This window comes from Cajanus cajan, chromosome 7, assembly GCF_000230855.2.
Source record: "Cajanus cajan strain Asha chromosome 7, NIPB_CcT2T_4, whole genome shotgun sequence".
NCBI lineage: Eukaryota > Viridiplantae > Streptophyta > Magnoliopsida > Fabales > Fabaceae > Cajanus > Cajanus cajan.
In genome coordinates this window covers 43071961-43214647 of record NC_138523.1, presented here as the reverse complement: position 1 = coordinate 43214647, position 142687 = coordinate 43071961, and the positions used below count along the sequence as shown (strand labels likewise).

The 142687-nt window shown below is 32.3% G+C and overlaps 13 protein-coding genes, 2 non-coding genes and 1 pseudogene across 20 annotated transcripts in view; 11 read left to right on the top strand and 5 right to left on the bottom strand.

Moving 5' to 3' along the window:
• LOC109814405 (topless-related protein 3) overlaps positions 1-4231 on the top strand; it is an 8209-nt gene extending 3978 nt beyond the window's left edge. Inside the window, exons 13-25 of the mRNA XM_020378822.3 lie at positions 61-156; positions 233-325; positions 640-767; positions 896-1130; positions 1217-1384; positions 1473-1556; positions 1992-2144; positions 2235-2525; positions 2600-2728; positions 2821-2916; positions 3112-3294; positions 3379-3554; positions 3818-4231. Coding sequence (XP_020234411.1) covers positions 61-156; positions 233-325; positions 640-767; positions 896-1130; positions 1217-1384; positions 1473-1556; positions 1992-2144; positions 2235-2525; positions 2600-2728; positions 2821-2916; positions 3112-3294; positions 3379-3554; positions 3818-4034 — 2049 coding nt within the window. The 3' untranslated portion in view covers positions 4035-4231. The remainder of the gene's footprint in view (positions 1-60; positions 157-232; positions 326-639; positions 768-895; positions 1131-1216; positions 1385-1472; positions 1557-1991; positions 2145-2234; positions 2526-2599; positions 2729-2820; positions 2917-3111; positions 3295-3378; positions 3555-3817) is intronic.
• A 2014-nt stretch (positions 4232-6245) lies between these two features.
• TRNAP-AGG (transfer RNA proline (anticodon AGG)) lies at positions 6246-6317 on the bottom strand. Its single transcript has one exon. It is a non-coding gene; the product is annotated as a tRNA-Pro (tRNA).
• Positions 6318-6409: 92 nt separating this feature from the next.
• On the top strand, positions 6410-9982 carry LOC109793561 (PRP38 family protein). The gene is made up of 5 exons (XM_083059702.1): positions 6410-6922; positions 7057-7147; positions 7397-7526; positions 7631-7701; positions 9017-9982. Exons 1-5 carry the CDS (start codon positions 6511-6513, stop codon positions 9483-9485), a joined length of 1173 nt encoding a protein of 390 aa, XP_082915828.1. The 5' UTR covers positions 6410-6510; the 3' UTR covers positions 9486-9982.
• Positions 9983-15292: 5310 nt separating this feature from the next.
• Positions 15293-17895, top strand: MTSSB (mitochondrially targeted single-stranded DNA binding protein). Its single transcript, XM_020354638.3, has 6 exons — positions 15293-15451; positions 15715-15914; positions 16397-16605; positions 16680-16780; positions 17476-17535; positions 17715-17895. Exons 1-6 carry the CDS (start codon positions 15385-15387, stop codon positions 17729-17731), a joined length of 654 nt encoding a protein of 217 aa, XP_020210227.2. The 5' UTR covers positions 15293-15384; the 3' UTR covers positions 17732-17895.
• A 147-nt stretch (positions 17896-18042) lies between these two features.
• LOC145949557 (uncharacterized) lies at positions 18043-21904 on the top strand (annotated as a pseudogene).
• Positions 21905-22920: 1016 nt separating this feature from the next.
• On the bottom strand, positions 22921-26067 carry LOC109795144 (putative protein phosphatase 2C 5). Of its 2 annotated transcripts, XM_020354567.3 has the most exons (8): positions 25873-26067; positions 25031-25284; positions 24547-24718; positions 24253-24470; positions 24065-24172; positions 23829-23954; positions 23494-23726; positions 22921-23371 (listed from the first exon to the last, which is right to left on the bottom strand). In XM_020354567.3, the coding sequence occupies exons 2-8, from the start codon at positions 25238-25240 to the stop codon at positions 23161-23163; spliced, it is 1278 nt and encodes a 425-aa protein (XP_020210156.1). In that variant the 5' UTR covers positions 25241-25284; positions 25873-26067; the 3' UTR covers positions 22921-23160. The 2 variants fall into 2 exon arrangements, with proteins under 2 accessions (XP_020210156.1, XP_020210158.1); XM_020354569.3 differs by lacking the exon at positions 25873-26067 and having other exon boundaries at positions 24547-24786; positions 25031-25171.
• A 5636-nt stretch (positions 26068-31703) lies between these two features.
• On the bottom strand, positions 31704-38898 carry LOC109805930 (kinesin-like protein KIN-14G). The gene is made up of 19 exons (XM_083059700.1): positions 38479-38898; positions 37988-38158; positions 37735-37874; positions 37355-37615; positions 37179-37250; positions 36991-37059; positions 36756-36833; positions 36498-36629; positions 36169-36250; positions 35993-36088; positions 35732-35899; positions 35534-35640; positions 35261-35439; positions 35000-35161; positions 34478-34731; positions 34205-34368; positions 33906-34085; positions 32263-32720; positions 31704-32119 (listed from the first exon to the last, which is right to left on the bottom strand). The coding sequence occupies exons 1-19, from the start codon at positions 38594-38596 to the stop codon at positions 32005-32007; spliced, it is 3006 nt and encodes a 1001-aa protein (XP_082915826.1). The 5' UTR covers positions 38597-38898; the 3' UTR covers positions 31704-32004.
• An 8038-nt stretch (positions 38899-46936) lies between these two features.
• Positions 46937-47944, top strand: LOC145950036 (uncharacterized). Its single transcript, XM_083060954.1, has one exon. The coding sequence runs from the start codon at positions 46937-46939 to the stop codon at positions 47942-47944; it is 1008 nt and encodes a 335-aa protein (XP_082917080.1).
• A 13526-nt stretch (positions 47945-61470) lies between these two features.
• On the top strand, positions 61471-65459 carry LOC109789242 (RING/U-box protein). Of its 2 annotated transcripts, none has more exons than XM_020348154.3 (4): positions 61471-61632; positions 62220-63737; positions 63826-64702; positions 65098-65459. In XM_020348154.3, the coding sequence occupies exons 2-4, from the start codon at positions 62220-62222 to the stop codon at positions 65346-65348; spliced, it is 2646 nt and encodes an 881-aa protein (XP_020203743.1). In that variant the 5' UTR covers positions 61471-61632; the 3' UTR covers positions 65349-65459. The 2 variants fall into 2 exon arrangements, with proteins under 2 accessions (XP_020203743.1, XP_082915824.1); XM_083059698.1 differs by lacking the exon at positions 61471-61632 and adding an exon at positions 61674-61825.
• Positions 65460-66244: 785 nt separating this feature from the next.
• Positions 66245-68795, bottom strand: DI19 (drought-induced 19). Its single transcript, XM_020381667.2, has 5 exons — positions 68541-68795; positions 67833-67975; positions 67510-67587; positions 67018-67268; positions 66245-66588 (listed from the first exon to the last, which is right to left on the bottom strand). The coding sequence occupies exons 1-5, from the start codon at positions 68617-68619 to the stop codon at positions 66480-66482; spliced, it is 660 nt and encodes a 219-aa protein (XP_020237256.1). The 5' UTR covers positions 68620-68795; the 3' UTR covers positions 66245-66479.
• Positions 68796-75130: 6335 nt separating this feature from the next.
• LOC109818478 (syntaxin-43) lies at positions 75131-80320 on the top strand. Of its 2 annotated transcripts, none has more exons than XM_020383964.3 (8): positions 75131-75378; positions 76574-76853; positions 78469-78558; positions 79035-79112; positions 79317-79394; positions 79488-79553; positions 79637-79717; positions 79843-80320. In XM_020383964.3, exons 1-8 carry the CDS (start codon positions 75179-75181, stop codon positions 79948-79950), a joined length of 981 nt encoding a protein of 326 aa, XP_020239553.1. In that variant the 5' UTR covers positions 75131-75178; the 3' UTR covers positions 79951-80320. The 2 variants fall into 2 exon arrangements, with proteins under 2 accessions (XP_020239553.1, XP_020239549.1); XM_020383960.3 differs by having other exon boundaries at positions 75132-75378; positions 76571-76853.
• A 2056-nt stretch (positions 80321-82376) lies between these two features.
• TRNAT-AGU (transfer RNA threonine (anticodon AGU)) lies at positions 82377-82450 on the top strand. The gene has a single exon. It is a non-coding gene; the product is annotated as a tRNA-Thr (tRNA).
• Positions 82451-82940: 490 nt separating this feature from the next.
• LOC109815979 (importin subunit alpha-2) lies at positions 82941-90745 on the bottom strand. The gene is made up of 11 exons (XM_020380819.3): positions 90380-90745; positions 90163-90259; positions 89983-90074; positions 89759-89890; positions 89230-89415; positions 87684-87847; positions 87511-87589; positions 84402-84530; positions 84181-84308; positions 83676-84072; positions 82941-83533 (listed from the first exon to the last, which is right to left on the bottom strand). Exons 1-10 carry the CDS (start codon positions 90593-90595, stop codon positions 83697-83699), a joined length of 1599 nt encoding a protein of 532 aa, XP_020236408.1. The 5' UTR covers positions 90596-90745; the 3' UTR covers positions 82941-83533; positions 83676-83696.
• Positions 90746-100453: 9708 nt separating this feature from the next.
• Positions 100454-107180, top strand: LOC109794324 (Polynucleotidyl transferase, ribonuclease H-like superfamily protein). Of its 3 annotated transcripts, none has more exons than XM_020353781.3 (11): positions 100454-100605; positions 101363-101522; positions 102622-103303; positions 103425-103509; positions 104845-104932; positions 105243-105427; positions 105609-105741; positions 106000-106136; positions 106288-106362; positions 106683-106778; positions 106997-107180. In XM_020353781.3, the coding sequence occupies exons 2-11, from the start codon at positions 101375-101377 to the stop codon at positions 107078-107080; spliced, it is 1713 nt and encodes a 570-aa protein (XP_020209370.2). In that variant the 5' UTR covers positions 100454-100605; positions 101363-101374; the 3' UTR covers positions 107081-107180. The 3 variants fall into 3 exon arrangements, with proteins under 3 accessions (XP_020209370.2, XP_029125702.2, XP_029125704.2); XM_029269869.2 differs by having other exon boundaries at positions 100490-100605; positions 101351-101522; XM_029269871.2 differs by lacking the exon at positions 100454-100605 and adding an exon at positions 100830-101173.
• A 3432-nt stretch (positions 107181-110612) lies between these two features.
• On the top strand, positions 110613-116650 carry RECQI1 (RECQ helicase l1). Its single transcript, XM_020353490.3, has 10 exons — positions 110613-110862; positions 110940-111241; positions 112142-112402; positions 112539-112702; positions 112825-112921; positions 113021-113064; positions 114634-114748; positions 114835-115188; positions 115803-116027; positions 116270-116650. The coding sequence occupies exons 1-10, from the start codon at positions 110628-110630 to the stop codon at positions 116378-116380; spliced, it is 1908 nt and encodes a 635-aa protein (XP_020209079.2). The 5' UTR covers positions 110613-110627; the 3' UTR covers positions 116381-116650.
• A 24747-nt stretch (positions 116651-141397) lies between these two features.
• Positions 141398-142687, top strand: part of LOC109792146 (stress response NST1-like protein (DUF1645)) — a 1402-nt gene continuing 112 nt past the window's right edge. The window contains exon 1 of the mRNA XM_020351532.3: positions 141398-142687. This exon is cut by the window's right edge and continues 112 nt beyond it. Within this exon, the coding sequence (XP_020207121.1) occupies positions 141525-142550 (1026 nt within the window). The 5' untranslated portion in view covers positions 141398-141524 and the 3' untranslated portion in view covers positions 142551-142687.

The following is a 142687-nucleotide window of genomic DNA, read 5'->3' as shown; positions in this document are numbered from 1 at the left end:
TCTAAAAAAATAAAGCTTTGATTTGACTGCAGTTTGATTTACATTTCCTTGTTTATGCAGGTTGATGCTCATGTTGGAGGTGTGAATGACTTGGCCTTTGCTCATCCAAATAAGCAGCTGTGTATCGTGACTTGTGGGGATGATAAGTTGATAAAGGTTCATAAAGCCTCCTCATTTCAGTTTTTGGATTATTTAAAAATTATCATTTTTGTTCTGAAGAAACTTTTAATAGGTATGGGATTTAAATGGACGAAAACTATTCAACTTTGAGGGGCATGAGGCACCTGTATATTCCATTTGTCCCCATCACAAAGAAAACATTCAGGTACAAAGTAGATATCATTATTGAGGCATCTATGATTTCATATGTTTATTATTTTGGAAGGTCTTCAGCTGTATTCCACTTGTTTGAATTTGATAAATTATTAGTCTATTTGGTTATAATTTTTATGTAGTTGTTTTTGCATTAATCATTTAAACATATAAAAAGTGGTTTTATTTATTGTAGTCTTACAAAGTTACAACCCCCTTCCCATTAAAGGCATATATTGGACCCGTTAGATGAGAATATGTATTGATTTAACAAGCTATATATATGTACCCACACATACTCTAAAGGTTGTTTTTGTAACTTTGCAGTTCATATTTTCAACTGCTATTGATGGGAAAATAAAGGCATGGTTATACGACAACGTGGGTTCTAGGGTTGACTATGATGCCCCTGGTCAATGGTGCACTACAATGCTTTACAGTGCTGATGGAACTAGGTAAGCTGGATTTGGATGAGAGTAATTATTCCTTTAAGTGTCATTCTCAATGGATGATTAAGATGTAGTAGTATTATATTAAAGTGTCTTATCATGTCTTTCAATTTATTTTCCCCACCTTTCTCCAGGTTATTTTCTTGTGGGACAAGTAAAGATGGAGAGTCTTTTCTTGTTGAATGGAATGAAAGTGAAGGAGCCATTAAGAGAACATACAATGGATTCAGAAAAAAATCTGCTGGTGTTGTGCAGTTTGACACAACCCAAAATCGCTTTTTGGCTGCAGGTGAAGATGCTCAAGTTAAGTTTTGGGACATGGACAATATTAATCCTCTAATAAGCATTGATGCTGATGGAGGATTACAGGTTGGTATTTATAACTTTTTGAAGTCTTGTGGAGTATAACTACACTTCATAAAATATCCCTCATATAATTTTATGAATTTGTGCAGGGCCTTCCACGCTTGAGATTCAACAAGGAAGGAAATATTCTTGCTGTTACTACTGTGGACAATGGATTCAAGATACTTGCTAATGCTGCTGGTCTCAGATCTTTAAGAACAATCGAAACTCCAGCATTTGAAGCCTTGAGGTCACCCATTGAATCAGCTGCAATCAAGGTAGTGGTGCAGTTTAAATATTTGCTTGTATCCTGATGTTTAGATCATATTATGTATGTTTACTATCCACTTTGTTTATGTTATGTAGGTATCTGGCTCTTCTACTGTTAATGTTAGTCCTGTCAACTGTAAAGTGGAAAGAAGCTCCCCTGTCAGGCCTTCTCCAATTCTTGTATGAACTTGACTTTGTGTGTTTAATGATCATTAATGCATTATTATGATGTTAGCATAATGATGTTGATGTGTTTCATTTCTATACACACACACACACTAGCATGTGGACTATAGTTTGATCCTTGTATTCTTTTTTATAATGTGCTTAATTCAATGATGCAATACCCTTGCATACAATGGTGGACCATCTTTTGAATACTCCTGCTTTCCACTTTTGGGGGAACATCCTATTTCATATTGTGGGTCTACTATTAGATCCAAAAGGCATACATCAATTTGTTTTACTTTATGATTTAGTGTCTGTATTCCTTTGTGAAATAACTTGGCTAATTGTAATTTGTACCTTTTTATAAAGTTACATATGATTTGTGAATTATTTACTGCACCTTAATATGTGTTTGCTCATGCATTGGTTTTGGCCTTTTCAATCAAGAATGGAGTTGATCCTATGGGCCGAAGTGTAGAGAAACCAAGAACTGTGGAAGATGTAATAGATAGAGCTAAACCATGGCAACTATCTGAAATTCTGGATCCTGTCCAATGTCGGTCAGTTACTATGCCTGACAGCACAGATTCTTCCAGCAAGGTGTGTTGACTGTTTGATTATATGAGATTGCCATTATTCTACTGCAAAGTCTGTTCTGTGCACTGTTTTGATTCTGTGATCCATGCATAGGTTGTTAGACTTCTATATACAAACTCTGGCGTTGGTATTTTGGCCCTTGGTTCAAATGGTATCCAGAAGCTTTGGAAATGGGCTCGCAATGAACAGAATCCAACAGGGAAGGCTACTGCTAGTGTTGTTCCACAGCATTGGCAACCCAACAGTGGCCTTGTTATGACTAATGATATCTCGGGTGTCAACCTTGAAGAAGCAGTCCCTTGCATTGCACTTTCAAAAAATGACTCGTATGTTATGTCTGCCTGCGGTGGAAAGGTTTCCCTATTTAACATGATGACATTCAAGGTGTGTGTCTGGATATGCAACTCTGATATTCCATTTATTTGTTTAGTTTATTGATTACTTTACTTTTTTTATAGGTAATGACAACATTCATGGCACCGCCTCCTGCTTCTACCTTCCTAGCTTTCCATCCGCAGGATAACAACATTATTGCCATTGGGATGGAGGATTCAACCATTCACATCTATAATGTCAGAGTGGATGAGGTGATTACTTTCTCTCTACCTACTTGTTTTCTCATTTTGATAATTATTTCTAACAATCTTACCATTTATTTCCCTTTTGGGTGTATGTCTAGGTGAAATCAAAATTGAAGGGTCACCAGAAGCGTATTACTGGTTTAGCTTTTTCAACCAATCTTAACATACTGGTTTCATCTGGTGCTGATGCTCACGTAAGTTTTTTAACTGTTCTCCTTTCATACAATATTCAAAGTGGCATGGAAAACCTTTCAAAGTGGATGCACTTTATGCAAGTTTTTTGTTGCTTGCTGCACTTGCTGGATTTTTTTTTGTCCTTTTCTTTTTTGGGCACTAGAGTTAAAGAACCCGTGTTTTACTCATATTTGTGCCTCTATTATATCATACAGCTTTGTGTGTGGAATATTGATACATGGGAGAAAAGAAAATCAATTCCAATACAACTACCAGCAGGAAAGTCATCTGTTGGTGATACACGTGTACAGTTCCATTCCGATCAACTTCGCTTATTGGTAGTCCATGAGACTCAGTTAGCAATATATGATGCCTCTAAGATGGAACGCATTCGGCAGGTATGAATATTCATCTATTGTTGATAAAGCTACTCGTTTCTGACAAAACTAAAATTGAGATATACTCATATTCCTTTGCCGCAGTGGGTTCCCCAAGATGTTCTGCCTGCCCCAATATCATATGCAGCTTATTCCTGCAACAGTCAGTTAATATATGCTGCATTTTGTGATGCCAACATTGGTGTTTTTGATGCTGATAGCTTGAGGCTCAGATGTCGTATTGCACCACCAATATGCTTGTCACCGGCAGCTTTAAGTGGGTAAGTTTCAATTCAGTGATCTGTACTCAATTAAAGAGAGTAACACACTATTCTCTACACACTTACAATTATCGAGTAGATTTCATGTCAGTCCCTCCAAATAATCTTCTCCACTCTTTATTTAGCAAGTCCCACATAAAAATTCACCTAATAAATAATTATATTGCCAACATTTTCTCATGTATTAAATATTGAACATTTGTTCAAAGGTTGCTTTTGTGAAACGGTGAGCTTGATAGTTGATCCTTGCTTGTGTATTGCAGAAGTCAAGCTGTGTATCCTCTTGTGGTTGCGGCTCATCCACTAGAAGCTAACCAGTTTGCTGTTGGGTTGACGGATGGATCTGTGAAAGTGATAGAACCCTCTGAATCAGAGGGTAAGTGGGGAACATCCCCACCTATGGACAATGGAATATTGAATGGTAGGGCAGGATCATCATCTACAACAAGCAACCACACGGCTGATCAGGCCCAAAGATAAGATCAATTGTATTATACTAGTGTAGTTCTTCTCATCTGTAATTTTATCAGCTTAGGTGTTTAGATTTTCATTCACCAATATGTCTCATCAAATATCAGTTCAGCTTGAACATAAAATGGTAAATGCCTAGACGTATACTCGTGTATACCTTAATTTATTTTATTTAACTCAATTTTATTGTTTATATTTAGTTGTAATGTTCTTGTTTCTTGCTAACAAGCGTATGTGTCAATTTTCCTTGCCTTGTGTCACTTTATAATTATTGGAATTAAAAATGTTGGAGAAAATTCCACCCCCAAATTATTTTTTTCAATATTATTTATTTATTTATCTTTAGACTTTCCATGCCCTCTAAATTCAATTTTGTGAAAGGCATTTTTTTTCTCGAGATGTGTGATTTTGACATTGAAAAGGCATATTTTTCTCACATTCTTTAAAATTAATTATAATTAAATTTTTTATATTATTTTTTTTCTTTTTTCTCTAAAAGTTAGTTGCATATATTAGCATTTTCAAAGTTTTCTTTTCTATTTTTGTAATCTAAACGTAAACTGTTTATGTTACGTTAATTATTTTCAAAATCACTTTGGCAAAACTCACAATTGTACCGGTAGAAATTTATGAAATTATTGTACCAATTCATTTTCTTTACAGTATCATATTTTCAAATCTCAACTATGATTTATTACAACGTGTGTAAAGTTTATTCAGTATTTTCTAAATAAAATTTAACGTGTATAACTGAATCTTTACTAAGATTATTTTATACTAATAGCAATGTTCTATCCTTTGGTGTACGCATTTGTTGGAAAATTTTGTTTTTCAACCTTACTAATGACCAATTTATTGAGGTATTAATTTTTTGAAAGGAACTGATCTCATACTATATTTTTCTCTTAAAAATTACTGATGTAATTTGATTTTTCTACAATGATTCTTATTAATTTTATGTTCAAGCTAATTAAATTAATTTTTCATTTCTTTTAAATACTTGCAATTTTTTTTTCATCTAGATTTAAAAATATTCAAATTGCACACTACAAGAAACTCGGTGATTCTATTTTAAAGAGAACGCAGACCCTGCTGTACAATATTGGGTGAATTCAGGATACACTCTGTATAAGAATGAAATCTGTAAATTCATATAAAATCTATATAAAAATCTTTCTTACATTTTTTTTTATCTTTAGTTATATATATATATATATATTTATCTTTTTTTTTATATACACATAATAAAAAGCACACACCAAAATCAAAGAGAAATTTTTTGTTTTACTATATAATATTCAAAAACATTTTCCTTATTAAATTCAAAGATAAACATTTTATGTTCCTATTTAATCATCAAAAAATTATTTTCCTTTATTTAATGTTTTCATATGCTTGAAATCCTTTTTTGAGGATAACAAAATTACTGGATTTCATTTATAACTTGTTCTACAATACAAAAAGGTATGTGGCTAAAGTCAACAAGGCCAACTTAAAATTCAGTCACTTTAACTAAATTGTAAGCAACTGAGTTTGCTTACTTCGGAGAGAAACTGACCATATAATTATTAAGCCTACTGAGAATTAATAAACAATTTTGAATAATAACACCAAACTCTGTTAGATCAGTTTGACGACTGTTCATGCTATGGATATACTTGAAATTCTAACAAGCTAAAAACAAGTACATCTCGCCATTTGTAATGTGAGTATATTTATTATCAGTGGCTTAAATATTAGATACTACAGTATTAATAATTATATTTATTCTATGATTAACGTTTACCTTAAAAAAAGTTACTTAGTAGTTAGTGAATCATATAAATAAATTTTGTTATCTAATCATTAAGAATATATGATATGGTTTAAGAAGAGAGAAAAACAGAAAAATAATAAAGCATAAAAATGCATTTTACTCAAATGGAAAATCTACTTACAAAAGTACACATGGTGACTTTTATAGTCAATCTTAATGATACTAAAATTTTATATCTATGATATCAATAATTAATTTGTGGTATCCTAATTCCTAATCGTTAGATTTTAGGTGTAAATATAACATTTATTTTTTGAACCAAGGTATGATAATATTTAACTTGCATAGAAAATAATAAATGTTAGTAGATTAAAAAAAAAAAAATTGGTTAAAATTTGAAAATTTGGTTACGTGAGTCGTGACCCAACAATGGGTTAGTAAAACCGTAAAAAGACAAATATACGGGGGCATTCCGAGAATTGAACTCGGGACCTCTCGCACCCTAAGCGAGAATCATACCACTAGACCAAATGCCCTTTACGATGTTATTATCATATTTTTAAAAATAAGTACATATAAGCGTAATGCACCGTTTTAAAATAAAAATAAATCTCTTATTACATAATCGAATTACATCAATCATTCATGGTCCTGATCCTGAATAGGGTTAGGGCTAGGGCTAGGGTTTACATAATCGAATTCCCGCGACGGTGCATTCGAGCATAATCGATGGCGAATCGCACGGATCCAGCAGCAAAGAGCATCAGAGGGACGAACCCTCAGAACCTGGTGGAGAAGATTCTCCGATCGAAGATCTATCAAAACACATACTGGAAGGAGCAATGCTTCGGCTTAACGGCGGAGACGTTGGTGGACAAGGCCATGGAGCTGGACCACCTCGGCGGAACCTACGGCGGCAACCGCAAACCCACTCCCTTCATGTGCCTCGTCATGAAGATGCTCCAGATTCAGCCCGAGAAAGAAATCGTCATCGAGTTCATCAAGAACGAGGATTACAAATACGTTAGGATTCTCGGCGCTTTCTACTTGCGTCTCACTGGATCTGACATTGACGTCTACCGCTACCTCGAGCCCTTATACAATGACTATCGCAAACTCAGGCGAAAGCTACCTGATGGACGTGAGTTTCTTATCGGTTTTTTTTTCGACGTGATTCTGGATAAGCTAATGTTAAACCAAATACCAAACACGCGCTCATTCTTTGTTGATTTTATCGCTTGCTTCTTAGGCTAATTTGTTGCTTTTGATTTGCAGAGTTTGCATTGACGCACGTGGACGAGGTCATCGATGAACTTCTCACAAAGGATTACTCCTGTGATATTGCTTTGCCACGCGTCAAGAGGAGGTATTTTTCTATTTTCTCTGTTGGAATATGTAGTTTTGAGGATTCTTATTTTTGTGTATACATTTAATTTGGAATTGCGCTTTGCGCAAATTTCCCTGGTTGTTTTGCTATGCATAAATATGGTCTTAACGATGTCATTTTGGGTTATGATTTTTGGGGGATGTGAAATTAGTACTTTAAAACAGAGATTACGAGTGTGTGTTTTTTTTGTGTGAAGATGTTTAGTTCTCGTCTTATGTTTTGTTATAGGTGGACTCTTGAATCTCTGGGTTCATTAGAACCTAGACGAAGTGCACTTGAAGAAGATTTTGAGGAGGAAGAAGAGAAAGAGGATAATGACCAGCCTGCTGATGAGATTGAAGATAGGGCTTATGAGAAGGTGCTTCCCTTTCTTTCCTAATTAAAATATTATCTTATTTTTTGAATGTTTAAATAAATTTAATTCGTTGTGATGTTGTGGTTTAATTATTGAATGATTTGCAGGATTATTATCGTGGGCGAAGCCCTACAAGGGAAAGAGATAGGGACAGGAGACGTGATAGTCATAGATACAGGTACTGTTCTTCCTTTGCAAGTGTTTTGTAATTGTAACTTTGTGTGCATTGATGTAGATGTGAATCTTGTCACTGAAAAAAGCTTTTCTGTTACCTTCAAATTGCATTTTTTGTTTTTCATCAACTTCTTTTTGGTAATGTAGGACAGGAGTGTATCTTGGCCGTTTGGTCTAAAGCCTCTCATTAATTGTAGTCTTCTTCTTATAATAATGTGATTCTAGGAGAATTTTGAGCTTTATTTACAATAGATATGAATACTTTATGCTGGAAGCTGTTTTTGAATTTGAATAAGGTTACACTTCTATTTCCACTTTGGCATTCAGAGCCATCTGTGGTATGCAACTGCTTCCTATAGTAAGGTTCAATGATCCTGCCAGGTTTCTCTGCACTGACAGTGTGCAGTGAGAAGTATGATGGATCAAACAGTTATGTTGCATGGTTAGATGGTGCTCCACAAGCATGGTCTTGTATATAGAGTTGGGTTTACTCATTTAAATGTTTATTGGGTCATCTTGGTCATTTTTAAAATGGCAAGTTACTATTCTTGATTGTCAACTTTGTTGTGTTGTTTCCGTATGCATTGCTTTTTCTACGAGGTTACTCTTGAAGAGCTGTCTGCAATATCTGAATCTTGTGTGAAAGTTTTGTATAATAATATAAATAGAAATTTCATTTGGCAAGATTAGGAAAACTGAGGGATCGTAGAAATATAAGAAATCCTCCTGAAACATGGGGGGAAAAAAATAAAGCATGATTCACCAAAAAAGAAGCTAGAGAAACTGAGAAAGCACATAAAAATACAATATCAGAAAGCACATAGGCTGAAGCTCTATCATAGCCCTATCAATCATTGAGCATTATGAAAATGTTGTAGGTTAAATTTTCTGTCTTCAGCATGGTAGTTTGGAATCCCACGCCAACAATATGTGGCTGAGCTATATGAAACTGAGTTGCTTGCATGTTTCTTGTTGGTGAAGCATTATGGTATGAGGTGATCATTATACGCCATTTTAAGAACCCATGACTTGCTCATTCATCTGAATGGTGATTTAATTGCTGCTAGTTGTTAAAACACGGGTTACTTGGCATTATTGTTTATTCATGGTCTTACTTGATGTTGTCATGACTCATGATCTTTAAAATTTTGTACGTATCATTAAAGTGATATTATGTTGGTTATCAGATATCAGTTGTCTCTTTCTGACCTTGTAATGAAGTGACCATATTTTAAAATGGACATGTTCTGTCATTAGTGATTTTAATTTACTTATTATCAAGATTACAATTCATTTACTTTTTAATGTTCTTTTTATAGGGATCGTGACTATGACAGAGACTATGATAGAGATTACGATCGAGAGCGCGGACGTGGCCGAGATAGAGACAGAGATAGAGACAGGGACAGAGATAGGGAGAGGGACAGAGACAGGGACCGATATCGACTTAGGGAAGAAAAAGATTATGGACGTGAGAGAGAGGGTAGGGAGCGGGAGAGGAGAGATAGGGATCGTGATCGTGGAAGACGAAGGAGTCACTCAAGGAGTCGAAGTAGGAGTAGGGATCGCAAAGAACATGATGGTGGGGACTACCGAAAAAGACATTCTCGGAGTAGTGTAAGTCCTAGAAGACACGGAGATGGACTTGAGGATGGTGAGCCAAAGAAGAAGAAGGAGAAGAAAGAAAAGAAAGAAAAGAAGGATGATGGAACTGACCACCCAGATCCAGAGATTGCAGAAGCAAACAAGCTACGAGCAGCTCTAGGTTTGAAACCATTGAGGGTCTGATCTGAGTAGTGTGGCATGAATTTGGTCTGTGGGTTTTAAACCACTGAGAATATCCAAACATAAGGTGTTAAATACCATGTTACCTTGTGGCACTTGATGCTGCCGCTTGCTTTTTCCGTACTTCCCTGAGTGGCAGTCATCAAGTCAAAAGGCTGAGTTTGTTCGTCAGAGTGCTTCTTTTGCTGCATTAGCTCGTGTTCGCTTGTCCATAGCCTTATTTTAATTACCTTTATTTTAATGAGACCATATCCATAGCCCCTGGCATGAAATTATAACTGCAGAAACTATCAGCGGCCTTGTCTTTGCCGCATATAAATATTGATCAAATATATGGATTGAATGTTCAGAGAATACGGCAAGCGTTGGTTTGTGGATATTTGGATAAAGTTTATTGTGCACTTGTTTTTTATTTTTATTTTTAGGGTGATGTGTAATATAAAATACAATTCACAAAATTTTATGAAACCTTTCATTTACAATGATGGGAATTACAGACATATATGGCACTCTGCCGCAAGGCTATGTTCGGATTGTTGGTAGAGAATGGAATGAATCGGAGCATAACAGGGCGTGTCATTTCCTTTTTTGTTCAACTTATAATAGTAGAATGAAACAAATATTCCATTCCATCATTTGGAATAGTAAAAAGAAGGGAATAGTTACAATTTTTTAATTATAATATTATTCTGATTTTAACTTTATTTTTTTTAGCAAGCAACTATCTGTGAATTTCTTGGCAAGCAACTATTTCTATTTGGCTTATTCCTGTCATCATTAAACACTTTCCAGAATCTGAGTAGATCAACAGAACATGAAGAAAACAACAAATAAATAAATTCATGTTTGCAACTTAATATTAGGAGAACACAATATGGGTATAAAAAAATTATATTTACCAGTGCTTAATAATTTCATCCATTTTATCTCCTGGGAAACAAAAGACCTGACCTTTATTTCTCTCTTGGTCATTTCCATCATTCTATCCTATTCGTTAAACCTTGAACAATTGTAAACATGATCTTTTTAGTTTGTTATCTGCTTTCAGTACAATATTTCTTCTATCTAGTTTTTAAAATCTTTTTTCAGGTTTTAGATAATTCATGTTTGCAACTTAATATTAGGAGAACACAATATGGGTATAAAAAAATTATATTTACCAGTGCTTAATAATTTCATCCATTTTATCTCCTGGGAAACAAAAGACCTGACCTTTATTTCTCTCTTGGTCATTTCCATCATTCTATCCTATTCGTTAAACCTTGAACAATTGTAAACATGATCTTTTTAGTTTGTTATCTGCTTTCAGTACAATATTTCTTCTATCTAGTTTTTAAAATCTTTTTTCAGGTTTTAGATGGTATATACTTGAAGGTCAAATTGTTCCTTCCGAGCTAACAAGGATCATGATATTTTTTAAGGCACTACACTTGTCAACTTATGCTCTCAATGATGTCTTAATTGCATATCTATTTTCTGGTTCACGTTCCAGGTTCTCCTTCATGGAAGAGCTTCATGTGAAAAATTAAAACTCTTAAACTTATGCATTTTCTTATTTTCATCTCAAAGCATAGTTCCCTGTAAAGAAGCCAATAAACATGTATTTTTGCAGAATCAGACAGGGTGAACAACAATGTTCCCCTCTAATTAAATGCAGATCAAGTGGTCTAAGGGTGACCAACCATGTTCCCCTCTGAAAAAAGGTGTGATATATATTGATGGTTCTCATATCAATTATACCATCCAAGATGGGGATATCATTGAGATATCTTCCGAAGCAGCGGTCCTGAATTTTACCTTGCCTCATCAGTCGTTATAATTAGAGACGTCATGTAAATTTCACAGCACATCATCATTGGGAGAATACGCAAATTTTGTTGAAGGATCAGTGTGTTTAATGAAAAATATAGGCCACGGGAGTGAAAATGTCTATAAGCCTGCAATGAATGTATACTGTTACTTGCTTTGTAAAGTATACCTCTTTCGAAGTGATACACACCTAAGCTATCACAGAAGCAACTTTCCATTTTCTGCAAATTCAGTTGCAGTACCTTTATGAAAATCAGAAACAGAGAATATGCATTATTGGGCAGCTTACACACAGCCATGACAAATTTCTTTCATGCACAAAAACATCAGCACAAAAGAAAAGATATCAATGATTAGTTAAGAACAGATATGAAATATCTCTAAAGCATATTTCCAAAGCAAAAAAGTAAAATACTATATGTTTCTAAAGGATATTTAAGAAGTAGAAATATAAAAGAGAGACTGCAACATTCAAAGAAGGGCAGCGAGGAGATAGATCAAGGATTGCGTTGTGCCCTTGAAAAGTAAAAGTTATATGTGTCATAACCTGGAGAACTAAGTGGCCTACATCTCTCTCCCATGAGAATTCTCTTCCTCCATAGCGGTGTGCCTTCATTTTCATCATCACCAGCTTCTGGCTCAAACTGTTTCTTCTTTTTCTTTTTAATAAGAGACTTTAACTTTAGGCGAATAACCAGTATTTTAGAGCGAATCCTAACCAAGTGGCGTAAACTTGCCTTTATCCTCACTTGTCCAAACCCGGTGACAACATCATTGCCATCTCCATGCACATCACCACTAAACCTATCCCTCATGAAATTGTTCCATCCTTTACCTAGAAAAGGAAGATTCATTTTCTCACGTTGCCTATCCTTCTTTCCTTCACCTGCTCCACCATCCAAGGCAACAAGCTGAGATGGTGCATCTTCAAGTGCTAAACTCTTTCCGTTTCCCGAGTCACCAAGAGGGTCCTTTCTCTTCACTCTGGAAGAAGCATGGTTGCAAAGTGGTGATGGTGTTTTGTTTCCAAGAACACAAGAGAAGGCCGAGCCAACTGATTTCCTTGAGAATTGGCCTCCACACTTGAACCTTGTACCACCGTTGTTTCTTTCATCAGCGTCAGTGGTGGCCTTGTCTTTGAGAAGCAAGTGAAGCTTTTTTCTCTGCATTTTGAGAATATGAATCCTTAACTTTGAATGGCCATGCATGGAAAGAAGTAGTAGGTAGCAGTTACAGTTTAGAAGCTATTGGGGTGGAGAAGGAGCACAAGGAATATGATGGGGTTAGTGGGTAGCAAAATTCAACAATAACGTAGGAGTGGGAATGTACGTGCACCATGTCATCATTTTTTTTTATAAAATGAAAATATTTAATATATATGAAAACAGTTGATTCGGATCCGTTAGTGTGACAGAGATTATGATAATTTACGAGATTTTAGGTTCAAAACTTCATGACGTTTAAGTTATATGAATTTAGTTTAAGTTACTCTCTATACAAATTTCACTCAAAAATAAAATTAATACTCCATTTAAACAAATCTTAGTTACTCAGCTATATATAAGGATATAATTTAGCAAAGTATTTTTTATTTTGTCTAAAAACACTTAGGATCTGTTTAGCAGTGAGAATTACATAACTTATGAGATTTTAAGTTTAAATATTATGATATATCTCTTATTTATTGTACTATTATTATTATTATTATTATTATTATTATTATTATTATTATAAGGGCGTAGTTATAGAATTTTTTTTTATGAGAATTATGAATCATAATTTATAATAATTAAAATTTATCTATTTAATCATAAATATTTATGACAATTAGGAACAAAACATTTTTAGATCTATTATTTTATACATTTTTTAGATATATTTATCAATAAAATTTCTTAAATTTTAATTATTTATCGCATTAAATGATTTATGAAAATTTGATAATTTTATTGCAACATTTTTTTGACCTGAAAAGTTCTATTTCTACCTCGTGAAAATAATTTCATGAGAAATATAAACAAAATTATCAAGACAAAATATTTTATAAAGATATTATTTTAAATAATAAATTAAACATGAATAACAAGTCTTTTTAATTTTGTATTTTTGAAATAAAGATAAGATTTTATGTATACTAAACACTCTTTAGAGGAAGGTTTTGTTTGTGACATTCATTTTTTTCTACTAAATTTCATTATTTTTAATTCATAAAAGCATAGTATTTTTTATCTAATTTTAGTAATTATAGGTGATTATAAAAAGCTTATATTTTGATTAGATTAATTAATTAGAACATTAAATTTTAAATATATTTCTATTTTATATAAGTTTAACACATTGTTTGATTATGAATTTTAAAAAAAAATTTAATTAAATTCCTGATTATTAAAAAAATTGGAATATTTTTATAATGATAGAATTATTTTGATGATTTTATATTAATAATCTTAGATATCAAATTTGTATTCCTTAAATAAGGGTTGGGATTCAATCATCAACTTGTTCATGAAGATGAAAGATATCACTTTATTTATAGAAGTCGACTTCTTTATAAAATAAAAAAATCAATAACATTATAAATGTGCCTTAAAATAATTAAGCATGATAATAGATTGCTGTGTTACCCATAATACTGTGATAATGAATTCCAAATTACTATCGAATGTACCATTAAATATTAATTGTAAATTGAATGAGATTTTGAATATTAAATTTTATCAATTAGATTTATTTGGTCTTCGACTGAAATTAACAATATATTTAATTCCAAACTTTATTTAATAAAAGAGATTAATAACATCATTAAAATTGAATTCTTGAGACATTTTACAACATTAAAAATATATGACAAATGTTATATATACATTTTTCTCTTTTCTATCCATAAATAGACAATGTCTTAAAACTTCGGATGAATTAATCTACTTTTATAGAGTTACGAAATATGATTTTTGTTGTTCAAACATTATTTTAACATAAACGAATATCTTTTCTAATAGGTATTTCTCTCTTTTCAATTCGTTTTATTTTATTTTTCTAAATACCTTTTTTATTTATTTATTTATTTTAAAAATTTATTTTTAAAAGTTATGTTCTTCATCTACGTCCTCTTCCTCCTTTTTTTTCTCGCTACTTTATTCCTCACTAATTAATATTTTTAGGTCTCCCTTCTTCTTTTTTTTACTTTTTATTTCTTGATTTTTCTTCAATAATCAAGATGCTCAATAGCTCATCTTTATTATTTTTAAATTGTTTTTTTACGCTTAATTTCAATATTTTTTAAACCTTAATTCTTCACTATATCTTCAATATGGCAATTGAATACAAAGTTATAAATTTTATGAAGACTTCATTTTCAAAGGTATGATCCGTTGATTTTATGATGAATTATTGATTATAAACAACATGTTTTTCATTATTACTATTTTGAAGTTATGTTTTCTAATTCTTAAAATATACTTCCAAAATATATTTTTTAAAAGAGTAAAAATATTTCTCATTTAAAAAGTTTTTTCCAAAAGTTATGTTTTATTCTTTGAGAAAGTACTTTTGAAGATATATTTAAACTCTTCCAAAAAAATAGTATTTTATAAAATATTGTTAGTCTTGGAGTTTGGGATGTTAAAATATAATTTCAAAAAGTATTTAGAGAGATAAAAAAAATATAGAAAGTACTTCCTAAAAATAAAAAATGTGCTTTCGAAAAGTACTTTATAAAAAAAAAATTGTTCTTTTGAAAAGAAAGTATATTTTTTTTATCTCTTTTGAAAAGTAGTTTTGAAAAGTATATTTAATTAATGAAATTGTATTTAAAAAAAATAATATGAGAGATGTGTTATTAATTAACTAATTGAAGTGTATTTAGAAACAATCGAAACATATTTTTCATTTAATAAAATAATTTAGAAACATAATTTGTGTAAATTTCATTCAAATTGTGTTTTTCTTTCTTTCTTTTGTTATGGTTATACGAAACCGTAATATATGGGCCTGGCCCATTTACAGAGTGAGCCCGATTGCATAAACCCACACCGTAGAAGTGGAGTTTGGTTAAACCCTTGCAGCTGTTGGCCTGTGAAGGTTGTCGCCGGAAATGAATTCTGTGGCGGTGAGACTTGCGAAGCATCTCCGACTCTCTGCTCTCTCTTCATCTTCACTCGGTCTGTTTCTATCTTTTCGTTTTCTTCATAACCTCTGCTCGTAATAACAAATGCATTTATGTCCTCACTGCGATTGCTTCAATCATCTGAACTAACGCCTCTCCACTAAATATGTATGCGTTCGTCATTCTTCCTTTTTTCCTTCAAAGGAGAATTTCGTCGAACACTTGCTAGCAATGACTATATTTCATTTTCGGTGACATACGTATGTACTATTATGCATAGCATAGCAAGACGTGTGATTCTGTTGGTGAATAAATTAGGTCGTGTGTCGAGAAGCGGAACGTTATGGTACTCGACGTCTCAATCTGGAGGTGAAGATGATCGGGCTTCAAATGATAATGATGGACCTAAGAACGAAGAATTGGATGAAGAGTTTGATGGTTTTCTTGGTGGAAGGCCCGAGCTACAGCTGCAAGGTGTGGATCCCAAGAGGGGTTGGGCATTCCGTGGTGTACACAAGGTATTCGATTATTATTATTACTACTACTACTGCTACTATTAGCATCTCTATGTTGGAATTTTGATTTGGTAAGTGGTAACTACAGAAAACCTAATTTGTGAACTCAATTTATGTTCAGAGCATAGATTTTGTTTTTTTTGTGCCATGATTCAGTGTATAAGGTTTTGCATTTTCGCTCTGCTATGACTGAGTAAAAGTTTTGCAATACTAGGTTTTAGAGGAGATTTAGTTTTTATTTATTTATTCATACAGCCGGAAATTTTATAAGTTTGAATAAAAAGAATTGGTTCTGGACAATGGTCATGCTAGAGCCAATAAAAAGACATTCTCACTACACAGATTGAGGCTTTAAAACGGAAGTAAGCTTAAAGAACAAGATTTTATGTATGCTAGTCCTCCTTAGCTTAAAATGACGATTGATGAAATATTTGCTTGTTGCGCCTGACAAATAATTTGACCAACATGGTAGTCATTATAATCAGGCAATTATTTGTGGAAAAGTTGGCCAAGCTCCTGTACAGAAGATATTGAGGAATGGTAAAAATGTAACCATCTTTACAGTTGCGACGGGGGGCATGTCTGACCAGAGAATTGTAGGAGCAAAGGATTTGCCGAAACCTCCTCAATGGCATCGCATTGCTGTGCATAATGATATACTGGGGGCCTACGCAGTACAGCAAATCTTTAAAAAGTAAGTGTTTATACAAGAAATATATTCTATAATTGGGGTAATTGTTCCAGACTTATGCTTGACCTTTTATGCAGCTCTTCAGTTTATGTTGAGGGTGACATTGAAACTAGAGTTTATAATGATAGCATCAACGGTGAAGTTAAAAGCATTCCAGAGATATGTGTTCGCCGTGATGGTATGACACTATATGCATTTTTTTCTCATAACATTTTCTGAAAGACAATACATTAAGCTCTCCCTAGGTTCCTGTTATTTTACTTTAATGTCTCTTACTAAGTTAGAAACATTGGCCACATTTATCACTGCACGTGCTCATGTGTGTCCCTTGCGAGCGCTGGGTTGGGGGAGGGGGGGGGGGGGGGATGATGTGTTGATCTAATTATTTTGGAACATTTTATTCTTTCACTTAAACCTTGAGCTTATTTTTATGGGTTTGCTGTGCTGCTTCAGTTATATAAACAAACTGTTTAATAACAATTAGTTTCATTTATTCCAACTACTCCCCACCAGTATATGCAGTTAATATGATTGATCATTTATTTAATTTATGGACAAAATGCTTTGTTGCATTTTTCTTGCAATACAACTTCAGTTTGGAGAGGTCAAATAAGTTTTCTTTGCATGGAAAGGCAGACTTAATCTTGTTTAAAAGAAGACCAGCGAGCAGTGCATTTCTCAATTTTACTTACAGGGCTAACTTGACATTTTACAACTTACATTAGTATGGACTACATTGGGGTTAAAGGAATCCGAACTCACTGAAATTGATAAAGTTTCAATTTAGATAATTAGTTTTCTAATTTTTATTCTTAACTTTTCAAAAGTTGAACTTATAGCTTGCTTATTTCACTTCCTATGTTATCTCTCCAGGGAGACTTCGCCTCATCAAGAGTGGAGAGAGCATTGATCAAACTTCCTTGGATGAATTGCGTAAGTTCCTTTAACTATGGTTGCAAATAATGACATATTTTAGCAGTGGTTTGTTTCCACTTTCCACACACTTTTCGACGGTTTTTTAAGAAGTTAATTGTGGGGCATAGCCTTACTTAAGGTCGAAGTTTGTTCATGAACTAGTATTATGCCTGACAATAATAAATATGTGCTGGCAGGAGAAGGGTTGTTTTAGAAGGAATCTGACCATCTAAAGGAAGCATCTTCTTCTGTAAGAATCTTGCATCTTCTTCTGTAAGAATCTTAGACTTGATGCGAAACAGCATTTATAATGAACACTATGATGAATACTTTGGTTGTTTGATTTTATTTTTCATATATATTCTTCAGTATTCTGAATTGCAGCTTCCCATGGTTATTTTCTTTTGTGGGAGAGGTGTAGAAGAATATATTATTTGTGCCGCGTAATTTGGATATGAATATTACTAGTCAACTAAAACTTTGATGTAGGGGTATGCACGAGTTTAGACAAGCCAGACATGCACATTTAAAGGTTTAAGTCTGGCTTGTAAAAAAAGTTGCACAAATTTGACTTATTTATTAAAATGAGTACAGTTGAAAGTTTGAGCTTAACTTATTTGTAATTTAATTATTTTGTTTAATTAAAAAATTAAATTATTTTTTAAGTTTATTACTTTAGTTTTAATAAATATCTTAATTCGTGCTCAATGTGATATATGAAATTAAAAAATTCTACCATAAGTTACTTCAATAGTAACTTTAAAGTTACTCATCCTCGCGTTTTATTCCTTTTCAACCCTATGGTCAAGGATTATTAGTCGGTCGTTAGAACTCTTAAATAAAAGAAAATGAAGAATAAAGATGTAGTAAAACCTAGAGTTGACCCATTTTAATGAAGATTTAACGAGTAGAAATTAAATAGTTGACGATAATTAAGTTGGCTCAAGAGTAAAAGGGAGTTATCTGAGGGATGGCTGCCCCTTGGGCGACCGATTTAAACTTACATTAGGGGTCCCACTCCACACCCGAAGCTCTCTAAAGCCAACACGTGCACGATGCCATGTCTATGTTCTCTACAAGCACTTGGAGGAAAGCTACTTACTCTCCAGTGAAGGAAGGGATGTAACTACCCAGCAGACAAATTAATGTTTCTGTTGAGTTCTTTATCAAGCTACTTACTCTTTGGAGACTGAATTTTTTTTTAAAAAAAAAACACTTAATAAGAGATGAAAATTAAGAAAAAAAAAGTTTTTCGATAAATTTATGTATAAGCTAATTCATAAAAGTTAATTTATATTAAATACCCCATTAAATATGTAAGGAGGAGAAGACAAGGAAAGTGAAGGGTGAAAAAGAAATTTTAATTAAATATTTTATTTGGTTAATCGTAGAGAATGTGAGAAATTTTAAGAATTAATTTACTTAATTTGATTTCAAGTCTTTATAGGGGTATTATAGTCAATGCACTTTAAATGCTCTTTAAGTATTCTTCCCTCTTCTCTAAATTTCTCAAATATTGAAGGACAGGAAAAAAAATAGATAAAGAGATTTTTATTCTCTCCATTACCATATTCTCTTTCCAAAATTTGAACGAAAAAAACAAAATTTTATCAAAATCGTTATTCACCTCTCTAGTTTCCCTACCAAAACTACTTTAAGATACGAAGAACTTTGATATTTCACTACATGTACAGTTGAAAGCCAAAATAATGCATGACTAAAATTTGAGAATTTTAAACTTTTTCTTACTTCCTAGTTGCTATTCAGCTAGCTGTTCATAGCTGTCATAATCAAATGGATCCGTGGTTGAAATTATCAAACAATTGATAAGATTTCCTTGGCAAGTGAGGATCATTCGTGCGTACAGAGAAGCTAACACTTGCAGATTGCTTGGCTAATTCTTCCCGATGGAATCCATGTCCTTCTTAATCTTCCTCCCGTTCCTTTGTTTTTTGCGTAATGTCATGGGGATAACTTTGTATCGTTCTATTCTGTTCGTAGTTAGATTGGCCCATGATTTTTATATCCCCTTTTTGAACTTCCCACCCCTAATTTTTTAAAGAAAATTTTTACAAAAATACCTTGATAGAAATTAATTTTTTTTTTTGTGTATCTTAACATAACAAAAATTAGTTTTCGTTGTATCAGTAACAAGTAAAAAAAAATGTCAAGGAAGTAATGGGGTGCAAAAACTCAGCTGAGTAAAAAGAGAAAGGGCAAAGGTGAGATTAAAAGGGTGGGGTGGGGGTGTATGGAGAGTGGGGGGACGGAGGTGTAAAGAGAAGGTTATAATAAAAAAATAAAAAATAAAATAAAATAAAAAAGTGGAGGGTGAGAAGATGAAAAAAGGATATGAACTTAATTTTAATTTACGCAAATTAGACTAGTTTTATTGTAATTGAATTTAATTTGATCCAACTTTATTTCTCACTTATGCTTATGAAACTAGCCGTTATGAAACTAACCGTTATGTTACTAGCCGTTGTAAACTAGCCGTTTTTTATGACACTATATAATTGACACACATTTCTTGCATCTGATTCTCAAAACCTACTTGAGTTATTTGTCTCAAAATCTATTTGTTGCTTCGTATTTTCTCTAAAGTTGACACTTTAATTTCCCACAAAATGGATCTCGACAGAGACTTTGATGCTTTGTTTGAGCAAGTTATAGATGAGGAACTTGAAGACAACACCGACGAACATTTAATGAGAATAGTACTTGAGTTGCAACAACAATCTGACAATACTACTTGTCGAAGGAAAAAAAGATTGATGATTGATCGATGTCGTGAAGAAGGGAACAATCGATTGTTTAATGATTACTTCTCTGAGAATTCAGTTTACACAGATACTCAATTTCGACGAAGATTTCAAATGCAAAGGCACGTGTTCCTTAGAATTGTAGAAGCCCTTGGTCATTATGATGATTATTTCAAGATGAGGGTTGATGCAACTCGAAAGAATGGTCTTTCACCATTACAAAAATGCACAGCTGCAATTTGTATATTAGCATATGGATCAAGTGCTAATAGTACAGATGATTACGTTTGAATTGGTGAAAGCACTGTTGTGGAATGCTTAGAGAGATTTGTATCTGGTGTGTGCAACATATTCGGAGCTGAATACCTTAGGAGGCCTAACAATGAAGATGTTGAACGACTACTTCAAATGGGAAATGCACGTGGCTTTCCAGGTATGTTAGGGTCTATTGATTGTATGCATTGGGAATGGAAAAATTGTCCAGTTGCTTGGAAAGGACAATTTTGTCGAGGTAATCACGGCAAACCCACAATTATGCTTGAAGCTGTAGCTTCACAACACTTGTGGATTTGGCATGCTTTTTTTGGCACCATAGGTTCAAATAATGACATTAATGTGTTGAATGCTTCGAATGTGTTTAATGACGTTTTGTCAGGACAAGTTCCTGTTGTACAATACATAGTGAATAGAATCCAATATAATATGGGTTATTATCTTGCTGATGATATTTATCCAGAGTGGGCTACATTTGTGAAGACCATCCCCTATGCTACAAGGAGAAAAGAAGAAATTATTTGCCGAACGACAAGAATCGGCAAGAAAAGATGTAGAGCGAGCATTTGGAGTATTGCAATCTCGATTTGCAATTGTGTGTGGACCAGCACGTGCTTGGCATGTTGATACATTGAAGAATATCATGTATGCATGCATCATACTACATAACATGATAGTTGAAGATGAGAGACACACATACAATATTAATTTTGATTATGATAATAGTGGTAACGAAGTCTCAACTACCGGTGTATCTATTGGTCCTCATCCTATTTTTACTATAACATACTTACAAAGAATGGCACATCTTCGTGATAGACAACAACACCGACAACTACAACACGACTTGGTGGAACATATTTGAGAACGTTTTGGATATTATAATAACGAAAATTAGTGTGTATTTAATTTTGTTATAATTTTTGCTAATTCTTTTTATTATGTAATTTCTTTTTATTATTGTAATTTTTTTATTCTGTAATTTCTTTTATTTGTTATTCATATTTATATATTATCCATAATAATTAATTTTATAAAAAATTATCATAAAATGTAGTGTGAGGTGTCAAAAAGTGTAGTATGAGTTGTAAAAAAGTAGGAGTGCTTATAAGCAATTTTCATCGGAGCAAAGATTGTAAAAATATAGTATAAATTGCTTATGAGTGACGTGACACAGTGAGACCCATTTATAAACAACTCCAATTATAGATGCTCTAAGATCCTCAAGGATACTGATTTCTTGAAACATAACTACGTTTTATTTTAAGTGTGTTTGAGACATGTTATACTTCGTTCTACTATTTTGGTGTGCACTTAGAATTTCTTCTACCTATAATCAGATATTGATTTCTTTCGGGGGTTAAGATCAATTAAGTGAGTTATTTTTCTCTCTTAACAAAGTCTTTTCTATTTTAAGAAATCGATTGTGTCGTCATTGTCGTGTGCTAATATTATAATGTGGTACAGTAATCAAATTTATAGCTAATCTGTGCTTTGTGAAACTCCACAATAGCAAATATTAAAACGCTAGAAAAAGGTTGGTTTAATATTTACAGGTAATTAAACCCAATCCAAATCCACACCACTTTTTGTCCAAAAAAATATTTGAACTATATTTATTGTTTTTTTTTTCTTTTCTAAAAAATAATTGTTAAAAGGTTTACCAATTTGTTCAAATAATAAATATTACAAACTTATTCATCAAAATATATATATATATATATGTGTGTGTTATACAAGCATTTGCATTTCAATTAATTTCGAAATGCCTTATACAATTGACGATAATACAAATATACAACTTCACTTCATGACACTACTACCTAATCAGTAAAGATCTTTCGGAAATAAAATTTATTGCAATTGAGTCTTAATAACAAATACTATAAAAGAGTTGTTTAAAAAAGCTATTAAATTGTTTTTTATTAAAAATATTACTAAAATAGATGAAAATTTGTAATAAAAACACGGTAATAACACTTCAAATAAAAAAAATTTACTTTTAATTCTTTAACATGTAGTCTACGTATCATTTATTAAAATATGGGACGGTTTGGCAGGAGGCCATGATTGTAGTTTTCTTTTTCAGGCATTTACGCATTAATTTAATGCGCCTTCACTTAATATAGACTGCACAGTGATATTTTAATTTTGGCCATTTACTGCTCACGTTTAAGAAAGAAAGCCCAGAGTCAGAATATTAGCTGAAACATATATTACCCGTTTGTAGTTTGTAGTTTGTAGTTTGTAGTTTGTCTTAAGGCCAATTACAGGCAGTGATCTTAAAATTTTTGTTTTTCTTGATGAAGAAAATAAAGATGTAGAAGCAAGTGCGATGTGTAGTGTTGAAGACAACTCTACAGAGAGGTAACCATAAAATTTTGGGTTAGTAATGAAAGTATTAGAAGTTATCTACTTGACAACATTGCTTGTTCAGTCAGTCAATCCAACAGCTGAGCACACGCCAAAAACAAACTTGCAACAACCTCCAATAACCTAATTTGGCTATCTCTTACACACCTACCACAATCACCACCCAAATGTAGAAGCAAGCATGCTCACACTGTCAGAGAAAAATTATACTGATATTTACTATGTTACTAGATTACTATGCTGTCTCTGAAGACCTTTTTCCTTCCATGGCATCTTTCTTCTTCTGACAGTTTGTGCAGAGGAATGGACCTTCCCATGGCTTAGATGCTGGAGAGAAAAAAGATCCAGTGTTCATTGATAAACCATCTCCAGAGGGTTGATCTGCTTGGCAAACCGCACAGCGGAAAATCCCAGAATTCATATTAGACGGAAAATCCTTACCCAACCTGCATTTTAAGAAGACAGGAAAAACACACGCATGTAAAGGGAAGAGAAACATTTTTTGTTAAGCAATTATTAAACTTCACATGGCAGCATGCAAATATAAATTTAGCAGTTAAAGTGTTACCTCTCTGTAAGCATTGCAGAACCCTCTTCAAATAATTCCTCCACAACACCAACAGCAGAAAGCTTATTGGTACCTTTGTTCGTAGTGTTTTGAGATTTCTTTCCAAAGAGAAGTGAACTTAGCATATTATGTTTCTTTCTGGGAATTGTTGGTAACACAGGATGGTCTGAAGGAATAATATCTACAACAAGGCAAGTTGTATCATCCTTCAGCCCTCTTGACCTTAGAGCTTCCTGTTAAAAAAAGGAAAAAGAAAAACACAAAGCATTGAGTAGAGAAGATAATAGGACATCCATTCCTGAAAAGATAGTAAGATTGCTCCAATTAACCATCACCTTAACCACCAGCTTTGCAGCAAGCTCTGCAGGTAGACCCCGGCATGACTTGGCAGCCGTATCAGAAGATAAAGCATCCCAAATACCATCAGAAGCTATAATAAGTCTTCCACCCGCATTTGAAAGCTGGGGAACCATGAAAAGTTTGAGTGTTGAAATTTAGAACTAAATAAACACCTCCACTTAAGAGTGTTCATTGATCATTATACTAAGACTAAAAAATAAAACCAGCTTACCTTCACTTGCTTAACGTGTGGTATTGGCACAATAAATTCTCCCACGTCTGTGTCACCAATTGATCTAGAGAGGCACAATCCACCAGGCCAGCAGCGAAGAGGCCCTACCTATAAACGAATTAAGGAGTCAAAACAGGCTAGTTAAAAGGTCCTGATTAGAAAGGAATGTGAAAATTATATCATCATACCTCATTGCCTCCAAATACATTGAGTCTACCTACTTCACCACCACTGGCAGTAACGCGTTCCCTCTCTTCTGCATTTTCTTCCAATCTGTGATCAACTGTCAAGAGAGAAACAACACCTCCCTGAGTATCTAATATGCAACGGGAATCCCCAACAGACGCAACAGTAACAGTCCACCCATCAATCACAACAAATGTAGCAGTTGTTCCAGAAGTTTCCCCTGCAGGTGAAATTAAATGGTCAGGATAAGTGCACATGGAAAACTCCAAAGGGATGTAAAGAAAACTCAAATATACCTTTTTTCTGAAATTCTATGTCAGTTTTTACAAAACTAGCAACTAGAGCACGAGGCAGAGCTTGAAGCCACTCATCCCTACTGATGTCTTGCGGGATTGCACTCATAACATTACTTAGTATGTTTTCCTTCGCAAAAATAGCAGCAGATATACCATTATGCCCATCAAAGATCTGCCAATCAAGAATTCCTTATGGATATCATAACCATTGTGGGAATAAATTGATGCTCCACTTGATCACTGAGAAAATATAGGAAAAGAAAGAAAACATACACTTCAATTGTCATTTATTTACTAAACCTGAGAAACAAACATGTCTCCAGTGTGCAGAACTGATTACCAATTCAGTCTTATCTTTGGCTATACTCTCATAATCTCATCTCCTATTATTCAAATATCTATCTCCAAACATTGAACTAAAATCAAAAGGAAGGATGCTAAGTAAATAAAAATTGTAAATGTAAACCAAGAACATAACCAATACCGCAAAGACAGAAAACAGTGTTGATGAATCCCCAGGAACTCTCTGACAATCTGTCTTGATTAGAAAGTAATCTTCTCCTTTCTTTGCCAAGCCAGCCTGCCCATACTTCACAAAAGGCTTTTCGTTTTTTCCATTTCGTAGCTCCCGGCCAATCAGGGTTGCCAGCGGAACAAGTGGTTGCTTCATATTAGATAATTCCGTGCTACTCATCTTAGTTTAAAATTAAACATTTCTGGAACCCCGGCAAAGAAATCCTAATCATCCAAACAAATTTGAAAGCAAAAATCAAAGACATAAGATCCATGTTCACTAATGAAGAGAAATCCAAAAGACTCAGCTACCTCTAGCAGATCTACATGCTTAAGGTTTCAATATTATTAGCAGCACAATCCATACACATAAGAAACCACGTTAGAGCCAACAAACTCACAAATACCATAATTTTCAAATAAGATCCATTTACTTTCAACTTCCCCTATTCAGTAGTCACATGGTGCAAAAAATCTGGAACTCTAAAGTATAACAGATCATAGATAATGAGCATTTTACAATAAACATGACAAAAGCCTTATTTCACAAAAAACAAATAAACCAAAGTTTGCTCGCATTTAACATATCAAATAAAATCACAACCAGATGACTCTGAGATGAGCACTATAGGAATACAATTCTCAACAAATTAGCGATTACAAAAACTACTCGAACCCATAAAACTAATAATAAAATAAAAAACTTTTAGAATTATCTCATAATTGGCTATCTCAGACTAACAAACTGGGATGGTGCATTTGAAAGAAAGAAAGAGTGGAATTGGAAAGTGGGGTGGGAAAAGCAAAACTCACAGGTGAAAAATGGAGATGGAAGATTCAGCATTTGATTAGTATGAAAAAAGAGGAGGCATTTGGAGAAAAGATGATAAACCCTAGTGACTCCGACATCGAGAGAGAAAGAGATCTTGCCCTGTTATTTGATTGGTAGAGAAATGTTCTAGACAGACGAAACGCGGAGAGAGAACAACCTCATAATGACGTTTTTTCCTCCTCATTTTTTCCTAACTTCAAACGCAATGCCGTATTTTCAATGTCAAATGTCAAATACTACACCTAACCGTGTGGTTCAGCGGTAGTTATTGATCGATGTTTAAGTAAGGTCAGGAGTTTAAATATTGTCTTGTGTATGTAGCCGCATTAAATTTTAAGATCAGTTATCCCACCTTTTAAGGTGCTTTCTTTTAAGGTGCTTTCAACGTAACTAAGTGATTTTTAAATAAATACACGTTCACACTGTTTTTCTTTTTTTTAGATGTATATGTAAGAGGATATTTGTGTAAATGGAATTTCATACTTATTTTAGTAATTATAAAAATATCGAGTTAATTTTCCAATGTCCCTATCGTGGTTTTTCTAAGCAAAACATCTTTTTCATGTCATAGTCGTTGCCAAAAAACGTCAATGTCTGTCCTTAATCTCATCGCTACGTTAATTTTTTAATTGACAGAAAAAAAAATTATCAGCACTAAGTCAATTCTTCTCTGTGCTGATTTTTTAATATAATCAATATTTTTTCCTTAGGTATTCTGTCTCACTTGTATTGTATATATAATATATAATATATGACATATAGGAATGGATTTCTCTTTAAGAAAATTATATGAATTATTTTTATTTTCTCTTATTTCTGGCGACTTAACATTCTCTTTTTTATTTTAAAATGGTTAAATGTATAAAAATATATTTTCATACAGCACATAAGAATACAAATATACAATTCAATACAGCTAATAAATAGGCTCGTTCAACAACTACAATACTAATTAAAATTGGGTTAAAAAAGTTTTGTTGGACTAAAAATTAAAAATAATAAAAAAAATGTGCAGGCTAGGTATGATTAGCTGAGTGCGGGGTTGTACATAAATCCAAAGGAGGATTTATAAAACCAAAAGTCAAAAGGGTGGTGGCAACATTATCGTAATTTACTTATAGTTCCAACTATGTTCTGCTATCATTGTGTCAACAACTTTTCGCTATAATTAGGTAGTAACCTTTTTTTTTCTTCCATTCTATTTCTATCTGCTTTATAATGTTCGGTAAAAATTAATATTGGAGTAATGTTTTTTTATTTTGTAATGAAATTAGAATATAGAATATAATATTTTAGTCTTATTATTAAGTCGATTTTTTGTAATTCTTATATTGAATTAAATTTATAAAAATAGTTTATTATTTTTATAAGTTTGTTTTGAATTATTTGAATAAGTTATTTAGTATGTTTTATTATAATAGTTTTAAAAAATTATTTTCTGATATTTATGACCGAATTTATGGTATATGAGTACTTGATTAAATTATTTATCTAAGTAATTCTTAATATAGATTTTTACATTTTTTAAAATTATAATATATAATTGATCCAGTTATATAATAAAATAATCAAATAATGTTTTTGAGATTAAATTAATTGAAAGATTGGTTAATTCATAATTCATATTTTGAATAAATTATTTTTCATAATAAAAGAAAATAAATTTTTCGTACATGACTAATTATTTAATTTAATATAATACACACATTTAATAACTTAATAACATAACATTATTAATAATGTTATATTATTTCCAACAATTCATCATACATCAATATAAATATATATAAAATTAAAAATTAAAAAAAAAAAAAAACAAGTTTTTCTTACCTTTTCAACTCAATCTGGGAATAAGAGAAGAGGAAGAATAAAAGATACACGGCTTCGACTTGAAATTTTCGACTTTTCAATCTTCAAATCTTAATCAATCTACCTCAAACAGTTGTAGGAGAATATGAAGATGAGTAAAGGGAATGAAGTTTTGAAAAGATATTTTGAATTTTTAGAGAATTTATTTTTAAATTTTTCTTAAAACATAAATTTATGAGATTCATATATTAAGAAAAACTTTATATAATCATATCTCAATTGATTTAACTAATTCTAATACAACTTACTTAGAGATAATTAAACTCTGAATGACTTCTAGACTCTCAAAATTCTAAAATCATAAAATTAACAAACAATTAGCAACTAATCATCTAATTAAATAAAGACATCTCAAAACCAACATTCTTACGTCCAACAAATTTATTTCAATGTATTCGTAACTAAAAATATAAAATTACTTTAAAAAGGCTACTTCCTTTTTTTTAACTGCGAAAAACCAAAAGACTACAAAAAAATAAAATAATATATATATATATTATTCGTTGTCAAGTGTAGAGTCTTAAACCAGGTTTCGAATTTTCATCTTAAAAAATAATCTTTTAAGAGTTTGAAACCCTTCATTAGTTCTTAATTTTAATCAATATTATTTATTTTAATCGTTTTTAATATAAATTGACGAAAATACAAAGTAAAAGTAATTGGAAATAAAAAAGAATGTTTTGTAAAGTTATCGAGCAACAAATAATTTTGAAAATCTAAAATATTAAAATATATGAGTTATTATCCTATGGAAGAAGTGTCATGATGACGTGGCCACGTGGTGGTGGGGTGGCGGATACAGCTGGAAAGACAATTAATTATCTGTCGTCCAGCCCACTGCCCACATAATAAGTAGATATTGTTGGGCCCATTTCCATTTCCTTTTATCTTCACTTTTAAGTTTTAATCAAACCATACTCAAATATCAATTCATTATTAGGACTTAGGACTAGTATTCAAAACACATCTATTTTATGTATCCTCTCCAAACACAAAAAGTCACACTTTCTTTTAAATTTGCCAACTTTCGTTGAGAATAAAAAATGTAAAGAAAGAAAGTAATAAATAAATAAATTAGAAAGTAGTATGATTTTTAGGTTGTGTAGTTAAAAAGAAAATGAAACAAAAAGAAGATACTTTTTCCTATTCGTTTATTTGGTTGTATAGAAAGTAAATGTATATGAAATAATATAAATATCATTGATAAAACATAATATATATATATATATATATATATATATATATATATATATATATATGAGGAGGGTTCAAACGATGTAACTTTAACTAAGTGTTACACCGCTCAATAACTTTATATTAATTGTGAATTTTGTAAATTCAACTGTTAGATTGAAAGTTCATATCACTTTATATGTATATATCAAATTTTGTTAAAATTGAACAATAATTTAAAGGTAATTAAAGTGTTTATATTTTGGTATATTTTGAAATAAATATATTACGTCAATTTTATTTTATAAGAATCAAGTATCAAATCATCTTAGATTAATATAAAATTTTGTATATATGATCTAAGAGATATGAACTTTCAATCTAACAGTTGGATTTATAAAATTCACAACTAATATAAAATTATTAAGAGATATAACACATAGTTAAAGTTATACCGGTGTCGTTTAAATTCTCCTCTATATATATATATATATATATATATATATATATATATATATATATATATATATATATATATATATATATATATATATATATATATATTTGTATTTCGTTCTTGCATGTATTGAAACCAAAAGAAGGAAAGAAAAACTTATCATTGTTCCCGTTCTCCTCTATTTCACTTCTTCCGCACAAAGTATTAACACTTCTTCCGAACCACATGTTAAGGTTTTGGCAAAACAAAAATGTAATCAATATTTTATATTTTATACAAAAATATTATGTAAATTTTAATACAATTAAAAAAATGTCTTTCATGCATATAAGTAGGTTCCCCAACTGTTGAAGTTAAAGCAATTATCGTCCAACATGCACTTTTGTAGATAACAGAGTTTAATTTACAAAATAATTTTGTGTTATAATATAAATTATTTATTATAAATTAAAAATATTATTTGTATAATTAAAATATGAATTTATACAATTTTTAAATATAATTTAAATATTTAAGTATTATATTATTTATATATAATTTATTATAATTTTTTTGTTATATATAATAAAGATTTAGTCTATATAATATACTGGTATAACTAATAATGCATAAGATTAAGAAAGTATAGGACTTCAATATATTTTAAAAGACTTTTTTATTATAAAAAAATATAGTAGTATTCAATCAATAATTTTTTAATATAAAATAATCATGTGATATTCAATTAAGATAATCATAATTTTTGTAAGAGTCTATCAAAATATAATGGTATTCAATTAAGACAATTAGGATTTTTTTAAGAGTCTGTCAAATTTTGTATTTAATTAAGACTTTTTTATTTAAAAAAAATCTACTGGTATTTAAAAATATATAAATTTTAATGGATTATTTTGAATAATAAATTTTACAAGACTTTTTAGTATAGTTTACATATAATTCATTCATCAAACAATCTCATCAACTTTTTTGAGATTTTGCATGACTTTTTTTCTCTTCTATTTTTATATTTTCTTTTTTTTTTCACTCTGTTAAATTTTTTCTCTCGTCTTTCTTGTTTTTCTCTCTTATTCTCTCTCTTATTTTGTTCTCTATCTCAATTTTTTATTTTTATTCATCTCACATTTATTTCTTCGTCTTCGTCTCATTTTCTTTTTTTCTCTCAACTTTCTTGCTTCTCTCTCTTTCTTTCTTCGCTATCACTTTTCTCTTTCTCTTTTTATTCATCTATCTCATTTAGCTTCCCTTTTTCTTCTTTCTCTTTCTCTTTTTTATATCTTTTTTCTTCTTCTATTGATATATAATTTATCAATATTTGTTTTTTTAATTATTAAATATTTAAAATGATTTTTGTGTTATTAAATATTATTATGATTAAATTTTTAAATTTATTAAATTTTAATTATTTATTTTTAATAAAATTTAATATTGAAATATAAAATTTTGAAACATATGTTAAAAAGACTTTGCAAGTTATGATAATGACCCTCAAAATAAAAATGAAGTTTTTAATTTCCATCATGCATCTTTAAGAGATGTGATTGAAAGAATATTTAGTATTTTTAAATTATGATTCATAATTTTTAAGTTAAGGTCTGTATTTCTATTTAAGACACAAACTAAACTTGTATTAACATATTGTATTACATAACTTTCTTTGCAAAGAATGTCGTTTTGATGAATTTTTAATTGAATTAATAGATGAATCTTTATCTTTAATATTATCAATTAATAAAGACTATAATTTTGAACATATTGTCAATGCAAGTATACCTTTAGACGTAAAAAATGTTAGTTAAGAAAACATTAAAGTCAATTATTTGTTAAAAAGATAGAGACAATTATTTATCAAAATATAGAAAAATTATTTTGATTTTATTTTAATTTATTATTTATGTTATATTTTTTTTATTAAATCGTGTAGTATTAAAAATCTGTGTTTTTCTATGAAATGCATAAAATATTTTATAATCTTATATTATAATATAAATTCATCAAAATCCATTAAATTTGAATTATAGAGTCTCAATTAAAATCTAAATTTTAAAAAGAAATTTAAAAAAATTTAAAAGTCATGACATTCTTACAAAATCTTTTAAAATTGACAAGATTTTTTTTTTTTTTGTTAAAATTGTGTTTCAAAATCCCTATCCAATACATCTCTAAACTTAATATTTGAATGTCATTGAAATCTATTATAAAAAATTATTTTAATTAATTTATGAAATATTTTTTATCTTTAAAATATATAAAAATTCCGTTCCTTAAAGTTTTTAGTGCCTTGTCCGCATTTGTTCACATATTAATTTCTATACATAGTCAAAAGTAGAATTATATTTCCATTCATTGCCGTCAGTCTCCTAATTATAGTGCAACAAAGGGCACTGAAGGTGGAGGAGTTTCTTTTCTTTCCCATACAAAAATCATGTCTGTGTAAAAAGATGGCTTGGATTAATTTGCATCTCATATACTCACGAGAGAAACACAAGCAACTATTTGAATGCCCCTTTCTATAAATAAATAACCTCTTTCTCTCTGCAACTAAAGTATAGACACATATACCCAAAACTAAAATGTTAGGGCAGTGGTGAGAAACCTTATAACTTAAGTAGTTTTCTCATTTGGTATTTCCAGTTCTTCTTTTTGCAACTGGAAGCTTTCCTTGTTGACTAACTACGGTGAGTTGTAATTGTTTCCTTGATGATGGAGACGATGACGGGATCACGATCCTACTTCACACACAAAGTGATATAGGAAGTTAATAAATAAAAAAGTTAGTTAAGCATAATATGATCCTAGACCAGACAAGAACATTATGAGTAGCACGAATGCAATGCCAGTGCAACACCAAACCTAAAAATGAATATACATATACCTGGTTTCTTGGTTCTTCTTTTGTCTAGGATGAGTTGATTTCTTTGTTCTAGACACTAATCCGTTGGAAAGAGACATTGCTTTAGGTACACGTGTTTGTGATTGCCAACTCCTGTCTGATTCTGAACTTTCACTAGTTGCTAACTCAAGCTCATCAGAGTCATTATTTGTGGTGACTACCTCCAAGCATATTTTTGAAGGTTCTGAAAGAAACTTGGGACTTAACATTGGAGAACTCGACTTTTTTCTTTCTGTTTCACACTGTCCCTCGAGGCTATCATCAGTCGTTAACTGCTCATTACTTTTCATACTCTTGTTAACACAATCCCCAGAAACCGATTCCTTATCATCCTCGTTTCCACTGACCCCTTCATGATGTGGCCATCGGGGTTTCCTATAAATGTCTGAGGGATCAAGGCTTCGTCGTTTCATGAGCCTGGGTGTTTCCTTTTTCTTGTCCTACAAAATCGTTTTTCACATGCATGTAAACATCATGTTTTTAGAGAACTTACGTGTGATTAATCAACTATTGGGTTTTGGACAAATTAAATGTATAATCTCCTCATTCATTCACATGTTATACTTGAAATTATTGTTCATGCAACGTGAATGTTAATTTTTTAACCACGTATGACAGATAAAACTTTTAAGAAAATCAATAATTATTGCACATGTCAATTTGCAATTAAATGATAATGTTAGACTGATAGGGCACGAACTTTATACTATTACACATGCCTAGTTTTACTAGAAATAATAACATTCGAAATTTAGGATCATTAAGGTCAAAGGTGAGATTGCTATACTAAATATGTATGTATACTTTATAATGGAGTTTTTACTACATTTTAGCACCCTCTTATGTCTTCCTTTCTGGATCTCGGCTCGTGAAAGAAGGGACCAAAAAAATATATTAGCAACATTAATCACAAAAATTATACCCTATAATTTATGAGTTAATCATTTATACACTGTCTTTTTACACTGACAATCAATTATATCTCTTAATTATGTCATGTCACTGTAAACACATTTACTTTAACAGTGACATGAAACAATTAAGAAATATAATTGGTTGCTAGTGTAAAAAAACTTTGTACTGGCAGTGTATAAATGATTAACTCATAATTTATTTCATAACTCTATAAAAACTTAATTAAATTTTTTTTTAAAACTCTACCCTATCTTTTATTTAGTTCTTCAGCATTAATTACAAAAATTTGATCTAAAAGCTTGTTATTCTCAAACATTTCTCTACATTGATATTATAATATATAATTCTTCAACATTAATTACAAAAGTTTGATCCAAAAGCTTGTTATTCCCAAACATGTCTCTACATTAATATTATAATATATTTACTTTAAGTTTAAGTCTTCATAATTTTATTTTTTATTATCGTTTAAAATGTCTCTTACCAATAGAGATATTTGTGTATATGTATAAATTTATATTCATCTTTTTTATTATAATGATATGAGATTTTGATTGTATTTCAACACTCATGTTTTGTTTAAGATAATTCTAATAATAAGTTTAGTGACAAAATTTTTGGAAAAAACGGAAATTTTTCTCTAAAAATCAAGTTATACCAAACATATGCGTTAAATTAATTTCATGGAGTTCCGGTTGATAATATGTTACCCCCATACTACTAGATTCATCTCTTGGTGGCTTACGACCTCCATGTGAATAACTAGGAAACCGTGCAAAGGAAGACAATTGAGATTTGGTCTTTGGAGTTTCAATAATGCCATTTGCAGACTGTTGAAATTGTTCCAATTCTGCATCCTTCCTAGTCGAGTCTGCCTTCAGACTAGCAATCTGACAAAGAAGGAATTAGAAAGTTCATATTGAAAATGCATAATAGTGATATAAGTATAACAACCCATTAATTGAATGTACTAATTGCTCAAGAACCAAAAACAAAAAAATGTAAGAACCTGTTCTTTAAGCTCTTTGACCTCTGCACTATCTTTGTTAACACGTGCAGCACCAAGTTCAATAGTGGAGACCCTTTCTGCGAACTTCAATGTACTAACTGTTTCTCCAAGGGCATCAGGCTCCGGACTAACGTGAACAAACATGAGTGTCTTTGCTTGGCCTCCTGATACATATGTAACTAATCAACTCCTTAATAGACAATGCCTAAGTTGAGACAAATTGTAGTGATTGAAGAAACTATATTTGATAGAAGCATTGATATGAAGGCATACCAAGAGAATCTTGAAGCAGTTGAGTAAGTTTACTGTTCCTATAAGGAACATGTGATTGCTTTTGGGCAAGTGAAGCAATCACATCTCCTAAAGCGGAAAGTGACTTGTTAATATGTTGAGCCTCCTTCAGCCGATCGCCTACGACCTCAGATTTATCAACCCTCTCACTTCCTGCCAGGTCAACTAAGTGGATACAACCACGAAGACTATTCCCTGATGCAAGCTCTCTTCCTTGAACATGAACTGTCAAGCAACTGAAATTATAGCATTACAAGCTAGCACCACTTAATATTGTGATGGAAAACATGAATGGTCAAAAAAAGACCAAAATGTGCTATAGTCTAGCTCACTAAAATAGGTTACTAGTTTTTCTACCAACAGAAATGGTAATGGGAAAACTACAATGTTTAAATTCTATAATGAAGTTAACCAAGACTACTTTTTTCTTTTTTTGGATCATGTTGTTTCAAATGAAATCAGTGCTTTAAGTTCAAGAATTTAAGGGATAAACTTAATATGTACCTATGAGAACGACTACTCCGATCATTCATGGCAGTAGCACTAACTGACCGATTCTTTTGTCCCAAGTTCATTAAATGTAAGACATCAGAAGTGGATGAAACAGGAACCAGGTTTGCATCTGGCACGTTAATGCCATTATGGGAACTGTTGCGAATTTCTAATGTAAGCAGAAGTTAAAGAGTCACATAATCATTAATCTAAAGTGGCATGCATGGATCCAGTATAGAGAAAAAAATTTAATTTGCATAGAGAAAAGGATATCTTTTGTTAGTAGTGTCTGTGGTTAATAGGTCTCTGACTTGCTCATTGTAAATCTCAAGCATCTGAACAGATATATCATAGTGAATGGTGTCTTTCCTCTGATCGGAGAGACTGAAAAGATCTCTCAGTGCACGGTAGTTGACACCTACTGTTTCCTCGGTATAATTGTCTGGTCCAGACTGCATTAATACATAGAAGCACTGAGATAGTTATTACTTGTTACAAGTTAGAGGGAGAAAACATGGAAGCAACAACATGGTCTAAATCTCTCACCATAGTGTGTGTTTTTCCTGATCCTGTCTGGCCATAAGCAAATATACACACATTGTAGCCATCAAGAACCGAACGAATTAGTGGTTGCGTATCTGAGAAAACCTCCCCTAGAGACAAACAAAAAGAGCAACCATGAAGCAACCATATAGAGTGACAAACTGACAATAATTTTTATGGAAGGACAACAGAAACACCAACCTTGAGTTGAAGAAGGACCAAACACTCTATTGAAATTAAATGTCTTCTTCCCCTCTTTCCCATTTTTAGAAGGTATTACGAGTGTGATACTTCCTTCATCTATGTTACTGATAGGGCTTGGTTGTCCAACCGTTGAGGGTCGAACTCTGCAGTACACCCTAATATTCCCTACCAAGGTATCAAATTTGGCCATTTAGTCTTATTCAGAATATAGATATAAAAGGAGAAAATTTGTATAAACTCTGACCACTTCAATTTTACCTTTCAGGTCTTGCAATTGATTATACAACTTGCGGTTTTCTTCAAGAATTTTCTGATATCCTGAAGCAGCAGAAGCTAGGCCATGAAAGTGCTTACCTATCAAGGGAAGGTAGTAATTAGCTAGACTATAGATATTCTTGTAAAAAGTGTTGGATATTTGTAAGGAGTATACATACATAGATTGATGAAATCCTCCTGGTATTTCTGTTGCAAAACCTGTATTCCTGTTTTTGTTTGATGAACCATCATTTTCAACTCCTAAGGATTGTCAACATCAAATTGGTTACTTTATCTTGTGCATAATGCATTCCTGAAACAATGTTCTACCTCATATTTTGGGCCCATGTTTAGACAACCTAGGAAAACTCCTAAGCCAAACCACTTAATCTAGCTTTAGTTTCATGTATATATAGTATGGTATTAGAGTAGACTCATACATGGTGCAATTTGGGTTATTATATATATATATATATATATATATATATATATTTCTAACATAAATTACCTGAACATTTTCATTTTGATGCTGAAATAACTTTTGCTGCTTCAAACGTTGGCTGCGTGATTCTTTGTCATCATTGTTCTTCACATCATCGCTTTCCTGCTGTTTATCCTCTACATCTTCATCTTTTTCCATCTTAATTGATTGAACCAAAAATTAGTTAGGAGTTACATCATGATACCAAGGAATTTATGTACACGTTGACTTGCAATTTGCAATGTGTTATGAAATTTTCTCTTGAAATCAATCTCTTAGATTTACCACTTCATTATCACAAGCAGAATTTACATTTAAATCCTCTGCTTCAGGTGGTGCCTTATCATCTTGAATTGTTTTGAACTGTCATAATAAAATTTTTGACATAAAATTCAGCAAGACTCGTGGACCCTAGTTTGGTGAGGACATTTAAATCAAAACAGTATGAAAATTTTCTTACGAATGGTATCACTAATATGAGGTTCAACTTGGTTAGAACTTAGAAGACAGAGATACACACCGTTTCTTGTTGGATTAGCAAGCGTTGTTCAAACTCCTCCATGACTTTGCTAAGTAGAGACTCCACCACCTGATATAGCAAAAGACATTAGCTCTTCATTGTAGAGAAAATTTAAAATAAATAAATAACAGATGAATGTTGTGCAGGCAAATTGAATATTTTAGCAGAGGGTAAGCAATAACCCTCACAATGGGAATTTCTTCTTGCTTTTTATTAGATAAAATTTCACGAACTAGTGAATTCAAGGAGGGAAAAGAACCCTGCAAATACAAATCCAACAAAAAAGCTCAGACAGATGCTACATTATTCACCTTCCACATGTAGACACAGAAGCAAAAGATTATAAAGGATAATACTCTCTAACCCCGTCATTGAGATCATGCCCCGCCCCAGCACTGTCTGGAGAATTTTCATTCAGCAAACCATCTCTATCACCTAATATAATACCCCTTGACAAAGACCTCATGAATGGTTCTGAGTTTTTCCTCACAATAGGTTTCGCACAGTTAGTAGATGGCTTTGGACTCCCACCATATTTCCATAACCCATTTTTTCCACTCAGTTTCGATTCACTGTAAGACTTGAGTGCTAAAACACAATTCACTATCCTAGAAGATTTCCCTCCCTGCACATGGAGAAAATTTTGTTAAAGCAGAATAAAATTGAATTATAATAGTGCAACATTGATTTCAATGAAGCAAGTCTAATAAATGAATGAATGAAAATAAACTCTTTCAGCTTCACCTGTTCCAAATCAGAAACTTCAAAGGTGGGAAGCCCCATTTCCTCCATAGTTACTAGAAAATTCCTTACATTTTCAAAGTATTGATAAGCAGACAGAGCTGCCCCATCAGGAATAATAACACTATCACAAGGGGCTTCAACTACCTAAAATTACAGGTTCCATGATTGTCATATGTCAAATTGATAGTCAATGGGAAGGACATGTATATATATAAATAATGCTCAAAGAGCATAAGGCATAACTATAATATACATGCCTTGGGAACTGCTCCGGGTTGAACTTTGTTAAGAGCATTGCAAAGGATAATGCCACTACGCAATGCAATCCTGAAATCCTCTTCAGTAGGCTCACCTGGCATGTCTTTCCCTCCAACAAGTCCAACTGTTTTTCGCAGCCACCCAGCTGCTTCGTTCCTTCTCGAGGCTGCAATACCACACACTTGTCTAAGCTTCAAGATCAACACACATGGTTCATTAAAACCCATCAAAAGAATTCCTTACAAGCCTTTGGTGTTATTATCCCACCAGACCTCGACAACTTATATTAATGTTTAATGAAAGCCTTTATTATGTAATCTAGTGACATGAAACTCCAATTCAGACGGAAAATAACACCGAAAACACTTAAAAGAATTGTATCTAAGTTTTACTCTTAAAAGAACACAATTTTCAACATTGTGAATTGATTGAACATTTCCTGAAAAAAGAGAAATTAAGAGAAGAATGGAGAGAGGGGATATGTACAAGCTTCTTCAGCCTTCCTTGATGCCAAGTCAACGTCGCTTAAACGGCTTCCATGCTTTTGAAGAACATCTTCAACCACAGATACAACAGAGAATGGCAAGGCTAGCTCAGGCGCCATTGCTTGGCCTCAAAAACAACAAATGGTGGAAAAAGAATTCCAACCAGAATCTAATACGAGTCCTAGATATTAACTGAAAGAAAACAATCCAAGCCTTCCATACGGAGCTTCAATGATGGCCAAAATGGCAGCGTAATTGTTAGCTAGATTCAGAGAGAAAGAGAAAGAGAATGAACGTATGAACCCTGAGATTCTGAAAACGGCTCCTGCATGAAGCCGCAGAATCACAGGGAAAGGCAAGGAATTAAAGAGAAGGAAAATGGCTTTTGAAAATTTTCCTTCTCTGGTTTTCTTTGTTTGTGTAGTTTCCCGTTTCTAATATTGACGTGAAAAAGCTACACCGAACCTCGTTCCGAACCTCACGCTTGATGGTTTGCATCAAAAGTTGGCAAAGACATCACACTTTTCTTTTTCTTTTTCTAGTTTATATCCTACTCATTTCTCAAATAACTAATGACTCATATTTCTTTGTATATATGGTGACAATATGATAAAAAAATTTTTTAAAACAATGGAAAAAGAAACACTCCGTCTCTATATATTTATTTTAAAATAAAAAATAGTTAGTGATTTATAGTCGAAAAATGAATAGTTTAGGAATCATTATAAAGGTGAAATAGTTTAAAGGAATGTATAAAAAGAAAATCCCTTCTGAAATATCTATAGATTCTAGTTATTTGTTATGTATTTTGAACTCACTAATTACAGCTACACCTTAGTTTGGATATGATTAGCTGTACCTCTTGACTTGTAATGAAAAGCATCTTAGTAAAGTTGATAGCAAAATATTCAATAAGTACGTCCTCTCTAAAATCCATATATATTTCTTAAACTAATGGCATAAAAAGTAAAAGTATTTTTTGGTGGTACTCATATTCATTATTTTAGCCAATTTGTGACTCAACAAATAATTTTAATTCATAATGGAATTTCAATATATATCGTTGCTTATAATTTCAATTATTTATAGAGTTAGTATGTTAATTTAATTTTACATATTAACAATTATATGGGATGTTAAACTCATTAAGTTATTTGAAAAAAATTATTAATAAGTGCAAATCTTGTTTTATAGTAACATATCAAAATTGGATTTTTATCTATATAAATGTACGTATACATACTTTTGGTGAATCTTTATTTATTTGGTTTGAGTTTGTGTAGTCAAAATTAAAAGTTGCCCTTATGGAAAACAGTGACGATGAACATTACAATTAAAATTTTGTACATCTAAATTTCTTTAATCATGCGATTTGTTTCCATGTAACGGAGTTAATTAGTAATAAAATAGTAATGTAACATGATTGATTCAAGTAATACGTGTGTGATTCTTTTTAAATAAAACTTTAAGTTCAAATTTTGTACTTGAATAAGAAATCTTTTGTTGAGACCAACATAAATAATAATGTTGGAAAGGTAATTAATGTTGTATTATTATCAATAATTACACATCTATTAAATGTTTATTTATATTTATATTTACATATTTATTAAATATTTAAATACATTTAAAAAAATGAATCATATAGTGATAGATAATATATTCTATCATTTATATATATATATATATATATATATATATATATATTCTATCGTGATTTTTTTTTACAATTCATATAAAATATATATAATCTAAACAAAAATAGGAAAATATAAAATAAGAAAGAAAGGAGATGTAAAAATAAGAAAGAAATTAAAAATATAATCTAATAAAATCAATGAATCTGATCAAACGCATTTATGATGAATATGATTAAAATTTTATATTAATTAATAAGAAATCTATAAAAAAAAAAAGTATCATTAATAAAATAAATAAATAAATTTCTCACAAGTTATTTTATAATTGAATTAATTCAGGAAATACTAACACTGAATTACTAAAAAGTTATAATGATAAGTGTAATACATAACATATATCGGCATGAACATTTTTATATAAAAAAAATGAAATGAATAAAAGGTCGAAACTTATGTTATAATTCAAAATTTTAAAACAAGCTGCTTCCAAAGGCTTCAAAAGTTATAGGAAATATTCATAGATTCATTAATAATTATTTTGTGATTTGTTGCAACGGATAAATTTGTCATAATTTTTTTGGTTACAATTTATCAGAATTTTTTGTTTTCCAAAAAAACACCTACTTCATATAGCTCTTACAGTTACATTTCGAACTTTAAAAAAAAAAAATTGTGGTTCATGTTTTCATATTGTAACCAATTATATTGAAATAGCCTTGCACGAGTTTTAGTTAGTGAAAAATAAATCATTGAATAGAATAAGATAACTTGGGAGATAAATCCCAAAAGCTCAAGTTTACGGGTACCAATTAAAAGAAACTAAATGTGAGACAAAATTCTAGAAATGACCAAGGTATTACAATACACAAAGATAATTAAACGATTCCCAACAAATCTGATTTGACAACAAAGTCCAGAAAATATTTTGCAGCATTCATGTTAAGTGTTGCATATATCGCACCTAATTTTTTAGCTCACCAACCTCATCAGACCAACACAAACTTGATGAACCTCTACCCCTTCCCCTCTAGTGAGCGTTGAATTTGTAGTCAACCCACTAATTCGGTTTGATTAGACATTAATATATTTTTATAACGAATTTGGATTGTGTTTTAATCCATCCAATTTAATTTAACATATAATATTATCCTCTAAAGTATAAATTTTTTAATTATTGTGTATTAATATTAAAATTTTAGTAATATTTTTTTATAATATAATATTATATTTATAATGTAATTATTTATTTTAAGATATATATTGTAAATTATATTTAATTTAATTTTTATATTTATTTTATTTTATAATTTAATTATAGATAATATTAAAATTATTATGATATAACGCAGTCAAATCAACTTAATGTATTATATTATATATTATATAGATATATTTAACAATATATACAAAATTATCACTCCTATAATGTATGATGGGGCTTTGTCCCCTGCATTTACAACCCACTTAGTCATAACACAATAAACTGATCGTTCAACTCTCTCTCTCCATAGAATGTAAGTCATGCCCAACAATTACCATCTCTTTTTAGCCCTTATTATTGTTAAGACCAATTTTCATTACCTTCATCACCACCATATATAACCATTTTTTGCCTAGTCACTATGATTTTTTTTTTACCCAAATGGAGCATAACTCCACTTATGATTAGTACTAATTAGAGATGTCAAAATAAAATTTGAATTTAACTCGGAATTTATTTTTATACTTTCATTATTTTGCATAACATAATAATAAGAATTATATAATTTTAAGCCAATTTCAGTTATGACTATAATTCTTATTCCGTGCATTAAATGGGCCCTAAATGAATAAGGCATGTACTCCTTTTTAATTTACCAGACATCTTGCAGTAAAATTTGGTTATTGAGACTTAGCTAGGATGTATTTGAGTAAACAACTTAACTAAGTGTCTTATTAATTAAGTGCTTACTATGTAAGTATTTATATATGTTATTTTATAATTAATAATTAAAAAGGAAATAATAGTTAAATTATTCTCAACAACTTATCAAAACAAGTTAAAAATGATTTATTAATATATGAAACTATTTTCATAAACTCTTTCAAACACTTACACAAATGTTTATGATATAAAATAAATCTAAGCTTTCATGCTTGGTTGATGCCAAAAGCTATGGCATCTAGTTTAAACTTTCAAGCCACTAAAGGTTGGGGAAGCCCAATCTCCACCCAAAGTTATATATGCTACATATCCTATCCCATACAATCTTTTTATGATAAAATCAGAAAGCAATTTGAAACTTGCACCATTGATTAATTTCTTGGATTAGTCAAATAAAAGTAGTAAGAAAGCCCTACCTTTCGGGTTTGCTCTGCAACCAAAGATTGAAGATTCACTGCACTGGATCCATTTTAATTGGTCCCTCGGCCCAAACAACCAATTTATCGTAAATTAACAATGCATTGAATGAGTATGATTTGGTAGAAAGTAGTCTTGTTGACCAGGCACAAGTTCATTCATTTTCCTTTTCTTATTAAACTTTTATATGCTATAGAAAACCTTCGTGGGTCTCGATTTATGTACCTTGTAAATCGATTTTGATCTTGCTTTCGTACCATCATGCCCTTCCCTCTTTCAAATATAGATCAATCCTTAAGTGGCAATGTTGTCAAGCTTTTAAAGGTATGACATGCATAAGGTTCTTTTCATGAAGGCAGAAAACATGCATGTATCTATCTTTTAATTATCAAATCCCTCTAGCTACACTTGTTATCCCAAGATCTTGTTAGTTCGACAGATTAGGCATCTGATTAATCGTGTATATGAGTTATTTGTGAATTATTCAAGTTCAATTTGTTAGTTAATCATTTAAATTTATTTATTTAATTAAATAAACAAATTCAAACTTCAAATAATTAAGTTTGATTATTTAAATAAATTGAAATTAGGTTTTTTACTTGTTTATCAAGCAAAAATGATTATAAAGAAAGTATCATAATCAAAAGTGTTTTTTTGTCAAACCATAAAGAAATGAGAAAATTGTTTTTCTTATAAGAAAAGAGGACATAAAACCTTAAATTGTTATTTTTTGTTCTTGAGAAAGAATTATATAACCTTAAGGATCAAATACAATACGAGTACCTATGATATTACTTGCTTTTGATGCAGAAATGTCTTATGGTAGTATAACACCTATTTTTTTAATTCGTAATTTATATGATTCATGCTAATTATAAGTAAAAATATTAACAAAATCATCAAATTTAATTAACTAGATATTTTGTAATTTTCTAGGTTAGTTTTAAGTGTTAATTCAAATTAAACCTAGATCAACTTATGAAACATTTAAGCATACATACAATTTTCTCATGCAGATTAATATGATTAACGATAAATAATTATAATTAACCTTTTGACAAATTTTGAAGTGATGATCTTACATTTTGAAGTAGAGTATTATTATTTTGTTATATGTCTGATGTACATTCTATAAGGAACAATTTTGGAATAGAGATATACTAAGTGTTATTCTCAACACAATCGATTATCATTTTATTTTTCATTTGTCTTAAATGACCTAGTCAGGAAATCAAATACAGTAAATTTCACCAATGAATGAGTTATACCAAAATGATAAGGCAAAATCTCACAAACTTTGGTCAAAAGGAAAATCTCACCCAATTGATGAATATTTTCAAAAGACTATGCAAAATGACAAGGATTAATAATTTTAATATCTTTTAATTCCATGAACTAATTTTCATAACATTTCAAAACTTGTTTATTTGTTATTATCCCAAAACTTATGGATATTTTCAAAAGCCTATATATGTTTGAGCATTTAAACTTTCTTTACTCTTTTTTTCCTCTATTGGGTGAAACACTTGCTCTCCTAAAACATATTTTTTTTATCATTGTTGGTTGTTAGTCCAAATCCCTCACTTTATTATCATTATCTTCATCGAGGTTTTTAAAATATGAGTTTGGATCCAACTCAACTTTATAAAAACAACTTATAAGGATTATCCTCTACTTATACATTTTTTGTTTGTTTTATCTCTAGTCATTGCGAGACTTTAATTTTTTCTCAACACACATTCTACACCTAATACTATTGGGATTGGTGTATGGATAACTGTCAGATAACTTTTTCAAATGATCTAAGATAAACAATACTTAAATTTTTTCAATGATCCTTTCATGTCCAACATTATTGAACTTGGTAGCCTGTATTAAATAGCAGATGATCCTTTTATCTAAGATAACTTTAATTTATATCATCTTAAATTATGGGTTTTGTGTCTAATTCTTCCTTAAAATCAACTTACAAGGAATTATCATGAACTTATATACTTTTTATTTGTCTCTTATTTCTAGTCGATCTAAGACTTGAGTTTCTTCCAACATGATAATCACCAAAGAGGAAGAGTTATTTGGAAAGGGAGGATGGGTAGAAATAGTATGAGAAATCTTGGATGTTATTCTCAAAAATCTATTTGCGATATCTGATAATTCTCCATTATTTAAAATATTTTTTCCCCTAACATCGCAAGTATGAAACAAGTAGAGTTAAGGAAAAAAATGTTAGTCAAATTATACAAAGTGAGAGTGTGATAGAAAGGTTATAGAGATAGATGCAGTTGAAGGGAAAAGAATATGTACATAAAATGTGTAAACGAATTCAATAACCATAATAAAAGGATGAAATATGACTAAGTTTGATGAATTACATGTAAAAGGTTAACATTAAAAGATAAATTAAAAGTTAAAGACAGTCAAGAACTAAGAAATTTAAAACGACTATTTTATCATATCTGTAATGATGAATAAATCCAACCATTTGAACCACCAACCTTAAACCCTAGGTGTGTGCACTCTCATATTTCTTACCGGCTTTTTAATAAACTTGAATTTAATGGTAATAATACATGTACTCTTTATGAGTTCTTTTCCTAAACACTGTAAAACATACTCTTTAAATAACTTATTTTCTTAAATATTCCTAGCATTATGACTAATAATATTTTCAATTTTTAACGCCGCTATTATTATTTTAGTGATACTCGAATCATCATGAATCAAACAATAAAGAACTTCGGGAAGCGGATGGCGATGAGGAGTGCCCCTGAGAATGATGACATTCATGATCGTAGTACCAAAAAGGTGAAAACGAAAGATGGCTCTATTATCTTAGACGAAAACATGGCTGAGGTTGGGACTGACGGCGAGCAGCAGGGGACTGAGAAAGATAAATCCAAATCCTATCTAGAAAGCCTTTTCTCAGATGGAGCCAAAGCGTTTACAGACTTTCATAGCCTAATGAAAGCGATGGAGGACCCAGAAGAAGCATGTTATAAGGACGATGAAGCCTTCAATGGTGATGCTCTGGAGTTGGATCCATGCCCGACCATTCCAATTGCGCAGGAGGAATTCGAGGAATGGTGCAAACCATGGAAAAACTCTCTGGTCGTCCATGTTCTGGGCAAGCGTGTTGCTTTTCGGATGCTTGAAAACAAAATTCAAAGGGAATGGGCGAAGGTTGGAGTGGTACGCATTGTTGATATGTCGCAGGACTTTTATCTAGTTCAATTTGCCGCTGAAGAAGATTATAAACATGCTTTGTTTGAAGGACCCTGGATGATAGCGGATCATTATATGGTGGTCCAAAGATGGCGACCTTTCTTCACACTCAATGAGAAGAAAGTGCGCAAGATTGCTGTTTGGATAAGGATTCCAGGGTTGCCAATTGAATTTTTCAATGATAAGTTTTTATGGAGGGTCGGAAGTAAGCTAGGCACCATGCTAAAAATTGATAAGCTTACCTCAATTCAGTCCAGGGGACGGTTTGCTCGAATTTGTGTGGAAGTTGACATTGCTAAGAGGCTGGTGGCACAATTCAATGTTCTTGGCCATATTCTCAAGCTTGAATATGAAGGTTTGCATGCAATTTGCTTTGGTTGTGGGAAGTACGGGCACAAGCAAAGCCAATGCACCATGCAAGGGGTGGACGGTCCAGGAGATGCGGGGCATGGAGAAGCAACGATGGAGATGGATGGTGGTGAGGTCAACCCTAATGCTGACGTGTGCCCTAATCCAAGTTCGGATCCGAAGAAGGGGCAGTTAGATGAGTCAGATGGACCATACGGTCCCTGGATGGTTGTTAAGAAGGGTCGGAAAAAGAATCATATGGTAGTTGCTAACCATAGTTGGGTTAATCATGATAAGGAGGCTATTACGGGGAACAAGAGGGGTGACGTGGATAGATCAAGCATTAGCCATTCCATCCTCGAGAAGGATTTGTTTCCCAAAGGCTTGGAGAATGCGCATCTTGAGGAGGCGAAAAGACCACAGAAACAGAAGGAGATAAGTACGCAAAAGATCCGTAACGTAGAAGGTGGGCCTAATACCCAAAGTACCACTCGAAAAGGTGAGGCGGTTGGACCAATCATTTCGAAGAAAGCTACATCTCGTGTACTTAATCCGAAAGCAAATGTGATGAAGCCTATTAGGACTCCTATGGTGAGCGATCAGCATGTCACTATACGACAAAACAAGAGTGACCAAGACACAAACTCTAGGCAAGTATGGCAACTGCAGAAACAAACTGCCATGCGTACAGACACCATGCAAAATGTGAGTATTGCTACATCAACGTTAATGCTACCTGATGAAGACACGAGAGCCTTTGCGGTTGCCCTACGCAATCATTTTCAACATGATAAAGAACCAAGTCGGGAGTTAGCTGGAGCAAGCCAATCGTGTGCGCATAGTAGAGATGCGACGACTAGGCCTGATGAGGCCAGGGATATCTCACCCACTCTATCAAATATTAACCAATGAATGCCCTTAGTTGGAATTGTAGAGGTGCTGGCGGGAAAGGGTTTGTGCATATGATCAACGATATGGTTCGTGAGTTAAATATTGGGTTGCTATGCCTGATGGAGACGCAAGTAAATAAGATTCAAGGAGAGCGTATTGTCCAACGAATTCAGCTTGATAATTCTTTCATTGTTGAGGGGCATGGTCGAGCTGGTGGTATTTGGGTCCTTTGGGACTCCAAGCAATGGAATATAGAATTGTTGGTCCGGTCGGCTCAATTTGTTCACGTGGTAGTTAAAAATAATAATCAACATTGGTTTCTTACCTTCGTATATGCCAGCCCTCACGCTCAATTTCGTGTTGGGCTCTGGCGTGATATCTCTCGACTTGAAGCAACGGTGGATGGACCTTGGGCCCTGATGGGTGATTTCAATGCCACTTTGCGTGATCATGAAAGACAGGGAGGCTCAACTTCGACAAATAGGCGTGGTGACAATGCATTTCGTGAATGTTTCTCCGAGTGTAGATTGCTTGATATTGGGTTTCAAGGAACTCCTTTCACCTGGAAGCGAGGTGCGGTGTGTGAAAGGTTGGACAGATGTTTGGCTTCCTACGATTGGCGACTGGCTTTCCCCGAAACGAATCTCATTCATCTTAGTCCTCTCAAGTCAGATCACTGTCCAATTCTTTTAGAATTTGACTGCCGTAGACATGTTAGGAGGGATAGACGCCCTTTTCGGTTTCAAGCAGCGTGGCTTACACATGCGGGACTTAAGGATGTGGTACGGGCTCAATGGGCGCAAGGTATGGATTGGAACTCTAGGATTGCTCACCTTACGCAGTCCCTTCAGGATTGGAATCGCAATGTGTTTGGCAATATTTTCTATGAAAAGAGGAGACTGTTAAGAAGATTGAATGGTATTGCTCGTAGTTTAACACATGAAGTGAATCCATTTCTGGAAGATCTTCAATGCAGGTTATGGAAGGATTATGAGACCATCTTGACACGTGAAGAATTGCTTTGATTTCAGAAATCACGGTGTAAGTGGATTAAATATGGTGATAAGAACACTAAATTATTTCATGGAACGACTATCGCTCGACGCAGGAGGAACCATGTGACTATGCTTCAAAATGAGGATGGAGTTTGGGTGACTAACAAAGGTGAGTTGGAACACATGGTTACAAGGTATTATAAAGAGCTTTTCACTGAATCTTGCGAGTGTGCTCCCTTTAGCTTATCTGGTAACTTCCCCTTGGTGGATGAGCAATCTTGTCAAAGTCTGGGTGATCCAATTGACGTCGGTGAAATTCTACGGGCTGTGCGTAGAATGGATGGCTATAAAGCACCAGGGAGCGATGGGTTGCAGGCTATATTTTATCAGACACAATGGGATGTTGTGGGAGCGTCGATCTGCAGCCTAATTCATGGGTTTGAATCAAATCCAGCCACTATTTCTTGCGTGAATGATACTCTTATCACTTTGATCCCCAAAGTGGAAAATGTTGAAATGCTAAAGCACATGCGGCCCATAAGCTTGTGTAATGTTTCATATAAGATTCTTTCTAAGATTTTGGCAACAAGATTGCGTAATGTAATGGGAAAGTTGGTTGGCCCTAATCAATGTAGCTTTGTTCTTAATAGACAGAGTAAGGATAATATTATTGTGCTCCAAGAGGTGATTCACTCTATGCGGAAGAAATCTGGGAGTAAAGGATGGATGATCATCAAGATTGATCTTGAGAAGGCCTATGACCGGTTAAATTGGAACTTTGTCAAGGATACTCTTCTGGACATTGGTTTTCCAGAAAACTTCATATCTCTTATCTGGTCATGCATTTCGTCCTCCAAGATGCGTGTGTTATGGAATGGGGAAGCATTGGAGGAGTTTTTACCATCAAGAGGAGTGAGACAAGGCGATCCAATTTCACCTTATATATTTGTTCTTTGCATGGAAAGACTATTCCATTTGATTGAGATAGCAGTGAATCATCAACTTTGGAAGCCTATTCGTATCTCTAGGGGAGGACCTAAGATTGCTCACTTGGCCTTTGCTGATGATTTGTTATTGTTTGCTGAAGCCTCTGTGGATCAAGTGGAGATTATCCAAACGTGCCTGGACCTATTCTGCTCTAGTTCTGGTCAAAAGGTTAGTCAAGACAAAACTCGAATTCACTTCTCAAAAAATGTTTCATGGCGAGTTCGAGAAGAAATCAGCAATAAGTTTGGGTTTCTTAGAACCGATAACTTGGGAAAATACTTAGGCGTGCCAATCCATCATAGAAGAGTTAACAGGGTCTTGTTTAAGGGTGTTGTGGAGAAGGTTAATCAAAGGCTCAGTAGTTGGAAAGCTAAAACCTTATCTTTCGCAGGAAGAGTCACCTTAACTCAGTCAGTACTGTCAGCCCTTCCCTCGTACCTCATGCAATCTGTTTATTTACCTCGACAAGTGTGTGATGAGTTGGATAAGCACTACAGACGGTTCCTCTGGGATGATAAAGAAAATAAGCATCGCTTGCATGCAGTATCTTGGGAAGTTATTAGCAAACCTAGACTAGAAGGAGGTCTGAATATAAGGAGTACACGGCATATGAATTCACTGTTTATGATGAAGAATTGTTGGGAGTTTATCACTCAGCCAGATAAGCTCTGGGTCAAAGTTTTGAATGCAAAATACAAGTGTGGAACTGCGAGGATTCCAAGGGTGACAGCCAAGAAGAGTGCGTCCAATGTGTGGAGAGGAATGTGCTCGGTTTGGTCCATGGTGAGTCAAAACATAATATGGTGAATTGGAGATGGCAACCATGTGAGGTTTTGGCTGGATCACTGGGTACCTAATATACCATGTCTAGCTGACCGTGCAACACAACCTATTCCTCTAGTAGAGAAGTATAAGGTTGTAGCTGACTATATTACTGACCAGGGTGATTGGAGGATGCATGATATTAATCATTTTCTTCCAATGGAGGTTTGTGCTATTATTGAAGGCTTAGTGCCGCCATCTATAGGAGAGGATGATGATGCAATTGCTTGGATTGACTCTCCAACAGGAGAATTTAATATGAGAAGTGCTTACAGCATGCTTCGAGGCAATGGAGACAATCATACGCACCAGGTTTATCGTGACATAGCTCGCTGGCAGGCTCCAGAGAGATTACGCATGTTCCTATGGCGTGTTGCACAAGATAGTCTAGTTACAAACTCGTTCAGACTATATAGAGGGCTAACAGAGTGTGCGATATGTCCACTTTGTCATGCAGGTCTGGAAACTGCCATGCATATTCTTCGTGACTGCCACTTGGTTACTAGAGTATGGAATGTGCTTCTACAAGGCCACTTGATCCCTGAGTTCTTTCGGTATGCTTCAGCGTGTGATTGGATATTAGCAAACTTATCATATGGATGCCATTCAGAACCAAACTGGGGGATATTATTTGCTGTAGCTGTTGATGCGTTTTGGTATTGGAGAAATAAGGTCGTGTTTGGCGAAATAGAGGGAGATATATCCCAGCTAGTCTTTCAGATCAAGGGAAGAACCAATGAGATTATACGTGTAGGTTTTGGTGGAAGGCCACGTGGAATATCTCACGCTCCAATTCAGCAACGTACAATTCAGTGGTACCCTCCACCAAGGGATTCGTGCAAACTCAACTGTGATGGAGCTGTTAGCTACGGTATTGCTTCATGTGGTGGAGTTGCAAGGGATCACAATGGAAACTTTATCATGGCTTTTTCATGCAAATTGGGGAACTGTTCGGTGGTTCAAGCAGAACTTTGGGCTATCTTTTATGGGATCAAACTGCTGCGAGAAAGAAGTTGGAGTGGAGCCATCTGCGTTGAGACCGATTCTGCCGTGGCAGTAAAGTTGCTAAAGGAAGGATGTATTCGTACTCACGATAGTTACTCTTTGGTAAACAAAATAGTCCACATTGTGGGTGATGACCACGAGGTGTCTTGTTCCCATATATTTGTTAAGTCTCAATTTTACCTCTTTTTGGATGAGACTTATTGAACAAATTTCACTCATCCTTTGAACCATTGTAATATAATTGTTCTCTTTTTGGTTCATTTTGTGTGCAGATATAACTAACCCAAATTCAGCTAACAATACCTTAATACACCTCATTTTTTGTGCAGGTATTGAGCTAGTGACTTGAGGATTGAAGACTCTTAGGATTGGAAACCTAAGAAGCTAAGGAGCAGAGAAGAGGTTCTGCGCCGGGCTCAATATAACCCGCGCTGGGCGTGACAAAAACAGAGTATTTCATCTCTGCCAGTTATATTGCGCCGGGCGCAAAAGGAATTAAGCCGGGCGCAAAAAGAATTAAGCCGGGTGCAAAAGGAATTGCGCCGGGCTTGTGTTGAGACAGAGAGTGCTTGACTTCTCTGGAAGAACTTGCGCCGGGCGCGAAGAATTGTGCGCCGGGCGCGGAACCCTAATCTGATCTCCCAGGCTCGTATTTGAAGCCATTTTCGGGGATCTTTCTCTCCATTCTCACATTGGGCGCCTCCAGGAGCTGCGGAAGGGATTCCCAGGGCTTGGGATCGTCCGTGTGCGGATCTTTCCTTCGGTTCTTCACTTCCTCTTCCATCTCTATTTTGTATTTGCCCTCTTTGTTGAGTGGTTTCACCCATTTTGTGGGGTTAGATGTAACCAACGTACTCTATTGTAATCTTTACGGTTTTAATGATATATATACATGTTGTTTTATTCGTTGTTGTGTTTGTTTCTATTCTTAATGCTTGCTTTGGATTGATCACCCTTTGCATGATTTAAGGTTCCATGGGTATTGGAAAATAACCTTTGAAACTAGTTCTGAAACATATGCCTAGTGGTGATTGTATCTAGGGATAGAGCTTGACCCATTAGTAGTCTTAAACCCTAGCCCGTAATGCGGGTGTAGATATTGGGTACTCAAGGGATTGATATTCAATATCCGCATCTAGGCTCTTTCTCTAAGGGATTAGGTTTGAGTAAACTTATGGGTTGACTAAGCAATGAATTCAACAAGAGATTAAGGATACATTAGTGTTACGTTTGGTGAAATCTGACCCCCACAACCTCACAATACCACAATACCATTCCTTACCTTTTCCACTCACAAAACAATATTTATTTACAGCTTTCATTCCAATAGTCACAACTTTGCATTCACTGCATAAACTATGAAATTGGAATTATTCTTTAGTCACGAATAGTCAATAAATGCTTATATTACCTTCTAATCCCTGTGGATACGATATTTTTACTACTTGAACGGCCGGTATACTTGCCGTGTTTGAGACCGTTGATAGAATTAAACGAATTTACAAATATTAACAAAAGTGTTTCAACGGAAATCTCAACAAGTTTTTGGCGCCGTTGCCGGGGATTAGAATGACGATTTAGTATTTGTAGGTATTTGTGACTTATTCTTTGTTTTTATTGTTATTTTTATTTGTGTGTTGGTAATGAATTGTTGAAGCTAACCTGTGCGCTCTAGTCCTCTGCTTTCTCTTGTATGCAAGGTACTGTGAACTAGATTGACCAATTCCTCTGAGCAGTTGCTGAGCAATCCTCAGATTGAGCACAAAGCAAGGAGGAACAAGAGCAACAGGAGGAGAAGGAGAGTAGAGCACTTCAAGTTGGTCATCGTCAGGCTCGGGACAGTAAACAAGCGCTTCCTGGGAGGCAACCCAGAGATCTAAACTTTGTTTTAGATTTGTGTTGCATGTTGTTCTGTGATATATGTGTTGTTTTGTATTATGTGTTGGATTGTGTTATATGTTGTTTTATGTTATATATGTTTTGTGTTATATGTTGTTGTGTTATATGTTGTTTGTGTTAATTGTTAAGTGTTTGAATCATGTTTGAATGAGTAAATATAGGGTATATTTTGCTTGGAGTGTGAGAGATGAGGTAACTCTGTTTCCGGGTGGTTATAAGGCCTCCTTTCAAAGCAAATTTAGGCAAAAAAACTGACCATATCAGGGTTACGCGCCCGGCGCGCTTCACCTCGCGCCCAGCGCAAGACTCGAATTGTGGTCTCTGGAACCCACCACGCCGGGCGCGTTTAACGCACGCCCGGCGCGATATTAGATTTTGAAACCTCGTTGATATTCGCTGATATGAAGCCCGGGGCATCTGTGTTAAGCCCGGCGCAGCACACCCCTGACACCCAATATTTATCTGTTTTCAATCATGTTTCTTTATGTTCTGTTGTATGTTGTATGTTTGTGTGCTTTATGTTGCATTATTATCGTCCAATTCCGTGTGCATGCATGTTGTGCTTAATTTTGGTCTAAGGATATTCTCCATTTTTTGCTATATTTGCTTGGTCATCAATGTGTATAATTTTTGTGCTCACCATGTTCTTTCATGATTATACTCCGCAATCACTTCTGGTTACCAGAACTTTCAGGCATATACTGGTTGGCCTGGGGACCAGGCTCCTAAGTTTGGGGGAGTGGAGCTGCTGATGCTGATGGAGTTGATGATGGTAGAGCAGCTCTTGGAGATGATGATGACCAGACCCCATAGATGGAAGCAGATGGAGCCTACCTTAGTTTACCTTTGTCTATTGCAATTTATTCTTCTGTCTTTTATTTTCAGTATTTAACTATTTTTATATATAGTCTTTTTGATGGTTACTCTGTTGGTTCTTTTTGTGAATAGTCTGCCTTAGCATGGTTTTTAATCTTGTTGATACTTGTTTTGTTTGTGGTCGATTCTGGATTATAGTTTGCTTGATGTTTATGGTGTGTGTACCTTATACATTTTCAAGTCACATTAGATATTTAGTTCATAACTAGTTGCATACGGGTTTCAATGTTGATCATAGAACTGAGCTGAGTTTGATAGTTGTGCATGCATAGCCGGGTGAGGTGTGAGCCTAAATACCTATGAGTGAACTACACTTAGGTTGCATGATAGACTTTGCTTGAGTTTCCCTGGTGGTTTGCTTATGTTGTGCACTTATATGATCAAGGCATTCATACTCCTCTATTTTGTAACCATCTAAGCCAAAAAGCCATCTCCACTCTTCACTTGACCCATACCTTTCTAAGCCTAAACACCACACCTTCCACTTGTCCCAAACCATGAAAAATTAACCATAACCCTTGCTTTGGTTAAGAGAGCAAACTGATGACATCAAATAAGTTTGGGGGAGTTGAAGAATGGGAAATTTTGGGAAGAAGAAAGTATGTGGTCAGCCATTACAAAGCAAAAAAAAAAAAAAAAAAAAAAAAAGAGAAAAACAAAGCAAAACAAAAACAAAAATATTAAGATGCAAAAATGTAAATATGCATCTCATAAAGGCTAATGGCTTGGATCAGGTAAAGGGCATGTGCCAAATTGTTGTAATGGGGTATGGAGAGGGACATCATTGTAAAATCTTATTTGCTCTCTTAAGCTATAGCACCTTCAATCCTTGAAAAACCATAAAACTGCTACCGCTTGACCCTGCTTGACCCAGATTGCCCTAATAAAGACCTTGTGATAAGTGTCTGCATTTGTTTTACCACTGGTTTCATTTGGAAACGAAGAGCAAAGTTGAATTATGTGGCGTGAGTAGTAGACTAGAGAGAAACACTCACCCTGATACACTAGTGTGCATAGAGAGAAACATTTTTCTAGTGAGGATGCTTACACAGATAGTCATTACTCTTCTCAGCTCTTTGATCTCTTTTGAAACCTTTGTTTGCACCTTGTCATGTTCTAGTGCAATAATTGTGATTGGAAATTCATCTGAGGTTCATGCTTGCGAAAAGAAGATACAAGTGAACTAGGATGTAGAAATTGACTCACTTGCATTGCTTGTTATCTGCTAGATTAATTACCTTTTGCTTGAGGACAAGCAAGGTTCTAAGTTTGGGGGAGTTGTTAAGTCTCAATTTTACCTCTTTTTGGATGAGACTTATTGAACAAATTTCACTCATCCTTTGAACCATTGCAATATAATTGTTCTCTTTTTGGTTCATTTTGTGTGCAGATATAACTAACCCAAATTCAGCTAACAATACCTTAATACACCTCATTTTTTGTGCAGGTATTGAGCTAGTGACTTGAGGATTGAAGACTCTTAGGATTGGAAACCTAAGAAGCTAAGGAGCAGAGAAGAGGTTCTGCGCCGGGCTCAATATAACCCGCGCTGGGCGTGACAAAAACAGAGTATTTCATCTCTGCCAGTTATATTGCGCCGGGCGCAAAAGGAATTAAGCCGGGCGCAAAAAGAATTAAGTCGGGCGCAAAAGGAATTGCGCCGGGCTTGTGTTGAGACAGAGAGTGCTTGACTTCTCTGGAAGAACTTGCGCCGGGCGCGAAGAATTGTGCGCCGGGCGCGGAACCCTAATCTGATCTCCCAGGCTCGTATTTGAAGCCATTTTCGGGGATCTTTCTCTCCATTCTCACATTGGGCGCCTCCAGGAGCTGCGGAAGGGATTCCCAGGGCTTGGGATCGTCCGTGTGCGGATCTTTCCTTCGGTTCTTCACTTCCTCTTCCATCTCTATTTTGTATTTGCCCTCTTTGTTGAGTGGTTTCACCCATTTTGTGGGGTTAGATGTAACCAACGTACTCTATTGTAATCTTTACGGTTTTAATGATATATATACATGTTGTTTTATTCGTTGTTGTGTTTGTTTCTATTCTTAATGCTTGCTTTGGATTGATCACCCTTTGCATGATTTAAGGTTCCATGGGTATTGGAAAATAACCTTTGAAACTAGTTCTGAAACATATGCCTAGTGGTGATTGTATCTAGGGATAGAGCTTGACCCATTAGTAGTCTTAAACCCTAGCCCGTAATGCGGGTGTAGATATTGGGTACTCAAGGGATTGATATTCAATATCCGCATCTAGGCTCTTTCTCTAAGGGATTAGGTTTGAGTAAACTTATGGGTTGACTAAGCAATGAATTCAACAAGAGATTAAGGATACATTAGTGTTACGTTTGGTGAAATCTGACCCCCACAACCTCACAATACCACAATACCATTCCTTACCTTTTCCACTCACAAAACAATATTTATTTACAGCTTTCATTCCAATAGTCACAACTTTGCATTCACTGCATAAACTATGAAATTGGAATTATTCTTTAGTCACGAATAGTCAATAAATGCTTATATTACCTTCTAATCCCTGTGGATACGATATTTTTACTACTTGAACGGCCGGTATACTTGCCGTGTTTGAGACCGTTGATAGAATTAAACGAATTTACAAATATTAACAAAAGTGTTTCAACGGAAATCTCAACAATATTTCGAGAAGCAAATCAAGTTGCGGATCTCTTAGCCAAACATGGACGTAGTTTGCAGAATAGAATTGTTATATTCTCCGATCCTCCTTCTTGGATCCATTTTGCTTTGCTTGCTGATTTGTCGGCTGTTGCATTTTTTAGAGGTTTTTAGTTTGGGTTTATAACCCCGTTCATGTACCAAAAAAAAAAAATGAATCAAACAATAAAACAATACTAATCGCTAAAAGGAATGTAGTATGTTGGTATCTATATCTCTTTCTCAAAAATAGTAAAGGCACTGTTCCATGTATTTTCATTTTAAGCTGTGGAGGTGCGTTTCATATAAATTTTGTGCAGAAAATCTTAACTTAGCATTATGGTGACGTTTACTTACAAGTAGTATAATGTGCATCAATTCCCATCTCCTTCGGCCATCCATTTCTCTTGGTGAATTGGTAAACAAAAATCAATGTGTACTAAATACATATGAATATAAACAGTTATAAATAACTTATGAATCCAAATCTAATAAATTTGAATTATATTATTTTAGTATTTGGGTCAGATTCAACCCAATCAAAAATTGATATTGGATGAGTTGGATAATAAGTTTTGTAATTTTTTTATTCGTAATCCAACCCGATCTAATCATATATAATAACAAAATTAATAATAATAGTAGTAATAATAATAATAATAAGTTAGTGTTTAGATGGTTACTTACTCAAAACAATACTCTTTGTCACTTTTAGTTGGTAACAAGTTTTGTATTTTTTGGTTGATAGCATTGTAACAATACAACATATTTATTTTCAATTTTATTTTATATTAATATTAGCCATTTGAACAGATAACAATATAATAAATCAATAAATTTATTTTAAAATTTAATTTGTATCATTATATATTTTATGAATTAATAACATTGTATTCATAATAAAAAAATTAAATGATTTACATCTATTATAAAATATTTAAATTTTTTCAAAAAATAAAAATAAATTTAACTATATTTGACGCGATTGACTCAATCCAATCCAATTTATTCATGATTAGATTTAGGATTGGGTTGAATTTATAAAAGAATAATACACAAACCTAATCCAACCTAGGCATGACAATCTAACCTGCTTCTGTGGGTACCCACCCAAACCCGCCTCGATTTGGATGGGGAAAACTGGTGTTTAACAGGTTCGGGTTTTTCCCGATTGATAAGATCAGGGGCAGGGGCGGGGACGGGGATGTTAATACTCACCCTGCCCCCGTACCCGCCCTGTTTAATAATATTATTAAAAAATTATTTTTATATATATATAAACTAAAATTAGAAATATTTATTTGCAAAAATTGGTATTATCTTACTTTTTTTATTTACTTTTAAAAATTTATTCATATTTATTAAAAATAAAAAATTTTAAAAAAAAGTTCAAGAGCAGGGACGGGGCAGGGATACCCAAACCTCGTCCCCGGGTACCTAAATTTTACCCCCAACGGGTATTGGAAGCGGGGACAGAAACAATTTTAATTTGGGAGGGCGAGGAACATAAAACCTGCCCCGCCCCAACCCGCTCGTTTACCATACCTAATCCGACATTTTAATTAGATTAAATAATAAATTTATTAAAATTTGACCCAATCTCATCCACTTGCAACTCCCTATAAATACACCACTTAGCATTATATCCTTTCTCCATATTCAAAATTGTTTATTTTTTTTATCCCCAAAAATTATAATAATGACTATAAAAAATAAATCTAAGATTTTATACATATTATTTTAACTTTTATTACTAACCAATGTTAAAAAATTAACACCATTATTAATGAAAAGCAGCGAGCCCACACAATTTTCCAGTGTCTTAAAAAAAGTCCTATAACTTTTGTTAAAAATAAAAATAGAAGTACTATAACTATAAGGGCATGATAGCAAAACGCTAGGTTAGCTTGGGGAAACTGATTCATAGAGTGTAAACTAGACTCTACATAAAAAAGAAAATAATAATAATAATAATAATAAATAAATAAATAAAGGTAACGCAGTAACGCTCGCTAGGGCTCTTTGTTTACGCAAAGCGGTGGGCGGTGTAATAATGTTATTATTGTTGTTAACGAAACGGCCATTCGATTTTTTGCAATCTTTTCCTCTCCATTTCTGGGCCCTACACGTGTCCTTCTATTGAAACGCTGCCGTTCCCTAACAATAGGCTATTTCCCTATTTCCCCGATTCGAGATCGACGTTGACGTATACGGCGCTGATGAGTTGTGCATATTCAATGTCCGGTGCAGTTCAACTGCTCTCGCCACAGGGCAATATCGTCAACATGGAAAATGATACTTTAATGCTGAATGGGCTAAAAACCTATTTTGATCTCTTATAATAATTTTTTGTTTCAATTTAGTCTCACTTTTAATTTTGGTCTCAATTTGGTCCCTAATAAATTAATTGGTTGCAATGTCGGACTTCCGTCCAAATTATTTAGACGGAATTAACTGTTGACCACGTGGAAACTATGTAGATGCCACGTGGATGTCAAATTTTATTATGCATTTGGAACCAGAACGGCCCGTTCTGAAACTGGAATAGCTCGTTCCGGTTGCCCTCATGGTGTGTAAATTTTGCATTTGGAATGACCCGTTCCAGATGCATTATTTAACACCAACGTGTGCAGCAGAATGGGCCGTTCTGCCTTCCAAAACGGGCAGTTCTAGATTCAGGACGGGCCGTTCCAGAACGCCAACCAACATAGTGCACCAGTGTGATTCAAAAATCGAAAACAAACTATTTACACATACACAATTTTTTTATCTAAAAAACAATATATTTTAAAATAAAAATATTCTAATATATATATATATATATATATTTATATTTATATATTTAATTATCTTATGTATAAAATATAAATTTCGAGGAGTTATTCATTTATTTGATATTTGTCAAACTTTTGTACTTTCTATTTATTGTTTATGTTGATAATAAAAAATTAAAATTGTAAAAATTTATATCACATATTAAAAACATCTTTATATGATAAATAAATTAAACTTAATTTTTATAAGATTTAACATATTTATTTATATGTTTTTATTAGTGTTAAATTATTATTAAGTAGGTTTTTAAGATTGTTATGTAACCAAACATTTTAAAAAATGTCTATGACAGATAAATATATAATATTTATAACATGTATTTTTAACAAAAAATTAGGTTTAAATCTGTTAAATTATAATATAACATAATCTGACCTAATTTATTTTCATCCTTAATCATAATTGTATATATAAAAACTTGTAAAAAATAATATATATTTATACTTTTAAAAATTATATATAAAATTTTTAATATTACAAATATATGAATAAGTATTGTCCTCACGATCTAAAATTTATAGGTATAATCATCAACTGCATGTGTGGTATTCTGGAACCAGAACGGTCCGTTCTGAAACCAGAATAGCCCGTTCTGGTTTCACTCCTGATGTGTTCATTTTGCATCCGAAAAGACCCGTTCCGGATGCAAAATTAACACACCAAGAGTGAATCCAGAATGGACCGTTCTAGTTCCAGATGCATGACAAAAATTTGACATCCACGTGGTATTTATGTAACTTCCACGTAGTATCCACGTGGCTAACAGTTAACTCTATCTAAATAATTTGGACGGAAGTCCGACATTGCAACCAATTAATTTATTAGGGACCAAATTGAGACCAAAAATAAAAATGAAACTAAATTAAAACAAATAATTATTATAAATGACTAAAATAGGTTTTTAGCCATGCTGAATGCTTTACGTGCAATTTTTTTAACTATATTTTCCCTTCTCTTACACAGCGTATTATATTTAATTTGAATTATTTATAGTGTATGCTTAATGCTTTTAATGAATTATGGTTATATGAGATAATCATTCTTTTATCATAACAAAAACGAATCAAAATCAAATCAGGTGACTACATCCTGATATCAAATAAATTTAAATTTAATAATTATTTACCGATTTTTTTTTCACTTTTAGCTGATTAAAAAATTAAAAATATCTTTTATATAATTATACTAATATATAAAGGGATACTTTTTAATAACTACCTTGATCTCCACATTTTATTAATAATTATACTTTTCTATTTTAAAAAATTAAAAAAATATTTTTAATGAAATTCAAGAACATGAAAGTAATAGACTAATCATAATAAATATACTTTTGTTACTTAATTTTTTTTTATTTTATCCTTAATAGAGGTACTCTCATTTTTACTTTTATTTTATTCTTAATAGAGGCAAAAAGTGTCTTGATCCTATTAGTTTTTAAGATAATAATAATTATTTTTTACATCAATATAATAATTATTATTTAAATTCAATAATTCAATACCCATTTGTGATTAAATAATAATATAAAATCTTTTTCATCACCTATTACATTATATTTATGTATCTTTATCTTTTAATTTCACAAATATATTAATGTTTATTTTATATAATTATAATTTATAATGCAAAATTTATGTTGTAATATAAAAATATTATTCATTGTCGATGTTTTTATAAAATATTAAAATTTTATTAAAAAAATATATAAAATAAAAATGATAAATTGAAAGAGATGAGAATTTGAATTTTTTTAGATTTATTAGATAAAATAAAGATTAAGTTATACTTTTCATAACTTATCTTAATTTTATAGATTTATTTTAGTTTTATATCTGATTATTTTTAAAATATTTAATTAAATTTCATAAATTTTTATATAAAATACACGTTACAAGTTTTAACTTTTAAGTCGTGATTTAATTAAAAATTAATTTAAAATTATATCACAAAATTAAAAATATTTATTATTTTAAAAAGGTAAAATTGAATCAAATATTAAAAAATTTTAAAAAAATTAAGATATTAAAAATAAAATAAATATAAAAATAATAAAAAAATTAAAGTATAATTTAATCTAAAGTTAAATAATTTAACTAAAAAATATTTAAAGATACTTCCGATTATTGAAAATAATTATTTTAATTTATGTACAGAAAGTTGTCGAACTTAAATGGTAGGTAATATACTATTTGATGACATTTAATCCATTGTTTATATATTAGTCAGTTTATTTATTTATTTATCTTTTATGTGGCATAGTTTGATTAAGTTATATACGTGAAAAGGGAGGGAAAAAATAATAATGATGACGTAAAATGGAGTTACAGTTTTAACGTCCAAAAGTGAGAATGGTATTTTGGTAATTTGAGTGGTAACCTCCACCAGGTCGCGGAGATGCGGACGCCATTTGAACGTTCTTACAAATGAAAAATACTGTATCTCAATGCAAAAATAAAATAAAATAAATCCATAGAAATAAAATAAAATAAAATAAAAAGGAAAAGAAAAGCAAAGAAACAAAAACAAGGCAAAAACCTCAGTTGCGGAAAGAAACATAATCTGGAATTCGAGAAGCAAATTAATCGTTTGCGGTTGCTTTGTTCCTCCTCTCGCAGGTAACTCAATCCTTATCTTCTCCGTCCCTTTCGAAAATTTGTCCCTAGTTTTTCTCTCTTTACAAGATTCCACTATATCTCCTCGCGTTTTTATTTTTTTACGAATATCTATTTCGCAACTGGGTCTTCGTCTTTTCAATTATTGTTTTTTTTTTTTTTTTTCTCTTGTTCCTCGACTACCTCAAAATTCGCGGTAAATGATGCCTAATTATTGATTATTTTTTCATGCTGCTATTGATCGGTACTGTTTAGCGTGTCTGGCAATATATGAGGAAACAAATTGTGGGATCTCTGTAGTTAATTTTGTCCCTGTTATGTTTTTTGTAGATTGGCAAATCAGATCCGTGATAGGGGTAATTTATGAATGCTGCTATTTCCCTAACCGGAAGCAGTAGTCTTAATATTACCCCATTTAGGTTGAGTTGAAAAGGGGAAACCCTGGTTGAAGAATCATGCAATTTATAACAATATATATGATTTGATATGATTTTGTTGTTTGTGAAGGTTTTTGATTTTTTGACCCTTGACTTGAATAGGGTTCTAATATATTGGTGTTGTTTTTGCTATCTGTTTGTGTGTGAGTGCAGATGGTAAGGGGAGGAAGGTTTAGTGGCAAACGCAATTTCCGAAAAAGGGTTCGGTCAAAGGAGGGAGTCTCTGATGACTCGGACGAGGACTATGTGCTTTCAGATGAAGGTAAAGACGCATCTGACTCATTAGATGGATGTGCGTCAGAGGAGAGTTTTGATAGTTTTATGGAAGATGAGGAGGAGGCAGAATTTCAAAGAGTGAGGAATTCCAATAGGTCCAAGGCAAAGAAGGGCATTTTTGGTCAGCGGAAAAATGCAAGTAAAAAATCACACAAGAGGGGAAGGATTACATATGCAGAAGAAGATGAGGAGGAGGAGTTAGATGAAGAGTTAGAGGAGGAGGAGGAGGAGGAGGAATTAGAAGAAGAGTTAGAAGAAGAAGAGGAGGAGGAAGAGTTAGAGTTAGAGGAAGAGGAAGAGGAAGAATACAAAGAGGAGGAGGAGGAGGAAATTCAAGAAGTGAGAAATTTCAATAGGTCAAAGGCCAAAAATGGTGTATGTGGTAAGAAAAGAAGTGCTGGTAAAATCTCCCAAAAGAGGGGAAGGAAAATACGTGCTGAACAACTGGAAGAAGAGGAGGAGGAGGAGGAGGAGAAACTAGGGGAGGAGGAGGAGGAGAAGGTGAAAAGAGGTGGAGATGAGGAAGAGGAGAAAGAGAGAGATGGGGAGGATGAAGATTTTGACTATGATGACGAGGATGATGAATTTTTGCCAGAGGAAGAAGATTATTCAGATGAAGAGGATGAAATGAGGGGAGGAAAGAAGAAAAATGATGGAATGAAAATGGACAAGAAGGTTTTGCAGAAGAAAAGGACCTCTGTGGTTTCTACCAGAGGTCGAAAAAGGCGGAGTTCTAGAGCATCAAAGAAGCCCTTGAGAAACAAAAGAAGAAAGAATGGGAGGTTAAGGAAGAAAGAAAAATGTGATGATGAAGATGAGTTTATAGATAATGGCCCATCCATCAGGACAACAAATAGGAGAAAAAGGGGCCAGAAGAGAAGGGTGCTTCTTTCAGATTCAGATTATGCATCTTCTGGATCATCTGATTTTGACTTTACCATATCTGAAGAAGAGAGAGAGCAGGTGAGAGAAGCCAAGAGATTGTGTGGAAATTTGAGAAATAACTTGAGGAGTTCATGCCATATTATAAATAATGAAGAGGTTGCTGTTCATGAGTATCAACATCAGCAGCGGAAGCCTCCAGGTCGGAAGGGCAAGGAAAAGATAGAAGAACCTCAAGGAAGAAAGGGTAAGGAAAAGGTGGAGGATTTAAAAAGTGAAGTGGGAAAGCAAGTGTGTGGTATTTGTCTATCTGAAGAAGATAAAAGAAGAGTAAGGGGAGTACTAAATTGTTGCACTCACTTCTTTTGTTTTGCTTGCATTATGGAGTGGGCAAAGGTGGAGTCTCGTTGTCCTTTGTGTAAGCAGAGATTCAAAACAATCAGCAAGCCTGCTAGGTCAACGACAGGGATTGATTTAAGAGAAGTGGTGATACAAGTCCCGGAACGTGACCAGGTATTTGAATTCTTCCTTATAGCTTTTGCATTTTCTTCAATTTATTGCTCATTTGTTCCTAATGAATACATGTTGATTCCATATGCAGGTTTATCAGCCCTCTGAAGAAGAACTCAGGAGCTATATTGATCCATATGAATATGTCATTTGTTCAGAGTGTCATCAAGGTGGAGATGATGGCCTCATGCTACTCTGTGATATCTGTGATTCCCCTGCACACACATATTGTGTTGGTTTGGGGCAGGAAGTTCCTGAAGGTAATTGGTATTGTAATGGCTGTAGACCAGTTGCTTTGGGATCTTCAAGCTCCCAAGTTCAAGAAGGTGTGACTGAACCAAGGGTGACAATCCAGAGCCTTCCTGTTAGACCACCCCCTGTTCTACGAGAAAGTATAGATCTCAACTTGATTTCATCACCCCGTGCAGCTTTTAATCAAGGTTTTGGGCATCTTCCATCTTCTAGATTTAGTAGCAGAAGTGTTGAAGGAGCTTCTCCTGTATCTGGAGGGGCACCCACTTTATCAGAGAGACGGTGGATACACCGTCAAATTCAACAACTACTTTCAATAGATAGGATGGCTTCTACACCTGGCAGAACCAATGGAATTTCAGCTACCAGTTCAACTAGTAACTTATACAGCCCTCAAATTGATCAAAGTAGGGGAGTCACCACTCTACATGCAAGGACACAGGATGTGGGAACATCATACCACACATTTTTTGAGGAGAGTCTATGCAACAATACCTCTCCATTAATGCAAAATGGAGCATTATGGCAAGGACTTATGGCGACACCCCCAGTACCAGGTTGTGAGCAAGTTCATCAGTTCAGCAGATCAAACATTGTTCCTGATGGTGGCTTGTCTCCTGCTGTCAAAGAAGAGAGTAACTTTCACATTGCAAAGGAGCAGTTGCAATCAATGGTTAAAAGCCACCTGAAGAGCTTGTCCCAACATATTGAGTTAGGTTAGTATTGCTGTTCTTCTCGGTTACAGATTTTTTCATTTCTACAATTTTTTTTCTCTTTCATCATATGGGGAGGAAGGGACCTTTGCTACATTCGGGACTCGATCACATAAAGTGATGCATTCCCCCACCTGTAGAACATGGTACCTGACTATCAAACCACAAGTCCCGGATCATTACAAAATTTCAGGACAGGCTTTTTCCTGTAATGTGAAGAGAACCTTTAGAGGTACCTGTGCGAGTGTGTGTTAATCCGTTTTCAGTCAAGCATTGGAATAATTCTTCATCATGATATCTAATAACAGGGAAATTGCATCATAGTTCCACTGAAGTGCTTTTTGCTCGTTTCTCTGCATTTATCAAAAATTAAAAATGCCTTTATCTTTTTTATTCAGGGCACAGTACTTTTAAGGATATTGCAAGGAGTTCTACGCACACCATACTAGCAGCTTGTGATCTTGAGCACAAAAAGAGTGAAGTTTGTACTGTGCCTCCCCCATCTGCCTGTCCGCACATGGAACTAATGGCTGGTGGGCAAACTAGTCTGATTAAAGGTTGCTGCTCATCTTGCTTTGATTCTTTTGTAGGAGATGTGGTGAAGAGGGTTTTGGAAGCCAGAATACAATGGTTGCAATTAAGACTTTAGGCATAAATTGTTGCTGTGTCCAATGACACAACCTTTTTGTTAGTTTCAGAAAGACAAGAACATTTAATTTACTTGTTAATACATAACATATGAATATGATTCACATCTGAACAGGAAGGCTGCTTCTTCTGACGTTTTATTTGTTTAATTGGGTGCTCAGACAGAAGATGGTCAAGAATACGCTTCGGAGTCTGGGTTGAATGAAAAATGGAAATGTGAAAGATTTAAAATGAAAATCATTTACCATGTTTGGTTTAATAAAATACGGAAGGAAGAAATTATTTGTAATTTTGTTAAAAATTATATGTAATTCGTCTTCTGTTATTAACATCCCTTTTGCGCGTACTCAACCAAGTAAAAGTAAATATTTAAATGAGAATCATAATTATTGTACTTGTTGGCTTAGGATGAAACGATCTCTTGATCGGACAAAGAACCCAATTTTGAAAATTATTTACCATGCTACTGATTATTTCAAAATTTAAGAAGCTAATTATGGTAGGGAATGGGGATACACTCCAGTGATAACTTCTTAGTTGGTCTCGACACCCAAAGTGGATTATTTACCCTCAATTTATTTGCACGTTTTCGTTTCTAACTGATCCACCGAAACTATAAAACTCTACCTGTACAAGGATCTGTTAAGCTGTAAATTACATGCATATTCGTTCCTAAATTTATCTATCATTATCCCAGCAAGGCATAGATTTAGTGCCGTATGTGCCGGTTATAATTGTCGGAATGAAATTCTGATCTTCGAATGTTTTGCTTGTCTTTCTTATTATATTAAAAAGGAAATACCATATTTATATGCTAGCACATTTGAGGTACCCTGCTGTTTCTTGAGACTTTGAAGAATCACCCAAAAATATAAAGTTCCAAGCACAACGCCAAAATCAGTAGAAAAGGATATTTTTTCATTAAAGCTTTTATGATATGCGATTAAAGGGGATGATGAAACTCTTGAACTAAAAACATCAGTGCACATATAACATAAATTACATTCATTTTCTACTACTTATTTTTCCACTCTGATCAAATACATAGACAATTTCAACAGGCAAACCATACATTGCAGGTATCGCATGTGAATTAGCCCACTACTGAAGCAACCACCTCCATTAATTTCCTTCATAAATTGTCATCAAGTATGGTGGACAGCAACAGTCCTTGAACAAACTCGCATCTTTTTTCCTTCTCCTCCTTATCCTTAACAGACAAGGTTGGTGTCTCCACATTTCTAAACAGAAATAGCACAGGTTAGAAACTAGGAGATGCTATTAAGAGCTCAGCAAGCATTATTTTGCAACAAAGCACTAAATTGATTGGCTGGGAAGGTAAAAGGGTATATAAACATTAATGAGAAAAGGATCAGGAAAAAAAAAGCAAATTCAGAGAAAGCAAATAGAATACTCAATTGAATAGGCATGAAGCTATAAATAATTTCAAACAGATAAAGCATGCCGGCATCACATTCTTGCCACTAATGGAGCGTAGATAAGGAGGAAGAAAATCATCTCAGTGAATACAATCTTATCCAAAAATTTAAATATTAGAGTGATACCAAACAGGAATACTTGCACAAGCAGGAATACTTGCATAATATTGAGCAGAATTCCATGAAGAGGAAGTGACATTTTTTTAAAAGGGAAAAATGAAACAGAAATACCTTGCTGACACAGTCTGATCTGAGCATTTTTTAGATGATCTTGTCTCGGTGTGTAAGTGCTGAGAACTGGTATGTTCATTAGCTAAAGGCGATATAAATGATGACAACAGTGGATCAGCTGCATTAGACGAAGACACTATACATGAAGATCCGCTGAACAGGGATTGCAAATTTCCTTCTCGCAGCTCCTTCCTCAATAAAGATAGTGTTGAATAAGATCCACCTTTACGTGATTTCCTTTTGCGCTGCATGTATTCACTAGTTAAGGAATTCAACCAAGTTAAAGGGTTGGGTTTAAATGTAAATTTTGGGTTGTTTTCAAAAAAGAAAAAATCATTATCCGTTTCTAAAGTATACATTTTTGCGACATGTCCCATAATGTAATAAAATGACTTAGTAAATGCTCAATAAACCTGCAATTAAGAGAAAAGTTTTGTGCTAATAAGATAACCATTTATGAATAACCAAATTTAATCTCTAGAAAAAGGATATCTTAAATATACTTCCATGTTGTAGGGTTATGTGTGCTACCATATCAACCCCCACCCTCAATGCACAAACTGGACATACCTGCACATAGAAATGATGCAATCAGAAAAACCATTGATTTCCTTCATTATGAAAAAAATGTATTGCTTCTTTCTTCCAATACAAACATCATAATATTATTCTCAATATAAAAATTGACTTAACCTATACAAAATAGAGGGGGAAAGGCATGTAGGAACAACACGAACATTAGGCTCAGACAGCAAATACTTTAAAACCTTACAAGTTGCATGAAAAATGGTAGAACGCAAAAGAAAGTAGCATACCCCATTCCTTGCCTCCATCGGATGCTCTTCATCAATGTGGCAGCATAATCCCACAATATCAAAATACTCAGAACAAAACGGGCAGAGAAACTCCTCCCTTATATCATCGTCCCCATCATTTTCATCAAACCCCATGAACATATCTACATTCACAAAAAAAAATCCATATTAGATACTCCAAAATCAACATACACGAGAACCAGAACAATCCCAAGAGGGGCATAAAAGCTCCTCTTCAGTAAATCCACACAATTTAAAATCACAACGATGAATTTTAATCCCGGTAAAGTTGACCAAGATCTTCACATCACAAATCCCAATAACAATTGATATCACAAATCACCTCGTGCCACGGAAAACGAAGCACCCGATAGCATTTTGAGCTAAGGTTTTCAGACAAGTTGATTACAATTACGCTTTTGATTTCAAAAAATCCCCATTTCTCCGCCCAGCATCAATAATCGAAACCCATCAAACAACCTTAAAAAAACACAACCTCCAGCTGCGCAATTTTCAGGAAAAATCAAAATCTCCACGTTATGTTCCTTTTCCCCCTTTTATATATACACACCGAGACATATAAAATCCAACCCCCACCCTTACCCCTGTTAGTTGTAACAAAAAATCTTTTTTATTATTATTATTTATTTTTGTGAGAGACACCTCATCTTGAATAACAGAATGAAAGGAGGGAAAAGGGAATTGAACCTGATCGAGATTGAAGAGCGGATTGGTAGCGCCTGGAAGCGGAAGAGAGACGAGCACTCCAAGAGGAATCACCGTCCATAGCTGGGCTCTGATTGTGTATGCTCCGATTGTGATCTCGATTGGGATTAGGGTTTTGTAGAGGAAGAGAAAGTGAGAGAGAGAGAGTGTGTGTGTGTGAGAGAGAGAGATGTGAAGGAACAACCACGATGCCGCTGAGGGGAGGACAGAAGGAGCAAGAGAAATCCTACTCCATTTTCCTCCTTTCATTTATATCCCTTTTTTTCATTTTCTATTTTTTTATAATTATTTTCCTCCGCTTCCCACCTCATCACTCAGAATGGTCCAAACTTCAGACTTCAAAGTCCACCAACCAAACTCTATTATGGGTTCACTAAACTTGGTAAGTATTTCTTAATCTCTTGTCTGAATATGCTTAGTGGGCGCGGTTAAACTTAATAACTAAATGAGATGTGTAATGTTTCCAATTTTTAATATTATTCTTTTTGCTAAATATTAATTATATTCTAGAAACATTTTAATTTATTAAAAAAAAAAAAGAGAGAGAAATATAATAAGATGAAAGTGAGAAGTTACCACTTACCAGGTTCCGTTCTCATGAAAATTTAACATTCTCACTCTTTTTCACATGAAAATAGAAAAAAGACAACATGAATAATATAGATTCCAATAATGTCCCAAAATATTTTATTTATAATTTATACCAAACATAAGAATTGCTCCAACAAAAAGAACAATAATTTTATAATCCCTAAAACATGCACACTTCTAATTTTTTAAGCATTCATAATTATATTCTGAGGCCTCCATATATTAGGGAAACATAAATTTATTTAATTTCTTTTGTTGTAAAGAACTATTTTTAATTTTCTGTAACTTTTTGTTTATTTATATAACAAGAAGTTACATAATTTATAAGTAATAAAATTATAAAACAATATTTTTAGATTCTTGCACGTTTTCTTTCTTCAAACAGTCAACGCCAACAACTGGTTACTGATTAATCGGAACAACCAAAGACTTACAATAATATCTAATGTTTGGAAATAGGCATAGATGGTAAACCGCAGTTGTTAGATATTTTTCGATTCACATTTATGAAAAGCTAAAATTTAGGGTCTGTCTAAACTGCTCCTAAAATTAGATTTTTTTTTCATAATAAAATAGAACTAAATTTAATTTAATTAATTATCTATAATTATTGATTTTTAAAATAATTAAAAGAAAAACAAAATTTTGCATATTCTTTCTGTCATTTATTATTATTATTTTTGACTTTTTATAATAACCAAATGTTTGGCTCGGTACTTTTAAACAGAGATGTTCTTTATTATGAATTATTTTTCGAGTTCAATAAATAGCAACAAAAATAGATTAATATCTCAAACTAGGTAGGAGTAACTTTATCTTGTCGTATTCTATAAAAAAAAATTAATCATACTTTGACTATTTACATCATAACTCAAAAAATTTAGATAATAAATATATCAATACGAGATATTAAAATTAATAAAAAATAAAAATAAAAATAAAAAGTAAGAGTAATTACTGCTAGAAGAAAAGTTAAAAAAGAAAAAAATTATGAGTTTATAACAGATTTAATTCTACTAACTCAATTAGTTAAGATTTTAATTTATATTAGTTAAATTTTATATTAAAAAAAAAGACTACAAAGATAATAAATTACCACAAGAGAATTATAAAATTATTGGGAAAAAAATTGAAAGAAAAAATGTGGAGAAATTTAGGAATTATATAATTTTTTATAACCACATTAGTATGAAAAATTTAACTGATTATTTTTAGTAAAATATCTTTTTTCAATTACATTTTTTTTACTTATAAGACTGAAACTTGATATCTTATTTAAAAGAATTAAATTTAGTATCACTCAAACTAGTAACTTGTTAATAAATAATCATAAGATTCAAAGTTTTTATATACATGAAAATAAATTGTCTTTAAAAATCTTTATAAAATTTGCACGCATACTAATTATTTTTAAACAACTTTTTAATAATGATTAAAGTCTCGTATTTTCAAATGTCTTCTAATATGAATTGCTTCTAAGATTCAAACCAAAGAAGGTTGCAAACAATGTCTCCATTAGCGTTATTCAAAAAGATGACAATTCGGTTGATTGACCATTGTAGGGTTATTTTTTAAGTTAATTACATAAATGAGACTGTTTCGTAACTATTTATACCTTCCGAGTTGTTTATTATAGTGTTGTGATGGGTAACGTGTAATTTTTTTAGAAGCCATGTAATAAAAGTCGTTATAGCTAGTAGTGATTCAACTAAAGTTGTTATTGACTGTAGCGATACACAAAGGCTTAATTTTTTTTTCTACGAAGTTGTTGCAGGCTATAACACCTAATTTTTTTTAAAAAATAATAATTAAATGAAGTTGCTTCAGCCTATAACGATACTATTTAATTATTTTTTATAAAAAAATTAATGTACTTAAATTTTGAACATATAATATTTAAAAATAAATATATTTATTTGTATTTTTTAAGGTTAAAATAAATTATTAAAAAATTTAAAAAATCAAATTTTAATTAAATTTTTTAATATAAAAAGTATAATTAAAATTTATATATGTATATATATACCTAAAAAATTATAAATATAATTTAATAAAGTAAGTAATTTTTTTATTATCAGTTAAATAAAAATTTATTAAATTATTAAATAAATAAAAGTATAAAATAAATATTAATTTAATATATAAAATGTAACATCGATATGCATGATAGCGATTCATTTCTTTTTTAAAATTTAATTTATATAATTTATAAATATATTAAAATATTTAAAATACTAATTTATGTTTAAAAAATTGAAGATAATATAATTTGTTAAAAAATAAAATCAAAGGTAATATAACTTTTTTTTCCAACTTTTTTCACATTTTTTTTCTTCTTTTATTTTTATCTTTTTCAATTTTTTTTGGATTAGAGTGAGATGCTATCAACTATAGCGACTTTGAAGTTGTTATGGTCATAGCTACCTTTGTTTTTCTATCACTCACTTTTTTTCTCATTTTTAAAATTTTTTTCTAGATTTTTTTTCAATTTTTAAAAAGTTTTTCTTTATAAAAATGAATTTTATTTAATGTTAATTATTTTTTATTTAAATTTATTTTAAAAATTACTACTAATTTATTTTTTGTTGAGTGTTATTCTGGGTTATTTTTAAAAAAATCTTATTTTTTTGTAAATTATTAAAATATTTTAAATGATCAGTTCTTAAAATAAATATATTTTTTTTTAAATATTTTATGAAAAAATTAATCTTGAAAAAATTGAACCATTTGAAATGTTGGAACAACATAATTTTAAAGTCATTATAATCATTAATGACTTTTGCATGGCTAAATTCTACCCGTTTTTAAAAAAAAAATACATGTAACATTAGTATTACTGTAACTCATAGCGACACTATAATAAATGATTCCAAATGTACAAATAATTGCAAAACAACTCTATTTATATAATTAATTTTAAAAATAAAAAATTTATAATAATCAATCAGCCGGACAATTCTTGTGCTAGTTCTTCTCCCAAATTGATTGAAGAACAAATTCAAAGTCTTATAGCTTTGTTTACTGTTACTAGAATCTCTTCTTCATCTAATTGGGTCGATTCTCATTACATTATTGTCAACCAGGTAAGAAATTATTTTACTAACTAATAAATTTAAGTGCATATGATCATATTACTACTTCTGTTTCTCAATTGAGTGCATTTGGAGTCATGATTTAGTGAAGGAATCATGATAATGATATGAGCAATATGTGATTTAGCAAAAGACCAAAATTATGTCGAAAGGGAAGAATGAATCGTTTAAAATCTAGTAACATTATAATATGCTGGTGTTTAAGTTGAAGTTTGGTGAATGATCTCCTTTAGATAAATAAAAAGGAGGATGAGAAATTCTAATCCATTGTATAATTTAACCTTATTAAATTATGTTTGAATTTGAACAAAACTTTGACCGGTGTGTTGTCTTGTTTCACTTTTAGATGTCATTAATGTCTTGTTTTCAAATTTTATTAAAAGTAAGTTTTTAAATAATTTTTTTTAACAATTCTTTTAAATAAATTATTACGAATGTCATATCAAACATTCAAAATTAATTTATATCATATAAATATTATAGACTTATAACTCTTATAAAAATTTAGTTAACTTATTTTTAATTTCTGTCTCATGCTTTGAATAACGCTGAATTTAATTTTTATATTATAATTTATTTTACTGAGTTTTTTCTCTATTGTCTTATTGATTCATGTAGAGAGAAGTTATGTTTATATAAAAATTTTAATATAAAAATCGGTCTTAAGTAGATTAATAGGTGTTTGACATAATTACCCTTAAAAATAAAGTTTATAATAAATATAAAGTTAGACTTGGACTTAGGGATGGCAATGGGCCCCATGGGACGGGTAATAATAAACTAATCCCTACCCTACTAGATAAAAATTGGTCTCATATTCGTCTCATATTTGTGCGGGTATCTGTTAAGCGGATATTTATGAATTTCTTGAATATCCATGGATATCTACGGATATCCATGGATAATTATAAATTTTTTAAGAAATTAAAAAAATTATATTATAAATAATTTTAAATTTATATTTAATGTCATTGAAATATTAAAAATTAAAATTTAATATTAATTTTAAACTTGTAATTAATGTTAATTTTGTTGAAATAATAATAAAAAAGCAACATAATCAATAACTTAAAATATATCAATCTCATAAGTAAGTGAAAGTCTCATAATGTGATGACTAATGTGTAGGTTGTGCGACTATGAAAAAAAAGAAATGAGAGAATGTAGTTTTAGGATTATGTGGTACAAGGATAATTATGATATTTAAGAAATGTTATTAAACGGGTACCACAGATATGGATACCATCATACCCGCCCCCCGCCCCGTTTATAAACGGGTAAAACATTATCCATCTCCATTATCCGTAGGTACCTAATTATCCTACATATTTATTATCCATAGTGAATTTTACCCACTCGCGAGTATCTTTGTCATCCCTACTTGAACCTTGTTATTTTTCTAAATTAAGTTATTCAAATAAAATATTATTTAATAAGTCATTTTACCCTTAGTTTCACTCTCTAAATTAGACATTTTCAATATATTTTTTTACACTATTCAATATTTTTTTCTTTAAAAGTTCATTTCACATGAGTTTGATGATTATCCAAATAAATAAATAAAAAGTAATCTCTGTCAACTATTTCAAACATTTATTTTTTTCATTATAAAATATTTTAATTTAATTTAAATTGGATTTTAATAATGTCTTTTCAAAAGAAATATTTAATAATTAAAATAATATTATTTTTATGTAACGTTATTGAGACTGAAATATGAGTTGTTTTAAAAAGGTTATTATTAGTAAGAAATCAAAGTTATAGGTAGAGTTAAGCTCCCTTATTACAATCTATCTTTTGAGTGAGAATTATCTTAAATTATATATGTATTTCTCTTTGATGTTTAAAATTTTGCAAGATGTTAATAACTTCTAAAAGTGTTACAAAGTTATTCAAGTAGTTAATATTTTAGATAGAGATTTTTTTTCATATTTTATTTGATTGAATGGAAATAAAGTAAATAAGACGAATAATAAATAAATTAGTTATTGATAAGAAAAAATGAGTGGAGAAATGAAAATAAAGTAATGGATCTCATTCCAAAATAATCAATTCTAATATAAATTTTATGATGTCTATGTTCTATTACAAACCTTCATTTTTTTTCCTTCACACCTTTTCTTTCATTTTTCTCTCACGGTGTAAATAATAAGTTTGTTAAGAATCATAATTTGATTATTATTTTGAATATAAAGTTACCATCGAAGATATCACTTTAAAATTAATATAGTAAAAGAATTATACCTCCTTGTTAAAAAAAAGTGTTGTTTAATAATTTATTTAAAAGAGTTAATATTTTAACGATTATCATTCATGAATAATTAGAGTTATTGAGTCATTAAAAGAGTTATGATAATATATTAAAACTTAAATTCAATATTTATTAATGTTATTATAATATTTTTTATTATTAAAAATTTCTTAAAATTCACATTATTTCTCACATTTTTGTATCGCCTCCATTTATATTTATCCTAATTTTTTTTCTCCTGCCTAATAGACCTATAATTTCCTAATGTTTTCTAATGTTTTCTAATCTCTTGTTAATTTTCCTCATGGTTTTTAATCTAATTGAGTTGGGTTGTTGCTCCCTTCATTTAAAAAACATAATTACATTTATTAATTATTAATTTAATTATAATATAATTTATATGTAAAAAATATGTGTTTATTTATAAACTTAATAATATAAAATATTTCTCTTTTATGGCACATGATTAATCATTATATAAAAAATCTTTTAATTATATATAAAATAGCAGTTATACATATTAAATATTAATAATTAAAAAAAATGCTGTTTATTGAAGAACTTCAATGGCACGTGAGCGACCCTTTGATGGTGAAGTTGGATCACGTGAGAGGCGATCGATCTTTGTTTCTGGTTTGACTGTTACGAAACGACGAAGCATTTCATTTGATTCGTTGGGGATCTGAATGGCGACGAGAAATCGCACTTTGCTTTTCAGAAAGCACAGAGATGCATTGAAGAGTGTTCGGGCTCCCTCCTTCTCTTCGCCGAAGTCCGCCGCTTCTTCCGCCGCCGGTGGCCCCGTCATTGAATTGGTCAGTACCTCGCTTCTCAATCCCAATCGCTCCTACGCTCCGCTCAGTACCGAGGATCCCGGCAATTCGAGGTGCGCTTCGCATCTCAGATCTTACAGTCTTATATTTCCATCGATGTAATTGTTATCGTGGATCAAATGTCCGAATAGCTTTTTCTTTCTTAGATCCGTAGCTTTTATTATTATTATTGATTTCTTTTTTAACGATCCGTGAATACTAGAAGAAACTATGTATATAGGACTACCAGTGCTCGCATTTGCAGTCGAAGTTCGTCACTCGAAACACGAAGCCATATCTGGAAGGAATTTTAGATTAGTATTAGTTAAGAATACATGTGGCATTATTGAAATGAGTGTCGGGAATTAACAGATGAACTGTCTATGGTACACTCTTTATTTTTGCGGGAAATTGAAATTACAGTGGAAAGGGGTGTTTTCTTCTAAAATTGGACACTTATTTTATAAAATAAAATAAATATGTACATTTAAGATTCTAGCTCCCTGGCTATTGAAGATTCTACATTAACTAGTAATATGACTACAATAGAATATATAAAGTTCATAAGTGAAGGTAATTTTCGTCTTACAAGTCAGTTTAGTAAAATTAAACACATTCTAAGATGATCAAAGTCAATCATGTTGATTGATGTTGAGTTTATAGGGTCATTTGCTATCGGGTTATTATCAAACTACCCACAAATGTCTAATTCTTCGAACATCACATTCCAAATGTTTAGTCCCCGCTTGATCATGAGGAGTGGGTATTGGAGCTCCACATAGATTAGAGATATGACCAAAATAAAGTATATAAGTAAGGATAATTTTCACCTTACAAACATAAGTGCTATTTTTGCGATTTCAATTTCCAAAAGTGAAATACAGTTGTAATAATAGTGAAAATGATAAAGAAGGCGTTGGTTCATGATTCCTATATAGGAAACTTTTATTTGACTTTTGTTAGTATTTACTTGTATGTTTTGTCAAGACCTATGACTTTTCTAATTAATTATGAATGTCATTAATTTTGAGTATTCTTTTTTTTTTTTATGATTTTTGAGAATTTTTATAAATAGTATACATTATATAAATATAAAAAATGTCAAAATAGTGACTATACCATTATAGCATTTTGGGGCCTGGCCCGAACGAGCCACTATCCAGGATGTAAAACATTTGTATAGTTCACTTCTTTTGTCTTTTCACAGTGTGCATTTTTCTGTAAGACTTGGAAATAATGAGTTATTCATTGTTTTTATGAATGCAGTAGGGGTCAAAATGCAATTACTGTGGGACTACCTCCAGCGTGGGTGGATTTATCAGAAGAAATATCAGCAAATGTGCAACGTGCACGCACAAAAATGGCAGAGTTGGCCAAGGCTCATGCAAAGGCTTTGATGCCGTCCTTTGGAGATGGAAAGGAAGATCAACACGCTATTGAGACTCTTACACATGAGATAACTGACTTAATAAAGAGATCAGAGAAAAGACTACGGAGACTTTCTGCTACTGGGCCTTCTGAGGATTCCAATGTCAGGAAAAATGTGCAGGTATCACTGCTCAACACTCGCATAATAATAACACTGATGAGATAGAAGATAAAATTTTTCTTTTGCCCCACAAGAATGAATGTGTTTTATGAAACTTGAAATCTGTGGGGCTCTTCATGAACCAAGCATGAGACTTCCATCACGGTATCAATGGTATGTTATACTGCTTTTATTTTTTAGGGATGTTAAAAGGAAGTTTATTAGATAAAACTACAAAGCACCACCGGTACTTGCATTTACTTGAAGTATTGTATCTAATACGTATCCAGTATCCCTCATACTTGGCCAATACTTCATCTTCTTTATGGATGATGCTGAAGGAGGGAATGGGATTGACTCTATTATTGTTTGTAAGGAATAGGTAGTGATTAATGATGACAATAATTTATAATTTCTATTTTCTTTATATTAATGTCCAAGAAGCATCCTCTTAGTTTGGATTTTGGAATTGCAATTATAGAGTTATTTCTTATGAAGATTTTAATCATATCTATGCATATACTGCGTGTATCATTTCTTATATATTTTTGGAATAATCATATTGTTTTATAGGATACGATATATGCATATTGTATTTGTGCATCATAGGATAAACAAGAAATTAAAATGAGTGGGGGAGGTATCCTGCCAATCAGAAAATTCAAAAAGACTAAAATGTGAATCAGATATCCAACCTCTATATGTCACACATGGAAATTCCATTTAATTTACTGCTTGGTGCAAACATACCATAAATCAATGGGCTTATGGACACCCTTAAGGATGTGCAGACAGAAGCCTTAGAGATGATTCCATTAAATAACATATCCAAGGGCTTGCAGACACCCTTAAGGATGCATTCATTTTGCTTCAAACAAATAATCACGTCATCTCAAAATTTTGGCCTCCATACCATCCCCTTGAATTATCAAAGGTAGGTGAAGGATAGATGCAATATTCTCCAATAACACCAAAAAAATTATTCCAAAAGACTGCATTTTAAAATGCATATCAGCAGAAAAAAAGTTATATGGTATCCTGTTACTTAGTGCTTCACAGTGAACTATATACCATGTTCCCACATACAGTCCCTGCCAAAATTAAAATTAATCACTATAAACTAACATATAGTCATTTCAAGTTTAGTTGACATTATTCTGGCTGTCAAGTATGCTACAGTATAAAATCTGTAGGTCTTATAAAGAGCAATAGGCAAGGTGATCAGGAAAAGGCTTATGATGACCAATTACATGTATCCTCTATTAGTCCATCTGTCCATGTTCTCTCCACCCTTCTCCACCCTTCAAGTCATCCTAAAGTTTTAGTTCTTGATTAAATTAATCCTAGTATCTTACTTTGAGTTGCATGATTGGGGCAACAGACACTAGCCATGATCATTTATTAATTGTTCATTTGTTCCCAAATGCCTCAATGCTAATTGTACTTGTACATATTTCCTTTCTTAGCCAGAAAGATGACTGGGTCATTTATGCATGAAATTGAGTCTATGAAGGTGGCTTGATTTTCGACTGTTTAATCCTTATGTCTGAACACACGTTTCATATTTTTCTGTTATTCAATAAACTTATTATTTTTACCTTGTTAAACATTCTTTTATTTTGTGTACTGCATGCAGCGTTCTCTTGCTACTGACCTTCAGAACCTCTCTGTAGAGCTCCGCAAGAAACAATCAACTTATTTAAAGCGCCTCAGACAGCAAAAAGAGGTGAGAGAGAATCTGTTTGTTTTACCCTTTTTTCCTTGACTAACAAAGAAAATATAAGTTTCTAATTTTTTCCTGAGGGTTTTTTTTTTAAATGGCACAATTTATTTATAGTAGTAGGAGGCTGGAATTGTATGTACAAAATCTTAAGTTTAAATTTTGTTACTGTTTCGTAATTCCTACTAATTAAAAAAAGAAGAAAAAAAATACCAAAAAAGTAACACAACAATGCAAATCAGTCTGATGCACTTTAGTTCATTAAATTCTACCCTCAATTCTTATCTAGAGTAATGTATAAAACTGCATCTCTCACATACCGAGGAAAAAAAATGATATGACATGAGGGAAATTGTACTTAGTTTATTCCCTTGCTCTCTGTCTCTTATCTGGGAATTATCACAATTTTCATGCTATACATATCACTAAAAACTTAATGGACTTTGTTTAAAGCTTTTGATTATCATTGTATGATATTGCAGGGTCAAGATGGAGTTGATCTAGAGATCAACTTAAATGGAAGTAAATCCAAATATCAAGATGATGACTTGGATAATATGGTATTTCTTTTTCTGTTTCATTTTTTTTTTAGTTCACTTCTTTGTTTCTTAAGGACGTAGTAGGTGGGCCAATATTTTTATCATCGCTGGTTAAATTTTCTGGAAGATCAATTGACATATTCTGTTATCCATGTGGTCATACCCTGTGGTGTAGTTGGATATTTGTTAGTTGATCACTGATGCTATCAATTTATTTATATGTAGGTATTTAATGAACATCAGATGGCCAAGCTGAAAAAAAATGAAGCATTCACAGTAGAAAGAGAAAAAGAGATCCAACAGGTAAACAAAAGTTGCATTTATGCGCTGTTATCAGTCTTATTTTGACTTTATGTTGTATTCTTGATGAGTTTTTTTGTTTGCTTTTATATATAGGTTGTGGAATCTGTGAACGAGCTTGCGCAGATTATGAAGGATTTATCAGTACTAGTCATAGACCAGGTCAGCTGATATCCCCTTCTGTGAGGATTTGACAAATTTCTTTACGCCACGCCCTTTTAACCATTGACGTCCTCTATATGTAGGGAACCATTGTCGATAGAATAGACTACAACATTCAGAATGTTGCAACCACAGTTGAGGATGGCCTTAAACAACTGCAGAAGGTCCTACACCCGTTCCTTGTCTACTATTTTAGTTTAGCAGTGTTGCTAGCTTCCCTCTTGACCTTTCTATCTCACTCTCTATCTCTTTTTCCCCACGGTAATTATTTGGTTTATGGGACATGCAGGCGGAGAGAACTCAGAAAAAGGGGGGCATGGTAATGTGTGCTACTGTGCTTCTCATCATGTGCTTCGTCATGTTGGTTCTCTTAATCATTAAGGAAATTATTTTGTGATCCACGGTGATATTCAATTTATTTTTAATATTTGGTCACATCTCATTGGTGTGACATTTCATTTGACACCAATGTTCCCTGCCTACTCGGACATAGTATTGCAGCTTGTCTTTCGAGGAGACCAAGAAGTTTTGCAGTAGACAAGCATACTTTTTGTTTTGTTTTGTTTTGTTGTATGTAGAGACCATATTAATTCTTTTGCAACTGGGGAGGTAGAGTGGAGTAGGTGTCTTAGAGGCACAAGCATTTTAGAGATTGGTGTGGTATAGTAGGAAAGGATACACAAGGTCAGAAAATGTATAGAGCGTTTGTATGAACATCTACTTAAAACATTATTTGCCTACGGAACCGTGTGCTTTGTTCCTTTTCATACATTCTCTTTTCTTTGTTTGATGAAACCTGCGGAATTGGGTGCTTAGTTCCTTTTCATGCATTTTATTTTCCTTGATTGATGAAACAATTACGAATTCATTGATGAAAACTACAAGTGGTACAGGATGGAATTGCATGCACAAATTAAATTGATTTGACCATTTATTGTAAATTGTAATTAATCTTTGATTCAGTTGATCACGTGTATACATTGAATGAAACTTTTTATTATGGCTATGATCCAAAGGAGTAGACATTCCATGAATTTGAATCAAAGCAATCGATTATTATTTTCCTCTAAATATCCAATTAGGTTTAGGAAAACTAAAACAAAGAAAGACTTGGTTCGATGTTACATCACGGGTATGTATCTTTTGGACTTCGAAAATGAATTGCACCGATACAATTTAGATTCGATTACCACTATCAACAGTTCACAGTAACCTACTATGATCGGTTATCACAAAAAACTAACAAAATATTATGGGTGATAAATAGGTGGATTATATAATTTTTTAAATAAATCATAATAGATTGGATAAAAAATTAATTCATCCAATCCATTTAAAAGTAAAAAATTTATTCAATCTATATCCATTAACAATTTTTTCATGAATAGATATCTAATTTATCTATAAAAATAATATTTTAGAAATTAAATAAATTTATTTTAATTTTTTTTCATTATAAATCATTACATTCTTACATAGTTTTTTAAAAAACATTCACAAGATTTTCTTATGCCAAAATAATCTTTTAAAATTTTAATCTAATAAATATTTCATATTGTAATTCAATGGATCTTGAAAGTGGATAAATCACTAATCATCCATAAAATTTAATGAATGGATTGTATCTGATTCATTATTATTTTTATAGTAATGGACAAATTGAATAAATTTACTTGTGAATGAACCAGATGGATGATAGATAAATGAATTTATTTATCATCCCTACAAAATACTATGATTAGTCCAATCACAAAGTTCAAATATTATGGTATCGCTAATGAATAAAAAATATTTCGTATCTTTCCATATTTTGTTTCAAATAAAAATAGTAATTTTAAGATTGAAGAGTGTTAGTGATTTGGGATAATCATAAAGATAAAATAAGATTAATAAAAATATGCATTTTCAAACCACTATGTACAAGAAACATTTTGTCTTCATTTTTTACCCTGATGAATAAGAAATATTTTGTATCTTTCTGTATTGTTTAAAAATAAAAATGGTAAATAATTTACAACCAGAAAATATATGTGAGTTGGGATAATCATAAAAGATAAAATAAGATAAAAGAAGAATATGTATTTTTAAACTATTATGCATTTCTTTTATATCTACTAACTTAAAAAGGCAAAAGATGAATAGTTAATAATAAATTTTTGAATAAATGTAGTTATAAGGATATTTTTAAAAAATGGTTGAGAGAGAAAGAGTAATTTAAGAAATAATTATAAGAATAAAGTTATCCAAAAAATATATATATCAAATAGGATAATCTCTTTTATTAATAATATAAATATAGATAATCTTCCATAATAATTAATAAAATATATATCTTATATTAGTGACCACACAATTTTGTGGACTTTTACTTTTGAACTAATATAAATAATTACTCACTATAAGAAACTTAGTGGTATGACTATCATTTGCTCCCTCTTTTATTTCATGGATTTTTTTAACATGAAGGCACGAAGTGCATATACTTTTTTTTTCCCTAGTGGAGTATAAAGGTATTAAAAAAACGAGTATTTACTCCTTAGTTTAATAAAGCAAACTCAAATGTTTTAAGAGAAGATTTCAGAGTTTAAAATATGACTGTAAAGAATATAAAAACGTTATAATACTTTAGGAATTGGAGTAACGTTACCTCAACCTTTATTAATTACGTATCTATTTTTTATGAATTAGTTTTCTTCTGAATAAAACCAAAGATATTTATAAATTAATTTCGTATCTATATGTAAATATAGTATTTTTTTACACGATCATATAAACCCATTTTCTTATAGTAAAAATATTGAAATAAAAAAACAAAATCAAAAGGCTTTCGTAGCTCAGTTGGTTAGAGCACCCGTTTAGTAAGCGGGAGGTCTTGACTTCGACTCTCAACGAAAGCAACTTTAATTTTCTAATACTGTAAACTAACAGGTAGGAATGGCACGAAGGATTTGATATTTTTTTAGAAAAAAGAAAAAAAATCTTAATAAAAACAAATAAAAAAATCATTCTTATTTTTCCTTAGTTAATATTCACATAATTAAAAAATGAAAAGAGATTCGAGATTGAAAAGAAAAAGAATTTTTTTATGGTAAAATATAATATCTTTTAATAATTTATTTGAGACATAATAAATTATTATCATATATATTAATATATAATATTTTTGTCATTATTTGTATTATATATCATATCGTGTTCACATATGTTTTGTTTTTTGATTTTACCTTATTCCCATGTTGAGTTGTGTTAAAATTCGTGCTACATAACTTTGGATAAGATAAGGCTAACACAGGTGTAAATGTTCAATGCAAACGTTTTCCCACTCAACAACATATATTAAGGATTTGCGAGAAAACATCGAGTGAGTGCGCTAACGAGCCTGAAACGGATAGAATAGGCTTAATAGCCCCGCGTATAAATATAATTTGAGAGAATACATAATAATTGCAGTATATTTTCTTTTGAGAACGTAGTTCCAAGCTGAAGTACTACATAATGTAGGGGGGCCTACATAACTTGATGAATAATTGAACTTTGGGGTAAACACTTCAACATCAAAAAAACTTACAAAGGAAGAGGATAAAAGAAAGACTCCAAAGTTCCTTGTAACTAACAGATAGGCAGTAGCATTTGGCATTTGCCAAAAAAACAACAATCGTAACTTATACTCCAAACTATGACACATAAAACAAAGGAAAAAATATCACGAGACTGAACATTCATTAACTCTATGGAATGATCACTTGACAGAAAGAGGATTCTAGTATTCTCTACGGTTGCAAAAAAAATATAGCCACAAAGCATTTTACAGCATGAGATATGAAATACCAGGCATTGCAAAAACCCAAGCCGATCCAGCAACCATGTATTTACTTGCTGGACCTTGTACGAGACCCAAGGACAATGACGAGACATTGACTTGTCCCCCAACTGCTGTCCCGTCATAATGGAGAACTTCACGGATACACCGACCAAAAATCCTGCAATTCAAGAAATTCTAAATAATCTTTTAACAATTGAAGACAACATAAACAAACACATGCAAATTGCCAAACCATAATTCACTAATTTCGTTCAAAAACTTAAAGAAAAACCAGAACAAAACCAAATATAAAATTTTACCCAGTAGAGTATGGATATCTTCTAATTAAAGTTGAATCCACCGGAAGGCACAGAAGGAGCCTCACTGTTACCAAAGTTGAACCCTGACTGAGAAGCATCCCCTGGAGGCATAGTCTCATCTTCCTCCTCCAACCAGTATGTCTCAAGAATCTTCACCGCTTTTTCATAAATCTCCGTGTTGTCATGACTCTGCAGGTTCTCAATTTTCTCCAGCCCCTCAGCATCATCAATCATTTGGGCATACAGATTCACGTCACCAGTATTACCTATATTTTTATCAGCTTCTCCTACCTTCAAGATGTTCTCAAGGCCTTCCAGACAAACTGTTACAATCCTAGGATCAGGACAGATGAGAAGATCACACAAGGGCTTAATACACCCTTGACTTACTAGGTACCTGTATAGTAAACAAGGGAAATAATTCATATCTTGCAAGAGAAAAAAAAAATATATGAATTGCATTAACCTCCTGGGAAATATTAAAAACACAAGTGCTTCCTCATACTTGATTTGTTCATGAGAACCACCGGATGTAGCATTTGAGATAGCCCAAGCAGCCTCCTTCTTGATATCAAACTCAGCATTTTGAAGCAGGTTGACCAAAGGAGCAATTATGTTAGCCTCAATCACTGCCTGTTTATTATCATGAAGAAAATATTATAGCAATAAGAACTCAAAAGAGAATATCAAATTTTAATTATCATAAAAAATGAACAAATAATTAACCTGAATCTGCAGTTTATTTCCAGCTGTGATGTTTGATATGGTCCAACAAGCTTCCTTCTTGATGCTTTTCTTATAATTATTGGTCAACAGATTCAGAAGGCAAGGTAGAGCCTGATGGTTGATGATGATCTATGGAGCAAAACACTAGATTAAAACAAACATAAACTGAAGAAGAAAAAAATCATATAAAGCATATTTCAATAACAAAACACATTTCCAAAAATAGAGACATGATTAGGTGATCTTGGCCGAAACCTATGTACACTTGACATGGGGTCTTAAGAAACAAACTACAGAATCATTTGAATATCTCACTGGTGAAAATCCAATATCTATTATCTATATAGCACCAATCCAGCCAAAAAAAGGATTGGCATACGACTCTAGCAAAAGCATTTCACTCTGATGTATGCATAGTAGTCAATCCCGGATAGCGGAGCGGAGCGGTCGACCCTAAAAATGGGATAGCGGGATGACGCGGAGTGGGATAACTGCTATTTTAATATTAATTTATCTATATTAAATAATTAATAATATATATATAAAAGCTATAAAAAAAATAACTCTAATCTGCTGAATTAAATTAAAAAATTATTCTAATCAGAAATTTAAAAAAAAATGGTGAATTAAATTTAATAAAAAATTAAAAAAAATCTGCTGAATTAAATTTAATTAGAAATTAAAAAAAAATCTGCTAAATTAAATTTAATCAGAAATAAAAGAAAAATTGTTGAATTAAATTTAATCAAAAATTAAAAAAAATCTGCTGAATTAATTAATTTTTTTTTTGCTGAATTAAATTTAATAAAAAATTTAAAAAAAATCTGCTGAATTAAATTTAATCAAAAATTAAAAAAAAAACTGCTGAATTAAATTTAATCACAAATTAAAAATAAAAATATGCTGAATTATAAAATAGAAGATGCGAAGCCAAACAAAGAAGACAGACGACGTCGGAACCGGAGGAGCAGCGTCGGAACTAAAGGAGCGTCGGTCGGAACTGACGAAGTGCGTCAGAACTAGAGGAGCGTCTGACAGAGACGCCTGAAGAAGACGACCGGAGTGCGCCGACGGTCATCCTCGAGAGAGAAAGAATCGAGTCCGAGAGAGAGAAAGAGAGGAGAGGGAGCGCGAGACGTTCAGAAACCAACAACAATGGTTCCGCGAGAGGGAGAGGAAGATTTAGGGCAAGAAAAACCCAACAGAAATGACAGACTTACCCTTAGGTAGTGTTTGTTTCCATGGATTTACTGTTCACGAGCAAAGAAAGGCGAAGAAACTTGTTGTTCGTTTCCGGTGATTTGCGACGACGAAAAGGCGAAGAAAAGGGGGGAGAAGCGTGATTCTCGTCCTCGCACAAAAGCGAAGAAAGCAGAAGAAAGCCACATAGGATTTATAAAAACCCGAAAATGCCCCTTCACATGCATGCGTAGTGTGCCATGCAGTAGAGGAAGCATATACAAAGGAAGCATAATCGATTATGCAAGGCTACATAATCGATTATGCAAGGCCATAATCGATTATGTAGTCTTGCATAATCGATTATGCTTGGCCACATAATCGATTATGTTGTATATATATACACAGCATAATCGATTATGCTATGTATATATACAGCATAATCGATTATGCTGTGTATATATACACAGCATAATCGATTATGTTATATGTATAACATATAACATAATCGATTGTTATATGTTATACATATAACATAATCGTATATATATATAAAATATTAATATTTAATATATAATATATATATTAAATATTAATATTTTATATATATATATATATTAAATATTTAATATATATATATATATTTAATATTTAATATTTAATTTATATATATTTTTTAAATATTTAATATATATATATATTTAATATTTAATATTTAATTTATATATATAAATTAAATATTAATATTTTTATTTTTTCACTTTTATATATATTAAAGTTTGTTTATTTATATTATACAATTTTTTTATATTAAGAAAATTCTATTATTTAAATATTAATATCAAAAAGTGAAAATATAAAAAAAATAATACCTGTTTATAAAATTAAAATAATAATATTTTTTATTTTTATTAATATTAATATTATTTATTATAATTAGCATCATTATTATTTATTATGATTCTTATTATTTTTTTAATATTTATTTTTATTTTTATCATTATTTATTATTTTTTTAAAAATTATACTTATTAATATAATTTTATTGTAATTATTATTATTTATAATAAATAATATTATACTCATTTTAATCTAAGGGTAAAAGTATAAATCATATTTATTTATTAAATTTTTAATTTTTATCTATCATTAAATTTAAAGTAAATATTTAAATTAAATTATTTTTAATATTTTATAATTTTTTAAATTAAAATTTATATATTTATTTTTTAATTATAATAATTATAAACTTTTTTAACTTAAGGGTAAAATAGTAATCTTACACAATTATCAATTAAAAAATTTATTTTTATCTATCACATCAATCAATTCACTCACAAATTTTCACAAACTTTCTCTACACTTTCCACTCACTTTCCCTTAATCCAAACAACCTCACTTTCCACTCACTTTCCCTTCAAATCTTTCATTTTCCACTCCCCCTTTTCCATCTTCAAATCCAAACAAAGCCTTAATGAAGGGTCTGTCCAAGACGCGGCGCGATTCCGCCATTTTTGGCCGCTCCACTCTCCGATCGACGCGGCCGCTCCAGCCGCGACAGAAATCCGAGACGCGACAACATCACCATTGCGGTGTCGGGTCGCTCCGCTCCAGAGCGCCGCGATAGCGGCCGCTCCGGCCGCGATAGCGGCCGCTCCGGCCGCGATTGACTACTATGGATGTATGTATGTTTGAGAAGGGGATGACAAACCAACAAAGATCTAGTATTCTTAAAAGAAAACATAAATGAGAAAAAGACTCAGATAGTGGGGAAAAGATGGAGACATTACACTACAGGATTTTCATTGTAAAACAAGAAGAAAATCAAGATGGATATTGCAAGTAATAGCCATGCTATCACTTAGTCTGTAATGTAGAAAGGCACATTAACTTACTTTACATAAACACAAGACATTCCTGAACATAATACCTGAGTTTGCATATCATCCCCGGTGACTATATTTCCAACAGTTCGAAGAGCAGGAATTAGCACTGAAGGGGATGGGTGCCTAAACAAGAGTAGGACATTTAGAATATGGCATTAAAATGACACATGGGAGCCTACATTTTTGCATAGCAATATTTGAGAAGTGGGGCACTCACAGTAGAAGCTCAACAAGTCGGGGACAAACACCAGCTTCAATTACAGCTTGAATTTTATCATTTGTACCATCAGAAAGATATGATAGGGCCCAACACGCATCAGTCAAGACTTCTTCGTCGTTTGAATGGATAAGGCGGGCAAGAGCAGGAAGTGCAGGTTTAACCTGAAGAAAAATATAAATAACATGTATGATATGTGAAATATAACATAATAGGAGTTAATAATCAATCAGTAAAAGCAAGACAAGAAAACAAACACTGAAAAAACCAATGAGCCAATGGATAACACTCCATGTTATATTATTTTTCATTGGTGCTATGAGCCAAGGATTTACCAGTGTGGCTGTTACTTGTTCAATACTATTGCTTTTGCATGCAAGTACAGCAGTTTTGAGTAAGATTTGATCATAATGGCCTACTCAAGAAGTACATTAGTACATATATATTCAACCACTCCTCACAACAAGCAAAATCTCTCTCGTAAACTAGAAATACAGCCAAATACAACAACAGCAAAAAAGGGAAACTATACAAAACTAAAGTAAAGAAGAATGAACACTAAGATAATTCACACTCCTCCCTGTGGCCAGAGCAACCTTTACTTTCCAAAATACGCTCTGCCTTACATGACACCCCCCCCCCCCCAACACGCTCTTATAAATATTTAATCCCGCCATGGTCCTCTCTATTCACACACTGCCAGCTATCTATTCGGTTGTGCTCAGGGTTCAGACTTCAGAATCAATTTGGGCCCAGTGATGAATATTCTTTCACCACTTCCTTCCTCACGGCCCTTCTCTTCCTTATTTCTCCAAGCATAGACTTTGCCTTTAGTGCCTAAAAGCATATTGTGCAACTTCATAATAAAAAGGCAAGAAACATTATGCTTCTAGAAGAGGAAGAAAAGGCTGAAGGATGTTGTTCAACAGACTAAAAGACCAAGGGTCTGTTTGAATAAACTTCTTCAAAAATACTTCTAGGAGAAATAAAAAAGGGAAATTGCAATAAATTTCTCCATAAGTTAAAATTAGCTTATACATAAGTTAAAAATAAGATTTTGAAGAAGCTAATAAGAGAAAGATTCTGCAAATTAGCTTATGCAAAAGCAAATTTGAACTTATGAAGAAGCTTATTTTCATTTTTCCTTCTTATTTTTATCTCCTAGAAGTGCTTTTGGAGAAGTTTACCCATATAGGATCCAACTCTAACAAGCTACCAATATAATGCAAAAGAACATAACATTCTAATCTATAGGTAGATAGACACACTGGATTGACAAGAACATTCAAAAGAATAAAATCAAGTAACATATAACTGCTTTCATTTTCATCATGTGTGATGACAATGTGCAAATTTCAACTGTGATTATCACTTAACTACATATATAGTATTTCACCAACTAAGGGTATAAAACTGTAGCATTTCATCCCTTAACAGAGAATACAATAGCTAAATGAAAAGAAAGGATCAATATATATATATATATATATATATATATTCGATAAGACAATTATTTGGAGAGATTAAGCAATACATATATTCATACCTGATCAAAAGGAGGCTGTGGCTTGCCCCTGCAGAAGTTTGAAAGCGTCCAGGTAGCATTTCTAAGCATGGAAAGCTTAGCATGTTCATTTAATTGTGCCAACAAAGGAAGCAAAGCCCCATGACTAAGAACAAGATCACGGCATCTGGGAGAATCCCCAGCGACATTCCCTAATGCCCACACTGCCTGTGGGTACCCAAAACACCAAGGATGAAACGTTAACCTTTTAATTAGTAAATGATCACATGGTACAATGAAATTACAAGTTATTGTGGTCCATCTTCAGTTGTCAGCTGCATATCAATAAATAAAAACACCCAGCTCAAGCATTCCGACCCCACCCCAAATTCCTTTCTTTTGCATGTGCAAGCATGCACATAACAACATCATTAACACAAAAAACATATCCAGATCCACAAACGCGTTTTGCGATCACGAGCCCCCCTTTTAACTTCATTGACCCGGCAAAAAAAATCTGGATCCCAAAGTTTTAGGTAAACGAAAGCACATTAAGACACGTAAAATATACCTGTTCACGAACATCGTCACTAGGAGAAGCAAGTAGCTTCACAAAAATCGGGACAGCCCCGTGGTCAATCACCACCTTGGTGTTCTCAGACGTTCCAGAAGCTATATTTGTCAAAGCCCAAGCAGCCTCAAACTGTACAACACTCGATATTCAAATATCAGCATAAGTAACAATCAAATCACAAATTCAACAGACAAACAAAAACAAAGCAGACAAGTAGAAACCTGAAGCTGCGGAAAGTCTTCCCTCATCAGGAACTCAACAAAGCGAGAAACTACACCGGTCTGTATAACCTCCTCAATTGGAGGACTACGTTCTGATACATGAAAACCAAATTAAGTAATTCACCAAATGTCCATTAAAATTCATCAAACAGCATATTAAACACAGAAGCCAATCCGAACCAATCGAAAGCAGCTTCCGAAACTGAGTGGTGGCCTCGAGTTGCAGGTTATTATCATCAGTCCAAACACCAGCAACCATGGATGGCAGGTGTTCCAACTGCAGCAACACACAAACACAATCTATAATTCAGAAAATAAATTGCGCAAACCAAAACCTAATAACAAACTCAGAAAATCGATTCAACGAAGCTTATACGAAAGCGATTCGAAAATTGACCTTCTTCTCTACCAAAGTAGAGTGAACGGAGGCAGGCATCTGCTGAGGCTGGAGCCCCTCGCGCCTCTTCTTCTGCAAGCTCTCTTCTCTGCGGTTCTTGCGGATCTCGACCATGGTGTCTTCTCGCCGTCTCCGGCCTTCCTCCGCGTCCACCGCCACCTTGTAGCGGTTCCGGCGGACCTCGGTCCTGGAGTTCCCGCTCGGGCGATACGACATCGTTTCGGAGGCAATCTGCGAAGCTGCGCAGCGATTGTTGAATTGACGAAGAGAATTGAGCGTAGGGTTTGGGATATATGGATATGGGAAAGGTAGAGAGATACCAAGGGATTTTGGGTTTCTTCGCGAGCTTCAACATGAGAAGTGGAAAGTGAAAGGTTTATATACGAGGGTGGAAGTGGAAGCAGAGGTTTGGGTGAAAGTGGACCTGGATCCGATGACATTTGCGAAAATGCCACTGGTTTGAATTGGGACAAGGTGAGCGTAAAAGTTACTATCATTGGAGTAATGCCTGTAGTGGAATTCCAAAATGGAAACGAAGGAGACACCGAAATTCAAAGTCTGTTTATCACATAGTTGGCCCAAATATTACAAATTTGGGCTTACCTTAAAAAGTCGATGATATATACACCTCCAATTTTTTATAAATACAACTCTAATTCTTTTTTTTAAATAAAATTCTTAAAATATCTTTCTAATTAAATTTTTATTTTAATTTTTTTATTCATCCCCTTTCCTTTATAATTTTTTTTCTTTTTTTTTAATTATTCTTCTTTATCATTCTAGTCATTTTTTTTTGATAATTTTATTCTTTTTCATTTTTCATTCTTGATTTTTCCTTTTACAATCAACATAATCATATTTTATATTTTTATCTTTTAAACTCTATTTTTTACTTTCTACTCTATTCTTTTTTAAACTCTAATTTTTCATTCAATCTTCATTATTTTCTACATTCAAAACAAGGTACAAATTAATATATTAAATTACATTCTAAATTTATAATTTTTTTAACTTATTTAACATTACTTATGGACAACAGAAATATATAATTAACCTACTTCGATCGTAGACGATGATGGTGGACGCTAGACATAAAGAAACACGTAAGTTAAATTTGTCATACTTCCGAAAAATAAGATTCGAAATGTTAATTTTAGCATTCTTGAAAGTACTTTATGGAATGATAAAATTATTGTTTCGAAAAGCATTTATTGGAGGTGTGTTTCTTATATAATTCCGGAAAGAACTTTCTAGAACAGTAATTTTAGTATTCTGAAAAGTACTTTCCCGAATTATGTAACAAAACATTTTCGAAAAATATTTTCCAAAATAAAAATTTACTATTATGGAAAGTATTTTTTGTAACAAAAACTTTATTATTCCGAAAAGTACTTTTCGGAATAATAACTTTACTATTCTAAAAAGTACTTTCTGAAACAAAACAAAAAAAGAAGAAGATATTGTAAAAATTGAAAAGGGTAGAAGATGAGGTAAAGAGGTCGGAGAAGAAAGTGACGAAGAAGAGAAAAAGAAAGGGGTGGAAAAGAAAGAAGAAGAGAGGTACCCGGAACAGAAAAAAGAAGGGAGGTGTGAGGAAAAGAAAGAACAATAGAAGTATAAATCTGAAAATTATAATTTTGAAAAATATTAAGAGTAATTTAGAAATTTAATATATTTTTTAAAAAAAGGAGTGTGTTTATATAAAAATGGAGGTGTGTTTATCATCGACCAAATTTTAATATTTTAAAATCTGAAAACTCTAAGGAGTCCAACAAAAAAATTGCATAAACAATAAACATTGTCAAGAAAGAAAAAATATCCACTACAAAAAAATGAAAAGTATCTACTCTAATAAAAAAAAGTTATTTATTTTATAATATTAGATTTTTTTATAATTTAATAAGATTTAAATATATATTTAATTCTTTAAAATAAATAATTTACGTTAGTATTGTTAAACTTTTTATATTAAATCAATTTTCTATTTTATCCTTAATTAAAAGAAATTGATCAAAATTGTATAACCTAAATAAATAACACCACCATGAACGAACCGTTTATTCAAGGGAAACTCACTACAAATTAAAAAAAAAAAAATCTATAAAATACAAAGAAAATTCGTCTAGTACACCATCATGGACAAACACCTTTATCATATAATTTTTATACTCTATTACTCAAATGCTCAAAGTTGACAAAAGGAAGTTGTATTATAACAAAATCCCACCGAGGAATCTACAAACTCCATAATAGGGGAGGAGTCTGACCTTGAAAGACCTATTTAAATGAAGAATTTTACAAATTTAAAGAATTTAGAATTTTTAGTATTTGAATTATTTCGATTTCAATTTCTATCATTTTTAAAATATTTTGTTCGGATAAATTAATTCAAATTTTTAAAATTTTAAATTGTTAATTTTGATATGATAATTTAATTTAACTATGATAAAATTAATTTAAAAAATATATTTATATATTGAGATTTTTAAATAAAATTTTATAAAAATAAATATTAGCTAATTTTTAAATATTTAATAATTTAAAAAATTAATATAAATAATATTTAATAATTTTAAAAATATTTTTTGAATATTCAATAATTAAAAATATGAAGAGATAAGATAAAATATATAAGTAAAATAAAAAAAATATGAAAAATTTCAAATTCTTATTTTTTTTTAGAATTTGAAATTCTACTATTTCAAGGAATTTCAAATGTTTGGATTTCAAATATCTTGTAAATTCTCCATCCAAACAAAGTATTTCACTTCAAAGAATTTGAAATTCTTCAAAAAATGAATTATTATATTTAAATTCTCCATCCAAATACACTATTAAACACACTATAATAGTGTGTTTGGATGAGAAATTTTATAAATTCAAAGAATTTTAAATTCTTAGTATTTGAATTTGTAACGATCCGGCTGGTCACTACACAAGGCATAACACACTATAAACACCAGACAGATAGAACAAGTATATAAATATAGGATCTAGAATATATAGATATACAAAGTTCCAATCTGACTAGAGTTAAAGTGTACAAAAGTTACAATCAAATGCTATCATCCCAAGTAGCTCAACAACAAAATAATCACAAAAGATAGATCAGCTCCTCCAGTCTGCTGAAGACTCACCACTAGACTCCCATCTATCCCTGCTCTGCTCCCATACATAGTATGATCATTGCAGTCCAAAACATCATGGAGACAACAAAAGGGTAAGCTAGTGTAATTAAAATCAACATACTGATATATAACAATATGATAAACAACTGATATAGCTAACAACACACATGTACAACTCATACCACTCACAACTCGCAACAATATCAGCACTGCTTAGCAGCAATAACAGCACCACTCAAGTGGCTATAACAGCACCGCGAAGCGGCAACAACAGCACCGACTTAGCGGCTATAACAGCACCACGCATGTGGCTAATAACGTCAACGACTTAGCGGCTATAATCTCACACAACTCAGCACAGCACAACATAGCACAGCAGTTCAACATACGACACAACTAATCAGCATTGGCATTATACAGCACAACTCAGCTTTGCATCAATACAGCTTAAACATCATACGACATTAATAACTTAAACAACATACAACTCAGCTCGGCTCAATAACATTAATCAACATTATTCAGCATTAATCAGCATATTTATGAAAGAACACATCTGAAACAACCTTCAACTTATCCTAATCACTCATTGTGAAGTGACAACCTTTACTAAACATAGAATATCTGGAGTTATAATACTCCTATAATACTCATCCTTATCTCATATGAAAGATAAGAAGATTTCCTATAACTCTCATGAAGACACCGAGTCCTAATTCCTTCATCTACCTTGTGAAAAATTTTAAAAACCGCAACAGCTATAACCAAGGCTGGCAGCTTGACCCCTCTTCACTAAAACAGCCATATCTGGAGTTCTAGAACTCCTTTTTGGGTGATTCCAACGCCATTGGAAATCTAAGATCCAAGGCTACAACTTTCATGAAGACTTTAAGACCAAATTCGGTCATCAAGACCCACCGCTGCAGCGCTCAATCCAGCGCTTTAGCTGCAACTCTCTGCCAGTTCAGTTTGCCTTCCACAGCCATGGCTGCAGATCCACGGCCATAGCTGCAAGTTTCTGCCACTTCAATTTTTTCTCCACAGCTATGGCTGCAAAACCACAGCCATGGCTGCAAGTCTCTGCCATCACGTTTTTCCTTCCCACAGCTATAGTTATGGGTTCCTGCAAGTACATTTTCTTCCACGGCTATAGCTGTGGGTTTCTGAACTTCCAAAAACTCCATGGATTTCAGCTTCGTTTTCACTCAAAGCCTCCATGAACTTGCAATCCAAGGAGACCCAAACCATGCTGCAACTCAAATGCAATACTATCAACCACATGCAACCCAAAAACATCAACAATCACAACATGCATGCATCCAAAACTCAAGAAAAATCATCAATGTTCAACCTTCCATCAAGAAACCAAAAACCCCAAATTTTCATCAAACCACGAAACCCCGAAAATGAAAATCTTTCAAACACAGCCATCAATCTCCAAGAATCAGACAATCCGTGAGTTTTTAACTCACTCAACAACAACCAGCACAAGATCCTAGCTTCCCTTACCTCGGTGAAGGAATCCGAGCTTCCGGGAAGAGACGATTGAAGAACAGAGAAGAGAGACGAAAGGGAGCTTGAACGAACACGAACGAACAAGAGAGAACTCCGAAAATTAGCTAGCAGAGTCCAAGCTCACTCAGCACAACCACCTTGAGATATCAAGAAAAGGAAAGAAAGTAAGGAGAGCAAGTGGGAAATAAGAGAAAAGAATGTAAAGGTGAAAAAGGAACTTGCGGAAGGAATGGGGTCTCACAGAATTACTTTTATTTCAATTTCTATCATTTTTAAAATATTTTGTTTAGATAAGTCAATTCAAATTTCTTAAATTTTAAATTGTTATATTGAATATGATAATTTAATTCCACCATGATAAAATTGATTTTAAAAATATATTTATATGTTGAGATTTTTAAATTAAATTTTATAAAACTAAATATTAATCCATTTTTAAATATTTAATAATTTTAAAAATTAATATTAGATAATATTTAAAATATTTTTGAATATTTAATAATTAAAAGAATGAAGAGATAAGATAAAATATATAGGTGAAATAAGAAAATTAAATATGAGAAATTTCAAATTCTTACTTTTTTGGGAAAATTTGAAATTTTATTATTTTGAGAAATTTCACAAATACTTGAATTTTAAATTCTTTGTAAATTTCTCATCCAAACAAATATTTCACCTCAAAAAATTTAAAATTCTTCAAATAAATAAGTTATCCTTTATAAATTCTCCATCCAAACACACCATAAAAATTATCTACTAGTAACTACTCATAGAAACTCACATTCACAACCACTTGCCAATTGTTGCAATGTAAATACCATGCAAACATCACATTACCTATGAAACTCAACACCTTCTTATTTTCCCGACCATTCGCTTAGCAAATGATTGGCATAATTGCCTTATACCCCAAACTCACAAAGAAATCAGTTAGCTCTTGGATTATTTTATTATGTGGATAAAAAAAAGTCATTCATAAAAACCACAATAAAAAAGGTTATTAAAATTGTCTTCAAAATTGTTATATGCTACTTCTAGATTTTATAATTTCATAATTTCTCATATTTAACAATAATATATAGTTCATCTATTAACATGTTGAAGATTTCATTAACCTCAAAATTAAGTATCACTTTTCTTCGATAAATCATTTGTAATTGATAGATTTGAAGCAAGAAAAAAAGTAACCCTTAAGAGGATAATCAAAAAATTGGATAACACAAAAGAAAAATAATTGATCATCTACTAATTATTAAATATATTTTAGTTCCTCTTAATTACTATTTATTATATTAGTAGTTAGATCTGTTTCGTCTCATGTATGACAAAAAAAATATTATAATAAAAAAATATTCACAACAAGACACAAACAAATTTAACACAAGTTCTATATTACACTTAAAATTTTCATCCATATTCCATAAAAATGTGAATTATATTTCTTAGAAATCATGTTTCATAGGAATATCATGAATATGACATGCCTAAAATATTTATAAAAAATGAGAAATATAGTTATTAAGATAAAACTTTATTCATTCATGAGAATATTAGATTTACAAAACCTTCCACGAAAACATTTTCGGTAAGAAAACTCATTTTAGGTTATTAATTCAAATTTTATGGACCCTTTAATGTCATTTAAGATTTAAAATTATTTATTATACTCGAATGAAGACCTTAATTTGAGTTTTTAATTAATTACCCTATAACTCATTATTTTAATTTAAGTTAAACATTTTTTGTTGTTGATAAGAATCAATTTTTGAAAGTTATTATATAAAAATAATATTGTGTCATTTATGTCAACACCTTTCAATAATAAAATTTATAAAAACTATTTCTGGAGATGACACAAGAAGGTTATAATAATAAATAAATAAAAAACAAATTGTATAAATTTTTGTAAACAAATTTTAAAATTATTGTACTATACATAAATTTAACATTTTCAACCTAAGATTTGTGAGAAACATAAAATAATTTCTCAAGCGAACATCTCTTTAGAGGGATTTTTTTTTGCCCTGAAAAATAAAATCTAATGTCACCTTTGAGTTAGACTTAGAAATAAAATTATGAATTTTATTATAACTTTAATTTATCAATCTGCAGGGCATATACACATTGACACAATTAAAAAAATTGTGTCAAATATAGATTATATATATTTGTTATACATAATATTTTTATATTAATTGATCTTAATATTTTAATAATTTATCGAAGAAAAATATAAGATATATAGTTCAATCCAAAATAATCTAATATAACAATGTCTCCATGTATTGCTGCTCACACAACTAGTTTGTAAATACCTGATACTTTACTCACATTTATGGAAAACTTTCTCTCGCAGATAAGCACAATATACTCAAATTAGCTTTTGATATATTTGACAATATCTAAATAGATGAGGCATTAAATTTATAAAACCTTTTTAAGAATTTTTGTTTTACTCAGTGTGGATATAATTAATATGTTAAAATAATATTTAATTAATAAAAATTATATTTTAAGAATATAAATTATTTTTTAGTTATCGATTTTAAGACATTATGTATGTTATATTAATAAAATAATACTATTCTTTGTCCCGTTTTCTTGAAAGTAATAGAATCATAATAATAGCAATAAATTATAGTACTTTTTCGTACAAAGGAAAATAATATAATCACAGTAATAAATAAAAAAGTTCACAACATTCATATACATATATAATAAATGACTTCATATCAACAACTTATAACATTGTTGTGAATTAAATAAATGAAATTTTGATCATTTTCCATATTTAACAATGATTTTACCATAATTGTGAAACACCAAAATAACTTTGAAAATCATAAATTAACAATTAATTAATTTAATCCATGAAACTATAATGGAATACATTAAATGATCTTTAAAATAAAAAAAAAATACAAAATATTCCTTAAAATCATGAATTATTAATTAATATTCTTATTTATTTATTATCAAAGAGTAAATTCTGTCGAGGATTTAATAAACTAATAAATGAACATTTATTTTTAATTTTTTTTATTCATAAGAATCAAAATTAAAATCTCTCATCTATCGATCCAAATTAATCTATTTTATTCATCAATGTATAACCCCTCTTCTGTTAGCTAGATTATGATATTTTTGTTGTAAAAAAAATGATATATTAAGTTTTCGGGGACTATCAACAAAATATGCATACAAATTACTATGACAAAAAAGATGAAAATGCTGTAACATTGACAGAATAATAGCCAAATCCTTTCATCTTTACTGATCCTTCACCAATTAGTTTTACATTAGTTTTTAGGTTTAGGAAATATCCCCACAATAACTCTTAAAACTAAGTGGTGATATATAAGTCTGTCCAAGTATAAATTATGAGTACTTTTCAAAGCTTTTATACTCAAAATAAAGAATACTTTTAAGTAAAAAAAAAGTATATACTAATATTCAAACATGTTCTTTATATATACATAATTAAATAGATTATGATAGAGTTAATATGGTGTCATTTTCTTCCAGTTTTTAATGGAAATGAGTAGTTAATTCGAATAATTATGCATCTTTAAGACAATTTTATTTTATATATCATTAAGGTGACATTTTTTCAATGCATATTAAAAAATCAATACAAAACTAATGAAAAAATATTTTGGTCATTTTCATCTTTATAACTTCACAACACACGTGTTTATTTGGTTGCCACATAGACATTAGAGTACTTGACATTTATCAATAATTTATATAAATATAATAATTTAATTTAGTGTACATATTTTTTAAATAATAAAAAATAATATTAAAAATTAATCATTCTTAAAAATATAAAACTTAAACTCAAAATCTTGAGATTTAAAAATCAAATACAACACTAATCAATTTAATAATAGTAATTTTTAAATATTTTTATTAAATAAAATATAAAAATATAAAATATTTCATCACAAAATATAAAATATAAAAGACGAAACACTTTTAGTTCCCCTAATTAAAAAATATAGAATTCTAGTCTTCACATTAAATTTAAACATTTAGTCATATTTAAATAATATAATATTTAATGACATGATATTTGAAAATAAATTTTGTTAAAATATAAAAATAAAATTTATTAATAAAATAAGATTAAACATTTATTAAAATGAATAAAAAAGAAAATATTTTATAAGTTTTTTTTAATATTTTTATTTTTATATATCACGTTATTAAATATTACGTTAAAGTGGTGATATGTTATTATATAATGTTAAAAAATAATTATCAATAAGTATTAAATTAATAATAAGATCAAAATTCTATACTTTAAAAATAAAAATAAAGGACTAAAATGTTTTTATTTCAAAATTCAAAATGTTAAAATTATGGATTGATAAAAATAAAATCATCAAATATATAATTTAATCTTAAAATTATTTAATTAAGAAAATACGAACCCATTTTTTTTAGTTATATAATTTATTTTAAAATTTTAACATAATATTTAAAACTTTACATAATTTTTATTTAATATTTTGTAACTTCTAATTGATTTATGTTGATCTATACTGTTTTATTATTATCTTTCATAATATTGATAAAAGTATTTATTAGCTTTGTGAGAAAATATAATATTAATTTTTTTTTTATCAAATCTAAGACACAAATACAAGTTTTTAAAATTTGAGAATCAATTACAATATTAGTAAACTAACAAACATTAATTTTTATTAATTGATTATACAAAAAAAATTTAAGAGTGTGCACAAATATATACGAATCCAAAATTGAAGTGGATTATATTATAAAATATGATTTATTTCAAGAAAAAAAACTAACTAATTTTATAAAAATAATTAAATTAATTTAATAATTTTTATAAATGGATTGATTTATTTAAAAAAAATCGATTTATATATAAATATAAAGTAGATAATTATACCAAACTAATTCAATTAAAAAAATCTAATTCATATTTTAAAAAATTAGACTGGTCCATCTATTTTGTTTTAAAAAAGAACGGAACAATCAGTTTTTACAAAATTAATTTGATTCTGTTTTAATTTTTCAAAATAAACCCATGAATAGCCGCCATACATGAATTAAAGCGCGAGGTCCTATTTTTTTACTTTTAAAATTTTAATTTACGGTTTTGCCGTTTTTGGAAAAGATCTTGTGGGTCCATCAGAATTAACCTTTTGGAAACGGAATTTTACACAGGAACCAAACTAATAAAGAAAAAATTACATACCCATTCGGTAAATTGAAGAGGTCTTATATAAAAAAATATAATTTTTTCTGTCAAATATCAATGTTTTAATTTTTTTTGATAAGTGATGTTTTAATAAAATAATTACCCGTCTCATTCTGACTATATTTTTTTTTTCTTCATTTAGAATATATTTTTGTCCATAAATAAATAAATAAAATACCAAGGCTGACTTTATCAAAAAAAAATAAAATTATATACTTGTACGTTGTACCAATTCTAAGTCACGCAGAACGGCATATGGTACGCTCCAGAAGAAACAAGGAGGTACAGAGAGCAAGATAACCCTATATAATCTGCAAATTTTTCTATCAAATTTGTTTCAACTTTAGTGAGTAAGTTTCTCCTTCTTCTTTTCTCTTCTTCCAGTGTTCCATTTTTTCCCTCGGTTTCTCTTTCTCAAAGTTTAGTCTCTGTCTCTATTTTATACTGCATGTTTTTTTGCTTGTCATATTCAAAGAAGAAAAAGGGAAAAACAACATATGATTTTTTTTTTTTAATGTTTCTTTTCTGTACTTGTCTCTAAAGGGAATGAAACACCATTTTTTTTCAAAATCACTGTGAAATACGTTGGTTTCTTCAGACGCAAATCAAACACTGTAATAACATTGTACTCAGAGGGTCTAAGTTTTTTTTTTGTAAATAAATGAATTCTGCATAGTTATTAGAGTCTCTGAATTTTGAGTAATAAGCGGGAGCAGAGTGAGAATTGGTGCTCATTAATTTTGTGTTCTAGTTTTCAAGCGCCCTTAGGTTGAGACTTTTTACGCCAAAATGTTTGAAGAGCGATACTACAGCAAGTTTTACCTATTTGAGTCATCGGCATGCTAATGCACAGCGGAGTCACTTAAACAATGTTGTGGAAGCTAGATCAATCTTATATATTGTAAAGATAGGAAAAATGTAGGTTTCAATTTCGTTACATGATTAAGTAAAGTTGGTGTTGCATACGTAGAGGAGCCATTAATTTAAAAGCTTTTAGGTTAGAGATGAGATGATCTTATGAATGTATGAAATTGAGAGTCATGAGGTGCACGCCTGTAATATGGGATCCTCTGATAGTTATCTAACAAGACGCAGCTCTGATTGCAGTTTTGACCAGGGATGGGATTGGAGGAGACTGTAGCAGAGACGGACAACAACAAAGACAATGCTAGTCAAATGTTGACCTTATGCACTCATGCTTTCCATGACTTAACACATGTCTCTCCGGTGGTATTTATGTTCCTGCTGAAAGAATGTTATTATTATGGTATGATTTCTTTGCCTTTCAATGCTAATAGTTGTTGTCCCAAATGGGATATACGATGATGAGTGCTAAGTGTTTGCTAAAATGGTTCAATTAACCTTCCTAGTAGTTTATTTTTCTTGAAGTTAACATCATCGGCCCAAAAAGACTGGACATCAATGCTTATTCTCAGGATTTTAAATTATGGTGCGGCTTTGGTTTGTTGCAATCATTGTTATTGGGGAAAATTGTGGGCAAATGCAGTTGCATAAACCCCAAAAACCTCGACATTGTGGCCACAATTGCAGTTGTGGGTTGTATTTCAAAACCGTGTTTATTGTATTGTAGTGCACCTTTTTATGTTTCAATTGTCAACATGTTGAACCACTGATGCCGATGCTAGTTTTAATATATAATAAATGCTTAATAATCATTTCAGTGTGCATCCGACTTAGTGTCAACCTGCCAGCACCCTATGATTGTTTGATTGTTGCTACAACTTGCCCTCTTTGATGGCTTAGAAGTATTTAGTTAAATTCTTTCTTCATATTCCAAGATATTAATGGTCCTCCAAAATTTGTCCAAAATCTCAATCTTCCTCGTCATAAAAATTTATGTTCAATGAAAGATTGAAATAATTAACATTGTTAATTATGTAGTTTCCCAAAACTATTTTTTTGGGGGTGACCATCCAACATTTTAATGTACGAACTTCAGATATGTTATATCCAAATATATCTTTTAGGATACATATGTGGTATTCTCTTTAATATGTTTTGGCAATTTTGTTTGGGTAAAAAATGATTTTGGAACGAACTGTCTCTTTTAAGGGTCTAAAAATATGCTAAAAGTGTATTATTTGAAAAAGCCTGTAACTGTCAATTATGTAGACTTAAATTTTAATTGGATCTGATTAACAAGTCCTTGATAAAGTTAGTACTTATTGTTTTTTCCTAATAAATCAGCAATATTCTTTACAAATAATCAATAATAAACTATCAAACATCTTTGTTGCAATTGAAATTGAAGATTATTCATTACACGTAATGGGTTTCTGTCTCATCAATGTACATCTTGTTTCTTGCTATTTTCAATGTTGTTTCTCTTCAATGGTATTGCACAGGCACTTGTAAGGCAACAGCAAAATTCCGAGCCCTTCAACATCAAGTACATCTTGTTCTCCATAATGATCCAAAACCCGGTCCAGCAACTTTTATTGTTCAGTGCATGTATGTGTCTCCATTATTTGAAGATCACAGTCAAGGATTTACTCATCTGATAATATCTGCTCTTCGTCGATTCCTAAAAAGATCAACCACTGCAGAAGACTCATTGGAAGCGATAGACTTGGCTGCCCATCTACTTGTAGATATTATTAGGGGTCAGATCTATCATGATGAAAAGATTGTGATGAAGCTACTGGAGATTGTTGATGTAAAACTAGCAAATATTGAGAAAGCAATGTGCCAAATTAAGGAAAAACATGGTTTAAGTTGTGGCACAGCAAAAGAATTTGTTGAACAGTACATTGTTGAATTGGTAAAATCTGAGTTGTACATGACAGCTGTCACTTTAATGGAGCAATTCTCTAGCCACCATTATGGCCAGTCTTTTCTACTTGGTATGATACAAAGTAATCAATTCAAAGCAGCAGAGAAGTGGGCAACATTTATGGGGGAACCAATGTTATCTGTACTTGTAAAGGAGTTCATTGAGAGGAACATGCTAAAAAATGCCTATGAGATTATAAAGAAAAATAATCTAAAGCAGGAATTTCCAGATGTATACAAAAGGTGTAAAGAAAGGTAATTGACTTGTACTGGTTCACAAGGAGAGGATTTTCTAGTGCTATTTGATTTGTTCATTTCCACAACCCCTGATCTTTTCTTAAATTCTTATTTATAAGATTACCACGATGATTTGCAGCTCTCTAAAAAGCTTAGCAGAAAAAGGATGTTGGGATGTTGCTGAGGCAAGAGTGAACGATGATAGACATCTTATGGAATATTTGGTTAGTAGTTATTTTCATCTTCTTGATAATGATTGTCATTCTATATGTACATACTCTTAGTTGGATAGGTGTATACCACTGGAAACAGTTTAAGATATCAAATATTTACTTTTTGAACTGTGTCCTTTACAGTCTTGTATAACTGATTAGTATCACCATTGAATTCATGCTCATGTGATCTTGAATTTTGATTTCTTTGGTATGTTGATTGTTTTATTTACATAAGACACTTAGACAATCTCTTTCTTATTCTGCTTTATTTGCATGGTGTTTTCAGCAGTCCTTGTAGGACAATCGTCAGGCATCTTTATTAGTTTTAACTTTCATTAACATTTTAATCTTTTTTATTTGTCTATTTCTTCCTCATGAAAACAAGATCAAACATTTCATTCTTGTGTTACACTTCTCTTCATATTTAATGGGTAATTTGGACCATAAGAGTTCCCAGTGCTGCAAAATATGTATAAAGATTAATTATATATTCTAAAATAAATATTGGATGACCTATACATTATTTAAAATTGTTTTGCAAAGGTAAGATTATTTCTCAGCAAATTCTTAGTTTCTAAATCACTGCTAGTGTGTTCATTTGAGTCATAGTAAAAATTACATTTGATTTTAAACTTGCTAACTCTAGAGAGTTTATAAGAGTTTACTAGGAAAAGAATTTCTATAGAGTTAACTTGTTTTCTCTAAGAGTTTATTAGTTAACTCGAGAGTTTGACAACATTGATTGAATCCATTGCTTATAAACTGATGGGTGGTTTAAGTTACAACATTATGGGGCATCTCCCACAATGTGGTTGGGTTTTTACTAGCTGCCTAACTTGTATATCAGTTACATAATACATATACACAGGCACCCTAAGCAATAAAGCATAATCTTAGCTTGGCTATTCAGCAAATCTTCCGCTGATGCTATTAGAATTGGTTAGGATGGATATATACTTATTAAAGGAAGGCTGTCAAGATTTTCAAATTCAAGCAAGTGAGGTCATGAGCCAATTATGTCCGGTTTTGAGTGGGATTGTATAGCGTGAAGAGCTCAGGATGTATTATTAATGCATCAACTGCTCAATTGGAAATTGTGACAGTTTCATTTTTAAATGGATACAGAACACAGGCTTATTAGCAAAATAGTAATACTCGGGTTCTGTTTTATATTGAAAATTTGAAATGAAGATGTAACAAGGTGTATCATTCTTTTATATATTTAGTTATTTTGTAAATATGGTACTTGTTGAATGTTAGTTTTTCTTGACAGTTTAAACTTATAACCCCAGTAAAATTTTCAAATATGTATAGTATATAATCTTTTAATTTTACTTGTTCAAGGTTTATTTGGCAATGGAAGCTGGTTACTCGGAGAAAGTTGATGAATTGTGTGATCGATACTCCCTAGACAGGTTTGTGGACATGAAAGGTAAGATAGCTTGTTGTGACCAATGAAAATTAGTAAAGGAGAAAAAAAATTGTATTCTAATTAACACAGATTTTGTATTAAGATTGTTGGTTGCTTATTCTTATTTTACCTCAAATAGTTCTGTTTTTTCAGTCATTTTCTATTTATTTTTTATCCCTGAAACTTGTTTTTGTTGCCTTTGCTATCATCTTGTTCACATTCATGTTGTTACCATTTTATTTTATTTTATTTCCTTTATTGTTATGTGAGGTGTCTGTTTTCTGCCATTTATTCTCAGATGATAAACAAATAACTGCTTTCTGTCCTGCAGTACCTGAAACAAGTAATCTGCAAGGGCGTTATTTACATCTTGATGAATTATTGGTTGAAAGCATCGTTTGGGTTGATGAAGTGGAAGGTTTGCTTGATGCAACAAGGCATATTGAGGGTTTTAAAGTAATAGGTCTTGATTGTGAATGGAAACCCAATTATGTAAAAGGCAGCCAACCAAACAAGGTAATTGAAATGATCTTCCTGATAAGATTAATGTTTCTCCATACATCTTTCTCTGTTTATTTGAATTGTTTGAAAATAAGTACGTCTGGGTTTTAAACTTCCGAGCTATGACATGTTTCTAATCAGAAGTTGAACATTTGGTTCTCCCTTTTCCTTTTCTCCTTGGATTTCCATGTTTCAGGTTTCTATCATGCAAATTGGTTCTGAAAAGATGGCTTTTATCTTTGATCTGATAAAGTTACATAAAGAAGTGCCTGACATTTTAGATGACTGTCTAACTCGCATTTTGCTGTCACCTAGAATTCTAAAACTTGGTATGAGAATTCTAAATTCATTAGTCTTTGAATATATTAGGAAAAAAATATTTTTTGCGGACAAGACTGATCCCTAACATTTATTATGTGATTATTTTAACCTGAATGAGAGTGCTATTATTGATGGAATTTGATAAGTAGTATCTTCTTACAAGTTACAACTGTAAGCGAACATGCTTATAGACAGATGAAGCATTTGGTGTTGTTTAGTAAATCTGAACAAGTAACTATCACTCTGCCCTATGACTTCATTTTCAGGCTATAATTTCCAGTGCGATGTAAAGCAACTTGCTCGCTCATATGAAGACTTGAGATGTTTCAAGAACTATGAAATGTTGCTGGACATACAGAATATTTTTAAAGAACCTCGGGGTGGTCTGGCTGCGCTTACAGAGGTGCTATATCTATTAATGTCCCTTTAAGTGTTTCATGTCTCTTTTTAACTTTCAAGTAGTTCTGATATTTGTAGAGGAATAATTATCAGATCCCTTGGTTATTCTATGTCAGCTTATTTTGACAAAACTGTTGTTTTTATTGGTAAATCAGAAAATACTAGGAGCTTGTTTAAACAAGACAAGACGAAACAGCAATTGGGAGCAACGACCTTTAACTCCAAATCAAGTAATTGCTCCCCCTTTCTTTTTATCCATTAATGCTCTCCATCTTCATAAAACTTCTCTGATAATGCATTTGTGGCATTTGCTTCGGGAACTTAGTTTTTGTACAATTCCTAGCATGCTACGTCTTGCAAACCATACATGTTGGCCGCTGAATACCAAAAAGTTTTATTTTTCTGATAGTGGATGAAATGATTCCAAATTTACTGTATATATTATTTCTTAAGAAATTTAGCGCTGTAAGATAAGACATGAACAACTATGGTGACTGCAATACATTTGAGCCAAGGCATTCAGTTGTCTAACGCGATTCTATATTTGCAGCTAGAATATGCTGCTCTGGATGCTGTTGTACTTGTTCACATATTCCATCGTCTTCCTGGTCAAGGACTTGATAAATCTGAGTGGAAGTCTTTCCTCGTATGTGACTACATTTTTTCTGCCTGGAAAATAGGCTCCCCTTCATTGCAATTTTTTTTTTCCTTTCTATTATTCTTGCATTTTCTGTCTTTAATAGTTTCCTGACTTTGGTATGGGCATAGCATTCAAACCTTGGTAAACTTTTACCGTGCATAAGAGTATCCTGCTTATGTGCATGCATACTTGTTGATTTTTACTGTTTTTTAACTGCCCCCCAGGTGTCCTACAAGGAAAACGTCAAGAAATCCAAGAAATATGTACCAAAAGTTGTGGACACCGACAGTGAGACCAGCAAGCATTGATTCTGAAATGAGATCCATTTTTTAAATCAATTAAAGTGTATATGACATTTTTTATATAGAAAACAATATTTTTTTTATATTATTTTTTTACAGTTTGACATTTTGTACATGTTATATTTACTAGCAGCAATTGCGGTTATATAGGATGAAACCCAAAATAAGCACAATCAATCAAACACGGGTCATTCTAAGGTGGGGAAGTCTTAAACTTGTCTACCAATGAAAACTCTGATTTTTCAGTGTTACTCAAGTTACTCAAGGAATCAAGTTATTAGATACTTCTTATTTTCATTCTAGAGGGGAGGTGGAGAATCAAGTTATTTAAGGATTAACTTTTTGACAGAATTATTTCACTTAATTCATTGTTTAAATTTGAATTTTAACCGTGTTAAATTACAAGTTTTTTATTGAATAGGTTAATTCTATAAAATTTGAAAATTATTTAATATTTGTTATATTAATTCAAATTAACATATATGTTTTAAATAAACTGTAAGTTTTAAATACTTGATAGTATCGATTTTAACATCAATTTTGAATTAAGAGTTACATATAAAAAGTAAGCTTCATTCTTAATTTTTCTTTAATTTAGATAGAGTTCAAGATATATATTTTTAAAATAAATTCAAAACAATATACATTTTTAAACACGGAGAGGGATTCACTAAATATAAAAATAATTATTGATAAAATTATTTTATTTGATAATTTATAGTTTATATTAAAATTTAACAATTTAATTAAATATTTTTTTTCGTAAATAAATCAAATTTATAATTGTTTATATAATTTAAAAATTATTTGATGTTTCATTATATAAATACAAATACAAATTAAGTTATAATATATTTTTATAATATTATAATGAAGTATCAAATAATTTAAAGTAAAAACTTATAAATTTGATTTATTCATTAAGAATTTTTAATTTTTAATTTTATCATAAGTAGTCCTTAGAGCAGGTGAAATCTTCTCTTTTATTATATATTATATATTTAATCATTAATTGAAAATAGAATATTAAAATATGAAGAAAAGCATAATCGAATCATAAATATTTTTTATATTTTAAATTTAATTTAGCAAAAACTGCTCTAAATAGATAATTCATATAGACTCTATTTGTGTCTATAATAATCTTTACTTAAAAAGTTTTATAAGTTACCGGTAACCAATAATGATCATTTAATTATGAGTAGCTTGGCTATTGTTGGGAAAGTTATTTACTTTCCCGTATTAGACATTCCCTCAAACTTAAATATAGTTGAGGATGATGAAATTGGCTAAATTTAGAGTTTTCTTTTTCTATTCGCATTGCAACTACGGATGAGTTCCTCCATTCACCTCTTACCTCTCCTCACTTCTTTGCTATAATAAATAAATTCATATATAAAACATAATTTATAGCATTTCTGTAAACTTGAATTCCAATATCCTCTCTTGCTCTCTCTATCTAACCAATAGATGGCAAGACAGATAAAGAGAGAGATAGAGAGGTAATTAAACGTCAATGCATACATAAAAGAACAATTTAACAAAAAGAAAAAAACAGAATAGAATTTCAAGATTTGAGATTCAAAAAGGTGATCATTATCGTATCAAATGAAAGAGATGGAAGTACCCCCATCATTCTTGGGAGCGACGAGACAAATCCAACCACGAAGTGCGAAAGTGAGAACCATACCCGACAAAAAAATTAGAATTAAGAGCAGGAGGGTGGATAGGAGGAGCAGGGGTAGAACATCTCTTCATGGTTCTTCTAACGACCCATCTCCAAAAAAAGAACACAAACGTTATGGGAGCATGCCAACTCCACGCAAATCGGAGTGGGATGACCATGATTCCAAGAGAAAACGCAGGGTGGCTAAATACAAGCTTTACGAAGCCGAAGGCAAGACCAAGTCTTCTCTTCAAAGAGGATTTCACAGTTTCAAGATCAAATGCAAGAAGATGGTTGGCAATTTTAACTAATCAATTATAGGATATCATCCTTAGTCTTATATGAAGCATGTTTAGATACAACTTTTAAGAATTTCTTTATTTAAAATAAAGAAGTTTTTACAACTGAAAAACTACAAAAATAAAAAAACACTTGTATATAAACATGCTCATGAAATATAGCTTAGATACATGAGGGAGCCTGTCGTGGTTTAGACATAACTTTTGTTTCTTTCTTGGATTACTTCCATCTTGTAAAATTTGATATCTTTTTCCCCTTTCAATGGTGACATCTAGAGAAATAGTCTGTAATACCACCCTCAAACTATTTGTTGGTGTCATCGGAAGTTTGGAGTAATGAGATTCCAAACGTTTTTCTTGTATTTTACATTAAGATTCAAGACGCACATGTTCATTTAAACAAATTGATATTATTTTTTATTTCTTGGTCGCAATTGATATTTCCTATATTTCTATACTCTCTCACACACATGTACACAAAAATGAAAAAGAAAAACTATAGTATAGAAATGTCTTATGATAGTTGGACTAAAAAACAACTGAGTTTGACTTGGATTGGTTCATATATTCAAAAATATCACTGTCAATATGATATTGTTATTTTTTAATTAAAAGTAAAATTTTATTTGGGTGCTATACTTAATGTATATTAATCAGTATACATTAAATATAAATACTTGTTATTGAAATAAAATTTAAAATTTAAATAAAAAATAACACTAATTATCCTTAAAAAATTGTCCGTAAAGTTTATCTACTTTTATATGAGTTAACCAATTCTGTTAGAAATATCATAATGTATCCGTTATAGATTAAATTAACATATGAAACCATTATAAGTCTTAATAAAACAAACAATTCAATTAGTTTTTAAAATATAAAGCGTCTTTAATGTAAAAAAAAAAAAAGCATAGCATCATTTATATTCAATAAAATACTCTCGATATTTAAAATAGTTTTTTTAAAATTTATGTAAAAATTATTTTATTGAATTGTATATTTTATTTAATTTACAAGCAACCTATACATGGTAAATGAATAATTTTAGTCATGTATTTTTTTTTTCATACAAATTACAAAAACTTTAAACTGAACTTTTGTTTTTGTTACATTTTTCTTTCAAAATTGAAACTTATTATATTAAATATTTTATATTTTTTATCCCTTACTTTTAATGTTTATCTAAATAAAAATAAAAAAAAGCATGAAACTTACTCGCTACAAATAAAGGGTGAGGACCTACACTATATATACAATTTTTTTGTTCGAGTATACTAGACATATAAACAAATAACATTAAATATATTTTTTATAAATAAATAAATCCCCTCGTAATACTATTTTAGTAACTATCTTAATACTCCTTTTTTTTTTTTTTACAACGTAACTATGTTAATTCTCACACCAAAAAAATAAAATATTGATTTTTATTTATTTTTAAATATTAAGATATATTTATTTATTTTAACTAATACTCTCTTTACACAGTATTAAAAAAATATTTAAAATAGTGTTCATCGAACGTAATTAGCATCATTTTTTTTAATATAGAAAACAAATATATGATTTCTCATTTTCCATAAATATAATGATACGACTTCGTTTAACCCAACCCAACCTTCTTAAACCTGTGAGCAAGCAGAAGGAGAAAGTAGAATTGAAAGCAGAAAAAAGCGCGGGAATCGAAATGGGAAGCAGTAGCAGGAAGAAGCAGCAACAAGATCTGGAGTTAGAAAAAGTTCGCTTAATCAGTTTAGCTCTCGAATTCGGCTTCGACGAATCCTCCGCCAACAAATGTCTCCACCGTCTCATCGCTCTCTACGGTACGCTACCTTTTCCGTTTCCTTTCAAATCTCGCGCAATGCGACGCCGTTAACCTGCGTTGCTTTCTTCCGTTCAGGCGAAGACGGTCGCGATTTCGTCACCGTCGAGCACTGCGGCGACGATTTCCTCGCGGCTCTGGCGGAGTCCATGCAGGCCACCGAGGATTGGGATGACCTGCAGGAAATGGAATCGCAAGCGTGTGGAACCTTGACGCACGTGCTCGACAAAGCTTCTGCCACGTGTGCCGATGCGGATAACGACGATGCTTCCAGAAGCTTCGTTAACGTCGTTGACGACTCGCCTCTACCGCAGAGACGCAAACACCACACTAATGTCGTGGAGTTGGTTTCGAGTGACGATGAGGACATGAAATCTGTGGTAAGACAATAACTAGATTTTATGGTTTTTTAATTTTTTATTTATTTATTTGCTTAAGTATTTATTGTTTTACTCGTTATCTTCAAATTGCGCTGCGGCTAAAAAATTTCTTCGAGTTCAGATTGTTTTCTTTAATCTTAACAGTGATGTCAAATTTAATTAATGTTTGTTTTGGAATGGTAACTGGTAAGAGCCTTTTGGATAATAAAATGAAAATTAATATACGTTGTAATATTTGACATAAAGTTCAACAGAATGCTGAATATGCGAGATTCGGATTTGGACGTTCATAACGGTGGATTAAACAAATAAAGTGGATAGGGAAGGAAGGTTGATGCGGAAGAAATAAAAAATTTGGAAGAGGAATGATAGTGTGATGGGGTTATTTTATGGAATTTGTCTGATTAATTCAAATATCTGTGAACAAGATTAAAGCTATATCATGTTTTTGTAAGTGAGAAAAATAGATTTATGTTGATAGAAAATTATTATGAATCTGCATATATATTCTAATGTTTAAATGTTGGGCTCTTTCAAAAGCCAAAACCGCACACAAAGATTGTTAAACGTTTTGGAATATAATGAAATTAAAAGATAAGGAAATGATGTAAGCCAAACCCAATATATTCTAATGTTTAAATGAGGCCTTAAGCTGTTGCCAAAACATTTATATTGAATTTTCACCTACCCTTTTTTCTTAGACGATTAACTAGATGTATTACATGGTCCTAAAATAGTTGATCATTTGGATGACAATAATAATAGGTAAATTTTTTCCTGCGATTATTCTTAGTTCTATTATATTTTCTTTTTTATTTATTTTTGTTAGCTACATTTTCTGTTATACAAGACTGAGATGATGATGAGAGACTACACTGAAACAATCAATTTATGTTGTAGGATTACAGAAGTGGCATCCCTCAAGGCTTGGTTTCATCAACGTCCAGCAAAATGCAATCCACCTTTGCATCAAAAGATAAAATCGCTACTCTCACTTATGAAGAATTGCAAGCACTAGATGATATTGAATTGGCAAACGTAGTTATCTTTGGTAATAGGACATTTCGACCGTTGCAACATCAAGCATGTAAAGTAGCTTTGGCAAAGCAAGATTCTTTTATTCTTATGCCTACTGGGGGTGGTAAATCTCTTTGCTATCAGGTCAGTTCTTTTTTGTAGCCCCTTTTTTTGTTTTTTGTATGTTTATTTTTTTAGCCATCTTCTTCTGACCACTTAATATGAATGATGTTTATATTCTTCTTGTGCTGAACATGTTTGCCTTATTTTGTGCTTACAGCTTCCAGCAACTCTTCAACCAGGTGTTACTGTAGTTGTGTCTCCGTTACTTTCACTCATCCAGGATCAGATAATAACATTAAACCTCAAGTTTGGAATACCTGCTACTTTTTTAAATTCTCAACAAACTGCTTCCCAGGCCACAGCTGTCCTCCAAGAGCTAAGGTGAAATTCACTTCTTTTGTCTATTCTTATCTATCATGTGCTGTCTGATAAAATCTTTTAGCTTACTGATTGCTTTAGTGTTTATTTATTTATTTATCACATTTGTGTTTTTTTGTATTCAGAAAAGACAAACCATCATGCAAGCTCTTGTATGTGACACCTGAGAGAATTGCTGGCAACCAATCATTTCTCGAGATTCTAAAATGCATGCATCAGAAGGTAAACTTTTCTTGATTTGAGTACAATTTTTTTAAAACCATTGTGGCAGAGCAATAGATTTTGAAGTATATATGGTTGGTGTTCCCTCTTGGATCACAGGGACAGCTGGCAGGTTTTGTTGTTGATGAGGCACACTGTGTTAGGTATGCCTTGATCTTTTTGTGTTCAATCCCAATAATTGTGTTGTTGTTGTTGTTTTTTTTTTCTTCAATGACTACGATTGTATGAAACTGACACAATATTATCATTGATTGAACATTCTTGAACCTGAACTGCGCTACATGAGCTCATATATGACTAATTGATCACACAATATGAGCAAGTCCCAAAATTTAACAATTAACGGAGTGTCATTATCCAGGAAATGTCTTTTTAAATTAAGCTCTCTTGGTGGCCATTATGAAGACATATCAAGTGAAAACGGACAGTTTGATTATGGTAGGTTATAGCTCTCTTTGGATATGGTGAGATCACAAAATCTGTTGGTGAAAATGAGTAATATATGTGCTCCAGAGGGAAGGATGAATTGAGCAATTCAAAACTTATAAAATATTTTTGAAAAACTTCCAAAGTGTTTGTCACTCCCTTATAATGTTAGATCACTCGATCAATTTCCTTTTGGGTTAAATTATGAGATATCGTCAAATGCAATAAACAACCTATGATTCTGGTGCAAATTTCTAATGTATATTCAACTCTATAGTCTATACAAATACAATGACCTCTACTTTGATGGAGTGCAATGAATGGAATGAATCAATGAATGGAATGAATCAATGAATGGAATGAATCAATGAATGTAATGAGACAATTTGTATGTTCACAATACAACCTGTACTTACCTAGAGATGAAGTACTTGTATCCTCCCATCTCCTTCCTCATCACCTCAGCTCCTCCAATGCTTCTTTTCCTTTTGCCAAGATTGCTCCAATGTGGGTAAGGTACCTACAATTTCATTAGATGCTCAAGTTAGCTGTGAGTGATATTGAGGTGTTTAAGTGTTAGCTTGCTCACCTGTGTGAACTTACCACCCCTTTTTATAAGGGTATTGTTGATAAGATAAGAGTCTTATTGATAAGTTATCTTTAAGAGGTGATAGTTTGTCTTTTATCTCGTGTTGATGATAATTTGTTTACTGTTTCCATTATCCTGTAGCCGAAAACCCTCCTTATCCAAGTTACAAGTTGATCAAGGATATCCTAATCCATCCACCTTGAGCCTTGAGGGAGACTGAATTAGCTGAGTTCCTCCATATTCCGCTAGTACACAACCAATATCCCAACAATGATGTCAGTGTATCAATGTTATTCAATCAATATCAAGATTCAATGGTAATTCACATTTCACAATTCAATCAATAGAAGTCAAGATAATGATCCATTCAATCAATTTTCACAATCAGATTCATTAATTGAAAGAGTAAATGTCTAAGAGAATTTACACGAGATTTATATTTGTTCATTTTCTACCACTAAAACTTGCAGCCAATCTCCAATGCAAAAGATGGGATTTTCCATTACAAGTAACCTTTGTAGAATCACGTGCCTCACTTAAATGAGACATAATTTGCAAGCAGAACTTAAACTGCCAGAGTTGCAAAGGTGATGCTTTAACAGGGAATGGAGTTAAAGCTATGCGATTTTTGTTGTTAATAAAAGATATCAAATTATCTACTATTGATTTCTATTAAATTGAAAATTATGCTTTCCAGCCAATGGGGACATGATTTCCGGCCTGATTATCGGGGATTGGGATCTCTTAAGCAACACTTTCCAGGTGTACCTGTTATGGCATTGACTGCCACTGCAACCCATGCAGTTCGCGAGGTAATCATAATAGTAAATCACTTTGATAGACAGTTTTATTTAGTATCACCCCCTTGTTTTGCCTTTACATGTTTTTTATTTTTCAGGACATATTAAATGCTTTAAGAATTCCCCATGCACTTGTTCTTGAAAGAAGCTTTGACCGACCAAATTTGAAGTATGAAGTGATTGGTAAGACAAAGGAGCCACTAAAGCAACTTGGACAGTTGCTAATTGATCGCTTCAAGAATCAGTGTGGAATTGTTTACTGCCTTTCAAAAAATGAATGTGTTGAGGTCTCCAAATTTTTGAATGAGAAATGTAAGATCAAGACGGTGTATTACCATGCTGGCTTGGCTGCCCGCCAAAGAGTAGCTGTTCAAAAGAAATGGCATGACGGGGAGGTTCATATTGTATGTGCAACTATTGCCTTTGGAATGGGGATCGACAAACCTGATGTTGTAAGTTGAGCTATTTTTTTAAAATTATGATAATGGCATCCATTCGCAATTTTAGGATCAACTTTGTTTAGGAATTCTACACTTTAAGAAAGAAATTATATACTTCTCTGTAGATTATTCCGTGGCTTGATAGTTGATATATAAACTGAATGGCGTATTATTGATTTGCTACTTATTGATCACTAGTCTGATGACTAAGAAATGCCTGGGACCAACCTTTTTGTAAAGCATTTTTCTATCACAGCATCATCAAAAACCTTCATCTCAAACTCTTAATTTTATGTAGGAAGTTTTATTCCAATCCTTTTTTTCTTGATTGCTTAAATATGTTTAAAATTAAAATGCTAAATCCTAAAATTATTCAAATTGCTAGTGATCATCTTATAATCTTATCTATCCTGCCCGAGTGCAAGTTGAAAGGTTAAACCCAAAATCTATGAGCACCATTTATCGAACCTGTCTTATAAACTTAAATGTTGCATTTGTATGCTTGGCTAGGGCAAATATAGCCCACCTGTAAGTATAGGGATTAGTTCTAACCGAATTTTTTTCTTACTTGTATCTTAGATTTACATATTTTGTTACTAAATTTCCCCTTTTTGTCTTGTTTTCAGCGCTTTGTCATCCACAATACAATGTCAAAATCAATCGAGAGCTATTATCAAGAATCTGGAAGGGCTGGAAGGGATAATCTTCCTGCAGTTTGCATTGCTCTATACCAGAAGAAGGATTTTAGTAGAGTTGTATGCATGATAAGAAACGGCCAAGGATATAAAAAGGAAAGTTTTAAGACAGCAATGGCTCAAGCCAAAAAGATGCAACAGTACTGTGAAATAAAGGTAATCATGCTCCTTTACATTTCAACATGTATTTTTTTCCTCTCACATCTAGAGTCAGTTTAATACCTTTAAAAATGGGGTTAACAAAATAAAGAGTTTTTGATATAATTTTTTGCATAAAAATTAAAAATCATCCATAAATTGTTCACCCCTGTTTTTAAGGTTTAAACAAACTGGCTCCTGGTGCAGAAAGGCGTTTATCCACAAGATTTAAATATTTGATCTTTGTTTTGGATGGGTAGGTTGAATGCCGGAGGCAAACATTACTCAAACACTTTGGAGAATCTTTTGACAGAAAGGTCTGCAAGTACGGAGCTAGCCCCTGTGATAATTGTCTCAAGACGGCATTATGAGTTGTTGCACGATCAATGTCAAGTCTGGTATACTCTAACCAACTCCGAGGAGCAGTGCCTTTGGCGTTTTTGCCCTTTAGATTTTATCTTAATGGCTTACCCGTTGAAAGGTCAAAGTCTCTTACTACGTCCTAGGTAACTATTTTTTTTTTTTTTCAGACCTACATAAAAGAAAAATATCTTTCCAGGATGTACCAAAATTTTGAAGGAAAAAAAATGAAGGAACAAGCAAAAATAATTAAATTAAAACACAATTCTTATCCTGATAAACCGGAAATGGCGTTCCATAAATTCTTTCCAGGCCATATTGTTGGTCTAGCTAGAGTCACCATTGGTTCCTTCTTGGGGTGTGTATGTGAATGAGTTAGTTAAAGTTAACTTACGTTCAGTGCAATGGGACAAGAGTTAATTTTACGTTTTGCGTATTCAGTGAAGATCTGTTAAACAATTTCGTAATGATAAACCAAACACACATAGGTGCTTGAAGTACAAGAAATGGATACAGCTTCACCCGGAAACAGCTGTCCATTTTGAAGCTTCAATTTTTTTAAGAACTTGAAATATTTTCTCAGTTAAAATGGGATTCTTTTAAGAAAACATTAATAAAGAGACCGATGAAGTTATACATATTCACCAGACAATATCCATACACATTAAAGACACATTAAAACGAATAATACATACACAATAAGACGAACATTATTTATTCATCACAATAGCTATTATAAATGGACTTGAATTCCCTTGCCGTTAAAAAGTAACCAGAGGGCCCTACAATCATGATCCAACGTCTTAAGTTTTTTAATTTATATTTTTATTATTTAATATATAATAATAAATTTTCGTGGTTAAATTTTTCATCCAGTTACTTTTGTCTTACATTACAAATTAGCAACTCACCTGAAGTTTGATGATCAGTTGATGATCATTAAATTGTATTTTATGTAACTCACGTGTATGTATTATGAATAAAAATATAATTATTAATGTTTTGCATTTACAGCCCCAAAAGTTAATCATTATTTAATAACAATATATACGCGTCATACTAAAATCAGGTAGGAGTCACAGAAGGATGACAAATTCATTAAATATAAGGTATGATTAATAAATAAGTAAATATTATAGAGGAGTCAGCTCATAATCGTGCCTTAGAATGTGTTTAAAAATAATTACGTTTAATTCAACAGGGTTGAAAAAAAAATACATTCACAAATTTTTGTTTTCTACTTTAGAATGTGTTTTTTTTTAATATGAATTTAAATTGGTATCTAAATACATCCTCGGTGTCCGATTTGAATTATGCTACGTACTAGTTAGTAGTTGCTACTCATACAAACAGCTGGAGTACTACCGACTCGTCTCACATGCACTCACGTTAAGATCATTAATTAATTTTAATTGATCCTCGGAGCGACAAGGAAACAAAATAAGAACAACCTATTCAAGTATTTGCTACATCTTCAGATAACAATTTTACTACCAATTAATTTGTTACTTTGAAAACCTTAAACCCCCACAATCAGTATCAACTTGATATATTATTTATTTATTTATGAGAATTGAACTCAGTACAAAAACAATTTACGACACTCACGCAAATTTCAATTTTCAACCAACTGACTATACTTTCTTGGTATATCATAAAATATATTTTTAACATTTCTTTTGTTTTTAAAAATTCTGTATTCTTTAAATTGGCTTAGCTAAGTTGATGTAAAAAATGTCTTAAGTCAGATTATGACTGTCTTCTTCACGTTTACAAGTTTTATTATTATTTTGTAAGGAATGAGAATTGAGAATTTTTGTGAACACCTAACTTCTATTTTGCTTAATTTCTGTTTATTTCAAAACTTATATAAAAATAGCGTTTCAATTAAATTATTTTAGAAAATTGTTTTTAATAGTTTTATAAGAATTTAAAATTTAAATTTTTGGGAAATAATGTATTCTCCAAACATACCTGAATCATTTACTAAAGAACCAACCCGTGAATAAATTAAACGGATGGTTAAATGATAATAAGTTTATGAGTATTTTTTTAAAATTAAAAATTAATTTCTTTTGAAATGTATAAATTATTGATTATTGATGTGAATTTTAACTTTTTTTTTAACAAAGTGATTTTTATATATGTTTAATGATGTCAAAAAAATTTTTTTTTACAAAGATCCGTTACTGACAAAATTATTGTATATTTTATATCAACAATATGATTAAAAATACCAATAATATAAGAAAAATATTTTACAAATTTATGATAAACAAACGGCTTCCCTGTTTTTATAAATAATAATTTGTTTCTTATTTTTATAAAAAGAGTCTTATACTCTTATATATCGTTGTCTTCAAGATGTTAATTAAGAAATCCTTAAATTAAAAAATCATGCTAAAAAATGAATATCCTAAGATATTGATAAAGATTTGCTTCCAAAAAAACAAGGCGTGATTTATCTGATAGCCAAGGTCATGCAGCAGAGGACTTGTACAAGTCAGAATAGCAATGTGCTTGAGAAGAATAATCAAAAGCAGTATAGTGTAACCAACAAAGGTAATTCAGCTTCAAAGGTGGACTCGAATAAGTCAACTCAAACTTGGTCTTCAGTGAGTTCTACTGGCGCAAGGAAGACTACAAATAAGGGTATTGTGAATGCCAACATTGAGTCCAAACGGTCAGGCACGAGGGTAATTGATACTCCAAAGGAGTATCTAGTTTCCAAAAGAAAAACTATAAAAATAAGGATGTTCACAGTGAAGCTAGATGTTCTAATGATGCAACTAATAATTATGAAAACAAGTCCATAAAAAGCAATATTACAACTGATGGAAGTATTGACCAGGATGCATTTAGCATGAAAGGAAGCTATGGTGTGATATCATTTACATTTACATCTCCCTTGAGAAGAAACATGCCAGATTCACAGTCCTCTTCTGAACAAATGATGAGAACAAGGAACAAAATTGATGTAAATTCTTGTAGTCATAGTGATAAGCTTTATCCTAAAAATTCATCACTATCTTCTCCCAGGTTACATGTAATAGATGGTGATGCTTTAAGTGTCCTTTTGGAGAAAAAGCTGCAAGAATTGACATCTAGAATTAACCCGGCCGGCTCAATGCTCTCTGATGACAGAAGGGTTTTCTGCTAGTTTAAGATCTAGTTTGGAAGACAAATTTCAGACTCTGGTAAGGAAAAAGACAGAAGCTTTCACCACAACCAGCTTAGTAATAAATTGGACAGCACGCATGTTGATTGTTTGTCAAGTGATAACATGATGCTTAACATGAATCAGCAACTGCAGGTCAGTTTCATCTATTGTGGATTTTGTTCCAATTTTGAAGTATTAAATACTAGTGTATTATCCTTGTTGGTAACTTTCTTCCATCAGTTAGTCAAGGGAATATGTTATAGGGTATTGGTTGGGAAGGGGGATGAGGGGGCACACATTATCCTCTAGTTACTAATATTTTGGGGATTTGTTTAATATGATCCGCATATCAACTACAGAAACGACTTTCATTTCTATCAAGTTATTCTTATTTGCATGTTTTTTAAGTTTGAATTGAAATGAATCCTATACTACTAGAACCATATACTACTACAAGCACTCAATCACTCTTCACTAGTGCAGACATCAAAATCAATGGAGGAGCCTAGCTGTAGCAGCAACAGTGCAAGCATAAATGAAAGTTATTTAGATAGTGCATATGGTAATGTCTTGGTATTTATTTTCTTTACATGCTGATGAGCATGTTTTTATCTTGATTTAAAAGCAAAATCCTTATATCTTGGGTAGCTTTCACTTATAAATTTATAATTGCAATATTGCATCAAGTTTTGAAGAACCTTGGAGGCATGCACGGGGGTAACTCTAGAACTGTCATTAGCTCACATGTAATGAAACTTCGCAACAGATGTTGTAGAATTATTCTAAATAGCTGCTTAATTTCGCTAATTATGAAGTCTTTATGGCCGTTTCAATTAATGTCTAACATCCAATATCCTTTATTAACCGTTTGTATCTGTTTACTATAGAATTTAACTTAATCGTTAAAAGGTCTACTAGTATATTACTCTCATTTTTATTTTATTTTTTTTGCATTTATTAATTAATTTTGTAGAAAAAATTAATTAATAAAATGACTTCTGTGATGAAGTTTTATGCATTTTTTTTTGTTGTATTTGTAAAAGAGAATGTACTAGTACATTCAAAATGTTAACGTTAGGTATTACAAAAAACTTCTACGTGAGTACTTATTTCATTTTTTTTAGTAATTGTTTGTTTTCTACTGCGAAACAGTGTGAGGAAGGAATTTTACAGTATGTTATAAGAAATATATTTATATACGGTGTATATATTATTATTATTATTATTATTTATTATATTATAAACATTTATATTATTATATATCATTATTATAATATTTGATGATTTTCAGTTATTTTATTTTTGACGAGTTTGTTTTTCTTCTTGATTATGAGACTATTATTATTGTAAATCTTGTTAGATAGTTGATGTATTTGTTAAATTGAAGAATCTGTTAAAGCTTGAAACACAAAACTTAGTATAAGTTATAAAATGTAAAAATTTTAACAACAAACTTTTGCAAAAAAAATGAAACATACATCTTTTTAATCATTGAAAATAAAAAATTACGGTAAATATTTTATAAAATTATTATCTGTTAAATAATTATTTATTAGCAGATAGATATTTAAATAATTACATATCAAGAAAAAAATTGCAGCACTTTTATGGATCCGTCCCTCTCCCTGCATCTTTATCCTAAATTATATTGGTCTTTTTAACACGATATATTAGTTTTTTTTTTAAATATTGTTTGATCATTCTTTCTAAAAATAGCTTTTAATTTTATAAAATAAAAAATAAAATAAAAAAATGTTTGCTTCTTTGTTCTAGTTCACTATTCTCTTCTCCGTTGAAGCCGCTGATAAATTGTATTCGTATTGCTGACGTGAGTTTATGAAATTCACTGCACTTCAAAACGGAATCACTGTGGACTAGCAACAAATGATTCCATCTTTAATACAAAAAAAAAATGATTGTATCTTTGAGTTCTTTGCTTTTTAAAATATTTATTTTGTAAACATTTTTCTAAAATTTTTTATTGATTTTGAGTGAGAAATTAACTGGTGAGAAGGATAAAATTATTTCAGAAAACAGTTTTTAAAGTCACAAACTGCAAAGTGAATCAAACATGTTCTAAACTTTTTATCTTTTAGGACGACGACTTCATCTCTAATTTTTTTTAGGAATCAAATTGTATTGCTAATTTTTTTTAATCTCTTTTTCTATTTTACAATTCTTGTGCAAAATTCTTTTATTTTTATTTAAAATTGAAAAGTACCCTTATGACATTATAAAGAAACTCTTTTCATCTATTAAACATTACACAAATCCTCTTCTATTTTACAATTAAATTCCACTATAATAAAAAAAAGTCTGAATTATTAAAAGCTTCATGAGTAAAAAATTTAAGATAGCATTAAGAATAATACATAAGATGATAAATAAAAATTAATTTATAATTCCATATCTTCAAAATAACAAGAATTATTAATAGTTACATTGATAAAGATTGCAAAGTAAAACTACTTGTAATAAAATTAAATTAAAAAAAATTATTAATAATTGCATTGATACAAAATATTATTTTTATTATTTAATTCTTAAAATATGATATTGAAAAATAATATTACTCCATAATCTTCTTAATAATTCATGTTTAATTTTTTATTGCAAAAAGATTAAAATAATCCTTAACATTTTGAACGTATGAAAATAAAGTTGTTTGTATCTCCTTTTGTTTTTATTATTGTTTACATTGAGAAATAGACAAATAGAATGTTGATAGTGTATAAAAGTATAACAACAAAGGGCATTGGATTATAAATATGATAAAAACACATGGTATGATTTTCTAGAGAACAACAAATATAATAAGCTTTAAATTTAAAATATAGATACAACTATCCCAATTATGAATTCATTGAAAATTTACTGTGCAAATGTTTGTAGATACTTGAGACAGTAGGGTTGCTCTCATGTCCCATGGTGGGGTTGAAGCCATAATTTTTTTGCTTGGCATCAAGCTTAAATGGTTGTCCCCTTGTGTACACCGTTATGTTTGCCCATTAACATTGTTTTCATATTAAAGACAACATAAATTTGATCGAACATGTATAATTAATAATTATTTATTTTAAAAACTTTTTAATGGCTTGTTATAGATTAATATATCTTAATTTATAGTACTATGCTTTAATAATCCTGATAAGGTAAGGTTTGTGTGGACAGGCATGCAACCATAGTGCTTTTATTGTTGTTTGTTTCTGCCTTTTTAGCTATTAATTCCTCTTACCTCTATTATTTTCTATTCAAATATTTTGGGTTTATAATAAATTTAAGACGTGAAATAATTTCAAAATGTTACAATTAGTCATAACTTTAGTAAAAAAAAAAAATTATCATAAAACTCGAAATATTTCTTAAAATGTGAGATTCTGTTAACTAGTTAAAAATACACATTAAGAGAATCAAGTTGAGTTTTTTCTTTTTCTTTGTCATAATCAATTTGAGTTAAAATAGGCATCATGTATACATCCAATGTTATTGTGGGCTCATATACCATACCCGAAATTATGTTAACAAATCATTAACATTAAATAAAGATGAAGGTATTCTCAACACTGGATCACGTACCAAAAACAAACAGGGGAACAAAAGAAATTGTAAGTACTTAAATAAAGAAAGAAAAATTAATTTTGGGGTTGTAATGCAAATAGAGGAATTGGTGTGCACATGGGTCCTCTCAGGTGAGAAAAAAGTGGTGTTCTTGACTTAACAAGTTTATGAAAATGTTGAGAAGAGAATGGGAATCCACAGTGTGTATGGATTTTATTGTGTGATGTGCATTGTCAACGCGCCACACATGTCATAACAATTTATCTATCTATCCGTAGCCTCTAACCATTTATTAGAACATGACATGTGCTCTCTTATTTATCTATCCCACCTTCTCAGATCTGCCATCAGCATACATCCTTGTCATATGACACTCACTTATTCATTTCTCTCTAATAAATCACACTTAGATACATGAACCATATTATTAAACTGTATTGGACTTGGAGTCTCCATATAGTTCGTTAATAACCAGAATGAGGGGAAAAAAAAAAAGGTAAAAACTCCTTGTATATCAAAGTTCCATCAAATGACCTACAGGTATCATAGTTAGATAAATAATTTTATTTGTTAAGCATTTTGTAATATAAAAGAAATAGAATCATTGATTATAGAAAATTTGCAACAAGTTTAGATATTATTAAGATTGGAAAGAAGTATAGTATATCTTATAATGAGACTTGAAAGTAACATTTAATTTTGTTATACCCATCAATATATCTAGTGTTTGTAGACTTATACTTTTTCATCAATATTTTTTAATAGTTCAGAACTTGAACCTTCACTCGATACACTCTGCTACCGATCACTTAAAAGATTTATCAACTTATTCGGTTGTTGAGCTTTCAAGTCCATGTTGTTAACAAACCTAAATGAAACAAATTAGGTAAAAAATAATAAGATCATTAGTAATATTAGCATGATTGTAGCATTATTAGCTGCCTATTATCTAACAAGGTAATGAAAGATAAAAGTCCAAAAATCTAAACCTATTATAATTAGTATAAATAGAGTTAGTATATCGAGATAACAATATTGTTTATACATTTATTATTTATTAAAATTATTCTAAGTCAAAATCTTATTTGAGTATCAAATTAGTTTTTGTAAGTGTCTCATTCTTTAGAGGAATTAGAGACTAAAAACTTGGTCCAAGTCTTTAGAGCACGCATTGGAATTTACAAGAAAAATTTATCGCACCAATCTTAAGTAGGTATAATCCTTACTCACTGTATATAAACAAATTATTTTTTAAGAGAAAATAATCTCTTAAACAAATTTTAATACCTCAAAGGAATAGTTATTAACTTTTAGATAGAAGATATCCTATTTTTTTTTTATAAAAAAAATCCATTACATAAAAGAATTATATATATATAAGATTTTTTCTTCACCAAGGATTAAAAGACTAATTTATTTTGAAGCATAGAGAGATCACTAAAAAAGAGAACTTTATCTCTCATCTCATAAAACGAAATTTTCTCTAGTTATATGATTAAAAATTGAAAATTTGATTATAAATTATTCACCATAATTTTTTTTTATATTATCACATTTAATCATAAAATTTCATACATAATATTAGAGAGAAAAAAAGTCATATATCAATAAAATAATTTTAATTTTATATTGTTATCCAATCATAAATCATATTTGATAAATTTGTTGATTTTTATAATAATTACCTCAGAATATTTGATCAATGACTTTTTATTGATCAATAATATAAAAAAAAGTATATTAACAGTGTATAATTATTAAATTGTTATTTACTCTTATAACAATTATTTTATAAAACATATCTAAAACAACCTATAATTAATTAACTTTGTAAAATAATTATATGAAAAAAATGTAAATTTAAGCTTTTAAAAAATAAAAAAAAAATGTCATATATAACATTTAAGGAAAAAGAAACTTTGTAATGTATGATACACACGTAAATCCTAAAATGTAAGTAGGGATGGATGAAAATGACAATGTAGATGTTTGATTATAAAAGACTGAGCACCTTCCCGAGAGTATCATTCCACCTTTTCTAATCAAGTTCTAATATTAATTGGTATTGAAACAGCTATGTTTCTAAATTTAGATTGTCGTAATCGAAATTATTTTGATGGTCTTTTTAGTTTTAGGACGATAATAAGATTGGGTAAGAAAATGGATAAAACTAAAGAGAAGTGAACGAATTCAACCAATCCTTACAAGTAATTACACATAACTAACACGTATTGGGTAGGTGTTTTATTAATTATTCATCTCTTGACCAGAAGGTACATAAACTTTTTCTTATGTCGATTTTTATAAGAATAAAATAATATTTTTAATTACAATTTTATTTTTTTAAAAGTAAAAATTTAATTACCAATTAAAGAGTACAAGTACTAAACTGTTGAAACTAACGATTTTTAATAAGTAATTTATTAATTTAGGTAAACTTCATAAAGTAAATTAAATTTAAAAAGAGTTTTATTAATTTAGATAAACTTAAAAAAGTAAATTAAAATCAATTAAAAATTAGATTAGTGAGATGTTTATAATAGTGGGCACGTTACATCCCTGAGTGATATTGTTTCGTTTATTTCTTGGGTTTGGAGAAACTGAAAAGAGTCTCTGCTTTCTATGATGTTCACAGATTAATATGCTATGTATCTTCTTTCTAGATCTCATTAATTTAATTGCAGAATGATTCTATTATTAGAATTCCATAGTCCATAGTCACCCGAAGGATGAGGAATGAGGATCCTATGGAAACTAATCCCTGCTACATCTCCTCTCTAGTCTCTACCTGCGCCTCACTTCATCAACGCTCTCACATTTTTCTTATATACACTGTTTTTTTAAATATTTTCAATATTGCTTACTATAATTTTTTTATTCTACACTATGACTCAACTTTCATTTTCTCCTTCTAAATGGCTTAATATTTAATTCTCTTGATGTGACCCAAACTGAACGTCAGAATTAAAATTTACAACTTGCAACCATTCATTCAATAATTAAGTTTTTATTAAGAGGAGTTTCTTAGCATACTAGATTTTAATAAATAAGTTCTCTTTTTAAAGAGAAATAAGTAAATAAGTTTTTATTCATTATTTTTCATTCATCATTTTCACCTACAAAATTTATTAAGAAATACACTGCAAAATATTATAATCTATTAAAGTTAAAAAGTGATAATAATGAACATAATAATAAGATATAATAAATTTGTTTGTATGTATTATAATTATAAAAAAAAGTATAATGACGTGTTTTTATTCTCTTTTAATGTTTTTTAAATTGAAAATAAAATATTTTAATAATTTGGACCATTACATTTTTTTTTCTTCTTCTTTTGGAAGAAAATGTTTTTGTTGATAAATATGTATTTTGTCCTGTTAGCTTCTCTTATTTTTTATGTATTCCAAACAAAATGTAATTCTGGATATGAGAAAAATGTAGTTTAAACATTTAAAATATTTCTTATAAAGTTTTAAATGTTAACAAGTAGTATCTATAAATTAAAAACTCATAAATAGCCATAAATATGTATGACTCACTGAGTGGATATTAGTCAATTTTTACCCCAGAAATAGGTAGTGGTAGTGGGGGTGGGGAACTTCAATCCTTAGTGCTTACCCACTTCACCCTTTTCTTCTTCTTCTTCTTCTATCTCTGCCCATGAAATCAATCTGGTAAATGCTTAATCTGCCTAATGACTAAAAACTATCTATTTAATTATTCATAATTACATAAACAGATTTTTGAAAACTATATCTTTCGTTTGACATAGTTTTTATTTCGACATAAACTTAAAATAAACACTTTTGAGAACTTTCTTGATGAAAAATATTTTTCTTATTTTTAATGAAAAATTCTCAAAAACATCTTTAATTTATATCCAAGTGGAATCACAGTAAATCTTGTCTTCTAACTTTCATTTTACTTTATGAACATGTTAGGTCTACTCGAAAATTCTAAGAATCGAATAGGTGTTACTCGAGAGAATATTAAAATGAACACCTGCTGGGGACGTACAAGGAGCCTGTTTGAGTTGTTTCGAGTCACGATCGAAAAGTTGAAGTCATACATAGGCCAACAATAACTAATTCGAATTCGAAGACAGTTATTGGTTGAGAAGTTAATATACACGAGGAGCGGTTGTGAGAAGTTACACTTTAGAAGCCATAATGAGCGTAGTGGGCAGCGGTTGTCCCATAGTGATCTACGTGCAGAAGCATCCGAGCGAGTTAACCGCTATTAATTCACTCTATAAATTCCAGAAACCTACATTGTTACAGGGTCGGAAAACTCATACTTTAACCAGATTCTAAAGCATTCTCTGCCTGCACATATGGCTTCCATGCGAGGAATTATCTTTGGGTATGATCACTTCTTGACCATTTGTATTTTATCTTTTTAGGATTAGAATTAGCGTAGCTTTCTTTAGCGTAGCTTTCTTTTTCATTCAATCGCTGTTTGGAAGTACTCAAATGTTAAAATGTTGTAATAGGTTGAATACCGTGAATGATGATATGTATTGCCAATATCTCTATTGTCCATTCTATTTCTTTGCGCATTTATGTACATGCATATCATTATCTGGTGATTATTGACGAACACGTAACAACGGTTAATCATTAAAAATACTTTACTGCATGGTAATTGCTCCGTACTTTATTCCGTAAGAACACGTTAAATGCCTAAATTGAAATACTGTCCGTATGCTAGTTCGAATAAAAAGAACCTCTGAACGTTTTCCACCATAAACAAATTGGCACGCCCGATGAGACACGTTTAAATTGAACATAATTAGACTAGTTTTAGGTGCATGTGTTGTATGAGACTTAGGAGTGGAAGAACTATGTCTACATCTAATGCTAGCAATAGGAGGGAAACAAATAATGATAACCATGTTGATGTAGAACTAGAGAATCCTCACCTCGATAATGTGACTAGTGGGACAAAGGGGACAACAGGATCGTCCCCAGTCTTGGTCGAAAATGTTCCTAGGCTTGAACATGGGGCTAGGCAAACTAATATGACTCAGGAATTAACTAACGTCAGTCGAGAATACCCCTGGGGCATGCCACAAAATTGGCGTAATACCCAACCTGTACACGTAGAAATGCCTATACCTTTTTTAGGGACAGACCCACAAGTACACGTATCCCCACAGGGATACAACCCTGGGCCAAATGGTTTGGGTTTTGTCATGCAAGACCCATATCAACATGTAGGGACAAGTCAGGAGGGTTCGCTGATTCGACCAAGGAGTTATGTACCTACGGGTATTAGTAACCAAGCCATGATGGCTCTTCGACAACAAATGGACCACAGTAATCATGACATGGTCAATTTGTTGTCAACACAAATGCATAATATCATGACTCCTCTGTATGAATTGATAAATAAAATTGGAGATAAATTAGGTGAGGGGTCACCTTCGAGAGCCATGAGTGGAAATCTGAATGAGATGGAAAATCCTGGGGGGCATGAGGATTTTCACCAGAACGTAGTTCGACCTAATAGAAACCCACAGGATGACTTAGACCAAATGGTAGAGAGGATACTCAATAGACATGGATTCGATGTGGGACGAAATGAACGCCCCTACTTTGTGTCAGCCTTCCCGGACTATATAACTCAAGTAGAATTACCCAGAGGAATAAAAGTGCCAAAGTTTTCAAAATTTGCGGGAGAGTTAACTGAGTCAATCGTCGAACATATAGCTAGGTATGGGGTCGAATGTGGGGATCTGGCAAATAATGAGTATTTAAAAATGAAATATTTTCCAAGTTCACTGACTAAGCATGCCTTTACATGGTTCACAACCCTGCCCCCTAATTCGATACACACTTGGGTTCAGTTAGAAGGTAGTTTCCATGAACATTTCTTCCGAGAAGAAATGAAAGTGAGTATAGTCGACCTAATGAACATTAAGAGAGAAAACCAGGAAACTTTAGATGATTATTTAAATAGGTTCAGGCAATTGAAATCTCGATGTTATACTAATATACCTGAACATGAATTAGTTAGGATCGCAGCAACAGGGTTAGATTCCTCGATACGCAAAAAATTAGTAAATGAACAGTTGAGAGATATGGCCCAGTTAGCCGAAAAGGTGAGAAGAATCGAACAAATTAAGCTAGAAAAAGAGAGGTTAAGAAAATTTGATAGATTTGTTTGAAAAGAGAAAGTAGCTTATTTAGAAAATTTCGAGCTCAGTGACGATTCTAATTACGAGATTTTGACTGAAGATTTTGAGGTTAACTAGCAGAATTGTGTCCTGGTCCTACGTATCGGTGTCAAATGTTAAAACCGGGAGATAATGTAGAAGGGAATTCGACTAAGAAATATAGTTTTGATGTGAGTAAGGCAGAAAAGATATTCGATATCTTGTTAAAAGATAAACAGATTATACTCCCAGAGAATCATAAAATTCCACCTTTCGAGCAAAGAAAAGGAAAGAGATTCTGCAAATATCATAATATGTATGGACATTGGACTAACAGTTGTGTGCGTTTCAGGGATTTCATCGAGAAGGCGATTACTGATGGTCGCCTGGCTTTTGAAGAAAAGAAAATGAAGGTGGATGTTGATCCATTTGCTGCCCATACTGGCTACGTTGAACCAGTTTCAATGCCCATCAACATGGTGGATGTTGCTGCTGAGGACGATGATAGCATTGAACCTATTTCTGACGAGAAGCTCGAGGAGTTAATGGAGGACTTTGCTAAAGAGCAAGAACCTATATATCCAAAGGAAGGGGATAGTCTGGTGGAGTTTCTGTCGAAGAAAAAAGAAGCTGATAAAGAGGTCATGTTGTGTCCTCGATGCAGTGTCGTCTTCGATAGGGCAGCGGCTAAGGATTTCGAGGAGTCAGAAATGATGAAGAATTACAAAGCTGAAAAGCTGCGTGAGAAGGCAAAACCCAATGTTAGGTCGAATGCTGGTTTGACCATGAGGCAAGTTCATATGCCACAATATAATGCCCCTGTTGGGAAGATGGAGATGTATAACTCATCTAGGTTCGGCAATACTTTTGTGCCGAATGCGAATGTACCTGTTGGAAGATGGAATGAACCACCAAGGCCTATAATGGGTCAAGGTAAACAAGTAATGACTGACATTGGGAATCCGGTACATGGAAATGCAGGAAAATTTTTGAATTTGACTACGGGAATGTTAGAATTTCGGCTGGGGGATATGGACGTGGCTTCCGACAGCCATTTAACAACTTAACCAAAACCCAATGGAGGAGGCAACAAAGGATGCGAAAAGCAACCTTTGAAGGTATGGGGGGAAATCGTTTTTCGATTCCAGTTCCTCAAAAAGGGGAGTCCTCTAGAAAGTTCATCGAAGACGATGAGGACATGATAACGGACTGCTTCGAGAGCGGTTTCGAGGATTCTCTGGAAGATATTTGCGGGGTAGTTTCCATTTTACCTTCGGAGTATGCTGGTGCTATGGAATCCGTGAATGAACAAGAGGATATCAACATGGAAGACATCTTCGAGGACCCCAATTATGAGTCCAACATTATATGGGTCAATCAAATCTCGAGGGTCGTACCCAAATTCAACTCAGTTGTGTTTGACTCTCCCACCGAGGAAATGAAAGGACACCTCAAGCCCCTGTTGCTAACTTTGATGATTGAGGGGCAGGAGGTGAATAAGGTTTTAGTCGATGGAGGCGCCACTGTGAATATCCTGCCCAAAACAATGTTGAAAAGGTTTGGGAAATCTCTGGCTGACTTAAAGCCTCACAACATCATGATCTCGGACTACGCAGGAAAGTCCTCACACCCTGAAGGTATGATTTTGTTGGATGTGCAGATTGGGAGTGTGAAGAGGACTATTATGTTTATAGTGACGCCATCGAAGGCGGATTTTAATGTCCTGCTAGGTCGAGAATGGATACATGGGGTAGGTGTTGTTCCTTCCACGGTTTACCAGAGGATTTTCTTCTGGAATGAAGATGAAGGGTTGGAGGTTCTTGAGGCTGATCAGAAGACTTATGAAGTTGGCATGTATTTTGCTGATCAACAACTGACAACATTTGCCAAGACCAAACCATTCAACACCTACAATTCTGGGGTGATGGATGAAGAGGAAGGCGTCAAGAAAACCTTTTGTTGGGACGTGAAGAGAGGATTTGTGATTCGAGCCAAAAAGAATTCGGCTCCACTGGATGAATGAAGGAAGAAGATCCTTACTCGAGCTTCTTAGCTCGAATATCAGCCTATGTGGCCGATCAAACGGCCAACTTGGCCGAGAAAGATCAGTTTGACAATGAGGTTAGCACGACCATTTTGGTCGAAGAAAAATAAAAAAAGAAAGAGGGGACGGATTTCGAGTCAATAAGGAAAAAAGAAAAACAAAAGTGGAAGGGAAGAGACTTCGAAATCGAAAAGGAGAATGAAGAAAAACAAAAAACAGAAAATCAAAGGGACCAAGGAGTCTCAGATAAAAATGAAAAGCAAAAAGAAAAAACAGACCTAGAGGTCGAAAAGACAAAAGAAGGTAAAGAGCAAGAGCTAGAACTCAAACTGGACTGTATTTTCGATGATTCACCCTTGGGGTTCGAAAGGGCCGCTAATGAAGAACATAAGTTAGAATCCCAAGATCCTCTCGAAGAGATTAATCTGGGAACCGTCGAAAATAAGCGAGTCACTTACATTAGCAAGTTCTTGCAAGGGGAGCTGAAAGAGGAGATAATTCGAATTTTGCATGAATACAAAGATTGTTTTGCATGTGATTATGATGAAATGCCAGGACTAGATCGAGAATTGGTGGAGGAGATTAATCTGGGAACCGTCGAAAATAAGCGAGTCACTTACATTAGCAAGTTCTTGCAAGGGGAGCTGAAAGAGGAGATAATTCGAATTTTGCATGAATACAAAGATTGCTTTGCATGTGATTATGATGAAATGCCAGGACTAGATCGAGAATTGGTGGAGCATAGGCTACCAATGATCCCAGGAAAGAAACCCGTGAAGCAAAGCCCTCGAAGATTTGCTCCTGAAGTAATCGAGAAAATCAAGGGGGAAATTGAGAGATTGCTGAAGGCAAAGTTCATCAGAACTTCGAGATACCCTGACTGGATCTCGAATATAGTGCCGGTTATAAAGAAAAACGGGAAACTCAGAGTTTGTATTGACTTTCGAGATCTCAACATGGCAACTCCCAAGGATGAGTACCCTATGCCCATTGCTGAAACTATAATAGATGCCGCTGCAGGTAATGAAATTATGAGTTTGTTTGATGATTATTCTGGGTATAACCAAATTTATATTGCAGCTAACGATGTGTCGAAAATTGCTTTTCGATGTCCAGGTGCCTTAGGCGTCTATGAATGGGTGATGATGCCATTTGGACTAAAAAATGCTGGTGCTACTTATCAGAGGGCAATGAATTTAATATTCCATGATCTAATTGGTAAGTTTGTACAAGTATATATTGATGACATAATTATTGGGTCGAAACAAAAAGAGGATCACCTAAGCCATTTAAAATTATCTTTCGAGAGAATGAGAAAACATGGTTTGAAAATGAATCCACTAAAATGTGCTTTTGGTGTTACAGCAGGAGAATTTCTGGGGTTTGTCATACACCAGAAAGGAATTGAAGTAAATCAAAACAAGACGAAGGCTATCATGGAGACTAAACCTCCATCGAACAAGAAGGAACTTCAATCTCTCCTAGGTAAAGTAAACTTTCTGCGAAGATTCATATCGAACTTGTCTGGTAAAACTAAAGTATTTTCTCCTCTTTTACGCTTAAAAAAGGAGCAAGAATTTCGATGGGATGAAGAGCACCAGAAAGCGTTCGATGATATCAAATATTACTTGGCTCATCCTCTAGTGCTTGCACCAATCTCTGAAGGGAAGCAACTGAAGTTGTACATTTCAGCTAATGATTCGACTATTGTGGGCATGCTGGCGCAAGATGATGAAAATGGCATCGAGAGAGTCATTTACTATTTAAGTCGAATGTTAGTAGGAGCAGAGCTTAGATATATCCCTTTAGAGAAATTATGTCTAAGTCTTTATGTTGCTTGTACAAAGTTGAAGTACTACATTAGGACTCGTGATGTTGTAATATTTTGTCGAAGTAATGTCATTAAATATATGTTGTGCAAACCTGTGTTACATTCTCGAGTCGGCAAATGGGCACTTGCGTTAACAGAGTACTCACTAACTTTTGAGCCGTTAAAATCAATTAAAGGACAAATAATTGCAGATTTTCTTGCAGATCATTCGAATGAAACTGAAGAAGTTAATTACCTAACCACCAAGTCTAGGCAATTATATTTCGATGGCTCGAAACACGAGTTAGGCGCTGGAATAGGGATTTTAATCGTATCACCAGAAGGGTTCCTGACGAAATTATCCTGTAAAATGAACAAGAGGTACTCGAACAATGAAATTGAGTACCAAGAATTAATAACGGGACTCGAAATGCTCGTAGAATCGGGTGCTCGAAATGTATTAATTCGGAGAGATTCACAATTAGTCATCAAACAATTAACACAAGAGTATAAATGCTTAAATGAGAAGTTAATTGAATTAAAAACTCGAGTTGTACAATTGCTTAATATTTTTGATGAAGTTGAATTACAACATATTCCTCGAGGCTCAAATGCCATTGCAAATAAGTTAGCCCAAACAGCCTCAGGGTATAAAGTAAGTAAGGAATGTCTAGAGTATCTGATTCATACCGAAAATGAATTGATAGGCCATCTCGAAGTTCTAAGTGTTGGTTCTTCGAATCAAAGAGACTGGAGAAGCGAGTTGATCGAATATTTGCGAAACCCCAATATAAAGGTAGAAAGAAAGATCAAACTCCAAGCCCTCAATTATGTATTGCTAGGTAATGAATTATATAAAAAAGGTTTCGATGGAATCTTATTCAGGTGCCTTGGAAGTCATGAAAGTTATATAGCTATGGCAGAGATACATGAAGGCATTTGTGGAGCACATCAGGCTGGAAAGAAGATGAAATGGGTTTTATCAAGGAAAGGTTTGTATTGACCAACTATGATTAAGGATTGTATCGAATTCGCAAAAAGTTGTGAAGAGTGTCAAAAACATGGACCAATACAAAAGGTACCAGCAAGTGAGTTACATTCGATCATCAAACCTTGGCCATTTCGAGGTTGGGCAATCGATTTAATCGGACAAATACACCCACCTTCCTCGAAAAATCACAAATATGTTTTGGTTGCCATAGATTACTTTACAAAATGGGTTGAAGCTATTCCTTTAAAAGAAGTCGAACAAAAAGACATAATTGATTTCATCGAAGATCATATTATTACAAGGTTTGGGATTCCTCAAACAATTACTACTGACCAAGGCACAGTCTTCACGGGTCGAAAAGTCGCTCAATATGCGGAATCGAAAGGAATTAAGTTAATAGCTTCAACACCATATTATGCACAAGCAAATGGTCAAGTCGAGGCAGCTAACAAAGTAGTGATTGGGCTAATTAAAAAACATGTATCAAATAGGCCTCGAAGTTGGCATGAAACTCTTGTTCAAATTCTATGGGCATACAGAAATTCTCCAAGAGATGCTACAAAAACTACTCCATATAAATTAGTGTATGGGCATGAGGCTATCCTTCCTATTGATATTAACTTACAATCAATTCATATACAGAAACAGAATGAATTACCTACTGATGATTATTGGAATTTAATGTATGATGAGTTGATTTCTTTAGAGGAGGAAAGGTTAATTGTGTTGCAAAATATTGTTCGACAAAAGGAAAGAGTCGAGAAATCGTACAACAAGAGGGTTAAAACTCAACGATTTCGAGTTGGGGACTTGGTGTTAAAAGTAATTCTTCCCATGGAGCAAAAATCTCGATATCTAGGTAAATGGTCTTATAATTGGGAAGGTCCCTTTGTAGTCGAGCAAGTATATTCAAGTAATGCATATGTGATCAAAGAAGTAAATTCAAATGCAAGCAAAGTAATAAATGGAAAATATTTAAAGTGCTTTCATAACAGGATAGAATATTGATTGTTCAAGGATAAATAAAAGAAATCTAATTATTACAAAACTTTGATTTAAAATCATTGAAAGCCTTGTAAGCCTCGTCCAAACGTTTTCTTCGAGAGGAACATTGAGCTTCCAAATGCTTCTTCTGCTCTAAGGTCTTCGCAAGTCGAGAAGAGATGACCTTGCCTTCCTCTTTGAGACCCGTTTGACGCTGTTTGATCTCTTGACTTTGAACCTTAATAGCATCTTTCTTCGAGCGAGCCTTCTCTAACTCATGTTGGAGAGACTTAATGGTGGTCTCTATATCCTTCTCTTTTTGTTGTAATTTTTGCAGAGAAGACACCATTTTCGCTGTTGAGCCTTTGATCGTAAGCAGGTCAGTTCGGAGCTTTTCGAGTTTAGCACGGTCTTCTTCGCTTTCAACCTCGACATGGGTTACCTCTTGAAAGGCAGAAGACCATTGGGATCGAAGGTCCCATGCGAGGCTAAAAGGTTGGACAAATTCTTGCAGTTCAGAGTGGACTTCAGGAGGAAGATTTGAGTAAGATAATAGATCATCCATCATTTGCTCAACCTCTGTCTTGAATTCAGGAAGGAGAAAGGCCTGGTCAAGATCTTCGACATACGCCTTCGATCGAAAAGAGTCGAGTAGAGGTTGATATAATGGAGTCTCAGAAATTTCCTCGACAACTTTAACTTTTTCTTTCTCCGACTCTGAAGGACCAATTGTCCAATTGTCCAAGACCTCGAAGATACTGTTAATATCTTCATCTTCATCATTGAAGAAGCTCATCAAATTTAAGTCAGGGGAAGGAATCGCGGAAAGGCCTTGAATAGAAGAGGTAGCACCTCCTTGAGTTGAGGGGGAAGCAGTGAAAGGTCGAGGTGATTCAGTCGACCCTGCACAAAAAGAGAATATATAAGATGACTATATTAAGAATCATGACGAGGTTGTACAGTCGAAAGAAATATACCCTTGTTCGGACTCAAGGGAGGTTCGAAAGAGGGTTCATCTTGAGCAGAATCATTTAAGGTCTTCACAATAGGCGAAGATTCAGAATTGAGAATTTTGTCTCCTTCGACTTGTGGAGGGACTTTGATCGAAGCCACCACAGAAGCAATCTCAGCATTGTTCAATTGAGGTGTGGTCAACTGCACAGAAATTTTGTGGTGAGAAGATTGAAGGAAAGGTTATAAGACCGAAAGATAGAAAAGGGAACCTGTTGGGTTGCTTCAGTAACAATGGGTAAATCCCTCGATACATTGTGAGAAGAGTCAAGTTGGATGACTTCAACATCCTGCAATAAAAAAAAAAGGTGTTAGAGAAGTCAATGACATAGGGAAAATAAATCGAAAAAAATTAATTAACTTACCTTTGACACCGATTTCATTGCATCTTGAAGAAGCTTCACAGTCGGAGGCTTCTTGGCTTTCTTGGAAAGGGAAACGACCATCTTTCCTTTCCCTTTGTCTTGCTTTTTAATGATCGAGACCTGAAAGTGAGGACAATTGTATTATTAAGAAATGTAAGCAAGAGAGCAACACTGGTATTTGGGTTGATTCACTTACAGTTTTGGTATTGTCTGAACCCGTTTTTTGTTTCTTTGAAGTTTCAATACTCTATAAGATAAAAGCTTGAAGAGGTAAGATGAAACGGTCGAAGAGTTTTAGTAAAAATTAAAATCGAAGTGAATGGTACCTTAGAACGTAAAGAAACTTTGTCAGCAGCGGTTTTTCATTTTCGACCTTTCTTTGATGACTCTTTATCCCCGTCATCGTCACTCTCCCAATTAGGAGTTTGCTCAACATGTTGAGGAATGGCAGCTGCGAAAGTCAAGAAAAGAGATGAGATGAGTTCAAACCAAAATCGAAAATGAATTTGTTGAAAGATATTTACCAGGAGGAGGGTTAATGTTATTGACCCAACATAGTGGCCACCATTTGTTTCGAGGAAAATCATACACAGAACATCTCGCATAGGTAACTCGATCCTTAACAGGATTCTCTTTGCGCTCGAGGTAAAACGGGTCGAGTGTTTTCATCCAGGGAGGGTGAGATACATGTTTAACTAAACCGAAAAGAGCATTTGGAAGAGGGGGTATGTGTTTTGGACAAAATTTTTCGAAATCAGTTTTACCTCGAGGGTTTATTACCTTTTTTGAGCGAATGTTCTTTTGTACCATTTTCGATAAGGAGACAGAAGCGTCAAAGATGGTTCGATGCACATTGTTGGGTCGATAACAAACTTTAAAAAATTGTTCGAATTGATAAATTATAGTTTGATTCTTGAAAGTACCTGATTGCTTGGGCCCCTGTGAACAAGAGAGAGGAGAGTTTATCAGCTTCTTCAAAAAGCCATCAAAATTGATGAGTTTATCTACAACATAATAACACCACCATCGAAGGTAGCATTTTGAAACCAAAAATGAAGGAGAAAAAGTAGAGGGTGTAAGCTTGAGCTCTTTATCAGGTCGAAGGATGAAATCGAGGACTTCTTCATAATTCCCTTCGTCGACACAAATATTTGCGTCAATGCTTTCCTTACGACGAAGAGGGAGAGGCTTCATTTGGCAAAGCCCAAATTGTCGAGCGAATAACTGAGGTTGGTAAGGGTAAAGCCTAACATCTTTCTGCCTCATACCTGAGATAATGACATCCCAGGACAAGAACCCAAACCAAATGTCGGTCGAAGAAGGACTGATGTTTCCAACCTGATTATTTTGACGAAGCCAAGTCGGACCTATTAAGTTCGGTCGAATGAAAGGAGCTAAGTCCTCGGTGAAGTCAGTAAAACTAAGAATAGCTCTGATATATCTCTCAAAATTATCTACCAGACGTTTGCGAGGGGTGAGGGTTGTCAAACGAGCTCCTTCGAGTTCGCAGATAGGAATCGGAGTCGAAGGCAGATGAAGTTTCTTCTCTAATATCGCGTTAAGCCACAGTTGAAGTAGCCATAATGGGCCGGGGAGATTTCGAGGCCCAGATTCTCGAGAAAAGGCTCTTGGAAGCTTCATCAAGGCAAGTGTACAAGGAAGCCAAGAGAAGTTTGCTTAAACATATCTTCTTTTTCGAGTGAAGAGCTTGGGCTAAATTATAATAATATTTTGGGACTTGGAGTGAAGGAGTGCAAAAGACACATGCTGATAACCAATACATGAGAAAAGCAATATGTTCTGAAGGGGAAACAGGCGTACCAGAAGGGCCCATATGTGCAGTGATAAAAGCTAAATAGGTCTTTTTATCCCAAGTAATTGAAACATCCTTGATCGAAATTTCTTCGTCAAACGCATCAGGATGAAATCTTTCTCCAAGAGGCATTAATCCTGTTATAGCAGCAATATCGAGCAAAGTAGGGCAAACAAAACCACAAGGGAATTCGAAAGCCCGAGTTTCTCTATTCCAGAAAAAGATAGCAGAAAAGAGCATCTGAAGGTCGAAAAGATGGAGGTCGAACTTGGCCAGTTGGATAAACTCAAAAATTCATGTTTCTTTCCATTCAGAGGACATAGAAGCTTCCACACGGGCTAGCCAAGATGAATGTCTATCTTTAACAGGAGGGAAGGCTCTAAAGATCTTAGTGGTGTCTCCAAAAAGGGTTAAATCTATCTCAGGAGAATAGATGAAAGGTAAGGAAGAAGGATCTTCAGGCAAAAGAGTGTTACCAAACCTCTTCGTATTCTGACCAGCGAAAAGACCAAGAAAAACATGAATAGAACCACTTTCTAAAGAGAAAGGGAGAAGTACCTGAGATTGAAAAATCTTCAAACTGGCCTCTTCCATGCCGGGAATTGGAACAAAAGTGTCATCGCCCTCTTTGACTTTGCAGATTTGGGCGTTGGCCATTAATAAAGGAGTACCGTGAACGGAAGTTGCAGTGGCCATGGTGGTTACGGGTGCAGTAGTCACCACAGTGGAAGGTGTCACAGTGGTCAAGATAGGAGATGAAGTAGAAACACCAGTGGGAGACGTTGTGGAAGCCACGGCAGCAGAGGTGGAAGCAGTTGAAGAGGCCATCAGAACAAGAGAGACTAGGAAGAACAGGGTCACCGGAAATCAAGAACCAAGCAATGGAGGGACAGAAAAACACTAACTTGGGCAAGAAGGAAGCAAAAGAGTAAAATGGTGAAAATAGTTTCACTCCAGGGTAAAAAAAAAAAAAATTTACGCATCATTGGGCCTAGAGTGGAATGGGCTTCTGAATTAATTCAAATTTTAATTGATAAAAATAGCCGCCAAAATATTTTGAGAACAGCGAAAACGGAAATAACACGCCGTATTTGCCATGATTGTCGCATCAAACGGTCATATGGATTAATTGCAAATCAAAAAGTACATATCAAAATAGGGTTTCATCGAAAGATGTAGACTCTGACTAAGTAATTGGAGTAAGGCTCGGTAGGAATTCGAATCTCTCTGGCCAAGCATGCACATCAAGATCGAATTCCTAGGGGGGCATTTGTTAGGTCTACTCGAAAATTCTAAGAATCAAATAGGTGTTACTCGAGAGAATATTAAAATGAACACCTGCTGGGGACGTACAAGGAGCCTGTTTGAGTTGTTTCGAGTCACGATCGAAAAGTTGAAGTCATACATAGGCCAACAATAACTAATTCGAATTTGAAGACAGTTATTGGTTGAGAAGTTAATATACACGAAGAGCGGTTGTGAGAAGTTACACTTTAGAAGCCATAATGAGCGTAGTGGGCAGCGGTTGTCCCATAGTGATCTACGTGCAGAAGCATCCGAGCGAGTTAACCGCTATTAATTCACTCTATAAATTCCAGAAACCTACATTGTTACAGGGTCGGAAAACTCATACTTTAACCAGATTCTAAAGCATTCTCTGCCTGCACATATGGCTTCCATGCGAGGAATTATCTTTGGGTATGATCACTCTTGACCATTTGTATTTTCTCTTTTTAGGATTAGAATTAGCGTAGCTTTCTTTTTCATTCAATCGCTGTTTGGAAGTACTCAAATGTTAAAATGTTGTAATAGGTTGAATACCGTGAATGATGATATGTATTGCCAATATCTCTATTGTCCATTCTATTTTTCTGCGCATTTATGTACATGCATATCATTATCTGGTGATTATTGACGAACGCGTAACAACGGTTAATCATTAAAAATATTTTACTGTATAGTAATTGCTCCGTACTTTATTCCGTAAGAACACGTTAAATGCCTAAATTAAAATAGTGTCCGTATGCTAGTTCGAATAAAAAGACTCTGAACGTTTTCCACCATAAACAAAACATTATCACAATTTTCATGCATGATTTTATCAATCATGAGTTGCAATTCATTCCGTGTTCTTTTTTGCAGGATTATTAATTAGTACGCTCAAAAGTGAGTGGACAAACTTGTTTAGAATATGGGAAACACATAAAAACGATCTATAAGCTTTTGATAGTAAATCAAATCATGGCAAACTCTGCTTAAAGTAACATATCGGATTTAGACACCGCGTGTGAAAAAAAAAGGTATTAACAAAGTTTTGCTTATATTAGATATTCGATATGAGAATTTTTTGGATATAAGATGTTTCGTCTAAATTCCGTTTGAAATGATTCTTTCTCTAAAAATTTATCGAAACATTGTTTCAGATTAAAAAAACAATTTTTGAACACTTGAAATCTTATTTAAAAATCATGATTTTGTAGCATACTTAAGTCAGCTGTTTTTGTTTTTTCGCAAGCTGTAGGGTGTAGCATGGAATTTGGAAAGCATGGCATGTGATGTGGCTGCCTTTCGTTGAATAGGCTATTAAATTAATTATTAAGGTACGTAAATTACATTTTTCATTATTTGTTTAATTTACTAAATTGTAATAATTTTTTATTTTTTTTTTATTTTTATGAACATAACGATTTCTATCAAAATCTTTTGTCATGTCTATTATTAGCTTATTACTAAAATTCCCCAAATAAGTGTATTCACTATTACCTTTTGTAACTATTTGTATAAAAAATAATATTTCTCTCTTTCTGTCATTTTCCATCATTTTAATGTTTTACTTGTGAATAAAGAAAAAAAATATTTTGGGCTGGTATTTCGTTATTGATGATTATGTTTGAAATAATAAGGTAGAAAAATGTTTATAACATAGTTTCCTTTAATATAGTGTTAATGATTGTCTGAAATTTATTAATAATTAAGAGGCAAATATGGGAGACATTAATTAGTTAAGTACAAGAGTTTATAATTAAAAAAATGATAATAAGAAAAAGAAAAATTCTGATTTGGTAAGATATAAGCGAAAAAAGTAGGAAGGGCAATTAAGGATATAAGAGAAAAGAGGAAAATGGCGCAATGGGCGTTGATGTAAAAGATTTATTTATTGGGACGGCGTGGGGTGAGGTATTACGGGAGTTGGAGATTATTCTTTCTCACACACAACACAGAACACAGAACACACAGTCTGTGGTTCCTCTTGCTCATAATGGACTCCAACAATAAGAATGGGTTGGAGGAGTTGGACAGCAGCTGCTCCACTCCTTACGTGAGCGCCCCTTCCAGCCCCGGCCGAGGCCCTCTCCCCGCCTTCTTCTACAGCGCCCCCGCCAGCCCTATGCACTTCGCCATCACCGCTTCCTCTTCCTCTTCCTCTTCCTACCAGGCCCCCTCCGCTTCCGCCGCTCCCATCGGCTACGAGTTCGAATTCTCCGCCCGCTTCGGCTCCTCCGCTTCCGCCGCCCCCGGTTCCATGAGCTCGGCCGACGAGCTCTTCCTGAACGGGCAGATCCGCCCCATGAAGCTCTCTACCCACCTCCAACGCCCCCAGGTGCTGGCCCCCTTGTTAGATCTGGATGAAGACGAACAAGAGGAGGAGGAGGGTGTGAGTGTGAACGTGGTCCGAGGCAGAGATCTGAGGCTCAGGGACAAGTCCCTCCGCAGAAGAACCAGATCCATGTCCCCTCTCAGGACCAACACGCCTTTCGACTGGTCCCAACACCATCACCATCACCATCACCAACCCCTCCACAACCAAATAAATAAAGCCCAGGAAAAACCCGAGGATCCTTCCGCCTCCTCCTCCCGCTCCTCTTCCGCTGGGAGAAGCTCCAAGCGCTGGGTTTTCCTTAAGGATTTTCTCCGAAGCAAAAGCGAAGGCCGCAGTAACAACAAGTTCTGGTCCACCATTTCCTTCTCCCCCATCAAGGACAAGAAATCCACCAAGCCCACTCACCATAATAATAATAATAATAATAATAATAGTGACAACAAAAACGGGCCTCCTTCCAAGAGAATGAGCGGCAAGCCCACCAACGGTGTTGGGAAGAGGCGCGTGCCTCCTTCGCCGCACGAGTTGCACTACAAAGCCAACCGGGCCCAAGCCGAGGAGTTGAGGAAAAAGACCTTCCTGCCTTACCGCCAGGGCCTGCTTGGCTGCTTGGGCTTTAGTTCTAAGGGTTACGGGGCCATGAACGGCCTTGCTAGAGCCTTAAACCCTGTTTCCTCCAGGTAAATTTCTTTTTCCTCCCTCCAATTGTACAGATCATTATTATATTATCACCACGGTTACTATTTCTTTCTTCATTTTGCTAGAGTCTTAGTCTTAGTCTTAGCCTTAGCCTTAGCCTGTGCCTTAGCCTGTGGCCTTGG

Excerpts from the sequence above, each read along its gene's own strand:
- LOC109793561 (XM_083059702.1), top strand. The coding sequence starts at position 6,511 with ATGGCGAATCGCACGGATCCAGCAGCAAAGAGCATCAGAGGGACGAAC. Across the intron at positions 6,923-7,056 it reads GCGAAAGCTACCTGATGGAC|AGTTTGCATTGACGCACGTG; the intron begins GTGAGTTTCTTA and ends TTTGATTTGCAG. Across the intron at positions 7,702-9,016 it reads CGTGATAGTCATAGATACAG|GGATCGTGACTATGACAGAG; the intron begins GTACTGTTCTTC and ends TTCTTTTTATAG.
- LOC109794324 (XM_020353781.3), top strand. The coding sequence starts at position 101,375 with ATGGGATTGGAGGAGACTGTAGCAGAGACGGACAACAACAAAGACAAT. Across the intron at positions 103,510-104,844 it reads GACATCTTATGGAATATTTG|GTTTATTTGGCAATGGAAGC; the intron begins GTTAGTAGTTAT and ends TACTTGTTCAAG. Across the intron at positions 105,742-105,999 it reads ACCTAGAATTCTAAAACTTG|GCTATAATTTCCAGTGCGAT; the intron begins GTATGAGAATTC and ends CTTCATTTTCAG.
- LOC109795144 (XM_020354567.3), bottom strand. The coding sequence starts at position 25,240 with ATGAGTAGCACGGAATTATCTAATATGAAGCAACCACTTGTTCCGCTG. Across the intron at positions 24,719-25,030 it reads CACTGTTTTCTGTCTTTGCG|ATCTTTGATGGGCATAATGG; the intron begins GTATTGGTTATG and ends CTTGATTGGCAG. Across the intron at positions 23,955-24,064 it reads CACACGTTAAGCAAGTGAAG|CTTTCAAATGCGGGTGGAAG; the intron begins GTAAGCTGGTTT and ends ATGGTTCCCCAG.
- DI19 (XM_020381667.2), bottom strand. The coding sequence starts at position 68,619 with ATGGACGGTGATTCCTCTTGGAGTGCTCGTCTCTCTTCCGCTTCCAGG. Across the intron at positions 67,588-67,832 it reads CGATGGAGGCAAGGAATGGG|GTATGTCCAGTTTGTGCATT; the intron begins GTATGCTACTTT and ends TTCTATGTGCAG. Across the intron at positions 66,589-67,017 it reads GATCAGACTGTGTCAGCAAG|AAATGTGGAGACACCAACCT; the intron begins GTATTTCTGTTT and ends ATTTCTGTTTAG.
- MTSSB (XM_020354638.3), top strand. The coding sequence starts at position 15,385 with ATGAATTCTGTGGCGGTGAGACTTGCGAAGCATCTCCGACTCTCTGCT. Across the intron at positions 15,915-16,396 it reads CATTCCGTGGTGTACACAAG|GCAATTATTTGTGGAAAAGT; the intron begins GTATTCGATTAT and ends CATTATAATCAG. Across the intron at positions 16,781-17,475 it reads GATATGTGTTCGCCGTGATG|GGAGACTTCGCCTCATCAAG; the intron begins GTATGACACTAT and ends TTATCTCTCCAG.
- RECQI1 (XM_020353490.3), top strand. The coding sequence starts at position 110,628 with ATGATACGACTTCGTTTAACCCAACCCAACCTTCTTAAACCTGTGAGC. Across the intron at positions 110,863-110,939 it reads CCGTCTCATCGCTCTCTACG|GCGAAGACGGTCGCGATTTC; the intron begins GTACGCTACCTT and ends TCTTCCGTTCAG. Across the intron at positions 111,242-112,141 it reads ATGAGGACATGAAATCTGTG|GATTACAGAAGTGGCATCCC; the intron begins GTAAGACAATAA and ends TTTATGTTGTAG.
- LOC109818478 (XM_020383960.3), top strand. The coding sequence starts at position 75,179 with ATGGCGACGAGAAATCGCACTTTGCTTTTCAGAAAGCACAGAGATGCA. Across the intron at positions 79,113-79,316 it reads ATGATGACTTGGATAATATG|GTATTTAATGAACATCAGAT; the intron begins GTATTTCTTTTT and ends ATTTATATGTAG. Across the intron at positions 79,395-79,487 it reads GAGAAAAAGAGATCCAACAG|GTTGTGGAATCTGTGAACGA; the intron begins GTAAACAAAAGT and ends TTTTATATATAG.
- LOC145950036 (XM_083060954.1), top strand. The coding sequence starts at position 46,937 with ATGAATGCCCTTAGTTGGAATTGTAGAGGTGCTGGCGGGAAAGGGTTT.
- LOC109805930 (XM_083059700.1), bottom strand. The coding sequence starts at position 38,596 with ATGGCGCCTGAGCTAGCCTTGCCATTCTCTGTTGTATCTGTGGTTGAA. Across the intron at positions 37,616-37,734 it reads AAGTTTCTGATTTGGAACAG|GGAGGGAAATCTTCTAGGAT; the intron begins GTGAAGCTGAAA and ends CTCCATGTGCAG. Across the intron at positions 34,732-34,999 it reads CGGAGTAGTCGTTCTCATAG|TTGCTTGACAGTTCATGTTC; the intron begins GTACATATTAAG and ends CTATAATTTCAG.
- LOC109789242 (XM_020348154.3), top strand. The coding sequence starts at position 62,220 with ATGGTAAGGGGAGGAAGGTTTAGTGGCAAACGCAATTTCCGAAAAAGG. Across the intron at positions 63,738-63,825 it reads AAGTCCCGGAACGTGACCAG|GTTTATCAGCCCTCTGAAGA; the intron begins GTATTTGAATTC and ends TTCCATATGCAG. Across the intron at positions 64,703-65,097 it reads GTCCCAACATATTGAGTTAG|GGCACAGTACTTTTAAGGAT; the intron begins GTTAGTATTGCT and ends TTTTTTATTCAG.
- LOC109815979 (XM_020380819.3), bottom strand. The coding sequence starts at position 90,595 with ATGTCGTATCGCCCGAGCGGGAACTCCAGGACCGAGGTCCGCCGGAAC. Across the intron at positions 89,416-89,758 it reads GTGACGATGTTCGTGAACAG|GCAGTGTGGGCATTAGGGAA; the intron begins GTATATTTTACG and ends GGGTACCCACAG. Across the intron at positions 84,073-84,180 it reads GGTTCTCATGAACAAATCAA|GTACCTAGTAAGTCAAGGGT; the intron begins GTATGAGGAAGC and ends TTTACTATACAG.